Source organism: Xyrauchen texanus, chromosome 20 (assembly GCF_025860055.1).
Source record: "Xyrauchen texanus isolate HMW12.3.18 chromosome 20, RBS_HiC_50CHRs, whole genome shotgun sequence".
NCBI lineage: Eukaryota > Metazoa > Chordata > Actinopteri > Cypriniformes > Catostomidae > Xyrauchen > Xyrauchen texanus.
The window spans coordinates 23,219,256-23,343,229 of NC_068295.1; the positions used below are offsets into that span (position 1 = coordinate 23,219,256).

The 123,974-nt window shown below is 39.1% G+C and overlaps 1 protein-coding gene across 2 annotated transcripts; it reads right to left on the reverse strand.

Moving 5' to 3' along the window:
• Positions 1-12,910: 12,910 nt before the first annotated feature.
• LOC127661036 (KH domain-containing, RNA-binding, signal transduction-associated protein 2-like) lies at positions 12,911-121,140 on the reverse strand. Of its 2 annotated transcripts, none has more exons than XM_052151583.1 (9): positions 121,011-121,140; positions 84,977-85,104; positions 58,679-58,795; positions 46,882-47,028; positions 41,529-41,656; positions 34,739-34,937; positions 24,330-24,412; positions 22,213-22,271; positions 12,911-13,596 (listed from the first exon to the last, which is right to left on the reverse strand). In XM_052151583.1, exons 1-9 carry the CDS (start codon positions 121,099-121,101, stop codon positions 13,502-13,504), a joined length of 1,047 nt encoding a protein of 348 aa, XP_052007543.1. In that variant the 5' UTR covers positions 121,102-121,140; the 3' UTR covers positions 12,911-13,501. The 2 variants fall into 2 exon arrangements, with proteins under 2 accessions (XP_052007543.1, XP_052007542.1); XM_052151582.1 differs by having other exon boundaries at positions 12,911-13,599.
• Positions 121,141-123,974: the final 2,834 nt, after the last annotated feature.

The following is a 123,974-nucleotide window of genomic DNA, read 5'->3' on the forward strand; positions in this document are numbered from 1 at the left end:
TTTCATCAAGAGGCATGGCCAGCAGTACATTTTATTTGTCACAGCACTTCCAGTCAGCCAGCTAAGTTTGTCATACCAGGAGAGCTGAAAAGACCTGTTATTTTTCCATATTTTTTGCACTAAATCAATCTTAGGTGTTGATCTGCCCTGCTGTTTAATTCTAATTTTTTCCTCGTAAGGAAGACTTTCAAATGGCTTCGCCAAAATCAGGTCGACAATATTAGCACCGTCTGCCATCGTGCGCAGTTTCACCCGTACGACGCTAGCCTAGCCTACTGTATGAATGAATGAATGAACGAACGAACGAACGAACGCTCTAAAACAAAATATATTAAACTTGGTAAAACTGAAACAAGGAATGTGGTGTATAATTGTGTGAAATGTATTATGCAAATTGACTAGCAATTTCAGCCAAACAAATATAAAGAAATAGGTTGCAGCAGTTTGTCTTTCGACTACACTTGAGAAATCTGCGATGGGACTGAGCGTGAAATAGCTTCAGTGACTTCTTATAGTACAGATTCAGCTGTCAATCAAAAGGAGATGCAGTCTTTCGACAGATCCTCCAATCATCACGCGGAAGCCCGGAGTCCGGGCCAGCCCACTCCTCATTCACCCCCAGAGACGCTGAGCGTCCGTGGGCGGGACATAATCGCAGCATTTATCCAATGACCGTCTATTTTCGGAGCACTGAAAAAACTGTTCAGAGCAGCCCCATTGAAGTCAATGGACGCTCGGCTTCAACAGGGAAATGCACTGACGCTACGGGAATGTATGAGAAGTAAATCGAGTCAGCCGACCTGCTATATGTAATGTAGCTGATTCTGAACGAACTCGTCTTCGAGATGAACGTGTTCTAACGCATTTTTAGTCAATAAATTGTTTACACAATAGTACATATTTGACCATTATTTTTTTGACATTATAGGGGAAGCTGAGCTTCCCTTGCAGTCTTAAAGAAATCCCCACTGAATCAAACCTATGCCCTTGGCATTGCTAGCATCACCAGTTGAGCACTGCTACTGCTACTTTATTAGGTATTCCTCAGTAGGCAAGCTGTTATAGGCAAGCATAAATGTATCAGCCCTTGAGCGATACAAATTTGAATATGTAACAGGTAAGCATGGACAAGGAGGAGGAAGGAAACGGCAGAACAATTAACATAATTTTAATTACATAAATTAACTTAAACAAACATAAACACGCACACACACACACACACACACACACACACACACACACACACACACACACACACACACACAGTGACCGTATATGTCACTCTCTCTCTCGAACTGGCATCCCCGGCTCTTCTTTATCCCTCTCCTGGCTGATTGGTCTGATTCAGTGCCGGGTGTCCATCGTTACAGCCCAGCCACGCCCTCCACCACAGAATATTTTTGCCTCAAACTAGAAGGGAAATACAATATGCAACAGAAATGTCATTTATCCTGTCATGCACTTACAGTGCTTCTGTAATTGGAGCAGTAGTATAGTCTAGGGCATACGCAGACATTTGCCACATGCCCACCTATCCTTCTTAGGATTTTGCGTACGCCAACCTACAATAGAGAAAGTGACAATACGTATGGCCGCCAGAACAACGGCTTTTGACCCGAAACTTTATTGATCTACTAATGCAGTGCTGCAACACCGTTGAGTGAATTGTGTTTTTTTTAAGTGTACAGAGATTCTCTCTAAACACGCACGGAGCTGTGGGACTGATTGCACAGGCAAGTCAGGCAGTCCGAATAAGCTGATCCACCAATCATATTGGATTGGATATTTGCTAACCAATAATATTTTCAGTTTCAGTAAGGAGCAGGACATGCTGACGCACAAGCTTCCCTGGAGTAACCATAATTTGCATTGTAAATCTATTTCCCTGATAAACATACTGTAAATATATACACTGGTGGCCAAAAGTTTGAAATAATGTAAAGTTCCCTATCTGTCACTCGACGTTGTGTCGGAGCCCAGACGTCTCTGATCTTGAGAAAAGGCCAATGAAAATTGGCGCGTGGAATTTGCATGCCACTCCCCCGGACATACGGGTATAAAAGGAGTGACGCTGCAAACACACATCAGATATCTTCTTCGGAGCCCAGAGAGATCAAGTCACAGAGTTGAATTCCTCTACTGCCTCTATTCATCTCTTCAAGCTGTTGGATCTACGGCGCTTTCCAGCGGTTCTCCCCCTCGCACACTATGTTGTGCTGAGCACACACCCCTTGGCGCTTCAGCAGCAGAGAAAAAATCCACGGAGTGAATAACTTTGTTTATATATATATTTATATCCCTATATACATATATATATATATATATAATGGCCCTTGGACGGGGCATGGAAGACTTAAGTGGCTTACCACCCGCGGTGATAGACACGATCACTTCACGGTCTGAAGTAGCATCTGTTTGCTCAGTGGTGTTCTTCCCGAGGTGAATACAAGAGGCTGTCCCCCTCCACCTTGAAAGTGTATGTTGCCGCCATATCGGCACATCACGATGCAGTGGACGGTAAGTATTTAGGGAAGCACAATTTGATCATCAGGTTCCTGAGAGGCGCAAGGAGGTTAAACCCCCCCAGTTCGCGCCTCATGCCCTCGTGGGACCTCTCCATGGTCCTTCAGGGCCTTTGGGGAGCTCCATTCGAGCCCCTTGAGTCAGCAGAGCTAAAGGCGCTCTCTCTGAAGACCGCCCTCCTGACAGCGCTCACCTCCATCAAGCGCTCTCTGTCAGCGAACTGTGCCTATAGTTCTGTCCGGCGTAATCTCAAGTCATCCTAAGACCCCGACCGGGCTACATGCCCAAGGTTCCCAGGACCCCTTTCAGGGATCAGGTGGTGAATCAGCAAGCGCTGCCCCAGGAGGCGGCAGAGCCAGCCTTGGTGTTGCTGTGTCCGGTGCGTGCTCTTCGCATCTATTTTCCTCGCACGCAGAGCTTTAGAAGCTCCGAGCAGCTCTTTGCCTGCTTCGGCGGACAGCGGAAGGGAAGCGCTGTCTCCAAACAGAGGATCGCCCACTGGGTCGTCGATGACATCACTATGGCATACCACGCCCAGCACGTGCCGCCCATGCTGGCCTGCGAGCCCACTCTACCAGGGGTGTTGCGGCTTCTTGGGCCTTGTCCCACAGCACCTCTCTAGCAGAAGAGGCGAAGATGTGCGCTCTTTCCCCAGTTCGCAAGAACCCTGGATGTTCTTCCTCCCTAGCCTAGTGGCCGTCGAGTCTTCAGAGAGGCTCGCTGCCGCCCCAGTACAGGCGTCAACAGCCCACGTACCGAAGTGCTCCACATGTGCTGGTTGTCCCCCTAGGCAACCCTGTGTGATGTATATTCCGCAAAATGGTTTCCCTGCTGGTAAACCGTGTCTTCCTTGGGCAGAGGGCCTCTGTCCTTTGTCGCCGGGTTTGTAGTAACTCCTATCCCTTGAGTAGGATCTACCAAACGCCGCTCTGCATGATGTGCTTCCACTCCTAACCGGTAAGTTGTATTCCATCTTAACCCCCCCCCCCCCACCCCCCTCAGGGCCAGGTGTGGTCTCCGACACAATGTCGCGTGAGTGACAGATAGGGAACGTCTCGTTCCATCCATCAGGGAATGGAGGTTACGTCCCTCCGGTCAGAAACTGAACCAACCGTTGAAATGGCTGGGTCTTTGGCTTGGCTCCTCAGTGCGATACCTGATGTGTGTTTGCAGCATCACTCCTTTTATACGTGTATGTCCGGGGGAGTGGCATGCAAATTCCACACGCCAATTTTCATTGGCCTTTTCTCAAGATCAGAGATGTCTGGCCTCCGCAGGAGCGACCCCTAGTGTCAACTCACCGACACAACGTCTCGTTCCCTCCATCAGGGAACGGAGGTTATGTCAGTAACCGAGACAATTTTGCTCTTATGGAAAGAAAGAAAATGTTACTTTTATTCACCAAAGTGGCATTCAACTGATCACAATGTATAGTCAGGACACGTGAATAATTACTATTATAAAATTACTATTACAATTTTGATTCTTATCAAAAAATCCTCCACATGTAGCAATGACAGCTTTGCAGATTCTTGGCATTCTAGCTGTCAGTTTGTCCATATACTCAGGTGACATTTCACCCCATGCTTCATGTAAGACTTGCCATAGGTGTGGCTGTCTTGTCGGGCACTTCTCATGCACCATATAAGATCCATAACACTCTTTTCCAATTATCTGATGTCCAATGTCTGTGTTTATTTGCCCACTCTAAAATTTTCTTTTTGTTTTTCTGTTTCAAAAGTGGCTTTTTCTTTGAAATTTTTGCCATAAGACCTGCACCCCTGAGTCTTCTCTTTACTGTTGTAAATGAAACTGGTGTTGAGAGGGTAGAATTCAATGAAGCTGTCAGCTGAGGACATGTGAGGCATCTATTTCTCAAACTAGAGACTATGATGTACTTATCCTCATGTTTAGTTTTACATCTGGCCTTCCACATCTCTTTCTGTCCTTGTTAGAGCCAGTTGTCCTTTGAAGACTGTAGTGTACACCATTGTATGAAATCTTCAGTCTTTTGGCAATTTCAAGCATTGTATAGCCTTCATTCCTCAAAACAATGAGGTTTGTTTGTTTGTTTGTTTGTTTGTTTGTTTGTTTTTTTTACCTAATATTGACCTCAAGACAGTATTGCATACTGTGGCAAATCAAAAACAAACACAGATGATATTGTTAAGCTTCATTTAACAAACCAAATAGCTTTTAACTGTGTATGATACAGTACAATGGCAAGTGATTTTCTAGTACTAAATTAGCAATTTAGCATGATTACTCAAGGATAAGGTGTTGGAGTGATGGCTGCTGGAAATGGGGCCTGTCTAGACTTGAAAGAAAATTACTTTTTTAAATGGTGATGGTGCTGTTTTTACATCAGTAATGTCCTGACTATATTTAGTGATCAGCTGAAAACAGATACATCTGTACATTATTTCAAACCTTTGGCCACCTGTGTACATTTAAATTTAACTTATGCAATTAAACTTTATGAAAATACTGCTTGTTATTGCACCAGTGCTAGTTTTTAATGCTCTTCACAGTCGCATATGCCGGACAACTGTGTCCCGTAATTATATCAAATTATTATTATTATTATTATTTTGCCTTTTACTGCTGTCAGTGTTGCCTTTGTTCGTGATATAAAAACATTTCAATTTATGTTTCTATGTAGGAAAACAAGTTCACTATACACAGAAAATCACATTATAGTACACAAATAAAATAAAAAAACATAAATTTGTATGTAGGCTATATATGGTAATACAAGATAACGTGTTAACGTGAACATTACTACACTCATATTAGGTATACAATGCTTAACAGTATATTGTGTATTATGTATGTAATTACATAATTACATTATGTATTAGTTTATTAATTAAGAGTTAATAAAGTATCAAAATTTTCTAGTAGCCAAATGTAAGGAACATTAATGACTCCAATTAATTTAAATACATATTTAACATCAAGTTACCATACCATGCCAACAAGAAACCTACCCTGATATACATTTTGTAAGTTCATGTGGGACAATAATTACAACAAATATAGTATTTCTTACACATTTTACATATAGACTTTGTGTATATGTATTTATATATTAATTTTAGAGACTGTGGGTATTTTTTTATTTCCTTTTATATTTTTTATTAAACGTTTGCCCACATCTTCAGAGACTACGACACCACTGAATTGGAAGTTGAGGTGATGTGGACAGTTAAACTTCCCATGTTTTCATACAGACTACTTACCTGGCATAGATCATCCACACAGTCTGTATACAAGCACTTTGTCAGCCAAATGAGACGACGCCTCCTCACTTCTTACTGCTTGGTTTTTATCATTATGCTCCAAATACTGACTGGAATGCTCCTGCAACGGCAGGGAAGAGATGTTTCTCAGGTTAAACGAATGGAACCATTTATAGGGGAAGCTAGGAAGGGATATGCTACTCTTGGCAACATGAAAGGCATGTTGGCAACATAAAGAGCTGGATATGTGGGTGGACTTGGATTGTGCAAGTAGCTGATGCAACCGTGTGTTATTTAATATTGTATAAATGCTAATCTGAAGATGAATGAAATAGCATGAATGTAATCAATGTTTACTCAGTGATATGGGCATGTTTTGTATGCTATTTTAGCAGTTGTCTAAACAAAATTATAGCCTGAAACTCACAGCCCATAGTGATGTTGTTCTGTTGCTTCAATTAAATTCTTAAGTGAAGACTTTATGATTCATGAGCTACTCAGCACAGAGCTTTACCTTATTCCTTTTACCTGCAAGCTGACCATCCAATTGCTTAATGTAGATAATGATTACACCTCATGTTACATTCTCAGGTGTAAAGAGAAGCTATAAGGGTTATTTAAAAAAAAATGTGTGGCTTTGTTTTGAAATCTCTACATCGTCTGCACTGATCATTGTTTATGGAATAGTAATGGAGGCTGGATTAACTGGTCTCTTTTCTATTATCCCTTCTTAAGAGGCACTGAGAGGGGTGCCTCAGACAGCACACCTTTTCATGCCTGTTCCATTCAAGTCTGTTTAATTCACTTACAATGGCTTTGACTGAGGCACGGCATAGTAGGATATTAACATCATGGGTGTAAATCAAATAAGACCACATTTCAAAGGATGAAAGGCACTACAGACTCATCACACTCACATTTCAAAAGGCTAAACATTGCTAAGAAATTGGACACAGTTTATCAATTCTCCTTTTTGTAAAGTTAAGAGCTTCATGTCCTTAAGAATTGTGCGTCTTCTCTCCAGCTGTGTTAAAAACCCAAAGGAATTCAATTACGAGACCACAGCACGTAATGTCTTCAGGCCCATGCTGACAAACAAATTCATTTTACCATTCAGTGGTGTATTCCTGTGTTTAAGCTCTGGTTAAATTTGCATGATTATACTATGTTTAATTTAAAATGTAGGTAATTTAATGTTTGTATCTTTATATTTTGTTACTTTGTTATTTTGTACTTTTTTAACCATTATCCTTTACTTCTGATGTGTTTACATAGAAATCTACAAAAGAGTTACAGTATAAATGTTAATAAAATCTCATCTAAGCAAATGGCCAACTAATGTTTGTTCTTGCCGAGGTCAGGTTTAAAAACAAGAGGCATGGTTTAACACATCACTTGTTCACTATATATATATATATATATATATATATATATATATATATATATATATATATATATATATCCTGTATGATGTTCAGTGGCTCTATAGCATTTGGACACTTGAGACACACTCAACATGTATGAATATCATTGCATTAGATTCAACTGTTTGACAACCAGAAATTGCCCAACATAGCTTTGCCTTAAATTTGAACAGTGTATCTATAGATTTATTATATAAAACCAAAACAAATTTCACAAATGTATTAAATGTTTTGCTTGAAAGGTTTGCTTGTGCTATCTTTCTTTAAAACAAATTCCACTCTGATATATTGTATTGTAATGAAATGGCATTTATAAATGTTTTAGTGTGACTTGAGTGCCCAAATACTTTTTTGGTACCACAGTATGTAAGGACTTGTATTCATTATGTCTGCAACTTTGAAAAGTGGCAAAAACTACTTGGATAGTAAGGGCAATTCTTAATGTTGAAATGTTGATTCTTGTTGTGCAAAAGCCCATAGCCCATAATGCCATGACTATATTATATCCAGTATATGGGGCACAGTATATATAAGTCTTTCACACAAACAAACAACCCCCACAATAAGTTAAATGATTTGATGGCATTCTAAAAGCCTTTTGTTCAAATGACTCTTCAGCTCTGTCTCTCGATCTCCATGTGTTGACCATTTCTGTCATAGAAAACAACTGTCATTTTCAACATTGATGGATATTCCACTACATTTTGACAGCAAATAGAATTTCTTGTAAATTACAGTCTCACAGCTGAAGAAATCAACATGTCTTAATCTGTTATTGTCATTATAAATGCATTCCTTCTATCCGCTGAAAACAAATAAATAAATAAATAAAAAAATGTAAAAAGAAAAATTTATTGTGCAGATTTTTCAGACTAAAAAGTTCAGTTACTTGTTACAAATGTGTGTGTGTAACAACTCATTAGTTCACAGCACATTTGACATCAGTCATAAACCCTTTATTTATTTGTTATCTGTGGTACCTTCATGTCTGTCTGAAAGTAGGCCAAATATCCTCTAGCTCTTGTATAATCTTGGTTTAGACCTTCTGCACTCTCTTTTACCATGCAGAGAGAAACAGTTTGGTAAAGACAAATGAGATTCTATACACCCAAGTTTCAATGTCCACTGGTGACAAGTCCATGCCTAAGGCATTACTGTGCAATGGCAAAGTCAGAACCTGGGTGGAACTGATTAAAAGACACTTCACATTTAAATTAGCAGGTCTAACGGCATTCAGAGTCATACCTGTCAACAAACCACAAATATTGCATAAATAATAACCAGCCACTTTATGTAAAGTCTTAGCTGACAAATAGCGGTTCCCTGTCTACCAATCACTGAGGGAAATTTAAAAGAGTTTGCTAATAAAACGTGACGTCATCCATAGCAACAAGGTCAACTCCACCTTGCGCTTATCTTAAGTTTTCCTTACTAAAACTTACTCTTGGAAGTTTTGTGTATAGGTTTTCAGCCACAAATACTAGCTAGGAACTCTCTGTAGAACTCCTAGCGATAAGATAAAAATCTTGGTGAATTCAGGCCCAGGAAGTAATTATTTTTACATAAACAATGGTGAGCATGATATGGAGATGGCATTTTCGCTGTCAAATTTACGTTTTACTCCACTGACGGTTAGGTTTTGGGTTTATAATATATGCATTCCTGTTGACTGTATTACATAATTAACAAACACAAATACAACTTGCTTTTAGCACCACCCCGTGGACATATCCCCTTAACAACAGTTTCGGCCACTGGTGGCATTGGTTTTGAATTTCGGTAAGCGCAAACTGATTTCAGCAGCAGAGTTTTCAAAGTTCTGTCACCAAATGCAAAGTGTGATCAGTCTACAACACAACATCTTCTGTTGTATACCTTTCCATCGTCAAATAAGCCATCTGAAAAGCATCAATGATTTAATCGTCCTTTGTTGCACATACAAATGGTTCTCTAAGTGAAAAAAAAACAATCTGTTTGAGCATGCCCCTGTCTTGTCCTTAATTAGACTATAAAACATTGCTGACCTCTACAAAAGACTTCAATCTATCAAGAGGACCAAAATAATGCTACAACAGTGAAAGAAAACAATTCATGAATAGAATGACTAATATGCAAATGCTGAAAGTACAAACAGATCCCAAGCTATCTTTAGAAAATCATTTAAATTTAGTTTGTTGCATTGATTACAGTTTGTTTTTTACACATAGAATTGCTGTAACCAGAAAGAGCAGGAGTGGGAAATACTGTAAACCAAACCAAAATTAATTATTCCAAAAGAGTATGATTTTTTAAATTTTCTTTCTGTTGTTATTGATGATATGCTTCACTTGTGTGGGACATCCTGCAGCATAATTAATTCAAAGTGTTAATTACCCAAATTGGTACTGAAGGCCATTTCACTTGAGGCCATACAACCATTGCTTAATAGTTTTAGTGGTGTGTGAGTAATTAATCTTTGGTTTTAGTTTCATAAGTATCTATTTTACTGAGGTCCCCCCAAATAGGATGTTACTTAGCTAAATGTTTTATTAATTGTACTGTCACAACAAAACATTAGCAGATGCTCCTTACTCTGACATACAATTGTTTGATTTATGGTGGAACTTTTTTCAGTGCTTTTAATGATAATTCTTTGGGTCACAGAAGTGATTTCCATGATAATATAATTATGCTAACATGTCAAACTGGGTAATGAACGCAACCCAAAAGCAAAAAACAACCAATTCAAATAAGATATTTAATGGTGAAAAATGTCAAATCAATATCACCAGAATAATTACCCCATCTTCCATTGCTCATATAACAGATAACCCCACCCCCAAACTCATAGCCTAGAGGTTCTCAACCTTTTGCAACTAAAGCCTCCCCTATCATGGAGACCAGGTATAATGCTTATCTATTCTATATAAAATCTAACTATATATATATAAAACCTAATATATAATCTGTTTTTGATAGATAAATAGATATATAGATAGATAGATATATAGATGTATTTTTTACTTTTGTGTATTTATACTTTTTATAATTACTTTTCATAACTTAATATGTATGCTTAATAAGACGACAACGCATGCGGCCATGTAAACTCATTAAACCGTGTTCCGTTATTGGTGCAAAAATCATAAATGACTTACGAATAACCTGATTGACACAGGTAGATTTTTGCCCATTATGCCGATTTCGCGTGCCATGAAAACACTTTGCACAGTGTTCTTACTGGCTCATCCAACGTGCGCATGTGTTGAGCGCATGCCTCATTATGGTTTGATGTCAAAAGTAGAGAATAATGCGGTTATTTAAAATGTCATGTAAAGGCAGATTTCTTGCCTTGTCAGATTTTTTAAATAAACTGATTTTAGAGAGTAATCAGCGTATTGGTGTGCATGTAAACCTGCTCAATGTTGCTAAGTCTGTCTGTTTGGGATGCTCAAACAAACAGAGCAATATTTTGATAATGCCACAGAATTGCAGTGTTTACAATTTTTGGGATAATGAACCAACAAATGACTTAATTATAGTTGTCTCTTCATTTTAAACTGGGATAAAATTACACACTTAACCTTTAAGTACTATTTAAAAAGATGATCCTTATTTTCACACAATATGTACAATCAAGCATAGCGTCAGTTCAGGAAAGTCATGTTAGTCATCCTGTAATCAGCTGACATCTGACGATCATGACATCTACCAATACAATTCAGACACTTATCAGAGCAATTCTATTGAAGTCCTCCATTTATTCATTGCTTTAGCAGTCTTTCCATTTTATGAATGCAAGCAGCACTTTACACCCTCCTCCATCCCCAGCTCCACATCTTGCATGCTTTGTCCTTTAGTTTTTCTGTTGGAAATTCCTGTCTCCAGTGTGTTATTGTGCCTTGTAATTGATGTATCAACTTGATGTACAGTATTTGAAGTTCTATTAAGTGTTAATTTAATCTATTATGCAATAAAGGACTGTACCATTTTGCACTGTCTGAATGTTTAAAACATTTTACAATGTTGTAATATTTTTGCTCTCCCTGCTCCATCCATGCATGGCTGTGTTATGGTAGCCAGCTGGTAGGTAGCTGTGCAGTGTGTTAACCTCACTCCCCTGGGCTCAAGAGGTGCACTAGCAACTGATGCTAGAGGCTGTAACCTTTAGCCTCTTTGTTAGCGCAGCCGCCTTCCATGCTGGAGACGCCAGTTCAAATCGGAGTGAGTCAAGCAGGACCAGTCGCAGCTGCTTGGATGGGTGGGGAGTTTGCCCAGAACAGAACCATACTGCCAACACCAACAGATGCTTAAATTGCAATACAAATGCAATAAAGTATTCATTCAGTGTTCAAAACAGAATTAATTTGACGGAAGGGGTTCTAACAGAATTTTTTTTTTTTTTAAGAATTTCCATTGACTTGAATCTAAATATTCTCTTTTTATATATGTGCCTAATGCATGTTATATTGTTGGGCTAGTGATATGTTTGCAGCTTACCAAGTCTGATTCAAACCACAGCATCTCAGCTCACAGAGAGACAGGTACCTGTTGGAAGGATAAATCTATTTTAATAAAAAGATTTTGACACACTATTAGTATAATGCACAAAATTATCAGGAGACAATGAGTGAGACAAAACAAACATACACTTGCATGCATGATTAACAGATGGATTGAAAACAGTTTGACAAAGCATATGTTACTATCAAAAAAGTAAACCAATTTGTGGGGCTAGACAAAAGCTGTCAGAACGGAGCCATCTTTTTCACCGTTTATGGTTAAAAAGCTTAGTTTAGCTGGTCAGGTATTAAATATCAGTTTTAGCTTTTTTTAAAAGATGGACTGTTTATTATTTTCTTAAGTGTTAGTAAGTCATTATTGTTGTCTCTAGTTAACTTTATTAGCGGATTTAGAAGACTGTGGCATTTATTTGTGGTTAGTGAGGGCAGGTTTACTTTTTGAAGTATAAATAACTTAATTTATGACTGGCATTCGCAAAATTAGTTATTATTAGGGTTACCTGCTTAATGTTTAGTCATCCTTTCGTTGTCTTAATACGCATCAGCATTCAGTTCTATTAGTCACAAAAGAGAGTTCAGGTCTCTATAGGGCCTTCAATAGTGCTAAATAGTGTTATTTAAAAGCATTGGTGTTACAACAGAAATGCAGCCTTCTGATGTTCATTAACATAAAGAGCAGAAGAATATAGGTAGCAGAGATGAAGCAATTGAACTGGATTCCATTCACTCCTATGAGTGATGAAATATCAGCCATACGGCACTTAGAACATCTTATTGTAATATAGGGACGTTCTTACCTCCTGAATCGCCATATCTTTCTCAGTCACGCTAGTGCAGACAAGTCAGTCAGAATTTTTGTTTAATACGCTGGAGCTTAAAGAGTGTGCTAAAAAAAGATTCATTTTATTGATCTAAACAGTTGATTTCCATTAACATGTTAAACATTTAAATGATTAATCAAGAGTCAATGAACAAGTTAGAGCTAATGTTAAAAAATTATTTAACAAAGTTTAATTGTATTAATGAAGCTTATCTATTATTACACAAAATGACTTGACAACGTCTCTACGGTTCATTTTTGTTGCTGTTCTTTGATGGATATAAATATAAAAAAAAAAAACATATTAGCCATTTCCTCATTTCAAACAGCCATTTAGTACTAAAGACAAGTATGTACCTATCTAATTTTACAAAAATGATCTCATCCTTATTAACAAACTATAGCAACACAAGTTTAACAATAATAATCACCTATTTAGAGAAGCTTGCACAAGGTGCTTTACATCCTTTTTATTACATATTTTATGTACAAAAACAAGCTACACACAAAGAAAAGCACTTGAATGTGGCTATGTAATTGCTTTCAAACCCAATACAGATATAAAAAGTTACATGTAAAACTCAGTATTTGCCATAATCAAATCAAGACGTATTAAGAAATATGTTGTGTACAATGTGAGTTTCGATACATTTTTTCCATAACGAAATGGTCCTCAAAGTCAGAGAAGCATAAAGGTGTAGCTAATTCAATGCTTTACATTTGGGGGACAAACAATGGAAAACTAAAAGGAGCATTCCATGAAAAGTTTTTATGCCAAGTCCTTTGCCAGAATTCAGTTTCAACCAATGTTCACAAAGTTTTCTTACAAAGAAGTCCATATTGTCAGATAGGAAAAGAATGGACCATGTAGAGCTTTTTCTTGGGTTAGGGCAAGTTTAAAAACATGATTGACCTATCACTTAAAAAATGCTTTTTTAGAGGATTTAGTAAAGTTGGCATTGTGCGGAGTTCACATTATCTGGAACACCTTTAATATCTACCATATGGGTGATCTCTGTAGCCCCCTCGACTAAGTCTTGATGCTGGGGCTTTGAGGTTTGGCCGGGAGGATATCCAGTCCTCTTCTGCTAAAAGAAAAGTGATTGAATAGGGAAAAAATGCAGACCAGTTTTTTAATCAGGTAAATTTAAAACAACCCCAATTCAAAGCATTTCAACACCATGGAAAGAGGCGATACATGTGACAGATGCATACCTAGTGGATTTTGAATGCAATTTTCTGTGTCTAAATATTGGCCATCATATACACACCCTCATGTTACTCAAAACTCTGGAACACAAGTGCATTATGATCAATGGCTGTTAGTGCAGTTACAATTTTGCTGGGATTAAACACACACACAATCTATACACATAGACTGTATATACAGTATATATATATATATACAGGCAGGGTTGGGAGGGTTACTTTTGAAATGTATACCACTACAGATTACAGGATAAATGCTGTAAAATGTCATTTGTAACATATTCCGTTAGATTACTCAAGGTCAGTAACGTATTCTAAAAACTTTGGATTACTTCAGCACTGGTAGATTTTTTTCACATGTTTTGACTATAAAAACTGCCAGTACAGTAAGACAAAATACACATGTTAAAAATTCATTCTCTGAAAACCTAAATATAATATGCAGTGTTATTTCTAAAACAAGATGAATCAAATTGATCTTGTTTTAAGGATATTTAGATATTTTTAAAAGAAAACATAAAAAAAAAAATTATAAGAATAAAATTTTTGTCCTAATATCAAAGGTCTTACTAGAAAAAAGATATTATGACCTAATGTGAATTTTCTTGATAAAAAAATATGATCGTGTCTGATAACATGTACATGTAAAATGATTAGAAATAGCATTTTAGCTTAGCGTAAGGTTTATTTCTATTTCTTCTGCTCCAAACTTACTTCTCTGTCTGTTTGTATGAGTGTAACACATCATAAGAAAGTGTTTCACAGCTGTTCAAATGCACTTTGGGTCGCATCATTTATATGTATAAATGTTTTCCATCTGAAAGGACGAAATATTAAATGAAACAAATGACAATAAATGCAAAGTAATCTCTTCAGCAATCAAAATACTTTTTGAATGTAACTGTATTCTAATTACCAATGATTTACCAATGTTATATACATGTATTCCGTTACTCCCCAACCCTGTATATGTATGTATAGATAGATCTTTTAGCATTTGTTTTGTTCTTTCATTCTCTTTTAGTTCTAAGCATTGTAAAATTATAAAATGAGCACCAGTTGATCAGCTTACACATACATTTAGAAGAATTAGATTAAATCGCTGTTCCCACCTCCCGTCTAGCATTGTGCATGTTCGCATTCATCCATTATGGCAGATTTGAGAAATATACAGTGTCACTTTGCCCTAATTATCAGTTAGCAAAGGCAGAGCAGATGAGGCATGAACTCCTGGCTGAGCTCACAGTATGACCCTGCTGTCATTTAAATACAGTATGTGTTCGGAGCCAATGCTCCATTAGGTTCCCCTAGTGTGATTGTTGGGCCATTGAAGAAACAATCAGTCTGCCTTCAGGGTAAAAAAACTGATGTTTATTGATGCCAAATACTATTTTTTCCACAGCACACAGAGTGAAAAATGGAAAAGCCATTATAGCACATGACAAAATTCCTTATACAGTATTACAGTATTCGTGTAATAAGCACTACCAGACCAACAGCCCTCCCTTGCACACATTATGATTCATAGTTTTTTGCCTTACATGATCCTTACTATGAAAAGCTATCCTGTTGAAAAGACCAGAATTAATTTTCACCATGCAGCAGTTGTTTTGTTTTGGAAGCATGTGTCCCTACCAGGCTTCTTATCTAGCTTAATCTGCAAACCTCCCTTGGTCAACCAGCTTAATCAAAGAGACTAATTTTGATGACCAGCATCTTTTGCTGTAGAACAACATGGCTATGCTAGTGTACCAGCTATAGTGTTGTGTAGGTAAACAGATCAATTGACTGATCTCTCAATTGAAAAGTTATGACGTTACTAATTACTTTAAAGTTATTTTCTAAAACACTTTTCACAAATTTGTTTGCTCAACGAATTCAAAATATTGTCTATATTTCTTGTTCATGGTCACAGAAAGAGATGTACATATGACCATACTTAATGTTTTAAATTCTACATACAGTAAATAATACTATTTTAGAAATGTGTAACCAAAGCAATGTAGTTGAAAGTAATTAACTTTATTGAAAGTCAGCAACTGTAATCTGATTACTATAATTTAAAATGTAATGTGTTCCACATGTGTTTTTACTAGAAAGTAATTAGATTATAATTACTAATAACTTTGCAATCAGATTACACCCAACACTGACATGCACCAAACCAATAGTAACCAGCTTGGACCAGCATGAAAGTTAGTGTTCTTATCATTAACAAAAGCTAAAAACTAAAAATGGCAAATGACTGATTTAATATATTAATATTTAAAAATGAATTAATATGTTTTAAATTTTGATACACAGTATAGAACATTTGAAACCTTTGCAATTCACCTTCATTAAGCATAAAAATGCTTAAAAGCAATATTACGGGTTCAATACAAGTTAAACTCAATCGACAGCATTTGTGGCATAATGTAGATTACCACAAAAAACTACTTTTATTTGTCCCTTCCTGCAGGGAGACACTTACAATGGTAAGTGAATAGGGGCAAATTCTTAGAGGGTTTAAAGGGAGAACATTGAATCTTATAATTTTATTAAGCACTTAAATTAAATTATTCTGTTACAACTCCTGTATTATTTGAGCTGTAAATGAAGTTATAAAATTGGTTATAACTTAACACAGAAAAGTTTAGTTAGTGCTTTACTTTTGAAACTGTGAGTATTTTAACGTTTACGGATTGACCGCATTCACTTCCATTGTAAGTGCCTCACTGTTGATTTATAAATTTTTTAAGGGCAAGTCAAACTGAATTTTTGTTGTATACAATACTATTCTACAAATGCTGTCAATTGGGCTTGACTTGTATTGAACACTAAATATTTCTTTAATATCGATAACACTAGACAGTCATGAAATATATAACACTGTTAAACACACTGTATTTAAATGAAATTAGCCAACAAATTAACTTGGCAACAATAAAATATTAAAACTAAATATTTTAGTTGAACTACAACCCCAATTCAGAAAATGTTGGGGCAGTATTAAAAATAAACAGTGATTTGTTAATTATATTCACTCAACTATACTACACATTATATGATGTTTTACCTTTTGATGATGTTTTTTTTAAATGTACAGTCTTTTACATTTTGTACAGTCGAGTGTTTACCACTGTGAAACATCACCATTTCTTCTAATAACACTTTGTGACAGGGCGGAAGGCGGTGGCCAGGTCGTGATGCTACACACCCACCCCCTAATCTGTCTAATCAAGCCTCAGAGGGATAAGTGCCGACTGGAAGCTGCAGTGCAGGAGAGAGAGAGATTTACGGGCAGCTGTCCGACACCTTTGTGTTTGTCTTTTTGTTTAGTTCTTCATTAAACTATTATTTATATTATCAAGCTGGTTCTCGCCTCCTCCTTTCCATTAATCCCTTTACACACTTAAGCATGTGGGCACTGAAGTTTGTTAAGTTTAGAAAGTGGAATTTTCCCCCATTCATCATTATGTAGGTCTTAAGTTGCACAATTGTACGGGGTCTTCATCGCCGTATGGTGTGCTTCATAATGTGCCAAATATTCTCAATTGGAAACAGGTCAGGACTGCAGACAGGCCAATCTAGTACCCACACTCTCTGCTTACACAGCCATGCACTTGAAATCCAGGCAGTATGTGGTTTGAAATTGTCCTGCTGGAAAATGCAGGGATGTCCCTGGATAAGACGGTGCTGGATGGCAATATCTGTTGCTCCAAAATTTTTACTTATCGGTCTACATTCATGGTGTTCTCACAGATGTGCGAGTTATCCATGTCATGGGCACTGACACACCACTGGCCCATACAGACACTGGCTTTTGGACCTGACGCTAATAACAGCTTGGACGGCCGCGCTTCTGGAAGTGTTGATGTAGGGCTTCTGCTTTGCATTGTTAAGTCTTAGTGGATGCAGGGGCAAGTGGTGTTGACTAACAAAGGATTACTAAAGTAATCCAAAGCCCATGTTCATGATATCCTTTACATATGAATGGATTTATTAAGACAGTTACATCAGAGGGATCAGATATCATGAGCATTCAGAAATGGTTTTCGTCTTGTCCTTTAGACACTGAGATATTACCATATTCCTTAAATCTTTTAATTATATTGTGCACTGTAGATGGTGAAATGCCCCAAATCCTTCCAATTTGTCTTTGGGGAACATTGTTCTCAAAGTGCTGGATTATTTGCTGAAGCATCTGTTGGCAAATTGACAAGTCTTGAACGATCCTTGCTTTTGAAGGACTATGCTGTTTTTAGAGGCTCCTAATACAGTATGAAGTATGACACAATAGCCTCACGCATTTAACATCTGTTTCACATCGCCTTTTATTTCAACTTGTCAAATTGTTATTAGTCTTAAATTGCCCCTGTCTCAACTTTTTTTGGAGCATGTTGCAATCATCTGATTTAAAATTACTGTACATTTAAAAAAAAATAGAAAATGAAATTCACAAGATAAAACATCATATGTTTAGTTGCTGTGCTTTCAATATAGCAAATGGTGAAAACAATTTACAAATTACTCCTTTCTATTTTTATAGTCAGTTTGTATACTGTCCCAAATTATTTTGCCATTGGGACTGAAAAACATCTTGGTTACTGATGTAACCTCTGTTCCCTGATGGAGGGAATGAGATGTTGTGTTGATGTAGTGACACTAGAGGTTTGCTCTTTAGAGCCCCAATTACCTTTGCTTTATTTATAAAAGGCCAATGAAAATTGGCAAGTGGAATTTGCATGCCACTCTCTGCCATATGGGTATAAAAGGTATAAACCACTCATTCAGATTTGCACTAAGGAGCCGAGAGAGAGTCCCGGCTATGTCAGTGGTCGGTTCAGTGCCACGGCAGGACCAGAGATTCAGGGAACAGAGATTACATCAGTAACCAAGACATTAACTGTCTGATACTCACTCGACATTGTGTCAATGTAGTGACACTAGGGGTTCCAATATGAAACACTGCAGGCACTGAACCTTGTCATGAGGTACGGAGGAGCGGACACGGGCAAGCTGGTGCATACCTCACAGTGAGTGCTCGACCACGTGGAGACCTTCCAGCATGTTAAGTAAGGCACCTCCCTTGTCCCGTTAAGGCTGGGAGAGGCACTTACCTGAAGCTACAGGCGGTGGCCTATGCTGATTTTGTATAAAGCAATTTCCCACCAAGCACCTGATAGAATAGTGCTAGGGAAGTGCTCTTCCCTCTCCAGGAGGTAGAACACTATGGAGACCACATCCTACAGGAGGGAGGTTAACATGTGGAGAATACCTACATGGACTAACTGACCGGGAAGTTCACATAGGGTCCTCCCCAGGGGTCACATTCCATATCTATGGAGAGCGTACACAGCACCAGTGACCAAAGCAGAGCGAAGCTCTGTTGAGGGGAAAGACAGGGTTCACCGAGGGGAAACCAAACAGTGGAAACGCATCAAATGGGATTACCGAGGGGGGAATCACCATGTATGGAGTACTGACCCCAAGTACATGAGCTCACTTCAAAAAGGGCATACCAAGAGAACCGGGCCTGGTGGCGTTACTCCTCTGCAGAGTTAGTCACCGAACAGTGCTTAAGAAATTGAAAAGGTGTTCAGTGTTTTCCAGTTATGGGGAATTGTTGTGGACAAGATAGCACACATTATCACCTCGAAAGGGGAAAGACGCTATTGCAAGTGATACACCCAACCGGCTGCCTGGCCTTACCTGTTGTTACCCCATAACACTCGGGTCGAAGTGGGTTCTATGCAGACGTTGTAGAACTTTGCAAATGTATTGGGTGTAGCCGAAACCCACTGCTCTGCATATGTCTGTTAGAGAGGCACCCCACGCCAGTGCCCAGGACGGCGCAACACCTCAGAAAGTGAGTGGTGGGAACTTTGGGCACGTAACCGGACCAGGGTCTCAAGATCACGTGAGAGTGTCCTAGCCCGAACTCCACGCATTCGCTGGTAAGAGAGATCATCTGCAGGTCCCCAACAATCTTGTAAGAGGTGAACACCACCAGGAGGGCCGTCGTCAGTTATGAAGTGCTGAGCTCGGACTGCTGCAAGGGCTCAAATGGGGCTCTCTGCAAGGCCGGTAGGACCACAGAGAGATCCAAAGAGAGAATCAGGCACAGCCTAGGAGGATTAAATCTCCTTGCGCCCTTGAGGAACCTGGTGATTAGGTCTTAGTGTATCTTGATATGCTGTTATAGCAGCCACGTACACCTTCAGGGTGGAGGGAGGCAGCCATTTCTCTAGCCCCTCCAGGCTCACTGGGAGAAACATGTACTTGTGCAGCCCCCGAGGCCAGCTGTGCGCCAAGGCATCCGTGCCGAGGGGATCCTCGGACAGGGAGTACCAAATGGGGCAACAAGAGGACTCTCGGGAGGCGAACCGGTCCACCTGTGCCCCATTACCTGGCGTGAGAGCACATCCGCCGCACAATTGAGGATGCCCGGGAGGTTCAGAGACTTCAACATCTGCTGACTCCAAAGGAGGAGGCACCAGACGAATTGCGACATGCTACGTGAGGTCTTCAGGTAGGCCAGCACCGACTGTGCAGGCTCATTCATAAGGCGTGCCATTATAGTGACCGAGTCCAACTTAATACCGAGAAAAGCGATGTTCTGCACATCGCTCTATCGCTCCCTTTTCCAGTCAGTGGCATCCTCGCCTCACACTGCGGTGGACAGGATGCCACTGAACCTGGGCGGCCATCTGGCGAACTGGATCATGTAGCCGAGACAGATTGTCATGATGAGCCATCGCGATGGGCTGGAAAGCGCTAACCAGGTCCCCAGCCTCTGCACTAATGGCATTAGGGGTACAATTGGTTTTATTGGCTGGGTGGTTTGCGGCGAGGCAGAGCAGACACCCCACCGGGAAGATCGTCTGGGGAGGCACGCTCTTGGACCACCAAAGTGGACATAGTCTGACCCAGGGGGGCGCCATGACTTTCGACACCCATAGAGCAAGGTCACAGTGCATTAGTCCTGCATGAGCCATGGGTCAGTCTTACCCTTATGCAGATCTTAAGCGCCTTGGCCTGGTGAACCTGCAGGATGACCACGGCATGCAGGGCAGAGGCGGTCTGACCTGTGGCATTGTAAGCCTTCGCCAATGACAATGAAGGAAACTTACATGCCTTGAAAGGGATCATTGGTCGATTTCTCCAGGTGGCTGCGCCCTGCGGAAACAGGTACACCGCCATGGAGCGCTCGACCAGGGGAAGCTCGACATATACCTTGGTTGCCCCGCCATGGAGGGTAGTCAGGGTGGACGAGTCTGCGAAGCGTATACGAGCAGAGAAAGGTGCCTTTCATGACTACGTGAGCTCCTCGTGCACTTCCGGTACGGGAGTACCTGAATGAACAAATTTGAATGAGTGGGGCACACAATCTCCTTTTATACCCGTATGTCCAGGGCGGAGTGCGGCATGAAAATTCCATTTGCCTATTTTCATTTTCCTTTTCTGAATAAAGCAAAGGTGATTGGGTCTTTCAAGAGCTAATCCCTAGTGTCACTACATCGACACAACATTGAGTGAGTGACAGACAGGGAACTAAAACTAAACTGGAACTATAAAACACTGAAAAAGCTAAAAATAAACTAACAGTCTAAAAATACTCACCTGTCATGGAGTGACTAAAGCTAACTAATGAAAATTAAACTAAATTGAAAATAACAATTCTAAACTACAATATACCTTCTAATAAAAGTCTTCTAAGTAGAATATCTCTGTCCATGGCAATTGTTTGCAATCCTATTTTTATTTATAACAAGCACAACCTTTTGCAACATAATGTTGGTTTCAGTAAAATCTGTCAAAAAGTGAGAAAAAAATCAGATCATTCCTGTTCACACAGAGACAATCCGCTGCACAATTTGCCATACTGCAAAATTAATGAGCAGGCTCGTCTACAATGGGAACCTGGCATCAGTGGCAAACAACAGTGAATGCCGAGAACAGGGAATCCTGTATCAGTGTAATCCAGTGAAGACATATTTTCAAACTGCAAAGTAATGGCTGAAAGGCTAACCCGTGATCTCAATGCTCTTGGTGGGTATTAGGAATTCCTCCAGCTCCTTACTGGCTTTAGTCCATGATTTGAAGTGCATCTCAAACCCAGCCCTGAAGCACACTATTAAGGTAAGATGGCAGCTGCTCGAGCCCTGGGCCTTCGTGATTTAACAACTGGCAAATGCCGCTAGGTGTTTTTTCGTCCCTCTCTTACCTTTCACTGTGAATATTTAACAGCAATATGGAAAATAAATGAAGCAAAAGATGTTTTTCAGTGGTGCGGGCAATGTGCCATGACTGAGTTTCAATCTGCCTGCTATAGGAACTACTGATAAGAAAGAGGGTGATTCTCTTTGTGGTGCACAATTCAGAATCTTTCAAGTGATTGGAACAACAATTCTAATACTTTTATTGTGAGATTAAAGAAAATCTATAAAAGTTGCTGTTGAAGGACTGTACAGTAGATAATTTAAATAACTTTTATAATAGTTCCTTACCATACTTGTCGTATGTTTCATCATTATTTCCATGTCCATATTCATAATATTCTGAGACACTGTCAGAGAAAAAAATAAGAGACATTTCCACAGATTCTAAGTGTGAGAATAACTATAAATTAGCTCCTTGTGCCTGCAAAAACAGTGGGCCCAAAAAAGTATCCAGACACTTATGCTTCACTTAAAAATGCTTAAATGGCATTGCATTAGATAAGAAAAGTGACTTTTGTTTTCTAAACAAAGATAGCAAAATCAAAACATTTAATAAATAGATGTTTGTAAGGTTTCAGCGATTAGATACTGTTCAGAATGGACCCTTTTCACAGACCTGTTATGACGCTCTCCGCCTTCTTTAACAATGTAATAAATATTCACTTCAACTGTGCTAGCGAAGACTGAGCATCCCCGCACCGACTGCAGTAGCAGGGAGAAGCTTGTGGATGCATGCTCGCCATGGCCACACAATGGACAAATCCGTGAATAGTATGTTCGTAGGCAAGTGTGTGCATTGTGGAAGTCAGGATTAGATTCATAGGAATCCTCAGCTGAAGCGTAGTGAGGTGTAGAGAACAAAGCCCAGCAGACTGAAGGCAATCACTCTCCCAACACGTGGGTAGAGACAAGGAATCCTCCGTTGAAGACTCATGAGTGCAGAGAACAAGTGTACAGCAAACTGGAAGGCAACCACACTGCCGACATTGTGGGCAGAGACAGGCAACCAAACAGATACATGAGACAGGACCAAAAAGGCAGAGAGAGTAAGGTAAGTATTTCACATCAAACGAAGATACTGAGAACACAAAGGGCTTAAATAGGTTGTGAATCAGTGGAGAACCAGGTGCTTCTAGCACGCAAATTAGTGGCATGATCAACAATCAATGCTCCCATGGAAGCACTGATCATGCATGCCGGCAGCGCCTGCATGAGGGTGAGAAAATAACACCACACAGAGCAAACCGATTAACTCACCGGAGCTGTGACAATTCTAACACAGCTGCTGAGTGACAGAAAATTTGGCCTGTTTCTCACTTCTTAATGCTGTTATCCAGCGTTGTATATTTTTTATCTTCTTTTGCAAAGCTTTGAAAGCATAATCCTTGATTTTTTATTTTGCTGCTGGAGAAAATGGGTAAGCAAAAATAAAATTTGCTGTGGTCCCCCATTCACCAACATTCAGGTTTAGCCAACAATGAAGACTTCTGCTTCGCAGTACGTGGACGTGTGAAAAGGGTTCATTAAGACAAATGTATTTGGAAACTTTCTGTTTGTCAAACATAGTGGTTCATAGTTAATGTGATTAATTACACTTGTGGTTATTCTGCTAGGACACCTGTGTGAACTTAACAGGAAGTGAATTTAGATTTCCTCTAAAAAGGACATGCATGAACAGTTTGTTAAAATAAGATTAACTGGTTAAAATTTGTTTCAAAAATGACTCGGATATGTAAAGTTTGTTCTGACAAAAGGTCTAGAATCATTTGTTTGCAGACAGTGTTGGATAAGTTATATAAAAAAAGTAATCCACTACAAATGACAAATTAATTCTCAGATTCTTCAGATTACTTTGCTAATTACTTAATTGATAAAGTAATCATGTTACTAATTAATTTACATACAAGTTTCTTTCTAGAACACTTTTCCACTCAATAAATTCAAAATAATGTCTATATTTCTTCCTTGTTCATTGTTGCATACAAGTCACACACTCAGCACCTCGTATTTCTCCTTCACAGTGACTCGTTACAAGGTCATAATTAATGTATTCTACATAAATAATATATTAGAAATAAGCATAACCCTATAATGTACTTAAAAGTAATAAAATTAATTAAAAGTCAGTAACCGTAAACTGATTACAAAAATTTTAAATGTCATGCATTGCACTACTTTTTTAAACTAAAAATTTATTAGATTACAGTAACTAATTACTTAGTAAATGTTTTAACCCAACCATTTTTGCAGATGCACTTGTTTTCGTATTTAATTTAATGCAATGAAATTCATATATTTTAGTGTTATTTAAGTGTCCAAATGCTTTTTGGGCCACTGTGCAGTGCCTGAAAAAATATATATATTTCCCCCCAAATTCTAAAATGATCATAAAAATAAATGCATACCTTTTTGACTGGTTGCTGTAGTTGTCATCATAGGCCTCATAACTCTGGTCATCGTATTCCCCATCATAGCCATCATCATATCCCTGAAATCACAAACACCCAAAATAATCACAATAGGAGATGCCAGAAGACTAAATCCATCTCAACCCAGCACTCTAATTGTTTAAGGTTGAAAAATCAATGTTTAATTACACCGCAAAAGGATTTCTCTAATAAATATACTCCCACAGTGGAGGACTGGCACAGCTGAATCATGTTCAACAGAAACTATTGATCAATGTGAAAAGAAACAATTGTCTCATTTGCCATGTCTGAAGACAAGTGGATAATATCTCGGCCAGTACAGTATAACCGACAAAAGAAACAATAAACAGATTCAAATTTCAGGAGATCATCCAAACAGTTTTTTGGTATAGAGAGAAATTATCGTGTTATATTGTACACTGTGCATCACATATTTGACCATTGACCAAAAAACATTATCAAATAATCAAAGTTCACCATCTTGGCCTAATGGAACTGCTGCAGCAAATAAGAATTTATTCAACGGTAACATTTTGAATTTGACATTTTTTTAACTAGGTGCCATAATGCTAACGTATCATAGCATTTTAAACTAGATCATTCGGAGTAAGATTTTAATGGGTCGCAATAGTTTTGTGGTAAGTGGCAAGATATGGAGGGAAGTCCAGATGATGCACGCGCTCCAGATAGAGCAGATCACATCACGTGAGTGGTTTTATGAAAGCTCGTGCAACACTCACCCGAAAACCAGGCTTGATTCATACATGTCTCATTTGAGGAAGCATATTTAGCATAAAGATCCAAATGCCAGATTAATCAAATTAAATTTGCAGGAAAACCACCATATTAACCAACATTTACTTAAGTCCCACTTCAGTTCCACTCAAACACCTGCAATTCTGAACAAAACATTCGGAGCTGGACCAAAATCATTCACGGCTCAAGCCCTAAAGTTTTTTTACCTAGTGACACCCCTGCATAGTCCCAGGGCACTTGCCTGTGAAAACATCAAATGTTTTGGTAAGAAAAAAAGTGTAAAGATTTGGTATGTTCATGAAGATTAGAAATTTAACTGAGTAATTTCAAAAGTGCAATGTCATAACATCGATTATAGTGCTTCCATTTTGTAGTTCAGATGCATTAACTGAAAATGCTTGCCTTTTTTATTAGGCCTAATCTTTTTGAAAAATAATCGGCAAGAAAAAATTGCTGTCAACCTTATCTTCTCCATTAACATTACAATTCTGCATAACATTCTGGTTTAATGAGTATGAAGAAGGATTTTACTAAATTAAAGTTAAGGATTATGCCAGGGATTAAGTTGTTCAGGAGATCTAACACAGAGGTTTCCCTCTGTTAGTTTGTACTTATGGAAATAGGGTCAGAGATCTGTAATCTCTCTCCCTAATTGACCAGTTTGTTCACATAGCCTTTCAATAGAACGCTATGCATATCTTCAGCACTTAAGCAGAGTACAGAAGAGGCAGCATGCTTATTCCAGAACATGTCAATCACTCTAATACCAACAGCTCTCCATGGAAATAGATTTTTAGCAGAACAGTGATAGTGGCTGACAGACTTGTTTAAAAGGGTAATTTCAAGAGTAAAATGAGATGAGTAGCTTTCTTTTCAGCACTCACAGAAATGAGGATGTGTCCTTTTTGTCTGCATGGCTATATAATCAATTTAAAATATACATCCAAGAGAAGTCTATTTACTGGTTTGTTTGTTTTTTATCTAAAATGTACTAAAATAAATACTAATTCATGTAGTGCATGAAGACAAAGCACACCATCAGCAAAACATGAAGAAAACAAACATGCAAATAATTAGCAGAAAACCTAATTCAATCATTATTATTTGTAGATTAAAAACACAGATTGAGTTGCAGTAAATGTGTAGTTCACCCAAAAGTTTATTTTCAGCTTATATTTGGAAGTCGTTTTTGGTTGTGCTTGATTATAGTAAAGACCTTTTACAGCTGTGTAAACATGTGGCCAGCATACCAATTACTATAATAATAATAATAATAATAATAATAAGAAGAATGTGCTGTTTAAAAGGTCCTTATTTCTGACCTTTTTGACATAATCATGCACTTACAAGCCACTCTACATAACTCGAGAAGGCTCCATTTAATGGTGTTTGATTGTTACATTTCAACACTAGTTTGAAAGAGCAATTAACTCTGGTCTTATTGAGCAAGTTAACAGGAAATAAATCAAGTGGTAGAGAGCCCTGCAAGAGTAATTAATACAGAAGACAGCCAAAGGTTTTCAATACTCAGCTTCATTATCAATTGACAACCACCAACACCTCTTGACAGTGACTGATCTCTGTGTGGGGCATAAGCTGAATATGTTTCTCACTGGAAAATGGAAAAGGAAATGGATGTTTAAGAATCTTTTGTCTGTGGCTCCTTCAGGTTATTGAATGAAGCCTCTTTGTCTACACAGATTTTTCAGAGTTAATTTTTCTGTAAGAACAGATATAAGACAATCAGTCTGAAATATACTGATGTTCACCATCAATATGGTTCATTCTGATTCTTGAAAAACTTAAATAATATATCAGTTTTTATATCATAAGATCATCAGAATGAAGTCATCCTATAATGGACATTGCTTTTTAGTATTATAAAAATGATAAAACTTGTTGTTGATAAAAATGGTAGTTTTGACTATTCTTAATGGAAAAGACACATTCAAATCTTGTAAATCTAATAACTGTGCAACTGCAACACACATTTTACCTTAATGTTCCAAGTTGCTATGTTGCTTGGTGACTGTAATCAGCCTGAAATACAGTTAGGCTAATGAAAAATATTACAACAATATTAGCATTGTTTATTTTAATTATTTATATTAACAAATGTAACTATTTATTGAACACAGGCACAATTGATAATATCACCATTGCCACTGTTTTATAAAAACAATAATGGCCATCTCTTTTGTGTTTTATGGAGGAAAGAAACTCACACAGGTTTGCAACATGGGTGAGGGTGAATCAATTATGACAACATTGATTATTTAGTTATATATCCTTTCTACAATGCTCAGATAATCATGGCTTATTGCTTTATTAAATCTACATATGCAATGTTACATTTTACCCTATGGAGTTATTGTGATTTGTTGAGGAACTAAAACAGCTGCTATCCGAGTTTCTCCAGGCAGATTTGTCTATTAGCATGTGCTGTTCCATATGTAGGGACATAATCACATAATCAAATGCTAAAAAAGAAGAGATTTACCTCAGGCAAATAGAATCACATATAATTTAGTCAAGCAAATTATTTGGCCCGGATTTAGATTTTTTTTCTCAGATTTAAAAGACCTTGCACCTGAACAACTTAAAATGCAAATAATTTATGTGTCTGCTTATATATGACAGCTTACTGAAAATCTTTAAGACATCTTCCACCGACCAAAAAACCATCACATGAGTATTTATGGAATTACTGGGAAATAATTCTAAAACCACACGTTTGAGTGACAGAACAATACAATACACACACAAAACCTTAATGCAAAGTCCTTACTGTACTTTTATAAGAAGGTGACAGCAGAAATGTGTGAAGTGAACTCTCTCTCTCTGAACTCTAACTGTGATACACTAGGACAGTTCATTGCCCAACATCGTGTAACATCAATGTAGGAATATATGAGCACTTGTTACTTGTTACATAAACTTTTACAGTCACCCAAATAAAATGACTAATTCTGAAAGCTAATGGGAGACAATTAGGCCATTACTTATAACCTTCAAAAGCTGCAATTGCTGTTACAGAGCAATCTAGTGTGCATTTGCAAATCATGTTGCAATACATTTTAATAGGGCTTTTTTTCATGCAAGACAGTAGCTGTGATAGCAGTAGCTGCTGTTTCCCTGATTCAGTAATCACAAAGCAGTGAAAGTTTGTAGAATGCACAAAGTCTGTTATTTGCATGCATAAACCAATTTAACTGGTGTTGCATGCCATGGTCCAACCCCCTCCTTTGATTCCATAGCAAAAAAAAACAGTAAGGTCAACTTTTTTCCTCTTTTATAACTGCCTCAGCATTGGAGCTCTAAATCTCCTACATGAAATAATATGCAGAGCCTTCAGGCATTCCACATGCCTCTGTGTGCGCATGAAATTATTAAACTTTTATCTTGCGGTGTATGTCGTACATCTGTTTTATTAAACGAGGGAGTTCTGCATGAAGAATTCCATTTCAATAATTAGTTCACCTCAGAAATGTCAAGTCAGCAGTGTAAGCGAGGCTCATTGTTAAAAAAACAATTACAGCAGTGGTGTGAACCTTCCTTTGAAATAGTGCAAGTGAAGCCTTTTTGTAACATTTTTATTCTGCACCTTGAATCGTCTCATACCATGTAAAGTGGTGTGTGATTATGTGTATGTGAATGAGTGGAAGAGCTTTACTCTGATACTGTCCGAGAAACTCAAGGGTTTTATTTTTTAATTATGTATTCAGACTGAGCTGGATGTGACCTCAGGATGTGTATGTATGCTTTTTAATTTGGTTTTCAAACATTGCACAGAACTACACATTTCTTTCCACCCAAACTCATAAATTAAAGCAGAAGTGTGTAATTTCTGCACCTCTATCATCACTAACCGAACACTGAACACTTCTCTCTTCTTCCATTGCTTGAACAAACAGACAGTCCCACCTCAAACTCATGTCATTGATTGTGCCAATGTTGCAGAATCAGGGTGGTCAGGATTCTCCAGCAAACACAGCAATGTTTTGATAGTGCCAAAGAGCAACAGTGATTACACATTTTGTGGAAATCAACCAGCAAATGGCTTACAGTACTTATAGTATCTAAATATTAAACTGTGATACAGTATTTTAACATTGGATAAAAAATATACACTTTATCTTTAGCACATCACTAAGTAGCTTTGAAAAATATTATTTTGAAATGTGAGTCCACATAAATCTGTCTCGTTTTTTATATAGGCACATTCAGAAGTCTGTTTATCTTTTGAGATAAAAAGGGGCAGTAGCTCAGACATAGAGGAGTGTCTGACGGGGTTTTAAAAGAGTGAAGAGTCCTCTGAGAGAGCACTTGTGATCTTGAGTAAAGCTGTTGTGCTTAGAAGGAGAGGAGGAGGCAATCTGGCACGGCTCGGCTGATCTACATAAGAGCTGTGATTAACTGGATTCAAATCCTCACCAACAAAAAGAGCAGAACATTGCCACACAACACAGTGGATATTCATGTGTCTTTCTTTTCATACATCCTAAACATGGATATCAGTTTCAATTTAAATAATAGCAGAGGGAAAATACGTTTAAAAAACACCAGCCAGATTGTATACTTTGTATTGTTCATACATATCTACACACAAACAATCATATTCTTTCCTCAATCTCTATTTCTCCATTGGCCTCGGATCTGCATTAAAGGGATAGTTCCCAGAATGTATTTTATTCACTCAGCTTTTACTCACCCTCATGCTGCCCCAGATGTGTATGACTTCCTTTCTTCTGCTGAACACAAACAAAGATTTTTAGAAGAATATCTCAGCTCTGTAGTTCCATATAATGCAAGTTACCAACATTTGAAAGTTCTGAAATGCACATAAAGGCAGCATAAGATTAATCCATAGAACTCCAGTGGTTACAGTGGGTATGGAAAGTATTCAGACCCCCTTACATTTTTCACTCTTTGTTATATTGCAGCCATCTGCTAAAATCATTTAAGTTAATTTTTTTTCCTCATTATTGTACACACAGCACCCCATATTGACAGAAAAACACAGAATTGTTGACATTTTTGCACATTTATTAAAAAAGAAAAACTGAAATATCACATGGTCCTAAGTATTCAGACCCTTTGCTGTGACACTCATATATTTAACTCAGGTGCTGTGCATTTCTTCTGATCATCCTTGAGATGGTTCTACACCTTCAATTGAGTCCAGCTGTGTTTGATTATACTGATTGGACTTGATTAGGAAAGCCACACACCTGTCTATATAAGACCTTACAGCTCACAGTGCATGTCAGAGCAAATGAGAATCATGAGGTCAAAGGAACTGCCTGAAGAGCTCAGAGACAGAATTGTGGCAAGGCACAGATCTGGCCAAGGTTACAAAAAAATTTCTGCTGCCCTTAAGGTTCATAAGAGCACAGTGGCCTCCATAATCCTTAAATGGAAGACGTTTGGGACGGCCAGAACCCTTCCTAGAGCTGGCCGTCCGGCCAAACTGAGCTATCGGGGGAGAAGAGCCTTGGTGAGAGAGGTAAAGAAGAACCCAAAGATCAGTCGGGAGATGGGAGAAAGTTGTAGTAAGTCAACCATCACTGCAGCCATCCACCAGTCGGGGCTTTATGGTAGAGTGGCCCGACGGAAGCCTCTCCTCGGAAGCCTCTCCTCATTGCAAGACACATGAAAGCCTGCATGGAGTTTGCTAAAAAACACCTGAAGGACTCCAAGATGGTGATAAATAAGATTCTCTGGTCTGATGAGACCAAGATAGAACTTTTTGGCCTTAATTCTAAGCGGTATATGTGGAGAAAACCAGGCACTGCTCATCACCTGTCCAATACAGTCTCAACAGTGAAGCATGGTGGTGGCAGCATCATGCTGTGGGGGTGTTTTTCAGCTGCAGGGACAGGACGACTGGTTGCAATCGAGGGAAAGATGAATGCGGCCAAGTACAGGGATATCGTGGAAGAAAACCTTCTCCAGAGTGCTCTGGACCTCAGACAAGGTTCACCTTCCAACAAGACAATGACCCTAAGCACACCGCTAAATTAACGAAGGAGTGGCTTCACAACAACTCCGTGACTGTTCTTGAATGGCTCAGCCAGAGCCCTGACTTAAACCCAATTGAGCATCTCTGGAGAGACCTGAAAATGGCTGTCCACCAACGTTTACCATCCACCCTGACAGAACTGGAGAGGATCTGCAAGGAGGAATGGCAGAGGATACCCAAATCCAGATGTGAAAAACTTTTTGCATCTTTCCCAAAAAGACTCATGGCTGTATTAGATCAAAAGGGTGCTTCTACTAAATACTGAACAAAGGGTCTGAATACTTAGGACCATGTGATATTTCAGTTTTTCTTTTTTAATAAATGTGCAAAAACATCAACAATTCTGTGTTTTTCTGTCAATATGGGGTGCTGTGTGTACAATAATGAGGGGAAAAAATTAACTTAAATGATTTTAGCAAATGGCTGCAATATAACAAAGAGTGAAAAATTTAAGGGGGTCTGAATACTTTCCGTACCCACTGTAAATCTATATCTTCAGAAGCAATATGATAGGTGTGGGTGAGAAACAGATTCATATTCTTTTTCCCCATTAAAAAACATAAAACATTCAAAAGATAATCAGAGGGCAAAGCAAAAAGCAAAGAACGATTACTATCTTATCAGTTATGAAGATTTGTATTTAACCACTGGAGTCATGTGGATTACTTTTATGCTGTCATTATGTTGTTATTGGACCTTCAAAGTTCTAGTCATCATTCACTTGCATTGTATGGACTTATAGAGCTGAAATATCTTTCTAAAAACCTTAATTTGGGTTCAACAGAAGAAGGTCACACATCTGGGATGCATGAGGGTGAGTAAATGGGTTTTGGGTGAACTATCCCTTCAAAATCAAACTGGTATGCAATTTAAAAAGATTTTGAATCATTTAAAATAAATGTACCAATGGTTTTTGGGACACATAGCAGTTTCTGCTAAATAAAATGTGCAAAATTATATCATATTTTCTAGAAACAAAGCTACTAGTATATTCATGAATTCTCATTGTTAGTGGCAAAAATCCCCGAGACTTAGTATGGCAAGGTTAGATTTTGAAAGTTGACTTCATTTATGTTCCATGTTAACTGCTCATTTCTAAGTCCACCTCCCTTCACCTGCCTGCCCCAGACCAAATTACTCAGAAAAATGTCCACATTCTCAAAGTCTCTAGGAATACAGAGGCTCTCCTGCAGAACTCAATTCACTTTGGTAATGAATCAGTACTCTAACATTTCCCAATGCAGACAGACCAATCTGCCACAGCGCTGCACATATAAGGCTTTTGCATTAAGAAAAAGCTCAGAGGGAATCGAATCCATGAGATATTGCTTTTTTCATTAGGTTGGAGTGTTATGTTCTCTTGGGTGAAAATTCTCACAAATAACCTTGTGCACACCTGGGTGCAAACTTCTGCACTGGGGCTTTCATTTTATTATTTATTTTTAAAAATAAATAGTAAAAAAAAAAAAAAAAGCTTAATTAATCATTACCATCATTAATTATTAAGGCTGTGATTAGATACATTTAATCGCACAGGTTTCTGTGATGAATTGTGATTCAAACAAACAATATAATAAATATATTTACACAACTTTTTACGTTGTCTCAACGAACTTGCAAGAAAATGGCTAGTGATCATTTGTTTTAATTATCTAAATATGTCAATGTTAAAATGTTCAGTTTTTTGATGATAGAGTTATAATAGACACATTTTTACAGGCATAAATCTTTAATATAAAAAGGGTTGGCAGGGTTACTTTTTAAATGTATTCCACTACAGATTACAGAATACATGCTGTAAAATGTAATTTGGAACATATTCCATTGGATTACTCAATGTCAGTAACATAATCTAAATACTTTGGATTACTTCTTCAGCACTGGTAGATATTTTCACTTCTTTTGACTATAAAAACTGCCAGTGCAGTAAGACAAAATACACTCTCAGAACCTAAATATCTTGTGCAATGTTGTTTCTAAAACAAGATAGAACAAATTACTCTTATTTTAAGAATTTTTTTATTTTAAAAAATATGATCGTGTCTGATAACATGTGCATGTAAAATGGCTAGAAATAGCATATTAGCTTGGCGTAAAGCTGACGATTTACACAAGGTTTATTTCTATTTTTCTGCTCCAAACTTACTTCTCCGTCTGCTCGTATGAGTGTAACACATCATAAGAAAGTGTTTCACAGCTGTTCAAATGCACTTTGGATCGTTTCATTTATTTGTAAATGTTTTCCATCTGAAAGAACGAAATATTAAATGAAACAAATGACAATAAAATGCAAAGTAATCTCTTCAGTAATCAAAATACTTTTTGAATGTAACTGTATTCTAATTACCAATTATTTAAATTGTAACTGTTACTTATATTTTGTATTTTAAATACGTATTCCCGTTACATGTATTCCGCTACTCCACAACACTGAATATAAGTATATGTTTACATGCTATAAATTAGTGGATATGCTGTGATTAAAAGTTGGGCAAAATCTTCTGCTGTTTTCCAGTGGACTTTCTTTAATAATAGGATGAAATGGGTAGATTCAATTCATACCAAGCTTTATTGTAAAGATAAACTTAAATGTACATTGCCAATGCATTATTTGACACTAAACATACAGATACAAACCAAATTGAATATTGAAGTTTAATTTGTTGAAGTTTAAAATCTCAAAACAATTATTTTCTCTGGCTGCCATTCAGTCTCTTTCACAGACAATGGGTCTCTTTCGTGAAGTTTCGCTCTTGACAGTTGATCAGATGACAGTAAGAGAGCATTTTCGAGTGATGCAAAGAGATATGGCAGCTTTCCCACATCTCTTCCACACCTGGCTATCCGCTTGCTGGTCAAGTCTCCATTCTTCATACAGTAAATCCGCTCTCGTGTCTATTATTCCCAAGACATGTGTAGTGTATAACGAATATGCATGCACTGCTTCACACAGTCAGTTTCTAGGATGTCTGGTTGAGTCGAGCGTGTACATCTTGGAAATGTATATGTGCCAATTTTAGCCACAGGGAGTGGGAAAAACATTAGTGTAGTTAAAAAAAAACATCACTGTTTCATTCAACCTTTGCTAAATAGAAAGACCATTCCTGTAAGTGTTTTTTTCACCACTCATTTACCACAGTGGATTTGATTTCAGGTATTATAGACATTTACCCTATCAAGCTTTTCATTTTGTGTATGTGTTTGTGAGTAAGCAATATATATATACTGTATATACTATATATATATATATATATATATATATATATATATATATATATATATATATATATATATATATATATATATATAATTAGCTATTTTATTTAAAAATAACTATAATAATAATAATAATAATAATAATAATAATAATTAACAACATCTATGCACAGAAATGAAAGGAAAGAATAGAATCGAGGAAAAAATTGCTTAAACCTGCCTACTGTAAACTGGCTTGCTGTCTTAGTTGGTCTCCAAACCTGACTAAGTTGACCTTCAGCTGATCTAGTCAGTCTCCCAGTCTAACCAACTGACATAAGCCCAAAACTCATCTAAAAACACCTCAACAAATCATTATTAAACGGAAAGACATGAATCTGAGTCGACTTACATAGTCATCGTATGATTTGTGCGTGGACTGCAGTAGCGGAGGTCTGTATCCAGGGGTCCCTGGAGTTCCTCTGGCACGTGGTGCAGAAACTCCTCTGGTAAGTGCAGGTGTGGAAAGGAAAGTACGTGTACTACCAGTTCCTCTGGATGCTGCTGCTCCTCGACCACGTGGAGGAGGTGGAACTGCCCCTCCTCGCCCTCTAAAGATATAAAGGTAAATAGAGAGACTATAAAAGGCACTTTCCACAAATAGTGTGAAAAATACGACTTTAAACTATATGAGTTGTTCAGACCAGAAGCTGTGTAGAAACATAAGAAAGTCTAGCAGGCTGAAGTATTACAGCACCAAGCCTGTCCATTACTTTATATATATATATATATATATATATATATATATAACTGCAGTACAGCTCATCTTTGGATTCAGAAATTCTGTAGTCTTAAATCCTCAAAGCTTGATGCAGTGGCAACAAGATCAGTGCAGTATTGAAAGATTTGCATTTTGTGTGAAGTTAGTTTCTACAATGCTATAACAGTGGGCTGTTGTAAACTTGTGTTTTCGTCTCCAACAGCCTATTAAAGACATGTGAACCATAATGCCAGTGATTCAAAGAGCTGAGACAGTAGAGTTTTTTTAAATAATGTAATCTTCACCTGTCTCAGCTCTTTTCGCAGCACTGCACTGGTAACACATCGTAGCCGAGGCAGTGAAGCGCATTCTAATATGCTTCAAAAACCAGTATAGAACATATTGTTACTTGAACAGAGCATGTGAGCGAAGCGGAGCGGTGTGACGCTCAGCTCAATATTCCGCTCTATGCGCGTGCGCTCCACTCAGTCGCTCGCGTCCCAAGCGAACGCTCCACTGATGAATCGCTCACGCTCACCGGAAAAAACAAATCCCGCTCAGATCCCGCTCAGACATAAAATGTCTCTGTAGGCTACTTGCTTTCTGTTTGTACTTTGTAATGAATATCTGGAATACATGTATAAATTACAGTAGCTAGGATTGTAAATAGAAGTTATTTCGGGGTGATTCTGAATAAAAGTCTGTTCTTTTTATTCATTTAAATGCATTAAATTAACTTAATTATAAAACATGTCTAGCCCTTTGGCAAACTTGCCTATTAAATGCAATAACTGAAAAGGTATATTTGATTTTCGTTATTTTATTTCCGTGAACATAACTGCAGTTGCAAAACAAGCATATTAAAACGCACACGCACACACACACACAAACAAGATGAAATGCATGTAGAACTTCACAAAACACATCTGGACTATCATGCTCATAAAAGCACACACAGGTGAAATGCACTTAACAACATCTTATCAAAGCACACCTGGATGATTTACTGGCATTAGTAAAAGAAACGCGCGTTCTAAAGTTTAAATATAACTGCGGGTAATTGCGGTCTATTTAAAAACGTCTCAATCTTTACATCACTTTAGAATTTACTTTTAGAAACATTAGCTTGGACAAAGTATTAGGTTTCAGGCTCATGCGGTGTGCCCGGGACAGTAATCCAGCGGCAGAAAACACGCGCTCAGAACTGGGGAGTCTGGGGACGCAGGAGAGGAAAAAAATTATTTATCTCCCTTTGATTGGTAGCAGTTTTTTCTGTAAAAACTAATTTGCGTACATTATAATAGCGTACAGTACATTTTCTGTTGCCTAGGCCTACATCTAAATTATAGGCCTACCTAATTATTCGGGTCAGTTTTTTTTTAAATTTAAATTTAACAAGTGGTTCAATAACGTCTGTCTAATTTCAACTTAAAAATAGGCTACATCAACTACAATTATGTAGGCTAATTCATATTGTGAGTTGGCTATAGGTTATTTTTAGTTGCACTGATATGATGATTGCATAACGAATTAACAATTCGTTCCAACCTGACATCAGCATGTTTTAATAATTAATTTCCTAATTTTATTTAAATCGTACAAAATTAACAATATAATATTTCGATCCATGGTTTAGTAAATCGTGACCACGTTGTAATAATTTGTTTCCTTGTTTTAATAAAAGCGAGAGTAGCCTACTGAATTAGTTCAACATGGCCACGATTTACTAAACTCAGGGAACGATTTAAGAATTTGTAGAAACAAATTTAATTTGTGGCCACCCTAAATGAGAGAACGAATTCTTAATTCATGGGAAGTTGGGAACGAAATGTTAATTTGTATATTACAATATATTTTTGTCTGCATGTCATGAGAGGGGCTCAGTACAACAGCCTACCTTACCCATTTATCTATTAATTTATTTTCGAATGGTATAGGCTATAGCTCACCTTTTGCTGCACTACCATGTTTGCGTAGCACATCCTCGTGCTTTCTGGCAATGTGACGCTTTATATTCCAATATGAATCTTTGCTAACTCTCACAGTCTCTCCACACTCCCTTTCAATTTCTCCTCCCTGCTCGTTCTTAACTGTGATTTTTACTGTGCATTTATGCATAAGGCTCGCAACTTCCTTAAAACAATATTTTAACTCCATAACCAACCCACTATTGCTTTAGCTAATTCACCGATTCTCGAACTAGCAAATCACAACAGGGCATTCCGGGTAGAGCGAGCGGCGCTGAGCGGACGGAGCGAGCGGAGCGGAATCTTCAGAAAGGCGCTCTCCGCTCAGGAGGAAGTATTACCGCTCCGCTCCCCGCTACGCTCACGCTCCGCTACGCTCACATGCTCTGTACTTGAACATTTAGTCCATTGATCAGATCTCTGCCAATCTATGTCGTTTAGTGCTTGTGACCTTTAAAAGTCCATCAATACAAAAAATAATTTTCTTAATCAGTATTTTTGTCTTGTTTTCCAGTAAAAATATCGAATCATCTTTATAACAAGATACATTTATTTGAGAAGCAAAACTAGATAATAAGAGAAAATATCTTAATATTAATGTTGTCATGATACCAAAAGTTCCAAAATGAAATCATACGAGTGAAATTTTATGGTTCCCTATCTGTCACTCGCTCAATGTTGTGTCGATGTAGTGACATTAGGGGTCGATCTTGGGGCCCCCAAACACCTCTGATCTTTGAGAAAACGCCAATGAGAATTGGCACGTGGAATTAGCATGTCACTCCCCCGGACATACAGGTATAAAAGGAGCTGGCTCGCAACCACTCCCAGAGTACTGATTAGGAAATGTATGTATGTTTTTCTTAAAGTATACATTTGTTTTGCTCCAGGTGTTCATATCAGTAACATAGACAATGCATCCTTACACCATCTTTGTGGAATAAAGGGGTTAAGTTCAGGTTGAATTTCTGTCCTGCAAAAAGGCAGATGGAGTTGGCAGCACTGCTGAATGGCAGATGTTTCAGTCGGTAGAGATTTACATTCCATCCATCCGAATCCAAAGATACTACATAGAATAATGGCCTCATCAGTGTTGTTTTTCCATGCTGATTTGTGGTAATGACTTCTCAGGGCACCACAAAGAGCACATCAAGGGGAGGAGGTGCTTTATAGCTTTATCCGTCAGCAATGGCAAACAATAAGACAGTATTCTGAATCTATTATTATAACCTGAAGTAGTGCAAGCTGTTGTTGTTGTGAGGGAATCCTTGAGGGATCCTCAGAGGCTTAAGCAAGCCAGAGCAAGTGTGGAATTTATGAAATATACATTAAAGAGGCAGAGCATGTTTAAATATGAAAGGCATAAATAATTTGGATGGTTATGCTTTTGATGAGAACAGTTAAAGCTTCACTTGCTAACCTGATTCATAACTCTGAGCCAGAGGTGCTCAGGGCACTTTCATAATCCAACAGTGTACAGGTTTAGAATTGAAAATGTAATTTCTATAAGAGTTAAAGGGACAGTTCACCCAAATGTTAGGCAGAATGTCAGCCTAAGTTCAGGGGTGTAAAGTAACAAATTACAAAACTTTTTTAAGTAGTTTACACATTTTATAATTTTAATTGAGTAATTTAATTAAGTGCTGTAACTGTACTTTTACTGCGTTATTTTCCCACTGTCTGTGTTTGCTACTTCCCTGTCATAAATTTATTTTTATCTATCAACATGATTGGCTACGAGAGTCTCGTGACAAATCCAATCACACGTAAAATACTAAATTGGCAGCTGCAGATCCGGTGCCATCTGTAATGGATGCCTTAAACACATTTCAAAACCTGAACGGGCTTTTCACAGTGAAAAAGGCCAATTGCTTGATCGTGTCATGTGAGTTCAACTTGCTCAAGCCAGATATCAGCATTCATTTTGCCTCTAATTTGAAGAAACATATCAAGGTAAATTTCATATTTCTGCTTACTAAATTCTGTGTCTATAACCTAGCCTGTAATTTAACTATCCATCACTGAGATTATTGCACTGCTGTAAGATATTATTGCAATGTTATCAATAGGGTTGGGCAATTAAATGATCTAGATGTTTATTGGAAAAAAGGGAGATGTCCTCCATCAAACTTTTGAATAATTTTCTATATTTAGCCTATGTTCTAAATCTAGAATAGGGTGTTCATTGCAATGATCGAGATAGCAAGACAACCACTTTTTATTTCCAGACGTCTGTCGCTGCGTGGTTAATGTTTGAGCGCTAATGCGCCTTAATGATCAAATACTTTTTAGAATTCCGCCAATGCCCGTCTTGGTGAGGATTTAATATAAATTCAGTTGTTTATATCTAAAGTGAACTTAAACAGTGGGACAAAAAGAGTATTTGCATCAAAATGTCAGACTTGAAGTGCACATGTAACCGAATTCAGCACAGTCTAGTAGGCTATGTCATATAAAGGCTATTAATCAAACAACATTAACAAGGAAACGTGAAAACCACTCACTGCTTTTGGTTGAATAACTTGAGTAGCTTTAAAAATATTAATGTAATAGAATAAAATAGTGATATTATTAATAATTATATTTTTTTTAAATATCGTTTTTAATAATACCAACCCCAGATGTAGAGAGTGTGTTAATTGATATAATAAATTATCAGGAAAGTAGAGATGATAAATCATTTATATTTATGCTTAGCCTTAGTATCAACATTTGTAGAGCAATACTTCAGGCAGAATATTTCACAAGTCACAAACTTCAGAAAATTGTGCATCATGCATGTGAATGAGAACACAACTACTTTTTGGCTTAAAACAGGGGTGGGGAACGTCAGGCCTCAGGGCCGTATAAGGCCCGCAAGACCATTTTACCCAGCCCGCGAGGCTTTTGAGAAATAATTTGGAAAGCAAAAAATGGCCTTGATTCAATTAACCTGAAAAAAATATCCTTTCAAATAATGTTTAAAAATAATTTTCCATTATAACAACACAAAATAATGTTTAATAGACAGACCCTTTAGTGTTTTTGGTGTGTGAGCACGTAACAGAATATGTAGATTAATTTCAACCCACAGTCAGAAATTGCAAGCAATTGTACAGCCTGTGAGTAATTTTATAAATACTCAAATGGCCCTTAATAGAAAAAAGTTTCCCCACCCCTGGCTTAAAAGATACAAGAACTAAATCAATGTTGAACATTGTATCTCAAAAGGAGGACAGTGTGGCCCCCCCATGTGCTACTTAAAGTCATAATTCACACAAAAATTAAAATTCTCTCATCATTTACTCACCCTCATTCAATCTGTCTATAAGTTTCTTTCTTCAGAACACAAATTAAGATTTTTAGAAGAATTTTTAAGCTCTGTAGGTCCATTCAGTGTAAGTGAATTGCTAGAAATTATTCTCTCTGCCGAGTAGGTGGCGATATGCATGAAATATGTGAATCACCAAAAACACAAGAAGAAAGTGAAAGTTAAAGTTGAGATTCACTGAACAGGGAGAAGAATTAACAGTAAAAATAAAATCTAGAATAAAATATTGATCTGTTTCTCACCACATCTATCATATCGCTTCTGAAGACATGGATTAAAGTACTGGAGGCACATGGATTAGACTACTTTTATGCTGATTTGTAGAGCGTCAATATTTTAGCACCAATTCACTCATTGTATGGACCAAAAGAGCTGAGATACTCTTCTAAAAATCTTAATTTGTGTTCAGCAGAAGAAAGTCATACACATCCAGGATGGCATGAGGTTGAGTAAATGATGAGAGAATTTTCATTTTTTGGTGAATTATTCCTTTTTAAGCATGAAATAGCCCCTGTACCAAAAAACTTTTCTCATGCCTGCTCTAACTCCTCTATTGTGCAGGACATGACGTGCCAAGTTTTTTTTGCATTCCTTGCATATTTTTGAACATGTTTTATGCATAACGCTCTGTCGGCATTAAGGGAAATTTAGACCCTACACATAAACTAATTTTAATGTAATTGTTTCATACATTACATTGTAAAATTGTAATCTCTGTATTTAAAATACATTTGTAATCTTTTAATTTCTGTTATCATGTCTCCCTATTATTTTTTGGAATCATATTCATTTAGTGTTTATCATAGATAAGCAATGTATTTTAAAAGTTGGCATACATTTTTCATTACAATGGGCCATAGGATTTGCAACTCGGTACTCAACACTCACTACTCATGAGTACTTTTAAATGAGCAACTCTTAATTTAGTAGTTTTTAGGACAGCTTTTACTCTACTCATACTAATTGTTTTCGGAAGTAACAGTACTTCTACTTGAGTATGATTTTTCAATACACTTTCCACCCCTGCCTATGTCACCATTCACTTTCATTGCATGGAAAAAGATGTGTACTTCCTAACATCTATTTGTGTTTCACAGAAAATAAAGTTATATAGGTTTAAAACAAGGTTTCTATGGTTCTGAAGAGGGGTGGAGAGGTACTGTACCGTGTGGAGACTGTGGAGGCCACACGTATGCCACGTCCTCGTACAGTCCTTCCTCTGCTTGGGTCTTCTGAGCCGTTTAAGTAGGAGAGCTCACGAAGCTGTTCCTGCCTGATTTCATCATTGTAATCCTGTGAGGGGTTAAAATAGCAAACATTACATCAAATAATGCATATATACTGTATAATAATTAAATTACACTCCTAGTCATTTTAAAGTGTTGTACATGAATATTATCTGGACACACTTATTTTAAATCACTAAAAAAGGCAGCTATAAAGCTAAATACACATCTTGCAGACATCAGTATATTGCCATAACGTTGGCAGGAAGCGTTAAATAGATTGCCAGAAATTTATGCTAACACGGACAAAAAATTTAACACGTTTAAGCTTTTTTATCCGATATGGAGGAAAAGATGCATTTTTGCATACATATTGATAAAAATAAGGCACCATATGAGACATAGCCTACTCTAACACGCACTGAAAATATGGTGTAGAATGAGGGACTGGGATGAACATACATCTCTCATTTGGAATAAGAGAAATGATAGAGGCAGGAGAGAAATAGAGAGCGGTGGCTCATTAACTTCGTTTGACATCAGCTATCAGTGCATTGTTGTGAAAGAATAATTCAACTTTCTGCATTTATAAAGTCCCTCTCTCATTTGATTGAACATGACAGCACCCTGAATCACAAGGCCGATTACAGAGTGGATAGCGCTTATTTTATTATCATGTCAGTGCCACAGGCAGATAAACGCAGCCTCATTTCCACCATCAACTTATTTCCTTTCCTGTTTGGCACAACAGCTGTGTACAAGCAAATATCAGACATGGCAGTTAGAAGAGAGTGGCCTTTTCATAGATATATGATAAACAAACAATAGAGACTGCACGATTTCCTGAAAGACTATACTTCCACTATTATGCAGCATACAGTCAAAGTGCTAACTGGTGAAACTGTTTAAAAATATATCTGAGACATATTTCAAGGGGCTGATTAAGTTGTTTCTTAGTAACTATAGAGACAATTACCAAAGAAATCAAGACCTAATGTTAGAAATGTTGATTTGATCATACTATACAACATTCAGACAAAATGATATAGGTTCAGTTAATTGCACACAGTGCAAGGACACTTACAAGCAATATGCTTGTAAGGAATTCCTATTCCTTCAATTGAAAAATAAGGGCAACAAATGTACAGACAGAAATATATTTTATGCCGATCAGCTGCAATAAGCATCCTGATGGATTCAGTATGCAGACTGTCTCATGGTGAAGCTAATTATGTTCTGAAACAGATTAAAATACCAATGATAATGCATTGATTCAGCATATAAAACAGTGTCTTAGAAACACACTACGTTAGACTTTGTTCAGCCAGTCAGTCAGTAGTGCAATGCATAAAATCAAGCAGACACGGGTCAGGAGCATCAGATAATGGTTAATTCATCAGTGGGCAGAGGTTCACCAAAACTGGACAGTTAAAGACTGGAAAAACATAGCTTGGTCTGATGAATCTCGATTTCTGCAAAGGTACACAGATATTAGGCCCACTGCAGCCTCCATTTTCTGTTCTTGGCTGACAGAAGTGGGACCCGACGTGGTCTTCTGCTGTTGTAAGCCCATCCGCCTCAAGGTTCGCCCTGTTGTGCATTCTGAGATGCTATTCTGCTCACTACAATAGTTTAGAGTGGTTATCTGAGTTACCGTAGCCTTCCTGACAGTTGAACCAGCCATTCTCCATTGACCTTTCTCATCAACAAGGCGTTTCCGTCCGCAGAACTGCCACTCACTGGATTTTTTTTAGAGTAAACTCTAGAGACTGTTGTAAGTGAAAATCCAAGGAGAGTAGATGTTACAAAAATGCTCAAACCAGCCCATCTGGCACCAAAAATCATGCCATGGTCAAAATCACTGAGACCACACCTTTTCCCCCTCATTCTGGTGGTTTATATGTAAATTAACTGAAGCTCCTGACCTGTATCTGCATAATTGTATGCATTGCACAGCTGCCACACAGTTGCCTGATTGGATAATCGCATGAATATGTAGGTGAATAGGTGTTCTTAATAAAGTGTGTTGCTGAGTGTATAATTGTATTGAGTAAGACTATTTATAGAATTATTTATGTACATAATATATTTTATTTATATTCTTTATGCATTGATATAATTGTAAATATATAGTTATAAACCTGAATATGTATAAACATATTCAGTGACTTTTGTCCTGAGGTGTGACATGCTATCTAAAACAATTTTTTGCAATTTGCTAATTCTTTTGTACAATTATTATGCATGTAGATTTTATGACCGCATATGACCACTACATGGAATATTTTAATTTAAAATGTGTAAACGGGCCTGAGTCTCAGCAGTCTCTCTCTATATTGATGGTATATAAATGAGACTTCCTTCTCTAAAATCTAGTCTCTTTCCTTTTAAGAGACCACGGTCTTATTGTCAGATTTTATTGTCTCTGAGGAAAACCCACTCACACCTGCTAAAAATGCTGTGTTTTGCATGAATCACAGTTTCCAAATGCCTATGGCAAAGTGTGATGTTGCATAATTGTTTCTACATAATGTGCTTTCTGCAGGCCTCATCAGCATAGGTTCATCAGCAGTCCAGAAAGCAGACACCTTTTGTTTTGTTTTAAGATTAATGTATTCTATTTTAAAGGGGACCTATTATGCAAAAATCACTTGTACATGGTATTTGAACATAAATGTGTGGTGGCAGTGTGTACACAACCACTCTATAATGATAAAAATCCACCCAGTCCTTTTTTTAATTCCCCATTAATCATAAGAACTGTCTCAGAACAAGCCGTTCACAGATTCTGTACAAAGTGACATCACTTTGTACATGCCTTTCCCACGACAACGTACAGTTGACGGACATGTTTGTTTGTGTGTGTTGTTTCATTATATCGCATAACTAAATGTTGTAAACTTATACATACAGTATTTGTATGTATAAGTTTCTCATCCATCATTGTAAAACAGCTGAAATAACTCTATAACGAATACATTTATTTATCAAATAACCATTCGGAAACTTCCTGGTTCATTCTCAATGTTGTCTGACTCCGGTTCAAACATATAGGGCTGAACACCACCATTTTCACTCTCAGTAATATTGCTTATGTCTAGTTATCTGAAGCAGAGATGTAAAACTCCGCCCTATTCTGGATACGGGGCAGGGAGCACCAGCTCATTTGCATTTAAAGACACACACACAAAAACAGCTAAAAAATTTAATAAATAATAAAAAAAATAAATTTCAACATGGTATAATACATTATCTGTAGGGTATTTTGAGCTGAAACTTCACAGACACATTCTGGGGGTGCCAAAGATTTAAATGACATCTTGTGAAAAGGGGCATAATAGGTTCCATTTAACAAAGGCTAATCTGGTATTACAAAATAAATTCAAAGCTACTTCAAAATGTTCAATTTAATATAGGGCTAATGGTAATCTGTGTGGCTTGACAAAAGACCTACGTCTTTAATAAGGTTCTGAGTTATTCTGCATAGCATTTTACTAAAGTAACACATATTATTGTCTGTTTTGTCTATTGTTTGTAATTTGTTTTAACTGATTAATTGCAAGTATACGTATTGTAATGTCTCTATAAAATGAAAGCTATGAAATGTTAGTAACATTTTACTATAAGATTGCATATGTTAATACATAATGTTGATTACCAAAAAAGTTAATTTTAACTTCCTCCTTTTCTATAAATAAAGCAAAAATCCTTTCAGAAAAAATGTTTCAGCGAGGCAATTACAATGATAGTGAATGTCGCCAGTCTGTAAATGTTAAAATACACAAGAGTTTCAAGAGTAAAGTTAAAAGACATGATCTTAGTGTGATAAAATTGCTTACTTTTCTGTGTAAAGTTATATCCAGTTTTAAAATTACGTAACTCTCTAAACCCTACAATCCTTAAACAGCCGTAAACATTATTATTTAAAAACTTTACTCAAGCTCAAATAATACACACAGGTGAGTGCTTTTATCAAATGATAAGCTTACATTTATGCCTTTAAACTCAACAAATAGCCTCATTTACTGTAAGTACCTGCAACTTACTGTAACTATGATTTTTTTTTCTATTTTTTTAAATGCTATTTATTTATTCATTTGTGGTAATCAACATTATGCCACAAATAATGTTGATTGAGCTTTACTTGTATATAACGAAGTATATTCCTTTAATGCATTATCTATCATCATGAATGATGATATCTATAATACATTTTTAAAATTAAAAATATATTATTCTTAATTACGTTAGGTCATACCATAAAGTGAATATATAATACTTTCAAAGTAAATATATAAATATATATATATAGAAATTAACATAAACAAAGATGAATAAAATGCTCAATAGTTTATTGTTAGTTTAAACTAATGTTAACGTACAACACCTTATTGTAAAGTGCTATACATTAATTAATATGGCTGCCTATAGTAAATACAGTACTTTTAACACTTCAAACAGCACCAGGGATCTTAAGAGAATCCAGCAGGAAAGAAAGCTTTTTGACAAAGATAAATAAATGACTAATGTAAACACATTCTAAAAGACACTGAGATGGCCAAGACTTTGCACCTGTTTGGCAAGTCCAAAAAAAAAACATAGATACAACATGGAACATGACTGAAAGTATTACAGATAGATGATGTGACCAGATCAGTGCTGCATATGATGCAAATAAGTGACCCAAGAGGCTAGGTGCTGTGTTGTAAAGCCCAGGGAAGGAAATATGAAAGCAGTATGGGACCAACGGGATTTTCCCCTATAACGCTTCCTCCCTCAGGCCAACACCTTATATAGAGCTACATTAATATTTACAAGATATTTTGAGATATTCAGCTTGCACATTAATTACCTCTAAGCTCCAGGACTCACTATGACTCTCGGATGTTATACATCACACACATGACATCTTATGATGTCAGAAAAATTCTAAATAACTTAAAAAAAAAAATAAATCATAAAAATTTACTGTATTTCAGCCATGTTTAAGTTGTTTTACAAAGAGAATTCATAAACTACAGTAGGTGCAATTTCATGCGGATTTATAAAACACCTAATCAGCAGTTTGCAGCATTCTCTAGCATTCTCCAGATTATTACAAAATATCAATTTTCCTTGGGCTGATTCCTAATGTATATATTTAATCACATGCATAACTCTAAAATCTCTATTTTTCTTTTTCAAAATACATTTATGTATGCAGGAGAGCAGGGAGTTCAGGATTGGTTGGTGCAAATCATCTTTGCCTCCAGCTCACTATCCCTCTCTAAGAATTCCAGTATATGAACTTACTGGTACAAGGAACTTCTTAATCTCCTCCAGGGCATGGCTCATGCGGGAGTAAGCCTCTCCAGGTGGTGCAAAGACTTCAATTAAAACATGAAGATCATTGCTCAAATGGGCATACTTCGCCTCTCCACTTTTCCTCAGCTCTTCCTCCTGGAAATGGAAACATTAAAAAAAGTCAGGAGTTCCGCCTGAGCATCATTAATGAATTGAATAAACTGTGCTTTTTTCAGAACCATATTAATGTGTATTTTAAACTGAGGGCATACTTCATCATAAATGGTATTAAAGGGATAGTTCACACAAATGTGAAGATTCTGTCATCATTTACTCACCCTCATGTTGTTCCAAACCTACTATATTTCTTTCGTGGAACACAAAAGGAGTTGTTAAGCAGAAAGTCATTTCACCTTTATTGCATCTTTTCGCCATTTAAAAGTGAATGGTGACTGAGACTAACATTTTGCCTAACATCTCCATTTATATTCCATGGAGGAAACAATGGCATATGGGTTTGGAACAACATGAGGGAGAAAATTAGGACGTAATTTTCATTTTTGGGTAAACTATCCCTTAAATAAAGATGCTCTTTTTAAAGTGATTGCGTTCTTAACATTTTTTGTATATATTAATGTAAAAAATAAAAAATAAAAAAAGGTCATTAAGTTAATTTTTTTAGATGATTTTATCTTCATATTTTATAATAATTATCATAAATGCATGTGAAACCAATAATGAAACCTATCTGCACTCTAACTCTATAACACAGGTAATGGGTTTGTAGGTAGCGTGAATAATTATGCTTAATGCTGCCTGAGGGCTTTTTGTCAGAAATAAATTGACATTATCACCTTTCTGATTCAAGCTTGCCTTCAGAAGAGCAGAAAAGGGGGATAATTCTGAGAGGTACTCAGTTTATCAGTTCTTTCTGATTGCTTAAGGTGTTCTCTAGTTGTTGAGAAAAATCTTGAAACTTCTGAAAGCTTGTAATTACAATCGCCAACATTTCTATCTTTCGTTGATTACCATTCGGATGTGGCTTCTACTTAAATGCAGGAAAGCTTTGATGTAGGGGCCATTCACAGACGCCTCATCACTGATGCGGGCTCTTGTAGCCCCTTCAGTTTTAATAAACACTCACTGATGCCATGCCTCTATCATGTCAAAGTGACCCAAGTACTTTTTCCATCAATCTTTGCATGGACAAAAGGTCAGGAGACACTTAAGCTTTAACAACATTTCTGAAACATAATCATATTTTGTGAGGCCCCTGCAGGGGCGTAGATTGGTAACACAACCCCCTCCTCCAATAATCAAAACAAACAATTATTTAGACCATTATCAATGGAAACATATAAACGCTTCATGCTGCAACCCCCCAACCACAAATGTTCAAGCCAAATCTATGCCCTTGGGCCCCTTTACGAAATGGTTCAGACAGCAATTTTGTGGGTAGACATGTATATAGATAAGTATGCTTGTGAGAGTGTACAGTGTTTGTTTATATTTGGACATACTTGTGAGTGCCACATTTTTTAATTTCTGTGAGGGTTATGTTTTGGGGTAAGGGCAAGAACATTAACTCCATATAAAAAAAATGGCATCTATGAGATATCCTCACTAATAGAGAATAGTGAAACACATGTTTGTGTGTTTCTGTACGTTGACTACAAATGGAAAGAAAGAAGATTAGGCAGGAGACAGCAAAAAAGGGTGTATGCTATTTCATTTCCAATCTTCTGAAAAAAGGACTATTCGTCAGATGACAGTTTTTCTCTTTCAGGTCTGAGGGCTTTAACTTTCATTTCACGTCAATCCATGAAGAAATTGTACTGTTGTTTCTAAAGGTAGGGCTGTCTCCCTGGATGTATTTCAAAAGGCACTCAAGAAGTAAATATGTCTAAGAACAGCAGAATCCTCTTCAAATATGACAAAATGAAGGGCTCCTCATGTTTATTTCCATTAAAATACAAATAGTCAGTCTGACACTTATAAACCTGACAGTTATCCAATGCCCCTATGGAGTAAAAGCACTCAGATTAAAAAAATAAAAAAGACAATGAACTACAAAATAAACAACACTAAATAAAAACGTCCCATTTTACTCCTACACTTATCTGCACTATAAAGTATAAAGTAGTTTGTTTTGTTTTATTTTCCTTTCATAAAAATATTAAAGACATGTTAAAATCTACACTATAACATTTATGTATGTCACAAAATTGACATGATTTACAATCAGTGTTGATAAAGTCAAAAATTAGTGTAATGCATTACATTTTAAATCCTTGTAATCAGATTACAGTTACTGATTTTCAATTTAATTGATTACTTTTAAGTACATTATAGGGTTATTCTTATTTCTAATATATTATTTATGTAGAATACATGAATTATGGCCCCATAACATGTCATTTTGAAGGAGAAATGTGAGGTGCTGAGTGTATGATTTAGACACTATTTTCAATTTGTTGAGCAAAAATGTTTTTTAGAAAGTACTTTAAAAGTAAAGTTATTATAAATTAGATATATTTTACAATGAAGTAATTAGTCAGTAATCTGTTTAAATTTTGAAGGAATATTGAGTAATTCTTAGTGGATTACAATTTTTTTAGTAACTTACCCAATACTGTTTACAATACATAAACATAATAAAGTAATTTTATGAATGCCATTATTTGACAGCCAACATCTGCCCTCAGAGACATGCTACTGTATTTTTTTACCTGCCAAGATAATTATTCAAAATATATCAATAAAAAAAAAGATTTCTTGGTTTGATGATCCTTTGATGTACACAGTTTTTTCAATAGGACTTTGAGAAACTGCAGTGCATAGACATAAATCATAGCTATCAAGATGCAGGACAAACTCTTAATTATATCACATGTATAATGAGCCTGTACCAGCTCAAGGTGACTCTTTATAGAATATGTTTGCATTAATAATTGCCTTTGGGATTTAAAACAATCCAAACAGACTCTTGTTTGAGGTTTACCATACATTTAAATGGATTTCAGCTGAGACCACAGTTCCCCTTCTGTCACTCACTGAAATTTGTGTCGATGTAGTGACACTAGGGGTCTCACTTGAGAGCCTCTGTTACCTCTTATCTTTGAGAAAAGGCCAATGAGAATTGGCGAACAGAATTAGCATGCCCCTCCTTTTGCAGAGGCAAAATTTGCAAGCTCCTGGGGCATATGGCATCCTCAGCGATGGTCGCACCGCTCGGGTTGATGCATATGAGGCCACTTCAGCACTGGCTTCAGACTCGAGCCCCGAGATGGACATGGCGCCACGGCACATACAGTGTGAACCTCACCCCTTCCTGCCCTCACTTATTCAGCCCTTGGACAGACCTCTGTTTTCTACAGGCAGGAATTCCCCTACAGCAGGGGTTCAGATGCGTCGTAGTTACTACGGATGCCTCCCAGTTGGGCTGGGGCACCATGTCCAACGGGCATGCAGCCGTTTGCTCCTGGATGGGATCCCGGCTGGGTTAGCGCATCAACTACCTAGAGTTGCTGACTGTATTTCTTGCCCCGCATATATTTCTGCCATTGCATGTGCCAACTGGCAGTGGACGCGTGCCAAACACGTGTTGATTCACTCAGAAAACACAGCAACAGTAGCATATATAAATTGCCAGGGCGCTGTTCGCTCTTGTCGCACGTTGCAACTCGCCTGCCATCTCCTCCTTTAGAGTCAGCAGCGGCTCAAATCGCTGCACGTCACTCATATCCCGGGCAACCTAAACACCACAGCGGACACGCTGTCACGACAGGTAATGCTCAGCGGGGAGTTGAGACTCCACCCTCAGGTGGTCCAACTGATTTGGGCTCAGTTTGGCAGAGCACAGGTAGATCTGTTTGCCTCACGATATTCCACCCACTGCCCGCTCTGGTACTCTCTGATGGAAGCCCCCCTCGAAGACATCATCCTGAGACCCCGACCGGGCTATGTGCCCAAGGTTCCTATGACCCCTTTCAGGAATCAGGTAGTGAACCCACAAGCACTGCCCCAGGAGGAGGTAGACCCATCCTTAGGTTGCTGTGTCCAGTGCATGCTTTGCACACCTATTTTGATCACACGTAGAGCTTTAGCACTCTGAGCAGCTCTTTATCTACTTTGGTGGACAGCGGAAAGGAAATGCTGTCTACAAACAGAGGCTTGCCCACTGGAAGGAGTGTGGCATCCTCGAAGGGCACTGGCCAATGGCACCTCTCCAGCAGACATCTGCAGAGCGGTGGGCTGGGCAACACCCGATACCTTCGTGAGATTTTACAATCTCCGGGTTGAGCTGGTCTTGTCCCATGTTTTGACAGGTCCGAACACGTAGAATTCAGTAATACAGAACAGCTGTCCAGGTGTATCGCTAGCGCATAGAGCCTTTCCCCTCCCCTGAGGTGAAGACATGCGCTCTACTCCCCCAGTCAAGTCCACACGTCACGGACCCTGGGTGTCCTTCTTCCCTAGCACTCTGGCTCTGAATTCAGCGGAGGAAGTTCACAGCCAGAAAAGAAAAAAAAGCAGAAAAAGGGTACCGACTTGCCTGTGCTGGAACAGGTGCTCCAAAAGTTCTGATTATTCCAATATCTCCTGTGAAGTATTTTCCACGGTTGGCGGACCCGCGTGTCCCTTGGACAGAGTTCCCTCTGCCCCCTGGTTGCTGTGTTTGTAGAGCTCCTCACGGTCGAGGAAGGACCTACCATCGCGCCACTTCCATATGTGACTGGTAAGCCAATGTGACATATTTGCCATATATTAACCTACCCTGCTGGGCAGGATTCTTTCCCCTTGAAAGAATAGGATTGGAAAAGAAAACCTTCCCTGATGCGTGTTTGTGGCAGGGCGGAGGGCGTGGGGCCGGGTCGTGATCCTACACACCCAGTCCCGTATTAGGCTAATCAAGCCTCCGAGAGGGATAACGGTCAACTGCAGAGGATCGTGCGGGAGAGAGAGATCGTTTACAGACATGTCCGTCATGTGTGTGTTTGTTTAAGTTTTATATAAAAAATATTATTTATATTATCAAGCCGGTTCTCACCTCCTCCTTTCCATTGATCACTTTACACTGGTGCCGAAATCCGGGAAGGAGGAGGGATATGCCGTAGTAGAGTTCTCGCCACTTCTGTCCACCCCAACGGAGCAGCCGCGGCCATCTGCCGTGGAACGAGGAGCCCAGCCACCTGGAAGAGGACGATGGCCGCCGACTGCGAGGGGAGAAGGGGCTCCTAACCGACCGCCTGGAGCGGTCAGGGCCACTGCAGGGGCACAGGAGTCGCCTACCAGCCGCTGAAACGCGGTGGAGTTTGAGACCGCCGTCCGCGAGCGGGGATTGGCTCGCTGCCGACCGCCTGGAGTGGGAGAACCGCTGTCAGGGGTGGGGGAGACCCCTTCTGTTCCCAGAGAACGCGGCGGGGCGTTCCGTCCGCCAGGGGCTGGAGGTCTGCCTCTGATCCACCCGGAGAGGCACGACTGTCATCCGAAAGAGGGTGGAGGAGTGGCTGAGGAACAAGCTGCGGCGTATCAGAGAACTGGCGAGTAAGAGTTTTTTTTCATCTCTCTCTCCTCTCTCTCTCTCACTGCCACTCTGCGTTGGCCTTTTCCCTCTCTTTTAAATTTTACAGTGTTTTTTTGGGGGGGTAATACACTTTTACAGGAAGTACCCCCCCAGTTTAATTATTTCTGTTTCCCTCCCCTTGTCCCCTCCCTCGTCCACGTAGATGGGGATGACCTGCCGGCAGATGGGGCTTAGGGCACGCCCTCCCCCAGGGAAATAGGGGGGGTGTACATCATGCTGGGGGCTCCCCAGCCTGAGAGAACGAGGGAGGAAGGGCGGAGGGCGGGGCCGGGTCATGATCCTACACACCCGGTCCCGTATTAGGCTAATCAAGCCTCCGAGAGGGATAAAGGGCGAGTGAAGAGGATTGTGCGGGAGAGAGAGATCGTTTACAGACATGTCCATCGTGTGTGTTTGTTTAATTTTTATATTAAAAATATTATTTATATTATCAAGCCGGTTCTCGCCTCCTCCTTTCCATTGATCACTTTACAGTGTTATAGCTGCATCTAACACTTTATGGAGAAGAAAATATATAGAAAGAAAAGGCAGCGTCTGGTACATCTAGTTATGTTGCTTCCCTCCCTCAGGGATGTGGGGAACAATATGACGTCTTTTGGGGCATTGGGGAAGGTTACGTGCAGTCTGACGGTCCTTTTTCGCGCACAGCAGCTTGCTTGCACCTGCATCAGCAGTCCATGTAACACGGTTCAGTATTGTGGCGTTTTTAGATAAGGACCCCTAGTGTCACTACATCGACACAACGTCAAGTGAGTGATAGAAGGGAAGCGTCTCGGTTACTATCGTTACTATCCGTTCCCTGACACAAAACTTTGAGTCCCTCTTGCCACAAAACTGTACTAAGCTGCTGAAATGGCCGGGACCTTACTCTCGGCTCCTCAGCTCAAACCCTGTCTGAATAGACGCACGCTTCCCTCCTTTTATACCCGTATGTCCGGGGGAGGGGCATGCAAATTCTGTTTGCCAAGTCTCATTTGCATTTTCTAAAAGATAAGAGGTAACCGATGCTCTCAAGAGAGACACCTAGTGTCACTACATTGACATAACTTTTCGTTCCCTCCATCAGGGAATGGAGGTTACGATAGTAACCGAGACGTTAATCTGCATGTTTAAAAAACAGAGTGATATTCTGAAAATTGTGTTTATTAAACTTATAAAGAGCTTTCGGCTTTTAGAAATTCTTCATGCAGGGCTATTTGGAATCAAAGAATGCATATTAAACATTCACATTATTCTGAACCAGTTTTAAAAGCTAGAACTGTGGCAACACACTTCACTGTAAACCTGAATTAGTTAGCAGAACTCCAAAAAATTTAGGTAATCAGTTTCATCAAATCTTTTAAGTTAATATATTCCAAATTTAAGTGGAACTGTCAGGTTTTGATTTTGTACTATTTTTGCATGCTAATTGCTCTTAATTGAAAAATTGAGTAACCTAACTCGTACATTTTGATGGCACATAACTTTAAATTTTTTATAAGGTACTATATATATATATATATATATATATATATATATATATATATATATATATATATATATATATATATAGGGTTGGGAGGGCTACTTTTGAAATGTATTCCACTACAGATTACAGAATACTAGCTGTAAAATGTCATTTGTAACGTATTCTGTTAGATTACTCAAGGTCAGTAACGTATTATAAATACTTTGGATTACTTCAGTACTGGTAGATTTTTTTCACTTGTTTTGACTATAAAAACTGCCAGTACATTAAGACAAAATACCCATGTTAAAAATACATTCTCTGAAAAACCTAAATATCTTATGCAAGTGTTGTTTCTAAAACAAGATACAGTAAATCAAACTGATCTTGTTTTAAGGATTTTTTGATATTTTTACAGGAAAACAATATAATTTTTTTTTATCAAGAATATGATTTATGCCCTAATATGAAAGGTCTTACTAGAAAAAAAGAAATTATGACCTAATGTGAATTTTCTTGATTAAAAAAATATGATCGTGCCTGGTAACGTGCATGTAAAATGTCTAGAAATAGCATTTTAGCTTACACAAGGTTTATTTCTATTTTTTCTGCTCCAAACTTCAAACTTACTTCTCTGTCTGCTCGTATGAGTGTAACACATCATAAGAAATTTTTTTACCGCTGTTCAAATGCACTTTGGACAGCATCATATACATGTACAGGTGAAACTCGAAAAATTTGAATATCGTGCAAAAGTTCAACTTTAAATTTCAGTAATTCAACTTAAAAGGTGAAACTAATATATTATATAGACTCATTACAAGCAAAGTAAGATATTTCAAGCCTTTATTTGATATAATTTTGATGATTATGGCTTACAGCTTATGAAAACCCCAAATTCAGAATCTCAGAAAATTAGAATATTAATCAATAAAAAAAAAGGATTTTAAATACAGAAATGTCGGCCCTCTGAAAAGTATAATCATGCATATGTACTCAGTACTTGGTTTGGGCCCCTTTTGCATTAATTACTGCCTCAATTGCATTAATTACTGCCTTCAATAAAGCCTGTGGCACTGCTGAGGTGTTATGGAAGACCAAGATGCTTCAATAGCGGCCTTCAGCTCTTCTGCATTGTTTGGTCTCATGTCTCTCATCTTTCTCTTGGCAATGCCCCATAGATTCTCTATGGGGTTCAGGTCAGGCAAGTTTGCTGGCCAATCAAGCACAGTAATACCATGGTCATTGAACCAGGTTTTGGTACTTTTGGCCGTGTGGGCAGGTGCCAAGTCCTGCTGGAAAATGAAGTCAGCATCTCCATAAAGCTTGTCTGCTGAAGGAAGTATGAAGTGCTCTAAAATGTCCCGGTAGACGGCTGCGTTGACTCTGGACTTAATAAAGCACAGTGGACCAACACCAGCCGATGACATGGCTCCCCAAACCAACACAGACTGTGGAAACTTCACACTGGACTTCAAGCATCTTGGATTGTGTGCCTCTCCATTCTTCCTCCAGACTCTGGGACCTTGGTTTCCAAATGAGATGCAAAATTTGCTCTCATCAGAAAAGAGGACTTTGGACCACTGAGCAACAGACCAGTTCTTTTTTCTTTAGCCCAGGTAAGACGCTTCTGACGTTGTTTGTTGTTCAGGAGCGGCTTGACAAGAGGAATACGACATTTGAAGCCCATGTCCAGGACCCGTCTGTGTGTGGTGGCTCTTGATGCAGTAACTCCAGCCTCAGTCCACTCCTTGTGAAGCTCCCCACACATTTGAATGGCCTTTTCCTGACAATCCTCTCCAGGCTACGGTCATCCCTGCTGCTTGTGCACCTTTTTCTTCCACACTTTTCCCTTCCACTTAACTTTCTATTAATGTGCTTTGATACAGCACTTTGAGAACATCCAACTTCTTTTGCAATTACCTTTTGAGGCTTTCCCTCCTTGTGGAGGGTGTCAATGATGGTTTTCTGCACAACTGTCAGGTCAGCAGTCTTCCCCATGATTGTGAATTCAACTGAACCAGACTGAGAGACCATTTAAAGGCTCAGGAACCCTTTGCAGGTGTTTTGGATTAATTTGTCCAATTTTCTCTCTAATTTATCTCTACTTTTCTGAGATTCTGAATTTGGGGATTTCATAAGCTGTAAGCCATAATCATCAAAATTATATCAAATAAAGGCTTAAATTATCTTACTTTGCTTGTAATGAGTCTATATAATATATTAGTTTCACCTTTTAAGTTGAATTACTGAAATTAATGAACTTTTGCACGATATTCTAATTTTTCGAGTTTCACCTGTATAAATGTTTTCCATCTGAAAGGACTAAATATTAAATGAAACAAATGACAATAAAATGCAAAGTAATCTCTTCTGTAATCAAAATACTTTTGAATGTAACTGTATTCTAATTACAAATTATTTAAATTGCAACTGTCATGGAATACAATTACTTAAATATTTTATTTTAAATATGTACATTACATGTATTCCGTTACTCCCAACACTGAATATACAGTACATATATACATATTATTTTTTTATTTAATTTTGTTATTTTTGAAATGCTAATCCATCACTTTATTTACCCAAGTTAATTCTGACTAGACTTGCTTAGTAATGGAAAAAGCAGTAAATAAGGTACGCACATGGTATCAGTCCTCAACCTAAGCTCAAGCTCCACTCTTCACCATAATTTTATCCCCAAAACTCCAACATAACAGAAACTCTTCTAAATTGCAACATAACAAAACACTAAATTACACTAACATTAAACACTAACAAGTTTCACCCTTTGCATTCCTGTTGCAAAAACACACAAAATAACACTTAAATAAATTACTTTCTTTATCGAGTCCCATGCAATGCATGCTGGGAACAAGAAATCACTTGCCCAATTTGAGCTTATCAAACAAAACATGTAAGTTCATTAAACTCAAAACAATAAAACAATTCAGGTTACTAAAAAGGTGTCAGTTTTATGAACTAATAAGAAAGATAAAGTTCTAAATACTCATCTAGATAAAATTATTTTAATTAATTTGAATGATTTATTTTTCCCCTACTCAATACAATTAATTACTTTGAACATTGGGGTTTACACTGTACCATATATAATGCATGCACATGCAGAATAACAAACATGGTTAAGTTTAACTGAGAGCTTGTTACATTTCTTTCCACATTATTTGTCTCTTTTGGATTTAATTTCTCTGTCAAATTCCATTCAACTCAACTCTACTCCATCATAGGTCTTGTATGGTTCTGTGAAATAAATATTTTCACAATGACGACATATTTTTAAATAGCCAATAATTGCACACCTATGATGCACAACAGTTAAATTCTATATTAATGTGAGAAGTATTTTGCATCGTGCCTAACATCAAGCACACACGCATGGCCTCTTGTGGTATATTCTATTCTATTCTATTCTTTACATACTGTAAATCCAGATTTCATTAAAATCATTGTGACAACATAACTACAAATTTGAATGTTTCATATGCTACAAAACAACAACAACAACAACAAAACGAATAGTTGCTTGATATCCATATTTTTCATTCAATGGACATGCATTGTTTACATAACTATTATGAAGTCTGAGGAGCTGGCCTGTCAACTGCTAGAGCTGTTGTGATGACTGATTAATTTTAGTGTTTTTTTCTTCAGTATTTCTACTCTTTTTCAGACAAATTACAGAATGATGCTCAATCATTCACTCAAAGGGGGGAAAACATTGACAATGAAATCAGTAGACTGCTCTATCATGCAAATGTAGCTCAGTTATTTTGATGGTCCTATTATGTGCTGCTATTTTTACAGATCAGTTGTGGTACCTATTTGTAATATTGTTTCTTTGTTCAAGAATATGTACAATGTCAGTAAATGCTAAAAATAGCAGTTCCTCTTCTATCTAGGGGCATATACTGAAGGCAATAATCAGTCCCAGCATCATCTCACACTTTGCTCTGTCAGCCGCTACTGATGGTATGTTAGACTCACACAAATGAAAGTTTTAAGGGATTGAGGGTCAGGGAATAAATGACTGTGCTCTGTAATAAATGCAGCACGCACAGCATGTGCAAGCTATTGTATTCTTTCAGTAGACACAATAATAACACTTTACATTCTATATATTACATCAATTATTATTATAAATTAGTTTAATCTAAATAAAAAACAAAAAAAATAATATATATATATATTGAAATCACTGAATAAACCTTAATACATTAAACCAACAATACAAAATGTAAGGGTTAAATCAGGTAGAAATTGCTCCTTAGGCTAACAATTGCAGGTTACCACTTTTTAAAGCATATTCAAGAAATATCACAGCCTAGCTTATATTCAGTTCAACAACACTCTTGTTTGTGTGATATTGCATGACATTCAACTTTTCAAATTAAACATTTACATGTAGAAATAAAAAAAGTACATTATTCTTCATTGTTAGTTCATGTTAATTACTCTGTTATACAATGTTAACATGTATTTAAAAGTGTTATCAATCAAGCAAATATGATTTAAACCCACTTCTCTACAGGTTCAAATGCAGTTTCTTTTAAATATATCTAAGTGGGGAGTTTGTGTTTCATCAATAGCAGTAATTTTGAGAAGTATGCCATTTAAGTTCTGAAATTTCTGTTTAAAATGAAATCAAAGCAAATTAAAAAACACTAATTACCAACATGTTTATGAAACATATTCATTTCATTTATACAGTGCACAAGAAAACAAAAAAGAGATGTTGTCAGTCATCTCACCTTGCCTTTATCTCTCATTGAACCCTTGCCGAGGATGGACATCTTTGCTCCTGTTTCCTCTTGTAATCTTTTCATGGAATTGCCCCTGGGCCCCAGCAGTTTCCCAACAAAATTAAACTGTAACAGAGGAGAAAAAAAGCAATACGGTTGGTCTCTCACACTGCTTGCTTCCAAGACGGTTGCCTCAGTTCGCAGTCAATAAAAAAAACATTCAAAATGTGTTTGTTTTTCTCATCATGCACAAAACCATTTACAGCAAGAGAATGAAAAATTATTTGTCTTATTTAACATTAAATCAGTGGCAGTTCTAAACCCAGCGTATTTTACAATTTACACAGGTTTATGTGAAGTTTGTTAAAAGTGGTCAAAATCCCCTTATATGTGTGAGTGTACACCTGTTTCTGGAGGGTACTGTAGTCACTCATGTGTCTAATTGATGTTTGGGGTCAGTGGTTGGGCTCCACTGCTTTCACAGATATTATAGCATCTACCAAATGCCAAAAGGGATCTTCGAAATGATCCAGAAGTCCATGCATGCATGAGGCGTAACATAATGAGTTAATATCTAATGGGGATTCAAGTATACTGCCCAGATGATGAGCTATCCAGCAATTGCCTTGGGGCAGCAACTAACATTTCAAATCCACAGCAAATGAGCATCATTGAGAACACTTTGCTCTTGTCATTGTTTCACCATCTCTCTGTTGTTTTATTCACATCTGTGCATCATTCGCTGAAGCTGATTCTGTACCTTCAAGGGATTCCTGAGTCTTACAGTGTATACACATTGCAATAAGATTTAGCCTGCTGAAGATTTTCTAATGCCCATGCTGACAACAGATCTTAAGTACTCAATAAATGCTGTCTTTGTAAGAAAAGTGTCATTGTATAAAATGACGTGTCAGATTTGCTTTATAATATATTCATTTCATCACTGTCTGCTCATCTTCAGTGTTCATCAATTTCTCTGATCTACAGTGGCATGCTATTTTTTTTGGCACACCTGATAAAAATGTATGTTGCTGTGAATAGCTATGCGAGCAAAAGATGGCCTTATTTCCAAAAGGCATAAAGTTAAAGATACACATTTCTTTAATATTTTAAGCAATTTTACTTTTTTATTTCCATCTTTTACAGTTTCAAAACAACAAAAAAGAAAAGGGCCCGAAGCAAAAGTTTGGGCACCCTGCATGGTCAATATTTATTAACACCCACTTTGGCAAGTATCACAGCTTGTAAACATTTTTATGGCCGGTAAATATTCTTTCAATTGTTGTTTGGGGGATTTATGCCCATTCTTCCTTGCAAAAGGCTTCTAGTTCCATAAGTTTTGGGCCATCATGCATGCACTGTTCTTTTGAGGTCTATCCACAGATTTTTGATGGTCGGAGGCCATGGCAAAACCTTCAGCTTGTGCCTCTTGAGGTCATCCATTGTGGATTTTGAGGTGTGTTTAGGATTGTTATACTGTAGAAGAAGCCATCCTCTTTTCATCTTCAGCTTGTTTACATATGGTGTGATGTTTGCTTCCAGAATTTGCTGGTAGTTAATTTAATCTATTCTTCCTTCTACCAGTGAAATATTCCCCATGCCGCTAGCTGCAACACAAGCCCAAAGCATGATCAATCCAGCCCTGTGCTTAACATTTTTTCATGAAATTCTGCACCCTTTTTTCTCCAAGAATACCTTTGCTCATTGCAGCCAAAAGGTTAGATTTTAACTTCACCAGTCCACAGGACGTGTTTCCAAAATGCATCAGGCTTGTTTAGATGTTAATTTGCAAACTTCTGATGCTACATTTTGTGGCGAGGACATAGGAAAGGTTTTCTTGTCATGACTCTTCCATGAAGGTCATAATTGTGCAGGTGTCGCTGTAGAACAGTTCACCACTATTCCAGAGTCTGCTAAAGCTTCCTTATGACAGGGGTTTTGATTTGCCTTTCTAGCAATCCTACGAGCAGTTTTCTCTGAAAGTTTTCTAGGTCTTCCAGACCTCAACTTCACCTCCACCATTCCTGTTAACTACCATTTCTAAATTACATTACAAACTGAGGAAACGGCTACCTGAAAATGCTTTGCTATCTTCTTATTGCATTCTCCTGCTTTGTGGGTACATGACTGCTGATTGTTGGGACAAGGTTTGAGGAGTCAGAGTACTTGTAGCTTTGAAATTTGCATCACCTGGCCTTTCTTAATGATGACTGTGAACAAGCCATAGCCCTAACAAGCTAAGCACCCGAGACACTACACAAGCATGTCTGAAACAGGTGTACATTGACGTGTCCTTAAACAAGCCCTCATAATAAATCTCGAAATGATTGACAAATTCACTTGTGAAATGGATTGCTGTGAACTGTACGCCAATGACTGACTTATGATCAGCAATATGGTAGTAAACAATACATTGTATTCTAAAGCCGCTTTTTGTATGGCCTTATCGATGATTAACTCTTCTGCTACATTAATATAAAGCATTTTAATTATCTGAATATTTTATACATATATATATATATATAATTTTTTTATATTTAAAGATAACTATGTATAATTATATATTGATATAAATATGTATAATCATTATATATTTAATTATTTATATATGATGGGCTTTCTCAGCAAATATTTGTATATGCGATTAATTATTCGGGACACCATGTAATTAATTTGATTAAAAATATTTATCTATTGACAGCACTAATATATATATATATATATATATCCTGTAAATTTCAGTTAGGGTGTAACGCATTACTAAGTAATTACTGTAATTAAATGACTTTAAGGGTAAGGGATTACTCTTAATTTTTCAGTGATTTAACCAAAGTTACTTCTGATGCAATTACCTTAAATACTGTATACAGCCGTGGCCAAAAGTATTGGCAGTGAAATGTTTTGCAAAGTTTGCTGCTTCAGTATTTATAGATTATTTTTCACATGTTTCTATGGTATACTGAAAAACAATGATAAGCATTTCATGAGTTTTAAAGGCTTTTATTGGCAAAAACATTCAATATATGTAAAGAGTCAATATTTACAGTGATAACCCTTGTTTTTCATAACCTCTGCAATTCGCTCTGGCATGCTTGATATCAGCTTCTGGGCCAAACCTTGACTGATGGCGATCCATTCTTGCCTTATTAGTGCTCAGAGTTGATCACAATTTGTGGGCTTCTCCTTGTCCACTCATCATTTGAGGATTGACCACAGGTTCTCTTTAGGATTAAGATCCTGGGAGTTGCCTGGCCACGGATCCAAAATTTCAATGTAATGATCTCCGAGCCACATCATTATCACTCTTGCCTTGTGACATGGTGCTCCATCATGTTGGAAAATGCACAGATCATCAGCAAATTGCTCCTGGATCGTTGGGAGAAGTTGCTCTTGCAGGACGCTTTGATACCATTCTTTATTCATGGCAGTGGTTTTGGGCAGAATTAAGAGAGAGCCCACTCCCTTGGATGAAAAGAAACCCCACACATGGATGGTCTCAGGATGCTTCACTGGCATGACACAAGACTCATGGTAGCGTTCACCTTTTCTTCACCGGACTATCGATTTTCCAGTGTCCCAAACAGTTGGAGAAAATAACTTTGCACCAGTATTCTGCTGTCCAATCCTTGTACTTCCTGCAGAATTTCAGTCTGTCCTTGATGTTTTCCTTGGAGAGAAGTGGCTTTTTTGCTGCCCTTCTTGAAACCAGGCCATTGTCCAAAAGTCTTCACCTCACTGTGCATGCAGATGCACTCACACCAACATGCTGCCAATATTGAGCAAGCTCTGCACTGGTGGTGACACGATTCCATAGCGGACTCCTCAGGAGGAGATAGTCCTGGCACTTGCTGGATAATCTTGGATGTCCTGAAGCCTTCTTCACTGCAGTTGAACCTCTCTCCTTGAAGTTCTTGATGATCTGGTAAATGGTTCTTTCAGATGCAATATTCTTTGCAGCAATTTCCTTGCATGTGAGGCCATTTTGATGCAAAGTGATGATGTCTTTCTTCAGAGGTAACCACTGCTAACAAGAACACAATGATTGGAAGCACTTCTCCCCTCCATTTATAGCGATCAGTCTTCTCTTATAATCCAATCAGAATGATAGAGTGAAGTTCATCTGATCACTCTGCACAATAATCTAGAAACAATGTGAATCAACACCACAACAACTGAAGCAGTAAACTTTGCGAAACACAAAATGTATGTCACTGCTAATACTTTTGGCCATGGCTGTAGACTATAGAACAATTTTATATAAAACAATAGTGAATTTAAAATCGAAATTTAAAGTCAGATTTAATTCAACGCTGCCCCCTTAAATTCTTTGGCCAGTTCATGAATAAATAATTTTATTTTATATGATTTATTGTAAAGAATTAAAAGAACAGTTTCATGTCTATTCTTGTATTTTTCAACTGGTCGAGGTTGATAAGGGTTTTAGAAAGTTAGTAATAAATAATTCAATTACTTTTCAGACAGAGTAATTAGTAAAATAATCTTATTACACTTTAGAAGATGTAATTAGCAGTTAGTAATGAATTACGTTTTAGAGTAACTTACCCAACACTGGTGACAACAGTATTTATATTAAATATGCACAGTAAGTACAGATACAAACTGAACAACTACTTATTAAAACATATCTTAAAGGGTTAGTTTTCCCAAAAATTCTAATTCACTCATCATTTACTCACCCTCATGCCATCTAAGATGTGTATGAATTTCTTTCTTCTGCTGAAAACAAAGATTTTTAGAAAAATATCTCAGCTCTGTAGGTCCATACAATGCAAGTAAATGGTAATCAGGCCTTTAAAGTTCCAAAAAGGAGACAAAGTCAGCATAAATATAATCCATCAGACTTCAGTGTTTTAATCAATGTCTTGGGTGAGAATCGACATCTTTAGAGCAGTCTCCTTGGCAATCATGATTTCAAGCATGATTACACTTCCTATACCATCTAGTGCTCTGCGCATGCATCAAGCATAAGGAAGTGTAATCAAGCTTAAAATAATGATCATGCCTTGAAACTAGTAAACAGCCATACTGAATCTCAAGGACACCCTGGTTAAAAAAATAAAAACAAACAAACAGCTAAAACCAGCATAAGCTGCTTGGCTAGTTTTAGCAGTTTGTTTGTTTGTTTTTATTTTTTAAACAGGGTGGCCTTGAGATGAGGTATGGCTGTTTACTATATGCTAGTTTCCAGCCCAGTGAGCCAAACATTACTGAGGAAACAGAGTTTGCCCTTCAAATGTTTGCAAAGGTTAGCTGATGTGTTGTGGCCAGAATGAAACAGTTGGCTATAACACATGTTGACATACCCTGCCTAGCACATGGCTGGAAACTCCTAAACACATGCTACTCTCAGCCAGGCTGTAGGTGCAGCTGTAGGAAACACAAGCTAATGGAACACAGAAGATCTGTCTACAAATTTGGCCAGATCCACAAAGCAAATTAATACAATTTCAGGTGAAAGGTTCAGGTGTGGGTAGGCCAGTATATTTAGCAACACGGCAGTACTGCGCCAAAGCATCATGACCGTCTCTCCCTGAATGGGTGAGCTGGAGGTGTGCTGTTTGCCTCCCCTCCAACAGGGTGTGTATGAAAGCTGGCTTGGTGCCTCACAGCAGATGGTTGCCTCAGCTACAGTGTGAAGATGCTCACTGAGCAACTGCAGTGGAGTGGCCTGTTTTCATTAATCTAATGAATGTCTGGAGCCACTCTCTTGCTCCACGGTGGGCAATTTAGGCTGTATTAGGGGGCACAGTTCAGTGCTGGATGAGGTTTGAAGTAATGCAAGCTGTCCCTGGCATTAGCAGGCCACAGAATGATAGACATTATGCAGCACCTGATGGGTTAGGGGTGAGAAACCTGACAGCCTGAAGCATAAGAGTCAAACTGCATTTGCTTATTTTGAGCACATGTGAATTTTAAGAAAGTGCTCATGATGTGTTGTGATGGAAACTAAGGGGGAATTCTCTAAGAATGAATTGTGGCCATGAAAGTGTTGTTTATTTACACATGCAGACTTAATTCCCATGATGAAATTGAGGGACAGTCAAATGTTTTTTATTCTTTCTGCTGTGTTGACTTGCTGATATGATGTATGGCTCCATTTTGTTTTACATTAGTTAGCAAGTCTGTTCCACACATATGCGCACTCTTCAAAAACCTGTAAGAATGAAGCTTATACATTTACACACTAGCTCTTTCTCCGGATGAAACCTAGATGTGCTAAACCACTTTCTTTTCATGCCTTACATGGCATAAGGAAAACTGCTTTGTTGTTTACATGAAATTTCAGAATGCTGCTTTCTGGAAACACCTTGGAATAAACCATTTTCTTAAGCAGGTTAAAACGGGGCTCACTTATTACCGCACACAAGAGTGGTACAACTGTTTAGTGATTTCATCCCTAGATCCCCAGACTTCCAGCATCTACAGTAGTTGATACTTCCTATGTTGGATGGCTATTCACTGTGCTGTCATTCAGAATCACATATTTTTGGACCCCATAGTGCGTTCAGAGTGTGTGCTTGGCTGAATAAATGGCTTTTCACACATGAGTCCCTTTGACATAGACCTTCATCTGTGCTAGACACTCTCTGATGTGCATTCCATTGATTTCTCTGCCAAAAACTTATAAGAAGCTATTCAAGTCACTCAGACCACCAAGCTCTTGATCAGCACCACATTGGCACAATCGGCAAACACATTTTACCATCATATGGAGCAGGAGTTTTCAACCTTACAGGAAATATGCCCCCCTCTGTTCGATGAGCTCCCAAGAAGGGAATATGAGCTTACACCAATGATATACTATTTAAATTATAAAGGTAAGGTTATGTACACTGAATGCATACCTGTACATAATATACTGTATATAGAACTTTGCTTATCATATTCATTAGAATGATTGAGATACACAGGTACATATATATATATACATATATATATATATATATATATATATATTATACTTTATTGTTTTACCCAAGAAAAAACATTAAACATGTCCAAGACACAAACATTCAATCTTAAAATATGAAAAACCAATATAAAATATTATTACATTTTTAAACTATGATAATCTAAAGAAAGAGTGAAATAAAATCAGTTTCAACATTTACTGTAAACATTTTTTATTTTAGTTTATTTTAAAATGAAAATGTAATTTTACGTGTGGTTTTTTTTTTTTTCAGCCCGAATCAATTCCACCACTGATTGCTATTAAACACAATACATACGTAAATTGGAGAATTGATAGATACACCACTGTGGTGGAATTGTTCATGACTTTCAGAAAATTAAGAATTTTTTTGTGATGCATGTACAGGTATGTTCACTGTAGGACAATGTTAGTAGACAAATTAAAAATCTAATAAAAAGATTAAAGTAAACTAGTGTGAAAAATGTGTTTCAAGGGTTTTTATTTTTGTCCAAAGTGTCGAAAGTGCCCATTGTTGAAGAAAAACTCATATACAAAAATTTTTTTCAATTCACCTATAAATAAATATATCAACATACAAAAGGAATCCATAAAGACAAATATCTTCTAAGCAAACTCATGTCTCGTTACCCTGAGGATAGTTTAATTTAAACTTTCTCAGAAAGAGTCTTAGGAGTTTACAGTCTGTCTCATACAATGCAAGGCATTGTGTATATAATTCTAAATTTCATTTTGTGGTCCACTAAGAGAGCTGTTTTAGAAAATTTCTCTTCTGTTTTAAAATTCACAACTAATTTGATGCAAATCACTCCTCTATATTTATTTATATATTTATTTATATAAGTCTTTGACATTTTTTCTTTTTTCCATTTAACAGTGTGAAACATATTTTTGGTGCATCTCATCAGATTACGGAAAACAATTGGAACAGGATTTTCAAGAGACAATTTGGTTGCTGCCAATATATGATGATTGAATGAAGCCTTGGGTTGGAGAGATCATAATCCTTTGTAAATCAAGGTAAAGATTCTTGCTGAGGGTCCCGGTGAGATTAAGATGAAGTATACACCACCTGAGACCAGCATGAATTTCCATGCTTATGCTAGTTAGTACTGGTATAGCTCACCAGCTACAAAATGCTGGTCAAGCAGAACAATCTATCCAATGAAGCTAGCTGACCAAGGGAGGCTTGCTGGTTAAGCTAGTTAAGAAGCCTGAAGAGATGCAAAAACACAACAAATGTTGGTGATAAATATGCATCTTACACAATAAATTACTATGATGTCTGGGATCAAAAACTTCTAAATATCCTCAAGGATGTTTCAGTAAAAATGGAAAGAAACTCTTTCAGGCTTTCAGGCTTCACAGCACAAGTACTGCCAGCCAAAGTTGGTGAGGAGAACATTTAACATTACCATCAATAGCAGTTATGCTGTTTGCCTGTGTTGAGTTGGAGGTTAATAAGAGTTGGACACCATAAGCTGGGGAATCCGATAAGATCCGTAGATGGGTTAGATGCCCACTGCCAGTTTAGTTATCTGTGTTGCTAGCAAGGCCTAGCGCTGACTGATAGCAGGATTATTGAAGGGGACTAAAACTGGAAGAAAGAAATAATAACCAAGCGAGATGGCTTAGCCACAGCTAATGGACACATACATTAGTGTTGAAGGGTTTCAAAGGTGGCACAGAGCTTTGGTGTTATATAGATGAGAGAGAGCGAAAGGGCTAGCTCTGGGTGTTAGTGGAAGCTAATGAGCAGCTAAAATAAAGAGGGAGAGCATTGATACGTGTCAATTCTCTCATTATATTAGCCTTAAGAGTAAGAAGAGCTTTGGGATAATGATTTATGGAGTAAACTACAGTTTTTATTTATATTACTGCAAATTTGTGGTTAAAAGTGAATGTGAATTTATATAGATTCATATATACATATATAGATTTCACTATTTCAAATACCAACATGTTCACACAGGAAGTCGGCATTTTGCTACTGAATATTCTAATACCTTGACACTGGCCCTATTCTGCCGAGTACTGGCAAGCACCAACTCCCATTAAACATTTTTGCATCAGTTTGCAAGTGTTTACCTTCTCCTGTAGTGACTACCTTGCCTCGGTAACGAAGGAGACCTGGTTTCTTGTTCTGCACTAAAACAAGAAAGTAATTCAGGGTTCCATTTCCCTCTAAAATTAAATGTTTACTCCATTGAGAGTTGGGCTTAGGGTTGGGGTTTGGATTTGGAGGTAGAGTTAATAAAATATGCATTCCTCTTCACTGTATTGCATCAATTACAGCTAAAAACTAGCTTTACAACTCACTTTTGGCACTCCCCTTCAGACATTTCACCCTGAAATTCAATAGTATCCAACTGCAGTCAAGCAGCGACGCTTCAGGCCACTGTAGCGCCAGGGCAGTCGTCTTTAGTTTATGGTAGATGTAATTTGTTTATTTGATGAAGTTGTTTGAGCTCACATGTGCCCTTACGTTCAAAACACTTCCCACTTTGGCTACTGGGGCAGTGCTTTGAATATTGGTAAGCACAGACCAAGTTCAGCTAAAAAAAGCCAACCTTCCGTTTCTGAATACACAGTGAGATCAGTCTGCATATGTCACTAGTTGTAACTAAATGTCACTTTGCCACTAGTTCCTGCTAGTGGATGAGCAATGTTCAAGGCCACTGTAAATGATCTGATTCACTCACACCCGTGACTGTATATTATTTTAATTGTATATCAATGTTCTAAGGGCAAAGCAGAATAGAGTATGTATATATCTGTGTTTGTGTATATTATAAGCCAAACAATGTGATAAGGCATGAGACAGATATACACATATTGCACTTTTAAGCACATTTGGCATGTATATTCTTGTCAGAAAGCATAAATCAACACTCAGAACTTTATTAGGAACACCTGTACACCTACTTATTCACGCAATTATCTAATCAGCCAATGGTGTGGCAGCAGAGCAATGCATAAGATCATTCAGATATAGGTCAGGAGCTTCAAATAATGTTCACATCAATCATCAGATGTGATCTCAGGGATTTTGACTGTGGCATGATTGTTGGTGCCAAACGGGCTGGTTTGAGTATTTCTGTAACTGCTGATCTCCGGGGATTTTCATGCATAACAGTCTCTAGAGTTTACTCAGAATGTTGCTAAAAATTAAAAACATCTAGTGTGCGGCAGTTCTGCGGACGGAAATGCCTTGTTGATGAGTGAGGCCAACAGAAAATGGCCAGACTGGTTCGAGCTGAAAGAAAGGCTATGTTAACTCAGATAACCGCTCTGTACAATTGTAGTGACCAGAATAGCATCTCAGAATGCGCAACACGTTGACCATTGAGGTGGATAGGCTACAACAGCAGAAGACCACGTTGGGCACTTTACTAGGACCATAGTGTTCCAAATAAAGTTCTTAGTGAGTGTAGATGCACATAAAGAGAATGCATAACAGACGTGTATGATATAAACTTAACCATGCATGTACCAAACATTTCTGTTCAGTGCAGCTCCAGTAAAGGTACCAACCTTGCATTCTGAGCCGGAGTAAAATCTTATTATGGATCTCCTGTATTACAGAAACCATATTGAGCTCTTACACTCTGGGGCTGACAGCACAGATGCGGGGTAAACAAACAGCACATTAAGACCATCTCAGATTCAGTTGGCTGTCAGGTTAAGAGACTGTTATCCATAGAGAAGAGAAGCAGCCACCCTCTTTCCAGCGTACATTTCCCATGTTAATTTGGCGTCAGCTCTTAAAAATTACTGACACCCTGAAAAGGTCAAAAAACAGAAAATCATATTTTCAAGTTTGCCAAGAGCAAAAATATTTGTTTGCTAACGATTATGGCTCCAACATCAAAAAAATGAATGCCTTTCCTTTGGCTGCTTAGCAAGTGTTATCCCGTGGGGTGTTGGTCAGTTTGAAACATACTGGGATAAGCCATATAAACCGATTAGGGGAGAAGCCATATTCCCATAGGCTCCAAAGAGACTTTGTCTCTCCAAATCTTGAAACAACTATTGTGCACCACAAGAAAACCATTTGTCGGATTCTGTGTTCACAATTACATAAATAACCTTCCTGAAAACAAATAACGGTGCCTCAGCAGGCTTCTAATTAATTATGAATATAAAACTTTCTTTTTTTCTTATATCTGAAGATACAACTTGCTTTTATACTTTTTATTTATCCCTCAGTGTACTGTTCGATTTTGAATCTGTTCAGCAGCTTATCTATGTTAAACACCTCTGACAAGGTTGATCGGCCTTTGGGACCAGGGAATTCTTTAACAAGACAGAGCTTGCCTAAACCTCCATGTAAAGGTCATATAACTGAAGACAGATAAGCCAGAATCTATGGGGACAACAACCACAGGTGTTACTATTCAATGGATTAGTTGTGTTTTCAGAACTATAAAGGCAAACCTCTGAAGTGTCTCGAGACAGCGGTAAATCTATTTGCACCTTTTCTTGTTACTCGGTATTGTTAAAAGGTTTAAGTAAAGCTATGAGTTTACCACAAAATAAAACAACATTGTGAATTCTGAGGGCTATACTTTGACAGTTTCATTAATATCTTCAAGATGTCTGGCTGAACACACCCTCAATTCGTCCCACTTTTACTTCATGCATGAAAAAAAAGATATGATTTCTTGCATGCTGACTGTCTTTACAACGTTGCAAACGATAAGCAGTATACTAAAGCAGTAAACTACGACAGGCTGTGCATTGTAGTGATTTTACAACAGTTAATGGGTGTTCTTTGCACAACGTGAGGGGAAGTGCTTAAAACATCCTTACCCATGGTAAAAGCACAGCCTCTCATGGCTTTTTGCTTTAATAAAATGGCAACAACAAAAGTATGATTAGAGTCACCAATGTTCAATAAAGAGTTAAATATTTTATTAATGATTATCAGAATAAACAATTTTTCTGGCTAGTAATGTTATCCTAATAGTAGGCTGTTGTTGTTTCTTAGCAACATAGCAACTTGGCACGTAGCAAACAGTATTTATAGTAATTTTACAGCAGCTGCAGATACAATCAGAATTTTAGTCGGAACTATACATTTTATATTATGAAACTGTAATAATATAATATAAAAATATATTGTACTGTTAAAGCCTTGAAACATTTAATGTCTATTAATATTGATTAATTCATAATATTAAACTTATAAACTATTATTAATAATAATATATTACCTTCAATATGAAATATCTAATATTTATCTATAATATTTGTTTGACTTATGATGTTGTCCCACTTGACTATGTTAAAAATAAAAATAATAATCTGTCCAACTTTCACCTTTATTTCCACCTCCAAGGTTTAATATTTCTTTATAACAAAGTATCTCAATGAACATAGACATGACATTGTTTTGATATAGTACAAAATGAAAATCTGAAAATATGTCATTCAAGTTTCTGTGCAGCAGCTACCACCTTCCGATTCAGATGCTGATCATGCACGTTTTTTGCTCTCTCAGCAGGAGTTGCTGGACATGTGTTTGTTAAGTTAATGTTTCATCCCTGTGGAATCAGGTGAATGATAGCACAGCTTTCTACACACAACATCCCATTTGTCTGCACCATTTTGATTCATCAGTGTGCACTGCACCAAAACAAGCAGAACTTCAACTGCGCCTCTAACGAGTCTCTGCACAAACAGATGTACCCATAGGACATTTAATAATTCGATTAAATTAATTAGAAATTAATTGTTGGCAGTTTGATTAATTATCAAACTGCCAACAAAGGTGGTTTGGCAACCTTTTAACCCTGCTTGATATAGAAACAGCTTAAACCAGCCTAAGCTAGTTTGCTGGTCTTAGCTTGTCTCTCAGTCTGGTCAGGCTAGTCGCTTTGCTGGTTTTAGTGGGATATTTGGGTACCTGTCAACCTGAGCATGGAAGACCAGCTAGACTAAAACCAGCAAACCAGCTTAGGCTGGTTTCAGCTGTTGTTTTCAGCAAGGACACCAGCACAAACTCAATGAATAAGACAACAGCATTAAGCTTGATGTCCTAAATTCTAATGCACATGTCCCAGTTATCCCTTTTGAATATTGTTGATCAAAAGAATATTGTACCCTCTGGGAAAACGGCCATGGGCACTCATGAAAAAACAGTTTTGCAGAAATGCTCCGATGTGCAGAAGCGCCCTTTGATAGATTGCCCAAATCCATCTCTTAAATCTAAATACAGTGGTTTCCATGGCAACCTTGTCAGTAAATGTTCTAGATGCCAATGCAGGTACCCCCATTCATCTTTTTACCTTTCTTTTGGTCTGTGTCTATGCATTCCTTTGACTTTCCTTGACTATATTTCACAGTAAACCACAGAATTTTGTGTACCAGTTATGGTAAATCATACACTACAGTATTTATGTTCATACAAATAAAAGATAATAAGGGGGGAAAAACAGGAAATTACACAGTTTTGTGATGTCAAAATGATATATAGGTAGATCCTTGTAAAGAGATCTAAGGAAGAAGGATTGCAGGAGTAAAACAAGCCAGAATAAAAATAACCAGTGATTCAGCATTCGGTGGACACCATCCAAAATATATAGTAGTAGCAAATGCTGTACTCTCAACAAGATGTAATTAATGTGGTGTGATTTAGCTGGCTAGGTGCATAATCACCATGCTGAAAAATTCTTAAATCATTAAAGAGCCAAGCTGTACATCCATCCAGTATCCCTCCACTTTACACAGAATATATGCCTCTCATTTATGTCATTCATAAGGAGTATTGAGGTTACTAAGAGACTGCCACTCAAAAAACAAAACCAAAATCCTTCATTAAAAAAACAAGTTTTATTCCCTGGTCTTTAATCTTTACAATCCTGCATGCAGGAGACAATAATATTCAACATAATATTCAGTGAATAAATAAATTAAAACAAAACGTCTCGGTTACGTACGTAACCTCGGTTCCCTGAGACGAAGGGAACGACACATTGCGTTACTAACGCACATGGGGAGTGCCTTCACACACGACCTATTTGAACCCTCTCTACAATAACGCCAATATTCTAATATTGGCTATGGTGTTTGAGCCCAAACTGTTTTTGGCGCGAAACTGACCGCTCGTTTCTGCGCGAACTGACCACTATAAAACAGGTGCACACACACACCATATCCTCAGAATTTCTGACTGAGAACAAGGAGCGCATTGCTCGTGCCTCAAGAACTCTGAGTCTTGTGGTGAGGCTAGCGTTCGCAATGTCTCGTTCCCTTCGTCTCAGGGAACCGAGGTTACGTACGTAACTGAGACGTTCCCTTACGACTTCAGTCCACTTGACATTGCGTTACTAACGCATATGGGGAACAGAATCCCATCACGCCACACTACATGACATGACTTCCTAAAGAGGAAACATGGCGGTGCAGTCTTATGGGACGACGACCGACATGAGTATGCTGCAATGAGTGATCCTCATGATGGCCAGGAGGAGAGCACTCATAATGAATATATCTCTCTCTCTCTCTCTCTCTCTCTCTCTCTCTCTCTCTCTCTCTCTCTCTCTCTCTCTCTCTCTCTATATATATATATATATATATATATATATATGGCCAATGAATAGCAAGTGCTCTAAACCGAGAGGACTTGTGAAGAAAGAGACGTTACGTCTAGGTTGTAAAACCTTTTGTGAGGACCATCCTGCTGCAAAACATATGTCTTGTAAGGACACACCATTCATCCATGCCCATGAGGAGGCCATGCCTCTAGCTGAGTGTGCTTTAACACCAATTGGGCAAGTCTGACACTGCGATTCATAAGACAGTGTAATTGCATCGACAATCCAGTGAGAAAGTCTTTGCTTGGAGATGGACATTCCTTTTGTGCGTCCTCCATAGCATATAAAGAGCTGATCAGACAGTCTGAACTGGCAAGTATGCTCAACGTATGTATGTAGCGCCTGCACAGGGCATAACAAATGCAATGATTGTTCCTCATCCGAATTAAATGGGGGAGGGAATGCCTGGAGGTGAACCACTTGCGCTTTGAAGGGTGTGGTCAGAACCTTGGGTACATAGCCTTTCCTGGGTTTGACAGTGGCTCTTGAAAGGCCGGGCCAAACTCCAGACAAGAACTTTTGACTGATAACGCATGTAGGTCAACAACCTGTTTTACTGAGGCCAGAGCCAGCAGTAGTGTGGTTTTAACGGAAAGCATGCGCAAATCAACAGAGTCCAAAGGCTCGAAAGGGGGCCCTGCGAGAGCTTTTAGGACTAAAGTTAGGTCCCAAGTCGGGATTGTAGCTGGCCGAGGCGGGTTTAATCGTCTTGCTCCTTTTAGGAACTTTATGATTAAATCATGCTTGCCTATAGAGGCGCCGGCTTCATGTGCGTGATACACAGCCATAGTTGCCACATACACTTTGAGCGTTGACGGGGTGAGTCCAGCGTCTAATCGCTCTTGAAGAAATATTAGAATTTCATGTATGGGGCAGTTTACTGGGTCCTTACTACGTGAGAGACACCAGTCAGTGAAAACCTTCCATTTTAGTGCATAGAGGCGTCTTGTGGACGGTGCTCTGGCTTGTAAAATGGTGTTCATGACTGAATGTGTCAGTTCTGGCGCATGTAGTGCGCCCCGTTCAGTGGCCACACATGCAGGTTCCACAGCTGGGGCTGGGGATGCCAGATTGTGCCGTGCGCCGGAGAGAGGAGATCCCTCCTCAGTGGTATTTCCCATGGTGGGCTGTACAGCATCTCTATCATTTCCGGAAACCATGGCTGGTTGGGCCATCTCGGCGCAACTAATAGAACCATTTCCTTGTCCTCCCGGACTTTGCATATGACAGAGTGGATTAGGCATAGCGGAGGAAACGCGCATTTGCGTTTCGCCGGCCATTTGTGTGCCATTGCATCCGTTCCCAACGGGGCTTGGGACTTAGAATACCAAAGGGGACAGTGGGTATTCTCCACTGAGGCAAATAGGTCGATTTCTGCTTTGTCGAATATTTTCCAAATCCTCAACACCATCTGAGGATGAAGTCTCCAATCGCCCAGTATCACCCCTTAGCGTGACAGTAGGTCCGCGCCGTAATTCAGGCAGCCTGGGACATATGTCGCTCGCAGGGAGAGGAGATGACGCTCGCTCCATAGGAGAAGGTGCCGTGTCAGTCTCAGCAGTGGCGGTGAATGAACTCTACCTTGGCAGTTTATATATGCCACAACTGTCATGTTGTCTGAGCGAACCAGGACATGATAGTTCGCTATTTCTGACTGAAAAGCATTCAAGGCTAGAATTACAGCCGATAGTTCCAGGCGATTGATATGCCACGCCCTCCTCGGACCTGTCTAGGTGCCAAAAGTCGGGCGCCCATCGCATACCGCCCCCCAACCGGTGTTGGAAGCATCTGTTGTCTCCACTTTCCGCCTGATAATTTGCCCCAGCGCTACACCTCGCTGGTAAAATGCAGGAGCTGTCCATTGTACCAATGCAGCTATACAACGGCGGGATATAGTGAGACGCATGCGCCCTTGGCGCCAAGCATGTTGTGGCACACGATGCTTCAGCCAGCACTGAAGTGGTCTCATGTGTAAGAGACCTAATGGGATGACGGCCGATGCCAACGCCATAAATCCCAATGCTTACTGAAACAGCTTCAGAGGAAGTGATCTCCCCAGTTTGAACTGAGACAGACACTGTAGAATGTCCTGAACGCGCTCGTGAGTGAGGTGCGCGTGCCCGCTCGTGGAGTCAAGGCGGACTCCCAAAAAGGAGATATTTCGGCTGGGAGAGAGCGTGCTTTTCGCCCAGTTTACATTGAGGCCCAAGATGTTTAGATGCTGAAGCAGTAAGTCTCTGTGTTGGCATAACAGAGCCTCTGATTGTGCTAGTAACAGCCAATCATCGAGGTAGTTCAATATGCGTATGCCGCTCAGTCTCAGAGGGGCGAGCACCGCATCGATGCAGGCGCTGAGTTAGAGGGCATGGGTCTTTTAGCCAGGCACTGACTTGAGACAGAGCGGAGGCGAGCCGTCTGCGCTATGCTCCGTTTGGGCATGAAGGCCTTATGGCTTGTGACTGCTGCTGAGTCGTGACGTAGCGCTCAGCAAACGTACTCACTGTGCCACCAAAAAGGCCGGCTGGAGACACTGAGGCAGCCAATAGAGATGTCTTCTCTCTGTCACTCATCTCCGTGAGTGTCAGCCATACATGCCTTTCCAGAATGACCAGGTTACCCATGGACTTCCCGATGGCCTGCGCCATGACTATCGTGGCGCGCAGTGCCAAGTCTGTAGCAGCCCGAAGCTCTTTAAAAGTCTCCGCATCAAAGCCTTGCTCGTCCATTTGTCTAAGGAGCTTCACTTGGAATACCTGAAGCACTGGATGGAGTGCTGTTCCAGCTTGTCCTGCCGCTGAGTAGGCTTTCCCCGCCAGTGAGGACGTCTGCCTACACGGCTTAGAAGGATGAATGGGGCGTGATTTCCATGCCCTGCTACTCGTTGGGTAGAGATGTGGGTTACTGTAGGGGCGCGGCCGCTTGACGTGTCCGGACTGCAAGAAGCACTCATCAAGGCGAGACTGTCCAGGTACCTCTTGGGAGACCACTCGAGATTGAGTTCTTCGAACGCCCTTGCAAGGACGCGAAGCATCTCCCTGTCAGTGGTTCGCACACGATCCTCGCCCTCGATGGGGCGAGGGGCGGTAGCATCATCCATTGACCAGTCGCCTGATGCAGCGAGAGACATGACATCGTCATTATCATCCTTATCATCCCCAGCGTCAGATCCACCAAATGAGATGAAGCCGCATGCTCCTTCAGAGGGCCGGAGCTCGTCTCGCACATAGCGTATGGGGAAATATGCGCTTCGTGGAGATTGAGGGGCTCGTGGGGCGTGTGCCGGCACGAAATCCACCTCAAGTTCATCCTGCTCGACCTCGCAGCCCCGCCGTGCCCCCTCGTGTGAACCCTCGGGAATCACAGAAGAGGCTGGTGGGAGGGCGCGAGAGGCTGAATCATCCCTCAGAACGAGGGCGATTCGTGAGCGAAGCAACTTGAGACTCATGTCCTCACAGTGAGGACAGTCTGTCTCCATGAGAGCCGACTCTGCGTGGGCGCGGCCCAGACAGAAAACGCAGCTCTCATGCTTGTCTGACGGCGGGATGTGTCTCTCGTACAAGGAACACTTACGGAACGACATCTTGAAAAAGACGCGAACACGTAAGTGGCTCTTCTAGATATATATATATAAATATATATTTATATTTATATATCTAGAAGAGCCACGTACGTGTTCGCGTCATTTATATTTATAAATGATATATTTATATCATTTATATTTATAACACAAGTATTTGCTTAAAAGGATACTCTATACCTGCCGATGCGCTGCGGAGAAACAGGATGCTGAGGTCCGTTCACCAGCGAAGCATAAAGCAGCGAGGCGGAGTGATGTTCGTCGGAGCACTGCAGGGGAGCGGAGATTCTTCTCTGCTGTGAAGATTCCGTCCGCTGACTGGTCTGAATCGACGGCGAAGGTAGAGGGCTTCGAGACAAGAGGTAATCGCTGTCTTGAAGGAAGAAATTCTGAGGATATGGTGTGTGTGCACCTGTTTTATAGTGGTCAGTTCGCGCTGAAACGAGCGGTCAGTTTCGCGCCAAAAACAGTTGGGGCTCAAACACCATAGCCAATATTAGAATATTGGTGTTATTGTAGAGAGGGTTCAAATAGGTCGTGTGTGAAGGCACTCCCCATATGCGTTAGTAACGCAATGTCAAGTGGACTGAAGTCGTAAGGGAACCTTCTTTCAATGCCACTGAAAATGTATTTAATTTGTAGTTTCGTACTTCTTAATGGGGTCTTGTTATGAGGAATACCATTTTCCTTGATGTTTTATCATATAAGAGGTCATTTAATTATAAACATACTGTAAATGTAATTCATGACTACATCTACAGCAACAACATCAACAGCTACTTTTACGTCATTGCACCCTTGGCCCCACCCACTGGAAGAGCACAAAAAGGCCTAGTGTGGCCTTACTATTTCTGAACACAAAAGGGGACCCATCTGGACTATTTTGAATTATTTTTGTATGTAAACATGCACTACACAGACATCTTTACCGTTGTCATGTATCTTAGCAGCGCTTCTAAAAGATGATGTGTCAAGTTATAACTCTGAAGAGGAGACTCCGTTCGGTTTCATTCAGCTGAGCTACTCTCGCCAATCTGTGCTATTTTTAAATGATGGTGTATGTAAACATACAATAGATGTTATTTGTTATATATGTTAGAACATATTTCCAGCAATATGCGTTTCAATGCAGGAAGATACTGAATGTGTGTGTGTCTAGCTCACACCGTGCTTTGGACTAAGTATGTGTCATGTGGATGTGTCTTTGTGGAAGTCATAAAATTGAAATAATAAAATACATTTCTTTAAGAAGACAAACAATTCTTTACTATCCTGATTAAATGTGTAGTTGGTTATAAAAAATATTTCTGTTTATACAGGTATAATAATCCTTTTGTCCATCCATCCATCCATCCATCATTAATAATTGATTGATTATTCCTGTTCAATGTGGTCCAAAGGTCCAATTGATTGCTTTTCCCTTGGAAGTGTTCACTTGTATTGGAAGGGGTTGTTCAGATAATACAGAGTCTGGAAGTGAAGCAGCAGCTTCATGTCTTGTGTGCTTCTTTAAACATTTATATCGCTCCATATCAGGTATGAAACACAAATACATGTAATATATTCATACTTGTAAATTGTTGAAGGTATTAAGTCGGTAAATGTCTTAAAATAGAGTGTTTAAGAAGTTGTGTTAAGAGTTTGTTTCAAGTTCAGTATACACTCTAATCATGCTAGTCACATTTACATGCTCTTTACTAATGATGGAGACAACGTGGTCTAACGAGTAGTGCATTTACAGAGTGAAAACACAAATAAAATGTGTTTTTTGGGAAATAGTCTGACAAGTATGGGTTATAAGTTACAAATTAGTGTTTAAAAGCATTTAATGGGTTAATTAAATGGAGTTCCCCTTCTCTCACTCACTCAATGTTGTGCCGATGTAGTGACATCAGGTGTCACTCTTGAGAGCCCTGAACACCTCCCATTTTTTGAGAAATGGCCATTGAGAATTGACGAGTGGAATTTGCATGCCACTCCCTCGGACATAGGGTATAAAAGGACCTGGAATGCCCACTCCATTCAGATATTTTCTTCGGAGCTGAGCGGTTGTACTATCAGCGAGCTGAATACTACTGCTGTTCCATTCACCTCTTAAGAAGTGTATGTTGTTGTATATACGGTGCATTTCCAGCAGCTTTCTCTCCTTCTGCACGACGAGTGCAGATTTCACCCATGGGTATTTCGACAGCACTAAAAGAGTGTATATTCCTGCTAAAGAGTGTATTTTCTCTATTAGAGCACACACATTGATGTTGAACAGCTTTTTAATGACACATTTTTATAAAGATGCCTTTTCATCTTTGTGTGATTCCTGGATGCGGTCGTTATCTTTCCACTTCCGACGGCCACGGACGCTGCCTCACGTGTCTGAGCAGCGATCATACCGAGGCAGCGTTTGTGGATGGTTCATGTTCTCATTACGAGAATATGACCAAGGCAACGTTGCAGTCATGGCTTTCCATCTTCCGAGGGAAAGCCACTCTAGCCGCCCCCCACGATGCGCCTTCTACCCACAGGTATGAGGCTTGCCCGGCTGGCAGCTTTATGATTGGTTCCTGGGTTCGGGGTGCCGCTTTTCCCGGAAGTGCACAACGAACTGGCGAGGTTGTGGAGGGCACCTTTTGCTGCTCAAAATAGACTTCCGGGTTCATCACTACCCTCGATGGTGGGACGGTCCAAGGGTACACGGAGGTCCCTCAGGTGGATATAGCAGTTGCGATGCACCTGTACCAGCAAAACGCCGCTCCCTTCCAGAGGCTGTAGAGATACTTCGTCGCTGGTGACTAAAGCCTACAGGGCCGCTGGACAGGCTGCCTCCGCCTTGCATGCCATGGCCATCCTGCAGGTACACCAGGCCAAGGCACTCAAAGAACTGCATCTGGGTAGTTCTGATCCCGACGTGGTGCAGGGGCTCGGCTTAGCGACCGACCTCGCTCTCCGTGTGACGAAGGTCACAATGCGAGCACTCGGTATCGAGTGATATCCACCTTGGTGGTCCAGGAGCGCCATCTGTGGCTGAATCTGGTTGAGATGAGGAATGCTGACAAAGCCCGCTTTCTCAACATGGCCATCACCCAGATCTTACTTTTCCGTTGAGGACATCGCCTAGCAGTTCTTAGCAGTGAAGAAGTAGACGGAGGCCAACCAGCATATCTTGCCCCGGGGCGCGGCTCAAGATCCCGCACCCCATCTGCTCACAGAGGGCATCCCCCTACGACAGTGAAAGCGAAGGCAGCTCCGTCTCAACCCGAGACCAGTTCTCAGCCCCAGCATAGAGCCCCCCACAGGAAGCTGATGTACCCAGAAAATTTTCGCTTTTACCCCCAGTTGAGTTCACAAAGTCGCGGACCCTAGATGTCCTTCCTCCCTAGCCCTGTGGCTCGCGAATTCGGTGGAGTTCGCAGCCAGCTCCACTATGGACACTAATATGCCCTGTACTGGGATAGGTGCTCCACAGGTGCCGATTACTCCAGTAACCCCCTGTGTGATGTATTTTCCACGGTACGGTCTCCCTGTCGGCGGACCCGCGTCTCCCTTGGGCACCAGTCATAAAACATTTCAAGCTTGGCAGAGGAACTGTTATTGAATAATGGGGCAGTTAAAGATTTGACGATCACAAAACCGTGGGTACGTTTTATTTATGAATATTTAAAATGTCATGACTGTTTGATAGTTTATGGTGCTGCTGTGCTTACAGAGAGTGAACAGTTTAATATATTCAAATGCAATGTATAGGATGTGCATTTTGTTTAAACCTTAAAATTTAGTTTTGTAATGTTGTGGAGCTTTTTCATTCTCTTCCGATTGAGTTTCAAATATGGCTGTATTTGATGTAATGATGTTAGTCCATCATAACAAGGGGCGTTTATGTTGAAGTTTTAAGGTTTTAAGCTCAAATCCGAGCATTTCAGGCAGAGGTCCAGTGGCAGGGTGAATAATTATCGTATATCAAAACATTATCATTGGACCTCAGGGAAGATCCTAAAATTAGACAATAAAAAAAAATGAGAGAATGTTATGACCCCTTTAATAATTAAAGAAAGAGCTATATATTAATTCTGAAAAAAGGAATGTCCCATGAATGTACTTCAAACACACTGTTACGAACGGAGGCAGCGAAGGCAGACGAGGAGAGCGGGTCTAAATGCAAGCTTACTTTATTGGAACAGATAAATGAATAAACACAAAGAAAAACCCTCAATGGGGAAATAAACACAAGACTGAGAAAACGGGCAGGGAACACATACCAGGCTAACAACATTCGACGATAGACAGCGACTGAACAAACAGACAGGGTTTAAATACATGGACATAGGACAAAGGGGCCAATGAACAAACAGAACTCAAACAGGATAACAAGGGGATAAACAGAAACCAATGGCAAATTAACGAGGGCAGGTGAAAACAATGAATGAGAACACGAACGCTAACAGGGAGACTGTGGAGCTACAAAAGGGACAAAAGTGAAAACTACGGAATTACAAAAGTGACAAAAATGGTAAACAAAGGGGCAACGGTGAAACAAGACGAGGTATGCCTAACACACACATCATCACATTATATAATTGAGAACAGAGCAATTCATATCTTGTCATGAAAAAGAAGATCTTTTGATCATAACAACAATAATCATAAAATGCCCATGAAATCACATTTGGAGTTTTGTAGCTTTAAGTACATGTTTTGAATCAATCTATTTGCTAGTGTACTTCAAGTTGATAAAATTAACCTCATATGAACATTTAAAATTTACTAACTTTCTCTTCCGTGAAAATGAACCAAAAATGCACTACACTCATGACACACTACACAGATTTTTGTCCTATCAAATGCTTTCTATAATGTGCATCCTGTTCATATCACCTTCAATCAACTAGCAAATCATAATTCATACTGTAATGTACTTAAAGTCTATTGGATATTTTGCATGGACCCGTCCTTCAATATGTGCAACCAAATTTCAAGTTAAATTTCAGTAGGGGATCTTATGAAGTGGTTTATTGACAAATATTTATTTAATGCCACAAGAGAGCAGTATTAACTACTGCTGGCAACCTGGCACTAGATTTACAAAGCGACACATCTCAAAAATGGTGAGCAAACATTTCACAATATGCAACAACTCACAAATCTGGAGCCCCCACTCAAGATAAACTTATAGTCCTGTGGAGAAATTAATTCCCATTGTGGCCAAATCCTGCATGCCGCAATGAATGCGGGGTACCGGAAAGCACCACACTATGTTAACACAGGAAGAAAATGGTGCCCCTCAAGGAAGCTGAAAACATACCTACAAAAAGAGGAAATTCATTTCAAGATCAATATAAATTCTAGAGTCAAAAGACAAATAATAATCTACCATCTAGATAAAGAAAGACCTATTCTTTTTATGCAAATTTAAAAACTGCAGTCATCCTAATTTAATGGGAGCTTCAAAGAAACACAGTTCAACTCCAGCTCACAATTCTGAGCTGAAGCAGAGATGTTTTTCCAGGGAGACTGTCTCATCAAGCATGATTAGCCAAAAGTCTGAGCCAGGGCTGTCATCACAGAAGGATTAATTAACTGCATATAGATTAATCTTTTGGATTTGTAACTGAGAGCATAACAAGTCTATAAGTCTAGACTTTGTAAGCTATTATCTATTATGGCCCACAAGTTTATTGAACAGTTTTTTTTTTTTTTAGGTAAGGTGGTCGTTTCAATTCAAGTGTCTACACTCTGTGAGAAATTCAGAGACATTCTTCCATGGTCAAACGTTAGAAGCTCTGTGTCAAGTGCAATTACATGTACAGAATACAGCATGAATACCCTGCATGTCACCTGGTTGCAAAAATTATGTCTAAAAATTACTGATAAATGATAACTTTTGTAACCTAAATCTAACTTAAAAACACACTCAAACGTATTTATCCATCCTCTGATAACAGTTGCACAAAATTACACATTCTGCACTGAATGCTACTCAACACAGTGATATTGTAGGCCTACTTCCCATATTCAAGGAATATCACAAGATAACTTAACCCTAAAATTACCATAACTAAAGCAGCATTTTCTCTAAAAAGAGCAGTTTGGAAAATATAACAACACATTTAAAATCTAAACCTAAGGCATGTTGTTTGTAGTCTTTTTATCAACAGCACAAATCTAATAAAACCATCAAACAGTCTACCCACATTTTAGTACTATGTTTATTTCCTTAAGTAGAATAATAGTAAAAATAAATAAATAAAAATTAAAAAAAACACCAGTGAGCGTATGAGAAGCTCTGAAGATTTATGGATTCATATATGCTATGCTCAATGGCTTTTCACTATTCATTTTCAAAACATAAACTTAAAGCATCACAATGTGGAATACAAATATGTAAGCACCCAGTGGTAGATTTAGAGAGCTTGGCTAAAGTCTTTGAATAAAACTGATCAATATAACAAACAAAACAAAGTGTACAAAGTTGAAGCCCATAACTGATTTCCTAGAAGCTGATTCAACCTACAGTGCAAAAAAAAAAAAAAAACAATAGTGCTGGTAATTTAAACAAAAAGAGAATCTGAAATATCCTAACAGATGAGATGCATGAGGCCAAAAAAATTTATTTCTTGATTACAAAATGAGGAAGGATAATGTTTAAACAAGTAGAAACGTACACTCACCTAAAGGATTATTAGGAACACCTGTTCAATTTCTCATTAATGCAATTATCTAATCAACCAATCACATGGCAGTTGCTTCAATGCATTTAGGGGTGTGGTCCTGGTCAAGACAATCTCCTGAACTCCAAACTGAATGTCAGAATGGTTAAAGAAAGGTGATTTAAGCAATTTTGAGCGTGGCATGGTTGTTGGTGCCAGACGGGCCGGTCTGAGTATTTCACAATCTGCTCAGTTACTGGGATTTTCACGCACAACCATTTCTAGGGTTTACAAAGAATGGTGTGAAAAGGGAAAAACATCCAGTATGCGGCAGTCCTGTGGGCGAAAATGCCTTGTTGATGCTAGAGGTCAGAGGAGAATGGGCCGACTGATTCAAGCTGATAGAAGAGCAACTTTGCCTGAAATAACCACTCGTTACAACCGAGGTATGCAGCAAAGCATTTGTGAAGCCACAACACGCACAACCTTGAGGCGGATGGGCTACAACAGCAGAAGACCCCACCGGTACCACTCATCTCCACTACAAATAGGAAAAAGAGGCTACAATTTGCAAGAGCTCACCAAAATTGGACAGTTGAAGACTGGAAAAATGTTGCCTGGTCTGATGAGTCTCGATTTCTGTTGAGACATTCAGATGGTAGAGTCAGAATTTGGTGTAAACAGAATGAGAACATGGATCCATCATGCCTTGTTACCACTGTGCAGGCTGGTGGTGGTGGTGTAATGGTGTGGGGGATGTTTTCTTGGCACACTTTAGGCCCCTTAGTGCCAATTGGGCATCGTTTAAATGCCACGGCCTACCTGAGCATTGTTTCTGACCATGTCCATCCCTTTATGGCCACCATGTACCCATCCTCTGATGGCTACTTCCAGCAGGATAATGCACCATGTCACAAAGCTTGAATCATTTCAAATTGGTTTCTTGAACATGACAATGAGTTCACTGTACTAAAATGGCCCCCACAGTCACCAGATCTCAACCCAATAGAGCATCTTTGGGATGTGGTGGAATGGGAGCTTCGTGCCCTGGATGTGCATCCCACAAATCTCCATCAACTGCAAGATGCTATCCTATCAATATGGGCCAACATTTCTAAAGAATGCTTTCAGCACCTTGTTGAATCAATGCCACGTAGAATTAAGGCAGTTCTGAAGGCGAAAGGGGGTCAAACACAGTATTAGTATGGTGTTCCTAATAATCCTTTAGGTGAGTGTATGTAGCATGCCTGTGACTCGGACAGAGCCAGGAACCTTTTCAACAAGGACAAAAATATAAAATAAAAATAACAGCGGTTCTGCAACGCAGCACAAATCACAGTCTGACACCATCTAGTTTGCTCCTGCCAGATACAGAACATATTAAGTCATTACCACAACCACAGCAATCCCATAGAATGTATTAATTGCTTCCTATCTTCTCTGATCTCCACATGACTATAACAATGATTTGGCTGTCATGTCATCACTCCACCATCATTCCTTCATGCTTTATGCAGGGCTATGAGGTGGATGAACTCTTACCTTAGGATACTGCTGTACTGGGATCAGCACTCTCTCTGACAGCTTGATGTTTTTGTTGCTGATGATATCCAAGTATTTCTTCACCTCTCCATCTTTTCTCAACTCATCTCCTTCAAACTTTTCAATTTCTGAATAAAATAAAATATGTCTGGGTCAAATAATGTCATGTTTGTGCCACACTGCAATACACACAACAAAACAATCAGTTATTTCACCTATTAGTGATGTTTGTTTAGCCCAGGAAATCAGAATGGTCATCACTACAAAGAAAAACTTGGGGAAGCGAGGAAGAAAAGTTGTAATGTACAGTCAGATATTTGTCTCGTTATTAACAACAATTACATAAACACTCTGTCTAAATGTAACTTGTCAACATAAGCCTACTAAGCCCTTATTCACATGACAAACACAAATTGAAAAGCTTATGTGCAAAACAGTAATATTTTGTGCTCAAGGAATTTCATGGTGCTTTTGAGAATTCATCCAGAGACTTAGCAGCCACACAACATTAAAGAGCCTTGAAATGAAGTTGCCACCTGGGTTCCTCCAGGGATCCACTTCTGTTCCTGCAAAATTAATACTCAGCAGAATTGAGAATTATAAACCTGTGCAACTCTTGTAAAACATGGAACGGAAAAAGAGGGGAAAGGGGAAGAAAGATGAAGGGGAAATGGAAAATAGAAATAGAAAGGGGAATAGAAGAGAAGAGAAGAGAAGTGTTTACTGGGGCACATGCTCGAGCGCTCGTGTGCTCATGTGTTTGTTTGCTCTAGTTCTTTTTAAGTTTTAGTTTTTTTTAAAGAATATTTTTCTTGTTGTTTACATTATGTTTTAAACTCAACATGTTTCTTAAGCTTATAGTCATGATTTGGATTTTAAAATGTGCTACTGACTTTGCCTGCTCTTTACAGCCAGGGCTGGACTGGCAATCTGGCACATCTGGCATTTTCCCGGTCTTTGGGGCCGATCAGGGGCAGACTGGTCAGCGGTAGAATCAAGCGGGCCGGTGGAACGGACGGGAAACATGCAGAATGGGCCGCGATAAACAAAAATGATCCGCCACGTTATGCAGAACGGAGCACAAAACGCCGCCGCGATATGCAGAAAAGGACAGTATACTGTATATGTATAAATGTTTTCCATCTGAAAGGACTAAATATAAAATGAAACAAAAGACAACAAAATGCAAAGTAATCTCTTCAGTAATCAAAATACTTTTTGAATGTAACTGTATTCTAATGTAGTGGAATACAGTTACTCATATTTTGTATTTCAAATACATAATTCGTTACTCCCCAACCCTGATAGTAGATGGTCAAAGAATATTAGGGTATGTGAAACATATTGTTCAACCCACAATTAATAAATGACTGTTTCCTTTAGAACGTACTATCTGCCTCAAGAATTTGGACAAATAGCAGTAATTCTAGTTTATGTGCCTGGGCCGAACTTTGCACTTGCATAGTCGCCAGTTACAACAAAGCACTGTGCAATTCTGCCAATGACCCAAGTCTTTTTTCTTCAAGATTTTAATAAATGTGATGTTCTATGTTGTTGCCAAATCTTGAACAATATATAACCTGTCTGACGAGATTGGATAAGACTCTGGACAAATGTTTTGGAAACATGGATTGTGTCCGAGTGCCAAGGTCTCACCCACCTTTAGGATGCTCAGATCATAATGTCATTTTGTACCAAAATATAAGCTGCTATTAAAGATCAAACATGGACAAGGGATTCAATTGAAGAGCTAAGGGTTTGTTTTGAGAGCACTGAATGGGATGTATTTTTTATGATCAAGAATGTTGCAGCAATCATGAATTGTCAAATGATACAGTCACTTGTTATGTAAATTTTGTGTAAACTCCATTGTTCAAACAAAGAATGTTAGAATCTACCAAATAACAAACCATGGATTAACAAAGATTTGAAACAATATTTAAGTATGAAGAAAATTGCTTTTCTGCAAAATGACTCGCAGAAAGAAAAAGAGCTAAATAAGGTGATAAAATGTAAGATAAAACATGCACAGAAGGAATATAAAAAGAAAGTTGAGGAGAATCTTAAATCTGGAAATGTGTGGAGAGGACTGAATACAATGATGGGTAGACAAAGGAAACCAGTCCATCAGTACGAAGACCCTTTTAGTTTTACAAATAATTTCAATATTTTCTATTTAAGATTTGACAAAATAAATTTGAGAGAATTGACTGTCTGTAGTGAAACGATGAGGACTCAATTACAACCTATGATTATAAAGGAAAGGAAGATCATCACCATGCTTTGTAAAAATTAAACCTCATAAGGCCCCTGGCCTAGATGGCCTGAAGGGGAAAGTTTTAAAGGAATGAGCAGCACAATTATGTGTGTGCACAAGGATGCTTCACATTTTTTTTTAAATATTGGTTTTGTACCTTTGGCCTGGAAAATACCACTGTCATTCCAGTGCCCAAGGTTCCCATGCAAAATCTTTTAATGACTTTCGACCATTGCTCTTACATCGGTTTTTAGCCAATGTATACAAATAGGTGGATCCATGGATCCCTTGCAATTCATTTATTAAGCTAATCAGAGCACTGTAGATGCCTCTCTCACTCTCTTGAATAAAGTCAAATATCATCTGGATAAAACTAAAACCTTTGTTAGAATTATTTTTATGGACTTTTCATCTGCCTTTAATACTGTTCAGACTCATCTTCTCCTAAAGCGCTTATATTTGGTGTTAGTAGCTGGATGGTTTCTTGGATTAAGGAATTCCTCAGAGAACGGCCTCAGTGAGTCTGTATCAGTAACATTCTGTCTGATTGCCTGGTCTTACATTCAGGTGTACCTCAGGCATGTGTTATCTCCTCTATTGTTTTCTGTTTATATCAATGAACTGCAGTGTAATGATAGTAATCTTTCCCTTATATATGCTGATGATATGGCTCTGGTTTCATGACAGGAGAAACGAACAGCCCCCCTTATTTTAAGTGTATTGACAGACTGGTCCTTTGGTTTGATATTAGTTTTCTTAATATCACAAAGAAAAAAGAGCTATGTTTTGGAGCCAAAGAAAAACTGGAAGCATTGGCCCTACTTATAAATCAGGGCCAAGATGTGTCTAGGTATGATAATTGATGATAAACTCAATTTCCAATGTAGATTTTATCCATAAGAAGGCAAGGCAAGGCCTTGCTCTCCTCAGGAAAGGAGTTTTAATATTAGTACACATACTCTAACCATGGTTTATAGATCAATGATTGAAAGCATTCTTACATTTAACATTGTTCAATGGCATGGAAATCTTACAGATAAACAAAGGAATAAACTCTCACAAGTCATTAACCAGACAAGTAAGATCATTGGACATAAACAATCTGCATGCCAGGATTTATTTTTTCATTTCATGGAAAAAATGGCAATTGAGATATTTCATTTTTACACTCATCCCCTTCACTCTACTTTGAGATGCTCCTATAAGGGCGTAGACATAAAATTCCTATGGCCAAAAGTATAATGTATATAAAAAACTGTGAATATTTTAAACTGTTTTAGTTTTTTTAATTAAGATAATCAAAATATTTGGAACTATGGTATTATTAATTTAATTGGTTGTTTGATTAATTTACTAATGTTATTCTGGGATACTTGGAAGTAAATTTAAGAATCCTGTTGTTAGTTTAATCTTACAGTTTTGTTGAATTGCTAAAACACATTTCTTGAAAACTTCACCCATTTTCTCACAACTTTAAGCACAAAACCAAATCTTCAAAATACATTGACAAAACACCTGACTTTTCTGGCAAAATCAAACAATGATTTCAGATCATACACACAGCAAGTCAATAATTAGACACTACATCAGAAAATCGAGAACACAGCGTCCAAGGCATGTAGTTAGAGAATTTTTTTTTATTGTATATAGTAAACAAATTTTGCAATTACTGTCAAAAAAGTATAGTAATAACAACTTATAGTTGTACAGTGGATATATTGTATACTGTCAGTACTGCAAGTAATACAGGATTGAATGTCTGTATATTCAGCACTTGCATACTGTAAATATACAGTAGTCCAACTGCTAAATTCTAAATGAAAAACACATTACAGAACACTCAAAAATGTTGTGAAACTGAAAATCAAAATCAATGAGAACAAGTGCATCACAGTGCGAAATGTGTTTTAGTGAGTGAGAATGAGTTTAGAGTTTTGCAAAAAGAGTGACTGATTCGACAGATGGGTTTAGGCCACTGAGCTTTTGGTTCAGAGAATGGGGTTTAGTGTTTTAGCCATTCAGAAAAACTGTAATCAGTTTTGTGTTTATATGTGTATGTATGTATGTATGATGTCAGCATCAGACAAATTTCTGTTCTGTGACAAACAGAATGGATAATAAAGTTTAAACTAAACTGAAGAGAAGAGATGAAACAAGAAGAGAAAAGAAGACAAAAGAGAAGTATAGAAAAAAGAAGAGACTAGATGGAAGAGAAGTGAAGAGAAAAGACAAAAGAGAAGAGAAGAAAAGAAAAGAGAAGAGATGAGATGTAAGAGAAGATGAGACAAGACAAGAATAGAAGTGTTACAAACGCTTTCGAAAGCACCTCCGCGATCGGCCACCGGAGATCTGATTCACCTGAGTACTAATCACCCATGCACCCACATACCGGGCTTGATTTAATTCACAGCTGATTCCTATCCCAGCTCCCTCTATTTAAGCTTCACGCAGTGACACACTCACTGCGGAGTCTTGTTTGTTCCGGCTACACTACTGAGCGTTCTACTACCATTCCTGTTTGATTATCTGCCTACCGACCTTGCTTTCCCTGTTGACTACGATTGATTACTGCCTGCCTACCTGAACCTTGCCTGGCTCTTCGTGATTGCCCATTGCTGCCTGCCCTGACATCCTGCTTCCCTCACAACGCTCCTGCTCTGCCTACGTTTGCCCTGGTTCCCCATTGCCTGACCATTGCCTGCATATATCTGTGAGTTTCAATAAAACACTGCTTATGGATCCCAGCCTACCTGAGTCTTTGTTACAGAAGACTTCGCCAAACATCGATCCAGCGGTGATATCACGCATGGCTGAAGAGCTCACCACCCAAGCGAATCAGCTATCCGCACAACACCATCAGCTCGGCCGTCTGACGACTGCTGTGGATGATATTATGCGGCCGACACCGTTCCTCATTACCCATCGATCACAGGTCCCCGCCTCGCACATCCCGAGAAGTTTGATGGTACGCCCTCGAAATGCAAGGGATTCCTCATGCAGTGCTCGGTCTTCCTCTCCCAACAACCGGCACTTTACCCCACCAACGAGAGTAAGATCCTCTTTGTATGTTCCGTGCTCACGGGCCGAGCTCTCGATTGGGCTACCGCGATCTGGACCAACCAGGGTTTCGCCCAGTCAACCTACGAATCCTTCATGGGCAGCCTGACCACAGTCTTTGATCACCCCGAGAGTGGCAAGAGCCCAGGCAAACAGCTGATAGCCCTGCGTCAAGGTAATCGTACGGCAGCGGACTACGCGCTTTCCTTCCGCACTCTCGCTACGCAGACCGGCTGGCCGGAAAGCCCCCTCAAGCTCCACTTTCGACACGGGCTGAGTGCCGAGCTTCAGTCTGAACTGGCCTGCCGCGACGAAGGTATGCCCCTTGATCACTCTCGCCATACGCCTAGATAACCTCATCCGCTCCAGGCGATCCACCCGGTGGTCCGTGCCGGTGACTCCGACTCGCTCATTCCACGAGGAACCCGAACCCATGCAGGTCGGTCGGACCCACCTCACTCATGAGGAGAAGGAACGCCACCTCTCGCACAACCTCTGCCTCTACTGCGGCCAAGCGGGGCATCTACGCGCCAACTGCCCGCGATGCACCCCACAGGCCGAGGTGAGTCAATTCACCACTTCCCCTCTCACCACTTCCTGTCTTATAGTCCCCATTAAACTCACCCACCTCACTGCTAACCTCACCACCCATGCTATGATTGATTCGGGAGCGGCGGGGAACTTTACTGATGAGTCACTGTGCAAACGTTTGAATATTCCCCTGATATCTTGTACTTCTCCTTTGGCAGTGGCGGCGTTAGACGGGCGCCCTCTGGGGACCGGTCGCATGTACTACACCACCTCCAACGTGATCCTGCAGGTGGGGGCTCTGCACACCAAAACCACACGCTTTTTCATCATCCACTCACCCCACAATCCAGTTATTCTCGGCCACCCCTGGTTATGCCAACACAACCCACTAATGTCCTGGCGGGAGCAACAAATCACTCAATGGGGCGACGACTGCTTCAGGAAATGCCTGAAATCCTCCACGCCCATCATGGCCGGTCTGCTAGAATCTCGGCAGTGCCCCACACCTCCTCCCTGGTACCCACTGAATACGCTGATTTAAGCGTAGCCTTCAGCAAGGTCAAGGCAGCACAGCTCCCGCCTCATCGCGCGCACGAACGTGCCATTGAGCTCATTCCTGGTTTGTCACCGCCCAAGGGACGCATCTTCCCCCTCTCAGAACCCGAATCCCAAGCTATGAGAACCTACATCGAGGAAGAACTCGCCAAGGGGTTCATCCGGCCATCCACTTCTCCAGCCGCAGCCGGCTTCTTCTTCGTGGGTAAGAAGGATGGGTCATAGCGCCCCTGCATCGATTACCGCAGGCTCAACGATGTCACCGTAAAGTTCCGCTACCCGCTCCCTTTAATTCCCGTGGCCCTCGAGCAACTCCGATCTGCCAAGATCTACACCAAGCTGGACCTGCGCTGTGCCTACAACCTCATCCGCATCCGCGAGGGGGACGAGTGGAAGACCGCTTTCTCCACTACCAACGGCCACTATGAATACTTGGTGATGCCTTTCGGCCTGTCCAATAGCCCCTCCGTGTTTCAGTCGTACATCAACGACATTTTCCGCGACTTGCTCAACCGGTGTATAATCGTCTACATCGACGACATATTATTCTACTCCAACTCCCTGGAAGAACACATCACGCAGGTCAGGACTGTGCTGAAACGTCTGACAGAGCATCAACTTTACGCCAAGGCCGAGAAGTGCGAGTTCCATATAACCACTGTGACATTTCTCGGGTACGTCATCAGCCCGGAGGGAGTGGCCATGGACGAGAGCAAGGTACAGGTGGTCCTCAACTGGCCACAACCCAACACTGTAAAGGAACTGCAGAGGTTCCTAGGTTTCTCCAACTTTTATCGCCGCTTTATTAGGAACTTCAGCACTGTCGCCGCGCCTCTCACCGCCATGGTGAAGGGGGGACTCACCAAGCTTCACTGGTCCAGCGACGCATTCCGGGCATTCAACCAGCTCAAGGAACGGTTTACCTCGGCTCCCAGTCTGCATCACCCCGACCCAGATCTCCCCTTCATAGTGGAAGTGGACGCATCCAGCTCAGGCATTGGGGCCATTCTCTCGCAATGCCAGGGCAATCCTCTCAAGCTGTTCCCCTGCGCGTTTTACTCCCGCAAGCTCTCGCCCGCGGAGCGAAATTACGATGTCGGCAACCGCAAAATCTTAGCGATGAAGGCCACCTTGGAGGAATGGCGGCACTGGTTGGAGGGAGCTCGACATCCCTTCCAAGTCCTAACAGACCACCGTAACCTGGAGTATTTGCGCTCTGCCACGAGGCTCAACCTCCGGCAGACTCGTTGGGCGCTGTTCTTCACCCACTTCCGCTTCTCCATCACCTACCTACCAGGCTCAAAGAACGTCAAGGCCGACTAACTTTCCCGGCAACACGATGCCATGCCCCCGAGCTCCAGTGTTGAGCCCATCCTTCCGCCCACCTTGATTCTGGCCCCGATCCAATGGGACATCACGGCTGACATCGTTCAGGCTCAAGTGACCGATCCGCCTCCACCTGACTGCCCGCCCAACCGGACATTCGTACCACACAGCCTCCGAGAGAGAGTTATCCGCTGGGTTCATGACGCCACGAGCTCCGGGCACCCCGGGATTGCTACCACTATACGCCTGCTGCAGAACCGTTACTGGTGGGGAACCCTACAAGGAGATGCCACCGACTTCGTGCGCGGGTGTTCCGCCTGCAACGCGACGAAGACTCCGAAGCAACCACCCGTAGGGCTTCTCCAACCACTCCCCATACCTCACCGTCCCTGGTCCCACATCGCGGTGGATTTCATCACCGACCTGCCGGTCTCCCGGGGACACACCACAATACTGACAGTCATTAACCGCTTCTCCAAAGCATGCCGCTTAATCCCAGTCCCCAAGCTCCCCACAGCGCTAGAAACCGCAGAACTCGTCCTCCACTGGGTGTTCCGTTACTACGGCCTACCCGAGGACATCGTTTCGGATCGCGGACCCCAGTTTACCTCCAGGGTATGGCGAGCCTTCTTCCGTCTGCTTGACATCAATGTCAGCCTCACCTCAGGGTACCACCCCCAGTCCAACAGACCTAGAGATCACCAGGTTTCTCCGCACCTACTGCCATCACAACCAGGCCGATTGGAGCCCCTCCTCCCGTGGGCCGAGTACGCCCAGAATTCACTCCTAAAACCCTCAACAAACCTCACCCCGTTCCAATGCATGTTGGGGTACCAACCCCCTCTGTTCCCCTGGTCCGGCGAGCCATCAGAGGTTCCGGCAGTCAACGACTGGCTCCAGCTCCAACAGGTGGACTATATACTGTACGAACTATAGACCCTATCCCCTAACCATACCCCTAAACCTAACCCTCACAAAAAACATTCTGCATTTTTACAGTTTCAATAAAACATCATTTAGTATGTTTTTTTAAGCGATTTTAATGATGGGGACACTAGAAATGTCCTTGTAAACCACATTTATAGCATAATACCCTTGCAATTACTAGTTTTGAACCTAAAAATAAAAGTCCTCGAAAACCACTTAAACCCGTCCGCCCACACACACACACACACACACACAAAGCTACATAGGTGTATTCTAAAATGATTCAATACAAATAAAAAAAATATTAGTCATAGATTATGGAGGCATCAACTGGCAAATGAGTGACATACATGTAAATTGGTTTGGACTAAATCACACTTCTGCACATTGCTCAAAATAACCATGTGTTTCTTTTCCCTGCAATATTTTAAGAACTTGTATGGGTTATAATCATAATACCCATCCTACTGAGAAAAGTCAACTCAGGAAGAGCAGCTTTATTGTAATCCACCAGAACACAAATTAACAGAGAGCAGAAGCAATCCCAGCTGCCAAAATCCTTGGTGATTGTATTTTTCCTATTTTATATACTGTAAATTCCCCTTTGAAGGATATGCATGATCTGTAATAAAATCCATCTGGAATGCATTCAATCCGAAGAACACTGACAAAGGAATTAATACTGAAGTTTATGAATTGTTAGCCTGTATGTGTCCAAGGAAATGTCAACTTTACCACTACTTTTGTGGCCAAAATCTTGGCAACCTTGGTAAATATGAGCAAAGAAGGCTGTGAAAAATATGTCTTTATTGTTTATCCTTTTGATCTTTCATTCAAAATTTTCATAAAAATCTAACCTTTAATTGAAGCAAACTAAATCTTTTTCTTCAAAACATATTTACCACAATTATTGTCACCCCTAGATATTCTTATGAGTAGAATATATCTATACTATATTCCCATTCATATTTAAAAATTTTAGCCCACCTTGGTGACTAGGAACTAGGGATGTGCCCGAAGCCGAATACCCTTATTCGGAAAGGCACGAATAATGACAAAATGAATAATGGATTCATCTGAATAAAATAAAAAAAATATATGTATGACTGATTATCCAAAAAGCACATGGATAAAGTGACATTTTAAGTAAACATATCCAAAATTACAATACAGTTGTGCAGCCAATATTTCTAAAGTGTTATCCTTATGAATGAAAATGCACACATTGTGATTTCAGATCAGATGTGTGCTGTCTTGGGTACTGTTTGCGTTCTCTGTTAATTGTGTCTTGAGCTTATCAAGTGTTACAATTTGAAAGTGGTACTGTTATTCACCAGTAAAATTCACCAGGAAAGTGGCATTCAACTGATCACAATGTATAGTCAGGACATTAATAATGTAAAAAATTACTATTACAATTTGAAAAACATTTCAGAACTTCTTAAAATACTTTAGCTTTGCAGATTCTTGGCATTCTAGCTGTCAGTTTGTCCAGATACTCTGGTGACATTTCACCCCACACTTCCTGTAGCACTTGCCATAGATGTGGCTGTCTTGTTGGGCACTTCTCACGCACCTTACAATCTAGTTGATCCCACTAAATCTCAGTGGGGATCCATTACACTCTTGTCCAATGTCTGTGTTTCTTTGCACACGCTAACCTTTTCCATTTGTTTTTCTGTTTCAAAAGTGGCTTTTCTTTGCAATTCTTCTCATCTTTACTGTTGTACATGAAACTGGTGTAGAGCAGGTAGAATTCAATGAAGCTGTCAGCTGAGGACATGTGAGGCGTCTACTTCTCAAACTAGAGTCTCTGATGTACTTATCCTCATTTAGTTGTACATCTGGCCTTCAACATCTCTTTCTGTCCTTGTTAGAGCCAGTTGTCCTTTGTCTTTGAAGATTTTGTGTACACCTTAATATGAAACCTTAATTTTCTTGGCAATTTCAAGCATTGTATAGCCTTCATTCATAAAAAAAAACATTGACTGTCGAGTTTTTATAGAAAGCTGATTCTTTTTTGCCATTATTGACCTAATAAGACATGTCAGTCTATTGCATACTGTTGCAACTTAAAAACAAATACAGATGATGTTAAGCTTTATTTAATGAACCAAATAACTTTCAGCTGTGTTTGATATAATGGCAAGTGATTTTCTAGTACCAAATTAGCAATTTAGCATGATTACTCAAGGATAAGGTGTTGGAGTGATGGCTGCTGGAAATGGGGCCTGTCTAGATTTGATCAAAAATGACTTTTTTCAAACAGTGATTGTGCTGTTTTTTACATCACTCCAAAAATTCAAATGCTCATAAAGGTTTAAATGATCCATAGGGTTTAAGTCTATTAGGAATATTCCTCCTTATGTAGAAAGTAGAATCTGAAACATGCTCCGTCTTTTTTTATTCTTCTTTAAACTGCTAAATTTGAAAATGTTAATTGTTCTTGAACTCTGGTTAGGCTCTATATAAATGTAACTTTAATATTATTATTATTATTATTATTATTATTATTATTATTTAACTAAAATAATGGTGTCCTATCATAAAAACTTTCACCTGATTGTAGGCTATTATTGATTTTATCTAAAAAAAAAAATAATAATAATAATGTTTGAGTTTGTATTTATTATTCACTGCAAAATGTGTACTTGACATTTCATTTTGCTTGACACCTCCTGCCTCCAGAATAATGTTATAAATGCACAGACAACCAAAAATTCTGTTTCTTGCAGATATTAATATCTGAAATTGTGTGACAAATGATGCAAAATACTTAATAAATGCTCCTTTGACCTTATGGTTCTCATAATCCAAGAAATGTCCGATCAATTAATGAAAACCCAAATGGACACTGAGGAAATCAAAGCAAAACTAGAATCTAGAGGGCTTGAATCAAATAAAGATCTGAAAGATCTGAAAGCCTATAAGTCTAGGATGGAAACTGAGATCAAGCATATGAAAATCAAAAAGATCAATCGAGAAGCAGAGGACTATCAACAAATATCTGTATTCTTCTGGTGGAATAAACAAAAATGACTGTACCATATCCACTCGGTGTATTGACAAAGAGTGAACTCAATAACATCTTACTCATCTCTAGATGAAGTACTTATTCAGCAGTACTTCATAAAAATGCAAAGTGAGTTTTTTGGATATCCACAGCGACAACGAATCTCCTCCTTTACAGCGAATGCAGCCCGCCCCAAGTAAATATTATCAACCTCTCCTATAGAAGTTTATCTGTTGCACAACACACAGCTCTACAAAAATGTTGACATTTTGAGACTAATATAGACTTTAAAATGTTTTTCCAGAATTTCCATTTAAAATAACTTTTTATATCTTCCGCATTGGCATCAGGAGCCAGCCCTGTGGTGACAGGGTCAATGTCAACCTGATCTGCAACCTGCGGAGGACATTGTACCTTCTTCCAGGGAGCTACCACTTTTGAGGATTGACACTCCTTTTCGAGGTAAATCCTTATTTGTTCCAACCAAGAGCAGGAAAGACAATATCATTAAGGTTTTAGAATTTGGAATAGTATGCCTAATACAGAGAGACAAGGTATTATTGAACTTCAACCAGATAAGAATATTGTAATTCGCCCTGCAGATATAGGAGGGGCAGTGGTTTTACCATCTTTAATTGATTATGAAAAGTGCATTTACAGACAATTTAATGATTACATTTTTTATAAAAGACTTTCTGCAGACACTTCGGGTGAATTTAAAGTAATCATACATGACATGTTACATAAGTATTTGGATGATGGTGAAATCACAAGAATAGAGGTAACTTTTATGAAGACTGAGCACCCTGTAAAATCTGTCATTTATACATTTCCGAAGATACATAAATCATTAATTCCCCCTAATGTATCCTCTCTATTGGTTCGTTAAATTATAATATTTCTCAATTTGTAGATTTTTTTCTTAAAGCCTTGTGTACAGGAATTGCCTTCTTATATACATGACACTGGAGATATGCTTCTAGTACTTGGTTCTTTGGAATCCATAGAGACAGATTACATACTGGCCACTTTGAATATAGAAAGCATATACACTAATATACCACATATAGGGGGTTAAGAGGCATTAGTATATTTTCTTCAATGTAAGAGACAGGAAGCCTTACCTAGTGTACATTGTTTGCATTCACTGGCAGAGATAAGTTTTAATATACAACTACTTTATGTACAGCAATGAATATTTCCTTAAAATATCTGGGACAGCCATGGGTTCAACAATGGCTCCTAATTTTGCCAATTTGTATGTTGGTTTATATGAAGAGCAGGTAATCTATTACATATAGAATATATATAATAATTTTTTCAATATATTAAAGTTTGGCATTGGTACATTGAAAATTGTTTTATTATATAGGCTGGTAATGAACAACTATTTAATTTACGAACAAATACATTTTTTAGATATCTTGATCATCAAAGATGGTAACTTGACTCTCAACCTATATCGGAAACCTACAGACAGTAATTCTTTGCTAAGAGCGTATATCCAAAATAGCACTTTTTGTTTAGCCCAGCTCTGGACCACATAATCTGTTTTCCCTCAGCCCACATACAGAAATGAATTACAGCCCTCCAGTGGCCCAGATCCGTATTTTCAGACAAAAGCTATACATGGGCCATAACTGGCCCAAATCTCAGCTGATCAATAGCCCATAACTGGCCCTGAACTGGTGTAATACCAGTACTGAATCTCAGCCTTATGTATGCCATATTATCACCAGCCTTTAACCAGAAACCCTGTACTTCAGCTACACCCAAGCCTCATCTAACCAGAATCTCTTATCAGCTATAATATCCCCAAATCATATACATGTAGAATAAACCAAAAAACAACTATTCCATGAAAAGGTTTTATTTTTGTATATAAAAAATTAGGTCCTTTAGACAAATTAAAATTTTGTTAATTTTGTGTTCAGTGCACATACACATGATCTTAACCAAAAGTAAAATAAACCAACTAAATTGAACTAAAATAAATCAAATTAATACCTGCAACAGGTAAAATTCAATTAGTTAATTTATTTTCCAATTATCACAGTTATTCGTTTTGCAGAGGGGACAAAAGGAAAGTCTTGCATTAATGCAATATACATGCACATTCTAAATTCAAATTAAAGGGATCAAACAACAGATAAATAACTATACATTTGTATGATCACAGCAGTTATTTTATTACCCACCCTAATAGCTGCATTTGTTTCTCTGGGAATGTGTGCGTGCGTGCGTGCGTGCGTGCGTGCGTGCGTGCGTGCGTGCGTGCGTGCGTGTCCGACTCGGCTATGCACTTCGGTTCGCCAGGCGTCCGCCCAGGTTTAGTGGCGTACGTTTTACCTCAGTGAAGGGCGAGAACACTGGCACTCTGCGTGCGGATATCGCGAACCTTCTGAGGAAGAACGCGATAGAGCCTCTCCCTCCAGCCGAGATGAAGAAGGGGTTCTACAGCCCCTTCATCATACCCAAGAAAGGCGGTGGGCTGCGGCCAATCTTGGACAGACTCCCGTTCAAGATGCTGACGCAGATACGCATTTTAGCGAGCATCCGGCATCAAGATTGGTTTGTAGCGGTAGACCTGAAGGACGTGTACTTCCATTTCTCGATTTTACCTCGGCACAGGCCCTTTCGGTAGTTCGCCTTCGAGGGCCGGGTGTACCAATACAAGCTCCCCTTCGGTCTGTCCCTGTCGCCTTGTGTCTTCACAAAAGTCGCAGAGGCAGCCCTTGCCTCTAAGGGATGTGGGCATTCACATTCTCAACTATCTCGATGACTGGCTGATCCTAGCTCAATCTCGAGACTTGTTGTGTGTGCACAGGGACCTGGTGCTCTGGCATCTCAGCCGTTTGGGCCTTCTGGTCAACTAGGAAAAGAGCAAGCTCTCCCCGGTACAGAGCATCTCTTTTCTCGGGTTGGAGATAGACTCCGTCTCTATGATGGCGTGCCTCACGAGAGAGCGTGTGCTGATTGTACTGAACTGCCTAAAGTCAGTCTAATTAATCTGTTTGGTAGGTCTTGTGTGATAGCGTTAAAACTGTGAAAGTGGTCTTGTTCCTCATTTACTTAGACTACAGAAATACAAGAAGACACAAGGATAATATCACAATGCAATGCAGCGTTATCATAGAAACAGTGCTTACCTCGCAGCACTCGTGGAAAAAAAAAGAGGGACACAGACACACGTGCCTGTGTGGTTTTGATTCCCATTTGGCAGGAATACACAGTGCAACAGCAGTTTAAATGTGAACACCCAACGGCCAATGGTCCGGATGTTGAAAAGAAAGTGCCGTCTTAAAGGCAAGAGATCCAATCACATTTTAGTTTCAGATATCGCCTGTCAGTCAACACGTGTGCGCGCATGTGCTTTAACTGAATCAGTCATTCAGAAAACCTAAGAGATAGGTTGGTTAGAACTGATATGCCACTTCGAAATATCAGGAGGTTTCTAGATAATATACCAGAAGGCAATTATAAGAGTGGACCCTGTGCTCAATGCAATTTTACACACAAATGTCAATTTATCATCATCATCCCAGTACTGGTAAAAAAAAAAAAAATTACATCAAGGGTCTGATTATTTGTAGTACAAATAATGTTATAATATTTTTTTTTATATCCATGTGGTTTGGGATAGGTAGGCAATAACAGAATTTGAATAGGAGAACACTGTAGTAATATACGCACTGATAATGTCAACAGCCCAGTGGTGATGCATTTTCAGAAACTTAAACACCCCATTTCTAGTCTTAGATATTGGGGTATAGAGAGAGTAAGCATCCCATGGAGAGGAGGTGATGGGAAAACGGGAAGTGACTATAAGAAAATAGCTAAAGCATTGAAAATATTCATTATCCATCAGGGAAATAATTACGAAATTCCAATCAACTGGATATGTTAAGAATCGGCCTGGAAGAGGACATGTGTCTATATTGTCTCCACGCACAGTGAGCAGGATGGTTCGAGTGGCCACTGGCTCAGCAGCTGCAAATTTATCTCAATATAATCCGCAGAGAAATGAGTCATACTCTGTGCTATTTCAATGCTACTGTATTTGCAAAAAAAAAGAGATGTGATCAGACAAAATTCAAATTCTGCTTTTGCATCATACATCCACAAAGTCAACTGAAAAAACAAACAAACAAGGCATTTACCATTGAGTATGCACTGCATGTCTGACAACCTTAACTAACAAACACCTCTATTGGGTACTATTTAGGAGCTGGCGATCTGATCTTGTTGAGTTAAAGACCAAGAAGTCCACAAATGGGCCTTTAGTTATATATAACCATTTCAAGGGAGTGGTTCTGTGGAATTAGTATCACAGCATAATAGGGAAGACCTGTGCCCGGTTGCATAAAACACCTTAAGTTTTTTCCTTAAGTATAACACTTAAAGTGTAAAGTAAATTAAGAATATAAGTGGTGGTCAGTAAGACTGTAAGATATATAGCCTGGTACTGTATATACATGTAGTGGGTTTGTAGAGGGTTCTTTTATTCATTATTTAGGAGACGTCATAGCAAAAAGCGTACCATGTAATTTCCGCCCAAATGAGTTAAAGGGTGTATATGGCACGATGCTGTGCGAGACACGCATATGGTTGTTTGGTATTGCACTAGTGTGAGCGTAGAGAGCTGTTGCACACAGTATGTACAGCTTTTATCGTCCGTCTTTCCCTGTTCATGTTGCTGATAATATCCTGTAGCAAACCAGGCATTGCGGTCTTTGATTTGGAGCAGTACATCTCATATCGTTGTTGCTTCTCTGTTCATGTTGTTGATAATACCCGGTAACAATCTGGGCAGCGCGGTAACTGAACTTGTGATATGATGTGTTCAGTCTAACATAGGAAACATTGTGGAGATTTACCTGGGAGCTGATCGTATACTAGACCACTGTTTTTCCCAGTAATTAAAGTTTATGTATAATTGTGTTTTTGTTTTATTGTATAGCTTATTAGTTTTTGTTTTCTTTATTTTCATTTGGCTGCTTTAGGGAATCTTTTACTGCAGGAGTCAGTATCCCAGCTATTAGGGGTGGTGTGATGCAGTGATAACACTATCCATTGATTTGTTTGATGGCTGTATATTATATTGCACGAGTGGACGTGTGTCACAAGTTTTTGTGGTTGAACTACAAATAGCTGAGACTATTAGGTCCAGTCCAAGACTTTCAGTCTAAGTGAATCAATCTGGTCCCCTTATCGCTACCATTTTTGTTTGTGTTTTTTTTTATATATATATTTTGATTTTGTTGTTTATTTTATTATTGGTTGTGTAATTTTAGGAATTGTTTTCTTTTAAAGAAATAAAGAGACTGTGTATTGCGCCAGTGCCCATATTCATTTAGTTGAATAACTTGATCAGGTCTACTGCCCTATTGGTTATAGACGGGTGGGTATCACCCAGTTAAATACATATTCTCGATATATCCCAAATGCGGCAAACTTGCGGCATGATTTTAATGCATCCATTTGTACAATTTATAAAGATGCGGAGAGCAGAAAATACTAGGCACACTTCTCTGTGTGTGTTTCTATTAGATCGCCCTTCAGCTTGTTGGTGATTTCTCATATATGTAAAATATGTACTCCTGCAATAGTTTTTCTATCGTGAAAAAAAAAATAATCGCCTTGACCTACTCTACTCTTCAATTGGTTCTAAAAACTAAGCCAATCTTGTTTTTAGAAACCCTTTAACTCTTAAAGCACACTTAAGGTAAGGTTTTCCCAACCTTAAGGTTTACTTTGAAAAATGCCACTTAAGGGGCTTTATGCAACACTTAATGTGTTTTAAGGGCATTCTTAAGGGCTTTTTTAAGTAAAACTAAATAAAATAATATACAATACTTAAGGGAAACCAAAAGGAATTACGATGTTTTAGTTATAAAATCCCTTAAATAACAATTCATGTTTATTTTCTGCAACTCCCTTAAATTTAGGGGCAAATTTATGGTGTTCTTAAGGGAAAATTACACTAAAAGTGTTTTACGCAACACGGCACCTGGCTAAAATTCTGGCATGGCTTCTTTTTCTGACATCTGTTGTGACACCCTTGCTCAAAACACCCCAGCTTGTTTAAGAAATTCCCTATGGTCACTGATATTGACATGCAAATGTGAAAAAAACTAAAAGCTTAAAGGATTGGAATCTTAACTTATGTATTGTAAAGAAAAACAACACAAATTATTGCTCAATTTGTTCCATTTGAAATTTCAACTCTGATTACATTAAAAAAAGCAGAAAAAATATATGCACTTTACATTATGAAACTGAAATAAACAGTATTAGTTCATCAAAGGGCTTTGAAAAGTTTATCTTTGTTTTTTGTTCATAGGAAGTAGAGAGACTGTAATGTAGTTAGAATTCTATTATCCATTCAGCTCAAACCAATTGGGTGTAATTTAATGGATCCTGGATTAATCCAAGCTATAATGTTCTCATGGACAGATAAACTGATAGGTCTTGGGCCTAACCAATTTGAGGCCATCCTTTTCAACAAAATAAAGGGAAAATTCACCGTAAATGTTTGTCAAAATGTACTAACTCTTGTACACAAACCTAAATATAGAAAACCTTGGTGATTGTATTTTTCCTATTTTTTTAATACTGTAAATTGCCCTAAATATTTTGTACAGGAAAACAATACAAATATGATCAAGAATACCATTTTTGCCCTAATATCAAAGGTCTTACAAGAAAAAAAGAAATTATGATCCAACGTGAATTTTCTTGATAAAAGAAATATGATCATGCCTGAAAACATGTGCATGAAAAATGACTAGAAATAGCATTTTAGCTTAGCGTAAAGCTGACAATTTACACAAGGTTTATTTCTATTTCTTCTGCTCCAAACTTACTTCATACTTACTTCTCAGTCTGCTCGTATGAATGTAACACATCATAAGAAAGTGTTTCACCGCTGTTCAAATGCACTTTTAATCGCATCATTTATAAGTATAAATGTTTTCCATCTGAAAGGACTTAATATTAAATGAAACAAATGACAATAAAATGCAAAGTAATCTCTTCAATCTTCTTCATTTTGCAAAATACATCAATCTGACCCCATGATCATATCATGGAATTTTAAAATGATCCATGTTAGGATAATAAGGGTATGAAAAACGAAGGTAAACATCACTTTTGTTTTTGAAAAACAGATTTTCAACCAACAATCATTTCAAGAATGCTTCTCTTGTTACAATTCCTCTTCGTCATCTTTCCTGTGTTCTCTTGTTTAGTCTTTTTCTGTGATCTGTAACAAAATTAGTGCATAACTGCTTTGTCTCACACACACACACAAACACACACACACACAAACACACAGCTACATAGCTGTATTCTAAAAGTGATTCAATACAAATAAAAAAACACAGAACACAGTCACAGAATATGGATGACAAAAGAGTGAGATACTTGTAAATTAGTTTGCTCAAAATAACCATGTGTTTCTTTTCCCTGCAATATTTTTTAAGAACTTGTATGGGTTATAATCATAATACCCATCCTATTGAGAAAAGTCAATTCAGGAAGAGCAGCTTTATTGTAATCCACCAGAACACAAATTAACAGAGCAGAAGCAATCCCAGCTGCCAAAATCCTTGGTGATTGTATTTTTCCTATTTTATATACTGTAAATTCCCTTTTGAAGGATATGAATGATCTGTAATAAAAATCCATCTTGAATGCATTCAATCCGAAGAACACTGACAAAGGAATTAATACTGAAGTTTATGAATTGTTAGCCTGTATGTGTCCAAGGAAATGTCAACTTTACCACTACTTTTGTGGCCAAAATCTTGGCAACCTTGGTAAATATGAGCAAAGAAGGCTGTGAAAAATATGTCTTCATTGTTTATCAGTTTGATCTTTCATTCAAAATATCCACAAAGGGGGAAAATAAAATAAACATTTTTCTTCCAAAAACATTTGCCACAATTATTGAATCTATGGCATCCAAATTGCTGAAGGAGACAGAGTAAGGAATAATGACAGAGCTGACCAATAAAGAAGATCCTTCTTTGTTCCACAAACTTAAACCCTCAGCCTGACCTTCTTAACTTCCACACAGAGCTAAAGCAGGTTTTCTTTGAAAGGTTTCCTTGTGAGATCCTCATGAGTTCCTCATCCCAGTCCATGTGATTTAACCCTATAAAATATACACAATACCTAGCCTTGCTAGATAATTCTGAAAACGACTCTATGGCCTGTGATCCTTGTATAACTGACAAATTAATGATTATAGCCGATGTACCTTTTAAAATATATGTAGTGATTGGTAATCACTTATAACTGACAAATCAATAATTATAATCTTTAATCTGGTATGATTCTTATTCTACTAAGAATGGTAACTATTCAACTGGATATTATACCCCAACAATCAGGTTTCTCAAAATGTGTAATGTATTATCCATGTTGTAAAACTAATGAATTAACCAGTATGATTTGTAACCAGGAATTTTCATGTTTTGTTAATTACACATATAATATTCAGGAAAGAATGACATATTTAGTATGTAAATGCTTGCTTGATTACGTAGAGAATGTTATGACAACAAATGTCAAGTCTCTTGTACTGTTGTCAAGATATAAAAGTTCATGATTAAGCACAATATTTTTGAGTGTGAGTTTGTAAGAATCCTCCACAAAGGATCGTAAATCAACTTTGAGAAATGGATAGACCAGTCGACCATGTGATTCTGAAAAGCCCATTCTGATTGGCTCAGGGCACTTTTGGGATGCGGTAAATTTCAGTTCAAAACTTTCCTATCAAAGGATGAAAACTCTCCCCTCTTCTTCTGAACTCTTCTGCTCTTGCAACAGTCTCTTGGTCTCCTCTCTTCTTCGGCTCTCTTGCTTCTTCCAGATCCTCTGTGCCATGTAGAGTCCAAGGAAAACTCGGGACACCAAAAGTCCAAATGAAGCCTCTCACTCTCTGCTCTACGGTACAGTCTCTACCCAACGGGAGTCACGAGTCCTCCGTGCAGATGGCCTTGCTTCATCCAGACTATAACTATCCACGATCATAATGGAGTCCAAGACATTGACGAAAGAACTTTCTACCAACACCAAAGAACCAAGCAACACAAGGAAACGCAATGACAAGCAATAACTTCTCCAGTGAATTAATTATAATTCCCTTATTAAAGCTAATTCCTTACAATAGAAATTGTGAGTGGATACAACAAGACGTTGTATTACAATTTTAATGGAGGAGAATTTTATTCAGACAAATAATCCAGTTATTTGCCATTTATCTAATTTATAATGGTTGTCGAATGAGACTAATTCCATTATAAATTTCCTTACATAATAATGTAGAATAATGACAGTTTAATTTTATTCCTAGCTCACATATATTGTTCCTACATATAATGGTGGGAGAATTGCAACACTTTGTACGTTTATACTACCAAATTTCCTAAAGTTTTAGTACACTTTGGTGACAAGGAACATGAAATTGTTCAGCCATGACTTCCTGTTTCACAGTGGTATAAATATGAGGTAATACACAGGCCAAATAGACTTAGTCATGATCACAATGGGTAAGACCAAAGATTAAAGTTATGATGTGTGGCAAAAGGTTGTTGAGCTTCACAAAATGGGAAGTGGCTATAAGAAAATAGCTAATGCATTGAAAATACCAATTTTCACCATCAGGGAAATAATTAAGAAGTTTCAATCAATTGGAGATGTTACGAATTGGCCTGGAAGAGGACATGTGTTTATATTGTCTCCACGCACGGCGAGGAGTATGGTTCGAGTGGCCAAATATTCTCCAAGGATCACTGCTGGTGAATTGCAGAGGTCAGAAATCAGAATTTGGGTCAGAAGTCTCCAAAACTACAATCAGACATTCACATCATTCAGATCATTCACATCAAGTTGTTTGGGAGAATAAAAATAAAAAAAGCCTCTCCTCTCATCCAACAACAAACTGAAGATTTTTTATAATTTCTCATTTTGTGTCCTTCAGAAGAAAGAAAGGGTTTGGAGCAACATAAGAGTTAGTACATTTTGACAAACATTTATGGTGAATTATCCCTTTATTTTGTTGGAAAGGAAACTACTAGAACTTTCAATTCGCCTAGCACCATTGCACGATTTTACAATCTTGACGTGCATTCGGTGGCTTCACAGATATTGTCTGTGCAGCAGCATTAATTCATTGTGTTCTAAGGTCCACTTCGAGTACTCTATTCAACAATGCAATACTCGGCCCTTCATGTTAAGCACCATCATACTTTGTTTATACTGCCTAATTACACTACATGCAATATCTCTTATGTCTAGGCTGTGCTTTATACATTCAAATGTAAAGCGGTGCCACACTCAAACTATACCGCTTGAATAAGTATTTACTTTGTTTCCCACACAAATACATTAATATACTTATGTCTAAAAGATAGATATGCACTGTGTTTTCCTTAGTGGAACTTCACTACCGGACTGTGTACCTAGCTGTGCTCTACTAGGTCCACTGGAGCCCTCTTAAAGTCAAAGCATTCCGCTACTGAGTGATGCGAATGTGCGTGTTATCTCACCCCCTCAGAACTGTCAGGGCAAGCGTATCTTATACGCTTCCTATAAGTTAAGCATTGTATCTGTATGACACAATCTCATGTCCTGCCACTTCTATACACTCTGGGTAGTTACAACGAGATTCATTCTTGAGTGTTATGTGTTACGTGTCCTTTGTTCAGTACCGCGGCGTGATCGTACACGTTCCCATAAGCATCAGCGATGCGATGTAAGTGACCTAAGGGAACGTCTCCAGTTACGTATGTAACCTCGGTTCCCTGAGATGTAGGGAACGAGACATTGTGTAGCTATCTGCGCTACCGGACGTCACTATCGGCGGCCCAGCCGCCACTTTCAGTCGATAAATTCTGACTGATGGCATTATGCCACCCGCTTATATAGAAAGCTGAGAGCCTCACGCTCAATGTCATTGGCTGAGCGGGCGTGAATGACATTGGCTCAGTTCAGTTGCATCTGAATTGGTGTGATTCAATAGGAGTTCAGAATTCTGAGAAAAGGAGTTTTACCCATAAGCGTCAGAGACGCGATGTATCGCTCCCTACATCTCAGGGAACCAAAGTTACATACGTAACCGGAGACGTTTTATTTAATTAAAACATTTAATTTAATCAGCCTAAATTTATCTGAAAAATTAGGTTGCATCAAGTAAAGTAATTTTTATTGATTAAATTTTTTTTTTTTTATATAGATTCTTAAGGTAACAATTGCTACCTGGTTACCACAGGGTTTCAGTGCAGTATCCATATAAATATGGCCAATCTGCAATGCATCTATTGAAAGATATTAGTAAAAAGCCAAGAGTGACCTTTTAAGTTCAAGTACAACACTTTAAACTAAAACAAATAACATCTTCATGGTGCATAACAAGGAATTCCTTGTCATCTTCAATGGATCCCTACAAACATTATTGCCTTTGTCATTTTTTCTATTTGAAATCTCTTTTTTATGATTCTGCATCACCTTATTTCACATTACTTAATTAACCATGGTTGCCCAATGGGAATGCAGAGCTTTTTATTTTATTTACTGGTGACAAATCTCTGTCTGAGACATTGATCTATTAATAAAAAACGTTTTAATCTTCTGTTCTCAAAAACATTTTAAATGTATCACCTCACAATTCAAAGTCAAATACACTGACAGTAAGGCTTTTGAACCATTCATTTAACCATTGCAACAAATCTAATAGACAATGGAATGGTTGAACTACTAGCAGACATAAGGACCAACACAGGGTGAATGATAATGGTTTTTTTCCCCAGATGTTTCTTAAGGGGCACCAAAGTCACTAAACGCCAATGTTTAACCTCCATTCAGTGAAGGACATTCTGTCTTTGTTCCTAATTAGAATAGAACTGAGTCTAATGTGTGCTGGATCACTCCTCTCGTCTGCTTTCTGAACTTCTAATAATGGGTGAAAATACATTCTCAGGTCATCTGGAGAGTTGGTCAACAGATGTCAGCACAGTGTGTTCCTGTATCTTTCAAGGGATGTCATAATGAAGTTAGAACTCAGAGTGACGCTAAATTAATCAGGAGGGTAAACATATTAAAAGTTTTCTTTTTTTTAGGTTATTAGCATTTGAGGGAACGAGACGCTGTGTCGATGAGGTGACACTAGGGGTCGCTCCTGCTGAGCCCAGACATCTCTGATCTTGAGAAAAGGCCAATGGAAATGGCGTGTGGAATTTGCATGCCACTCCCCCGGACATACGGGTATAAAAGGAGTGACGCTGCAAACACACATCAGGTATCGCACTGAGGATCCGAGGCAAAGACCCGGCCATTTCAGCAGTTGGTTCAGTGTTGTGGCAGGAGGGACACAATGTCTTGTTCCCTCCATCAGGTAACGGAGGTTACATCGGTAACTGAGACGTTCCCTATCTCTCACTCACTCGACGTTGTGTCGATGAGTTGACACTAGGGGTCCCAATGGAAAACGCCACAAGATCTGACAAAAGATATGCAGACTGGTGGTGCAAGACGGGCAGACCTCTGTATGCCTCGTAGCATCGCAGAAAGCCATCGCACAATTACCCCAACACACTGGCAGGTATGAAGCTGTCCCCTGCACCTAGGGTAATGGCTAACTGCTCAGAAGCATAAGGACTTGCTGGCCCAGCCGTGGCCTTCTCTCTATTGTTCTCCCCAAAAAAGGAACGAAACCGTTCGGCTGGGGGCCAAATATATGGTCCAAGCTGGGGGGTGTCCCTCCAAGATGAGGACACCGCGGAGACCACACCCGGCCCCGAGATGGAGGGGGGGTTTAGGTGGAATACAACACACGGTCTCACAGGTTAGGGGCGGAAGCACATTGTGTGGAGCAGCGTCGTGGTAGGTGCTACCCAAGGGGAGAGGAGTTACTACAAACATGGCGACCAAGGACAAAGGGCCCTCTGCCCAAGGAAGACGCGGTTTACCGGCAGGGAAACCATTTTGTGGAATATACATCACACGGGGTTGCCTAGGGGACAACCAGCGCATGTGGAGCACTTACCTCAGTACTGGGGCCTGGGTGACGCCCGTACTGGTGCAGCAGCGAGCCTCTCCGAAGACTTGACGGCCGCTAGGATAGGGCGGAAGAACGTCCAGGGTTCACACTTCTTGCAAACACAACTGGGGAAAGAGCGCATGTCTTCACCTCAAGGGAGGGGAAATGCACAAGCGATACACCCGGCCAGCTGACCCGAACTTACCCATTTGTGTCACCTGAAAATACACGGGACGAAACTGGCTCAACCCTGAGGTTATAGAACCTTGCAAAGGCTCTACATATGTCTGCTAGAGAGGCGCCGTGGGACAACGCCCAAGAAGCCGCAACACCCCTGGTAGAATGGGCTCGTAGGCCAGCAGGGGATGGCACGTGCTGAGCATGGTATACCATAGTGATGGCATTAACGACCCAGTGGCCGATCCTCTGTTTGGAGACAGCGTTTTCCTTTCGCTGTCCACCGACGCAGACGATGAGCTACTCGGAGCTTCAAAAGCTCTGCGTGCGATCCAAGTGCGTGCGAAGAACGCAGGTTCACCACCTGATCCCTAAAAGGGGTCGTGGGAATCTTGGGCACGAAGCCCAGACTGAGTCTCAGGATGACATGAGAGTAAGCCGGACTGAACTCTAGGCACAGTTCGCTGACAAAGAATGCCTGCATGTCCCCTACCCTCTTCATGGAGGTGAGTGCCGTAAGGAAGGCGGCCTTCAGAGAGAACGCCTTTAGCTCTGCTGACTCAAGGGACTCAAAGGGAGCTCCCCGAAGGCCCCAAAGGCCCGAAGGCCACAGGAGGGAACGAGGCTTGACCTGGAGGGGTTTAACCTCCTCACGCCTCTCAGGAACCTGATGATCAAATCGTGCTTCCCTAAACACTTACTGCATCGTGATGTGCCGATATGGCAGCTACATACACTTCCAAGGTGGAGGGTGACAGCCGTCCCTCCAACTTTTCCTGCAGAAAGGAAAGCGCTGATCCAACTGTGCATCTCTGGGGGTCTTCATCTCGGGAAGAACACCACTGAGCAAAGAGATGCCACTTCAGGCCGTAAAGGTGCCTCGTTGAGTCTCTGAATTGACCCGGTGCAGACTCCAAAGGAGGAGACGGCGGGCGAGTTGTGACATACGGCGAGAGCGTAGGCACCAGGGCGGTTGATATACGCCACCGTCACTGTGTTGTCCATCCGGAGCAAAAGTGCTTGCTCTTTTGATCTCCGGGGATCAACGGCAATAGCCTCCTCAGGGCAAGTAGTACCGCCAGCCACGAGGCAGTTGATGTGCCAAAGCAGTCGCAGGTTTTTCCATGGGCCGGCGAATGAGTGCCCATTGCATACGGTGCCCCATCCCTGTTGGGAGGCATCTGTGGTAACCACGACGTGCCTGGGGACCTGGCCTAGGTGAACACCTGACCGTAGGAATGCTAGGTCTGAACAGGGGCTGAGTAAACGCAACAAGCCTGCATGACAAGGCGGTGTGTGCCGTGGCACCATGCTCGTCTCTCGACTCAGGTCTGTAGCCAGTGCTGAAGTGCTCTCATATACATCAACCCAAGTGCCTTGACCGACGCATACGAGCATACGAGCAGTGGAGTGGGAGGTCCGTGGGGTAATACCCGGCAGAGAGGCTCCCACTGAGGTCCCCATATCGCCCCCAGTGGTAACCGACCCTGCCTCATACCCGTAGGTAGAAGGACCGAGTCAGGGAGCCGGTGGGATGGTTTGCGCTCTTACAAGGGCGAGCTGCGACCACAACGGTCATATGGCCATGGTCATATCCTCACAGTGGGTGGCACCCAGACACGAAAGGCAGCAATAGTGGCCATCAGACGGGGAGAGACATCGACCGCAACCAGGAAATAAACACAAACGAAAAAGGCATCTTGAAAAATATGCTTTCCGTTTGCACCACTCTTTTAGAGAAAATATAACCCTTTTTGTGTTTTTTTATATAGGCAGATATATACAAATATATAAATGAAGTTATTCACTTCGTGAACTTTTTCTGCTGCTGAAGCACCCAGGGGTGTTTGCTCAGCACAACGTAGTGTGCGAGGGGGAGAAATGCTGGAAAGCGCCATAGATCCAACAGCGTGTAGAGATGAATGGAGGCGGCAGAGGAATTCAGCTCTGTAACTTGCTCGCTCGGCTCCGAAGAAGATATCTGATGTGTGTTTTCAGCTTCACTCCTTTTATACCTGTATGTCCGGGGGAGTGGCATGCAAATTCCACACGGCAATTTCCATTGGCCTTTTCTCAAGATCAGAGATAACTGGGCTCCGCAATTCATCGACACAACATCGAGTGAGTGACAGTTTTGAACCTTTGTTAACATCTATAACACCAGAATGTCAAATTCCACTCTGCATTGTTTATTTTGTATGTATTGTTTATTATAATTGGTACCATAAGCAACAATATGTCTTTTATGAATAAATAATTCATCAGTTTTCTGTGTCTTGCACATGTGTTGTATGCAGGGTTGGGGAGTAACGGAATACATGTAATGGGATTACATATTTAAAATACAAAATATAAGTAACTGTATTCCACTACAGTTACAGTTGAAATAATTGATAATTAGAATAGTTACATTCAAAAAGTATTTTGATTAATGAAGAGATTACTTTGCATTTTATTGTCAATTGTTTCATTTTATATTTCGTCCTTTCAGATGGAAAACATTTATACATATAAATGATGTGATCCAAAGTGCATCTGAACAGCGGTGAAAAACTTATGACATACGAGCAGACAGAGAAGTAAGTTTGAAGTAAGTATGGAGCAGAAGAAATAGAAAGAAACCTTCATAATTCATAATTTCTATTTTCCAGTTAGACCTTTGATATTAGGGCAAAACTCATATTCTTGATAATAATTTTTCAATTGTTTTCCTGTAAATATATAAAAGAATCCTTAAAACAAGATCAATTTGATTTGAAACAACACTGCATATTTAGGTTTTTCAGTGAATTTATTTTTAACATGTGAAATAAATTTTTAACATGTGTATTTTGTCTGACTGTTTTTATAGTCAAAACAAGTGAAAAAAATCTACCTGTGCTGAAGAAGTAATCCAAAGTATTTAGAATAAGTAACTGACCTTGAGTAACCCTGGTTGTATGATATGATGATTCAGTAAATAGATTTAGTGGGAAGAATAATGAGATGCTGAGTTTGTAATGTTTCAATAGTAAAAAAATAAAAAGAATCTAAGAATGAAAAAAGATTTATTTATTCATTCATTCATTCATCCCATACAGCATGTCATACATGTCTGGCCACACGTACAATGCATTACATGCAGCTAATGACAGCTCACTGATATAGATTTTCACAGAATAGAGACAGAAATACAAAAATGCCTAAATTCAATCTTTTTGCAAATTTATATTTTCCTTTAAAATTTGAATAGCTTTTTCAATCATAGCAATATATTAACTTTTGGCGAAGGCCTCATATAATGCACTAATAAGGAAACGATAGTACGATCATCATGCACTAAAAGATGACAGTCTTCTGGCGCGGCACATGAGTATAAAGTAGAGCAAAGGAACATTGAGAAAGGATCTTTTATGTCACAAACATTTGTGTTACCTGTCAGAAACCCCTGCACAATTAGAAAATTAAAACATCACACACGTAATTCAGTATCAATTTTGTACTTTTGCCAAAATGCACATTAACATCTGCATGTTTAATATTTTGCAAACACATGCAAATTATTCTGGGAGTGCAAGGATGAGCCCAAAGCCCCCTAACAGTAGTGTTTCATTAAGCCACCAAAAATGTTTACAGGAGAGAGCTATACTCACTGGCTCTTTCATTAAGTCTATGGGCATCCCATTTTTAGAAGGTGAAAGAAAATAAGAAAAGGCACCTGATATCCATCCGGAGACACTTGAGAACTCTTTTTTTTTTCAGCTGTTTAAGCCATAATCCATGCATTGCTATTCACTGAATATTCCACAGCAAAAACAAGTGGCATGTGTCAGTTATTCTACTGATGAAACCAACATGGTGAGAGGGGGTATAAAAAAAAATTATAAATTAAAAAAGTTAAAAGTAAAATATATAAAAATAAATGGATTATCTGGATTAAATTCATGATATTATTATATATTGAATTTTTTTAAATAATTATTTATCTTTATTTGTGGGCTTTTCTCATCAAACTTTGATATATGTGATTAATACAATTAATTAATAATACAATTAATTCCATAAAAAAAAAATATTATACAATATCTATCAATTTCAGCTGTGGAACATCATCAACATATTTATCAAAATATTAAGGTAGCTGCCATTAACCTATTAGCCTGCACATGATTACTCTGTGATAAGAGTTATGGCTTGATAAGTTTTAAAATGGAAAGCTGTTAGGAACAGCTGATCCTATCAACATACCAATTTTAAATAGCTCACACTCTACATTTTAATGTCCGCTCTTCGTAAAATTGCTGTAGTTGGTCTATCAATGTCTGTTACTTTGTAATCTGCCAGTCATGTATATTCTAAATGAACTCAATCAAGTTAAAAGGCTGCTTATGAAAATGGAACCCTATCATTAAATATTTTACATTACTCTGCCCTAAATTATTTGGGTTTGTCAGGGAAAGGTTTGATCACACATTCAACCAACTGCATTGATTAGCACAAATTTAAAACTTCTCGTATGATCTGTTTAGGCTCTGATAGACATGTGTATTAAACCTCAATATGCTGGAACTTGGAATGCAAACAGTTATTAAAAAAAACAAACAACAAAAACAACAACTGTACATTAAACTCAAAGCAATAGTAGCTAATATGTTGCAGTGAACAGTTAGTGGTGTCTACTTAACAAAGCAAGGTCCCCAAACAGTCAATTGTACATTTATTTTAATAGTCAAGGGTGATTTAATAGTCTAATATAACACACATTTTCCATATACCCTTGGACTTATAAAGTGTATGGGTAGAATTTTCCCATCGGGCACAACCATCCTTGAGAGTCTTGTAATGTGGAACTGTTGTTTAAATCACATTTTAATCACTACACTTGGGGGAAAGCAGTAAATAATAAACGTAAAAGTATAATAAAAATACTTCTCTAACTGAACTGCTATTCATGTAGTAAAATTACGTTAAAAAAAAAAAAAAAAACTAATGTTAAACTTAGCAGTATAGATTAGTGCTGTAACTGTCTAACAAAAATCTCTGATCAGCAATGAATGGCTAGTTGTTTATATAATATAAGAGCTGTTTAATGATAATGTTTTGTTTTCATCTCAGTAATAAAAGCTAAAGTGTGTAATTTTTGCACAATTTAGCATCACTGCACAAAATTGCAAAAATAAAAACAAAACGATTTAGAATTTGTATAGTGCAACAGAGACGGTGTTTACAATTTCAGAGGAAATTAGTCAATTTACGCAGTTGTCTGCATACTAAGCTGGGATAGGAGAAAATATTTTAAAACCAAAAACGTAAAACACTTCAGCTTGAAGACTTTTACAGATGAACCATTTATGCAAAATCCTACCTCGTGTTTATCATCACCATGTAATATACATTTCTAAAATGTTGGCAAGCAAAACATTTTTGCTGCCTTTTTATCCCCATGAGGCAAAGAAAGCTCTATTTTAGAAAAATGGACACTGTCCTTTTCTAAAGTAAGTAGTTTGCATCAAGTCACCTCTATAAAAGCAATTCAGCAATGTGCTTTACAAGATCAAACTGACAAACTGGTATTTGAAGAATCCACTCAAGAGGAACAGTTTATTTCAGTTTGGTGGTTGGCTGAAATGTACTGTTTTACCTGGAGTTCGAATGGTGGAGAAGCATAAACTTTAAACAGTTCTGGTGTTATCACGACCAGGTAAAAATTGTGATGTGTGAAGAACAGACCCTGGTATTCCACGGAGTTCCTCACAAATTCGGAGGAACATATATTCCTACTAATTACAGTCTCCTTCAGCCAGCGGCGATTTCTCTGGGCCACCAAAGCCTTCTCTGCTGGTGTAACACGCCTAATAAATAAAAAAATTATTCATCCTTTCATTCTCATAGACCTTTTTGCTTTTTTGATGTATTTTCAATTTCTTTCCACTACTAATTCATCTACAAACGAATAGCAAAAAAAAAAAAACATTTTTATCCAATCAGAATTTATTCCTGGATGCTCACAGGCAAAGGTGACAACTTTTTCACAAATCCAATTGCCTGAAGCCATGCTCCTTAGCCGAAGAATCTGAGCTCCACCCCGTCAGGCCTTCAGAATTTCCACAGAATCCCTCAACACTGCAGTGAATAGGAATCTAAAGGCAGACTGACAACTAATCAGCTTGATATATTTTTTCTTGGTGGATGTCCCAGTCCAGGCCTTCTAGTTGGCAATATTGGGGGGAGGGATTTCAACAGTACAACACACCCCATAAGTGACAACTTTAGTGACAAAAAAAAACCAACCTTGTCCTAAGTCCTTTCGGATAAAATAATTTTATATCTGAACCCTGCCTGAATGTATGCTAGTGTGGTTTTATGTGTTTGCTTGTTATCCTAATAGCTATAGCAAAAATATAATTATGAATTTTAGTTTGAAGACCAGAACTTACAAAAATAATTATAATTGAAGAGGATTTTGAAATAAGTGATTTTGAACAGTCTTTCTGCCAATGCTAGAGAAAACACATTTCTGTAAAATCTAATAGTTATTGAAATATAGCTCTTGTGACAACTTCCTAATGTGTTAAATAACCCCGGTTTCCCCTATTTCACAATATATACTCATGAAAGACCAAAAAACAAAACACAATTCTACTGAACAAAAACAAACAAACAAAAATTCATTTGGTAAACAACAAAGGTTGGCATGATTGTTGGTGCCAGATGGGCTGGTTTGAGTATTTCTGTAACTGCTGATCTCCTGGGATTTTCACGCACAACAGTCACAACAAAATGCTTGGCGGCCTGAGGGGGACCTACACAATATTAGACAGGTGGTTTTAATGTTGTGGCTGATCAGTGTACATCAGCATGACAGTAATGCTGGCATTTCATCTGTCTGTGTTTTTTGATATGCAAGGAATTGTATAGTCAGCCCTTTTGTCGCAAAATAAAACGAAATAATTTAAATATTGATGTGTAATTAAATAATTGTATTATGGAACAATGCACAGCGCGGAGTGCAACAAAAGACATTGGTGTAGTGACTGCAGTCTCATCGGTCACATATTAGCCAGGACATACCATATTTTGGCTAAAAAGAACCAATCATTAAATACATTGTCCATTAACCTGTATTCAAGCAGCAAAACAGTCAAGGGTAATCCCCACCCCCAGGCAACCAGCAACATCGGGCAAACATTCCGTAATTTCCATTACACGGGATGTGTCTTAAAGCAGACACTCAACAGAGGCGAACAGTGCAAATCAATACTAGAACAACAGCAAAGGACCTTGTGAAGATGCTGGAGGAAATAAGTAGACAAGTATCTATATCCACAGTAAAACAAGTCCTATATCTACATAACCGTAAAGGCTGCTCAGCAAGGAAAATGCCAATGCCCCAATACCACCATAAAAAAGCCAGACTAGAGAAAGCAACTGCACATGGGGACAAAGATATTACTCTTTGGAGAAATTTCCTCTGGTCTTTTGATAATAAAGTTTTCATTCTTTTGTTATTGGAAAAGTTACCAAGTTTTGGCTGGGAGTGTTTACAGTGGTCATGTATATTGAAGTCTTTAAGGGAACAGCACTGAAAACTGAGCATTTCAGACTGAGGGCCAGAGACAGGTTGTTGAGGGCCAGACAAAATGACCCCTTTAAAAGGTGTGATCACTTTTGAACCAAAATAACTAGATGCTGTGAGAGGCTCTTAGCCTGAACTAACCTGGTTTCCTAAACCAAAGAAACGTTGAGTATTAAAGTATTTTACATTATTTGCCTTCATCTAAATGTACAGAAGGGACAAAAACAGTGCAGAATTTAAAAATTTAAAATTTAAATGTAAAAAATCATGGAATGGAGTAATTTCCTATGTACTATATATTCAAGACAGAATTACGGTTCACTGGCCCTAAAGGCACATGCAACGACATTACTATCCTATGACATTCTGAAATAAATATAATATGTGCTTGGGTAATTAAACACTGGCAGGGTACCAGTAGCTCAGCATGAAATGTAACAAACCACAAGGCTTTTTTTTTTTTTTTTATCTTCGTCATTACTGCTTGTTATTTCTGATATATTATATTAAGGTAAATATATCACTGGAAAATGATAACAGAAGAACCATAAATCATCACAGATAAACCAATACATAAAAGACAAACTTAACTGTTTGTAAAGGAAATATTTCTCTGCACATTGCATGTCTTGGAACAGTGGTTCTCAACTGGTTTCCCTTTAGAACCCAGATTTCTTTTTTTATTGGGCATCAAGTGGCAACTCAACACAATACCAAAATTGTTAATCATACAAAAGTGCATTTTACTGTTGCATTTAGCACTGTTTTTTTCTTCTGCTGTCAGTGACCATATCAGAACAGACGTGTGACCTCTTTTTGGGTCATGACCCATAAGTTGAGAACCACTGTCTTATGAGAAGCTGTAACTATTAAGTATTTCAAGACAGTATGACGTACTTTGATTAAAAGTAATCCACTGGAGAAGAGCCTGTTCCTCTACTTTGAACTGTCTTTACTATACTGCCAGTGATTACAACTAATTCCAGTTAAATAAGCCTTTTTGTGTCTCCTATCTGCAGACTTTGATAACCATGGCCAATTTAGTTCATTGAAAAGATAGCATACAAATGACTTACTATCCATTTTCTGGAGAGACGTGTTATCTTGATCTGCTTTCAAGATTGTGACTAATTATTGGGGGGACTTCCCCCTATAAAAATGCATATTATGTTTTAGCTTCAGCTGCACCGTTAGGTTCCAATTCTTACCTTTTAAAACAAATCAGCACAGAATTTAAACCAGCTACTGAGAAAACGTTCATTTTCTGGCTCTCATATGGAATAGATTAGGGCCTAATCACAATCTGAATGGGATGTAAATGTTCCAAAGAAATTTAAAAATAACACTTTAGGCATTGTCATTAACATAGGTTTGTGCTTTGCACTCTAGGAAGGAATGTTTTTTGATTCTATGAAGTATGATGAAAATGAACATCTTTTAAACATGCATTAAAATAAGGCATGAGATGATATGCACAAACACAAATGCTGCAGGTTTTCAGAACACTGATTCACAAATAGATAATCTAAAATTGATGAATCACGTTATATGGTTTAAAAATATGTTTTACTATTACTTACAATTAACTGATGGACCAGTTAAAACTGTTGTCATTTAATTACATGCATGCTTATTCAACAGTGCACACCCCACTTTGCTCTTCTGCACTTGAGATAATCTGAGTCAGTGTGCATACTTTGTAATAGCCGTAATTGCCTCTTAATTACTCTGCTTACTATCTGATGAGTTGTCAAGGACTGCTTTTATCTTATCCAAACTGTAATGAGTTCAAATCATATGCAATATTACCATGTTTGGTCAATATCCTTATGACCTCATACAGATTAACAACACAGTCCGACTAGGATAAAGCAAAGTAATTTTTTTGGCCAACTGCCAGCACTGATAATTAAATCTATAGCCTACAGATACCCCAAACATCTGATAACAGCTTCTGCAGGGAAAAAAAACTATAAAAGCTTGAATTCATCATCGTTCAGATTGATCCAACCTGTTCTATAACTGAAGATCTTTTTAAGAATGATAGATTGGATAAATTTGTATATTTGTTATTTTTACAATGCGTCATCATGCATAAATCCTAAAGTAGAAAACCTTGTCATATTTATTCGCTAATTTGAGTAAGTTTCAGTCCTAAATAAAATAAGTACATTTTACTTAACTTTTCAAAAAAATAATTCTCCCCAGCATGCATCGGGCTTGAATAATTAATGGACTTACATGGTTTCACTGTTTGTACGTTTATTTAAAAAAAAAATTGTTTTTGGTTGTTACGTTTGTTCATTATAAAAGAAAAAAAGAAAATCTGTTAATTGTTACCATCATTGTGTTTTTGCACCAGGTGTTGAGATCTCTGTGCACAGCTTCATACTGAGATTCATTTGCCAGTAAAGTCATGTGGTGTATCATTTAAAGTGTTAATAATAAAAGTTTAAAGTTTAACGTGGAATGTTCTAATTAAAAAAAATATTTAACAAAATGTAACTAATTTCTACTAAGCTTATTTAAATACCACATACATCAGATTTGTAAGTAAAAGTTACTGAGATATTTAAGTTAAATTTGCTGTCTCACTTCAATCAATACCATGAAATTAAGTAGAATTTAATTGTATACCATAAACATTTTAGTTAGAAAAACTGTGCCAGATAACTTGCGAAAAAAAAAAAAGTTAAATCTTACTCGTCATTTTTTCCAGTGTTGTTAAATAAAATGTAGGCTACACTGAACCAGTAAAAGCTACATTGGCTTCAGTACAACAGTTTGCCTTATTGCTTGAGGTGCACTGCAGTATTTGTTAACCAACTGAAGTCGGGGTAATTTAATTTTCGTGATGAAATATAAAGCTAAACATGCGTTTTTAAGACCACAGACAGCACGAAAACTATCGAAAATTGAATAGGCCAATAACCGCCTGATATATTTTCTGTTGTTTATGTAAAGTAAATAGGTAACGTAAAAGAGCATTTTCAACACACTAATGAGGCGTTCACACCGAACGTGTTATTGCGTCTGTCCACGCGAATTTTCCATTGTTTTTCTATGTAAACATACGCTACACTGACGTCTTTGGTCGTTGCGCCGCGTTTTTTAGACGCCGTGTCAAGTTAAAAAGAACTTAAACTTGTTAACAACACGTCTCGACAGAAACCTACCTACTGTTTCATTCGTTGCGCTGTGTCTAGCTTTTTTTAACGCAATTACGCGTTCTGAACGTCCCCTTACTCTGCTGCTTCACAGCTGGCTTGAGTCTGATAAACGAAGTTAAGCACAGAAACTATACATGAAAAATTAAAACCTTACACACATAATCACAAAGACCCAGCCTGCCTCTGAACAATTCCCTTATTTTACTAAAGAAATGTACAACTGAGGACCTTTAATGAATGATAAACACCGGATTAATTTTTCCATCCAAGAGCGGGCGTTGGTGTGTGCAATGTGCATTTATCTATCGCGACATTATTCATGAATATGTTATACACGACATCAGCACAAACAAGGTACAGCAGCGACGCCACACCAAACAGATACGAGCCAGAAATGATGGCACAAGAAATCGTAGTTTACCTTCAGCGAGAAGGCGCATCGCATGCACGAACGACGTGTCCAGGCTCTCCTTCTCAGCAAGGAGCTCTGGCAGGTACTTGTCCTGATCCATATCTCTCCTGAACACCGCGAGAGCAGGTGAGACGATCAAAGTGGTGAGTGATGGAATGAGTCTGTGGATGTTGCTTTTAAACAGACTGCGTAATTTTGGAGAGGGGTCGCGCACGTCTAAAGCACACAATGTGGAATATCTCAATGCTCTGTACCTATATCCTGAAGAACGATTTAAACGCAAATGTAAAACCTCCCACCTCAGTCATAGAATCAACGTCCTAACTCCGCCCATCTGTAGCTGGATTGGTTATGGAAGAGAGCCAACTACAAGCAAATATTAGAAATTGACTATAGGATGACTATGAAAACATGCCAAGGTACTCGTTCTTACTGTTGAGCTGTCAGCCCTGTCCATGGTTCTGAAAACCTTATCATCTGCTAATCTTTTAGTTTTGTAATCTCATACAGTCTCATCCAATAGTTGTACTGGATTATCTTTGCACATTTGGTTTGGGCAGAAATCTTCTGAACTGATGTATAGACAGGGTTGGAGAGTAACGGAAGACATGTAACTGGATTACGTATTTCAAATACAAAATATTAATAACTGTATTCCACAACAGTTACAGTTGAAATAATTGCTGATTAGAATACAGTTACATTCAAAAAGTATTTTGATTACTGAAGAGATTTCTTTGCATTTTATTGTCATTTGTTTCATTTTATATTTCGTTCTTTCAGATGGAAAACATTTATACATATAAAAGATGTGATTAAAAGTGCATTTGAACAGCTGTGAAACACTTTCTTATGATGTGTTACACTCATACAAGCAGACAGAGAAGTAAGTTTGAAGTAAGTTTGGAGCACAAGAAATAGAAATAAACCTTCAGCTTTACACTAAGCTAAAATGCTATTTCTCGACATTTTACATGTACATATTTATCAGGCACAATTTATCAAGAAAATTCACATTGGATCACAACTTAATTTTTTCTAGTAAGACCTTTGATATTAGGGCAAAAATCTGATTCTCGGTCCTAATTTTCTATTGTTTTCCTGTAAAAATATCTAAAAATCCTTAAAACAGGATTAATTTGATTAATCGTGTTTTAGAAATGTAGGTTTTACAGAGAATGTATTTTTAACATGTGTATTTTGTCTTACTGTACTGGCAGAGTTTTTATAGTCAAAACAAGTGGAAAAAATCTACCAGTGTGTTACGATCCCGTAGTCCGTCCCGTGTTTCCGTTTTCCCTTATCACGTTCCGTGTCACGCTCCCTTGTTGTCCGCTCCAGGTTTTATGTCTCACCGCTCACGCTTCCTGTCATGTCTTCCTTGTTGTCCGCTCCTGTTTCACTGTCTCTGTGAAAAACTACACTTCCCTTCTTCCCGTCTTTTCCGGCCCCGTCACTGTGTAATTTTCCGCACCTGTCCGTCATTTTGTCATTACCGTGTCTCGTCATTTAAACCCCGCTGTTTTCCCTTCCCTTTGTCGCTGCGTTGATGTTGCCTGTTCGTCCTTTCGTTGTCTAAGCTCTCATGTGTTCTTCGTTCTTGTTCCCTGCAGTTCACTGGTCCGTTCGAGGGTAACCCTGGTTCGTGCGGGATAACCCTGCTGTTTATGTTTGCCTGGTTGTTCGTTCTAGGTTATCCCCGCCCTTCGTGGATGTTCGCTCCCTGTTCACCCTTGTATGTCACCTCATGTTTTAGTTTCTTTTTCCCATCGTGGACCCTTTCTTTTGTTCCTGAGTTTGTTTACCTTGTGTAGTCCCAAATAAAACTGCATTTGGATCCAAAACACCCACCTGCCTTCTCCTGCTTCACACAAGTCATAACAGAACGCACGACCAACAATGGATCCAGCAGTTTTGCGGGCAAACTGTTTGCGACAGGGGGACCGTCCCCTAGAAGATCACATTCAAGACTTCCTTGTTCTGGCAAGCCTCTCCGACTTCCCGGACTCTGCCTTGGTGGTCTTCTTCTGAGATAACCTGAACCCTTCGCTGAAAGAGCGGTTGCCTCAGACGACGTGCGGCTGGACCCTCCGCGACCTCCTGGAGGCGACTCTACTGTTGTGCGGCTCTCCGTTCACTGTGGGCGTTTCCAAGGAGGACCCTACCTCACCATCCACTGCGGAGACTCTCCAGTCGTCCCTGGCGCTCCCTGCCACATCAGTCCCTCCGGTCTGCGAGCCAGAGCCCACGCCTGCCCCGGTCTGCGAGCCAGAGCCCACGCCTGCCCCGGTCTGCGAGCCAGAGCCCTCGTCAGCCACGGTCAGTGAGCCTGAGCCCTTGCCAGCCACGGTCATCGAGCCTGAAGCCACACCGACCAGGAACAGCGTTCAAGCGTCGCCAGTCGTATCAGCCCGGAGAAAGAGGAGAAGGGGAAAGGCCTCTGCTATCCGCCTCCTCCTCCCGAGCCTCCCAGGGCTCCGCCTCTCAAGTCTCTCGAGCCTTCCAGGGCTCCGCCTCTCAAGCCTCTCGAGCCTTCCAGGGCTCCGCCTCTCAAGCCTCTCGAGCCTTCCAGGGCTCCGCCTCCCGAGCCTTCCAGGGCTCCGCCTCCCGAGCCTTCCAGGGCTCCGCCTCCCGAGCCTCTCGAGCCTTCCAGGGCTCCGCCTCTCAAGCCTGCCAGGGCTCCGCCTCCCGAGACCAGCTCCCACCAGCTCCGCCTTCTGAGCCTTCTACGCCATCGCCTCCCTTGGCTCCGCCCAACACTGTTCCGCTTCCAGACCTGCCCAAGGCCTTACCGCCTGAGTCTACCACGGCTCTGCCTGTCTCTGCTCCGCCCCCAGGGTCTCCAGCATCCTTGCCTACGCCTCCTTAGGCGCCGCCAACCAAGGCCACGACTGCTCCGCCTCAGAAGTCCACCTTGGCTCCGCCAGCTCCCCCAGTGGCCACTCCTCCTCCCAGGCCCCCCTGAACCGGCCC

What these genes read in the sequence shown, in the direction of transcription:
- LOC127661036 (XM_052151582.1), bottom strand. Translation starts at nt 121,101, where the DNA reads ATGGATCAGGACAAGTACCTGCCAGAGCTCCTTGCTGAGAAGGAGAGC. An exon ending in CAATGAGAGATAAAGGCAAG is followed by an intron (nt 47,029 to 58,678) that starts GTGAGATGACTG and finishes TTCCATTTCCAG; the next exon opens with GAGGAAGAGCTGAGGAAAAG. An exon ending in TTAAGAAGTTCCTTGTACCA is followed by an intron (nt 41,657 to 46,881) that starts GTAAGTTCATAT and finishes AACCCCTCACAG; the next exon opens with GATTACAATGATGAAATCAG.